At 44.2% G+C, this 144179-nt stretch overlaps 1 protein-coding gene, 2 long non-coding RNA genes and 1 pseudogene across 3 annotated transcripts; 3 read left to right on the top strand and 1 right to left on the bottom strand.

Moving 5' to 3' along the window:
- The first annotated feature begins 2658 nt into the window (after nucleotides 1-2658).
- LOC133503732 (uncharacterized) lies at nucleotides 2659-6909 on the top strand. Its single transcript, XR_009795824.1, has 3 exons — nucleotides 2659-2771; nucleotides 2980-3034; nucleotides 6780-6909. It is a non-coding gene; the product is annotated as an uncharacterized LOC133503732 (long non-coding RNA).
- A 33639-nt stretch (nucleotides 6910-40548) lies between these two features.
- LOC133503570 (uncharacterized) lies at nucleotides 40549-43624 on the bottom strand. Its single transcript, XM_061825286.1, has 2 exons — nucleotides 42790-43624; nucleotides 40549-42633 (listed from the first exon to the last, which is right to left on the bottom strand). The coding sequence occupies exon 2, from the start codon at nucleotides 42262-42264 to the stop codon at nucleotides 40549-40551; it is 1716 nt and encodes a 571-aa protein (XP_061681270.1). The 5' UTR covers nucleotides 42265-42633; nucleotides 42790-43624.
- A 164-nt stretch (nucleotides 43625-43788) lies between these two features.
- LOC133503731 (uncharacterized) lies at nucleotides 43789-75859 on the top strand. The gene is made up of 3 exons (XR_009795823.1): nucleotides 43789-44056; nucleotides 51589-51740; nucleotides 75847-75859. It is a non-coding gene; the product is annotated as an uncharacterized LOC133503731 (long non-coding RNA).
- A 9355-nt stretch (nucleotides 75860-85214) lies between these two features.
- Nucleotides 85215-90412, top strand: LOC133503566 (protein Jade-1-like; annotated as a pseudogene).
- Nucleotides 90413-144179: the final 53767 nt, after the last annotated feature.

The raw sequence follows: 144179 nt of genomic DNA, 5'->3' as shown, positions 1-144179 counted from the left end.
GGGTATACCCAGTCTCCTGCCCAGCTGTCAGCTGGGATAGGCTGCAGCACTCCAGTGAGCCCTCGTAAGGATAAGCGACTAGGAAAATGGTTGGATGGATGGACGGATATATATATATATATATATATATATATATATATATATATATATATATCGTATCCTTATCCTTATCCTCACGAGAGTCACGGTGAGCGCTGGAGTCTATCCCAGCTGTCAACGGGCAAGAGGCGGGGTACACCCTGAACTGGTTGCCATCCTATTGCAGGGCAGATGAAGACAGACAGTCACACTCAGAAAACCCATGCAGGCACGAGGAGAACACGCAAACTCCACAGAGGCGGGTTCGTGATTAAACCCGGGACCTCTGTCCTGGGCATCCCTGCTCTGGATAGGACCACCACTGACAGCTGTCACACGGCTGTTGTTCATTTGACTGTAATTGGACCCCCCCACGACCGCCTCATGCTCCTGTGCCGGCAACGACGACTCCACGGCCGCCTCACCTTCCTGTGCCAGCGGCAACGACGACTCCTCGGCCGGCTCACTTTCCTGTGGCGGCGGCAACGACGACTTCATGGCCGCCTCACATTCCTGTGCCGGCAGTGACGATGACTCCTCGGCTGCCTCACGTTCCTGTGCCGACAGCAACGACAACTTCATGGCCGCCTCACGTTCTTGTTTCGATAGCAATCGGCCACCTGGGGACCACGTTTCGATGGCGATCATTTCCCAGTCACCTGATGAACATGCCTCGAAGGCGACCGATCCCGGGCCCTAGTTGACCACGTCTCGATGGCGACCAATTTCCGGCTGCCTTCCACTCCTGTTTCAGCGGCGACCGTTTCCGGGTCATCTGATGACCACGCTTCGATGTCGACCAATCCTTGGCTGCCTGATGACCACGTCTGGATGGCGACCGATTTAAGGGCGCATTGCTCTCCTGTTTCAGCGGCGACCATTCCCGGCCACCTGATGACCACGCCTCGACGGCGACCCATATCCAGCCACCTGATGATCATGTCTTAATGGCGACCGATTCCCAGCCGCGTTCTGCTCCTGATTCGGCGGCGACCGATTCCCGGCCACCTGACAACCATGCCCCGATGGCGACAAATCCGGGGCGACCTGATGACGACACCTTAATGGCGACCAATCCTTGACTGCCTGAAGACCACGTCTCGATGGCGATCGATTCTCGGCTGCCTTCCGCTCCTGTTTCGGCGGCGACCGTTTCCCGGCCGCCTGACAACCAGACCTTGATGGCGACCAACCCTCGGCCACCTAATCACCACATCTTGATGGCGACTGATCCCTGGCTGCCTTCTGCCCCTTGTTTCGGCAGTCTGTTGACCATGCCTCGCCAGCGACCGATCCATGGCCGTCTTACAACCACACTTCGGCGGCGACCAATCCCCGGCCGCCCGATGACAACACTTTGATGGTGAATGATCCTTGGCTGCCTTCCGCTCCTGTTTTGACGGTGACCGATCCCCGGCTGCCTTACGACCATGTCTCTGCGTCGACCGACCCGCGGCACCCACTGACTCACGACCATTTCCTGGGAGGTCTTTATCCAGACCCGTCACCTGTTCCCGTCTGGTTCCTGCTATGCTTTTGAGTTCCTCCCCAAGGACATCCACCCGAGTCGCCCTGTGGGGACCCTGGGGCTTGACGTCCTGGCCCACCTCCTGACCTGTGCGGCCAGTGGTGGTGGCGTCCCATCCCCACTATATACAGTGTTGATGGTGTACTGCTTCCCATTCCTGAGATGCTGGACGGTGGACCAGAATTTCCTCGAAGCCGTCCTGAAGTCGTTCTCCATGAACTCACCAAACTCAGGGTTTTTGCCTCAGTGAGCACCGAAGCTGCATTCCGCTTGGCCAATCAGTACCTGTCAGCTGCCTCCGGAGTCCCACAGGCCAGAAATGCCCAATAGGACTCCTTCTTCAGCTTGACAGAATCCCTCACTGTTGGTGTCCACCAACGTGTTTGTGGGTTGTCGCCACGACAGGCACCAACCACATTACGGCCAGAGCTGCAGTCGGTCGCCTCAGCAATGGAAGCACAGAACATCGTCCACTCAGACTCAATGTCCCCCGCCTCCTTCGGGACGTGAGCAAAGTTCTTTCGTAGATGGGAGTTGAAATTCCTTCTGTCAGGGGAATCTGCCAGCCATTCCCACCAGACCCTCACAAAATGTTTGGGCCTGCCACGTCGGACTAGCATCTGCCCCACCATCGGAGCCAACTCACCTCCAGTTGGTGATCAGTTGACAGCTCCGCCCCTCTCTTCACCCGAGTGTCCAAGACATGCGGTCGCAGGTCCGATGACACGACCACAAAGTCAATCATCGAACTGCGACCTCGGGAGTCCTGGTGCCAGGTGCACATGTGAACACCCTTATGCCTGAACATTGTGTCCGTTATGGACAATCTGTGATGAGCACAGATCAGAGATACGGGAGTGCTCGAACGGGGCATGAACTGCAGCGATCTGGCGCCGGACCAGTCGTCCCCATGGTCCTATATACACCGGGGCCAATCAGCCAGCATGAGGCGCAGGTGTGTGCCTCCCAATCAGCACGACCACACGGGCACCTGCGCAGCCAGGGCTGGACCGGCAGGATCATGAGAGGCTGCATATTTAGAGGGTGTTGATCTTTGATCACCAGAGATCAAAAAGGGGAATAATGGGATATGTTTTTGCTGTTTGATTGTAAATAACTAAACAAGGATGTAATCACGCTAATGCCTTGGTTTATTTCCATAAATGTAAGTGAGCCTTTATTTGCGCATGTAATACGTCACATCCTCGCACGTAAGTCATGTCACTCACCAAAATGGCAGCGCCCATGAAAATTCGTAATTGCGGATAAAAATCTTATAAAAACACCATTAAATGATATCGGATTAACCTCAAATTTTCATGGTACAGTACATATGACATGAACTATCTGATACATTGTTAATTCAATGACAGGACTTCCCCTTCAAGATCCTATCGGAAGGGCCCCCAGAAAAAGGGACTTATCCAGGTGAGTCATTGAGGTGGGCTAAAACCTGTGGAGCAAACTTTGAAGACAAAGAGGGGCTTGGGAAAGTGTTAAGGGTGTTTGACTGTATCTCAGGGAGGTTGGAGCTGCTTTGTTGATCATTGGGGCCAGATCGGCATGTGTGTGCTCAATGTATTCATTAGACAGTGTTTGTTTTGTTTGTTTTTTTATTACCGAGTAACAAATTTACGGGCTGTTTGTAATTCCCATCAAATAAGTTTTATTTCGGCTTCCTGTTCTAACCTCAGCTTTTGCAAGCGCCAGATGCCAGATTTTAGCACAGTCATTTGTGGTAGGAGTTCATATGTATACTTGACGCTTTTTTGTGCGTTCGTCTTTAAGCACCTAAATTGCCAGGATGAGTCGAGTGGCACTGGTGGTGAGGTGCACACTGTGTGCCTCTCCATCCTCATTGAGTCGCGAGTTTGCATAAGGTTCAAGCGGGTGTTAAAACTCTACATAACCCAGAACTAGGTCTTTGGTAAGGTTATTTTCTAGCTGGGTTAGCAGGTCAAGACTGTCAATGGCTGGAACATGTTACAAGTTCTGCCATAGTTGCGTTGGATGAGCAATAGGCTGTATGCACTATGCAATTGAATGATTTGTCAGATAAGCTTGTCTGAGCAGTGTGTCAAATTTGGACTAGATGCACAATAAAAGTAATTGTTAACGTAATTAATATAATTGGCAAATGATTTTTCATAATATGACTTAAAAAGTGTTCCAGACTGCATATCAGCAATATATGAGTCGGACAAAAATGTGAAATTTTGTGCCACCTAATTCAATCAAATTACAATTGTTCTGTTATGGTGACCAATCTAATCTTTACGTAAATTGTAAAGGGATTGGCGTGGAGTTATATGAATTAGCTTGTAAACCAAGTTTTGGAATTTCAACGAATTCACCAAAATGATTGTTTGATTACTTAAATTAATTAATTTTAGTGTACGATTACTATTACAGTGACTCAATCAAATTATGATTTACAATTTTGAATTTTAGCTAATACATCCATCCATCATCTGAGCTGTTTATACACACAAGGGTCACGGGAGTGGTGGAGGCCAGACATCTCTGGGCAAGGGGTGGGGTGCCCCCTGAACTGGTTGTCAGCCAATTGTGAAACATATGGAGACAAAATAACACTCCACTCATAACCACACCTATGGGCAATTTAGAGTCTCCAATTAATGGATCTTTTTGGGATGTGGGAGGAAACCAGACTGCCCAGAGAAAATTCGAGCAGGCACTGGGAGAACATGCAAACTCCACACAGGTGGGGCTCACATTTGAACCCCAGTCTCCAGAACTGTGACACTGACACTCTAACCAGTTATGCCGCCGTGCCACCAATATCAATATAAAAAGCTCAACAAAACTATGGCATATAAAGTATAAAAAGTACAAACTGAATGTGCAAAATCAAAGATCAGCCGACGTGCAACAGAAAGGTCAGCGAACCAAAGGTAATAAGACATCCATTCATTCATCCATTCATCCATCCATCCATCCATCCATCCATCCATCCATCCATCCATCCATCCATCCATCCATCCATCCATCCATCCATCCATCCATCCATCCATCCATCCATCCATCCATCCATTCATCCATTTTCTGAGCCGCATATTCTCACGAGGGCCACAAAAGTGCTGGAGCCCATCCCAGGTGTCGTTGGACAGGAGGCAGGTTACATCCTGAATTGGTTACCAGCCAATCATAGGGCACATAGAAACGGACAACTGTCACACTCACAATCACAGAAAGGGCCAATTCAGAGTCTTCAATTGATGCACGTTTTTGAGAGGAAACGGGACTGCCCGGAAAAAACCCAAGCAGGTGCGGGGAGAAAATGCAAACTTTTGAACTCCGGTCCTCTGAAGTGTAAGGGCAATGCTCTACAGCTGCGCCACCGTGCCGCTGCAAATAAGAAATAAGTATATAAATTAGATGACAAAACCCCAATGCTGGTTAAGCGGCTGGTGTGAACCTGAGTCTGGTGTGCGTGTGATCTCGAATTGATGGACATTTAGGCCAAGAACTTTCCACGATTTCAGCTTTTATTTTTCTTGTCCCTCCTCATACTAACGTCCTTGTCTTTGTCTTTGACATTGTCGTCGTCCTTCTCGACCTCCTCCTCTTCCCTGCATTCTCTTGCTTTCTTTGTTTAGGGGGGTCCAGTGTTGAAAATATATATTTCATGTGTGGATCTAGAGGCTTTTAGCATTAATTATACAGAAACACAAAGCTATCTATTTGCCAAACATATATATATATATATATATATATATTTTTTTTTTTACTTAAGGAGAGAACGGGGACTGTTCCATAATTCAAACGTAATGCCCTTCACCAAATAGCAAATAAATAAATGAATAAATAAATCAGAAGCCAAAACCACAAAAATTTGGTCTACTCTTCTCATGGAAACTCATGTAACACACACGCACATACACACACACACACACACGCACGCACGCAAACACACGCACATTTCCTCTGCATTTTCTCTTAGTGCTCTTGTAAAAAATATGGAGCAGCAGCTGTGTTGTTTCATTTTTTATTTAACCTGCTTCTCAGAAGTAGAGTATTTCTACAAATTTCTGACATGCATCAGTTATACTTGTAACCTTCAGCCTAGAAGTTATTAAAAGATGAATTGTTTTTGCGCTAACGTAGATGGAAATTGGAAACAGAAAATAGAACAACAGTTTTACATTTATGGCTAAAATGGGATTCTTTTTTGTCAGGTTGTGCTTTTTTGAATATTTGGTGTGTAAATATATATTTATGAATATTTTTGAATATTCATATATTCATTGAATATATGATAGTCATCAATGAACATTCAGTCCCTTAAGTGAGCCACTGTAATAAAATAAATCAATTAGAGATGAAAGGAAAACAGCAAAATGTTCATCTGTAATTTTAGAAAGCACAAAAAATGCTACTGAAATCTCAGTGTTGTCAGTTATTAAAAGATAAAATCATTAAAACAATGTAAAAATCACAGCAACAGAAACAAACACTGTAAGCATTTTAAAAAAAGAAATCGTCTTAAAAAGTAAAGTTACTGTTAAATAGTGGTGTCAGCAGTTAGTGAAATTTTCCTGACCAGAGACACCACCTTGGAGGGTGAGGTTTCATGTTAGGCCTTGGGGTTTTCAGGGTCTTGAGACCTTTCCCTTACCCTCCCTGGAGCCAGTTGAAATCGCACCCATGGGTCAGCAGATGATTGTTATTCACACCTCCTGCACACGCACACACACGCGTGCACACACATACAGATCTCTCCACTTACAGTTAAGTGTTCACGCTCATGTATCCTCAGTGGAAAGAGGTTGTAGTTGGCAGTGGAATCCCAATGTTTTAGAAAGGGATCCTATTAAAAGTGCATGAATGTGTCTAGGAATGAATACACTGATTCTGCTGTACAACCGATAATTATGTACTATACGTGTGTGCATGTGTTTTTGTTATTTATTTATGATCAAGTATTTGTGGTTGTGTAGCATAAAAACCTTCACATACATGAAACATGACAAAGGTTGAATGAAAGCTGGATGCAAATGGTCATTAACTTGACATTTCATTATTCGCAAGTGAGTTTTACGGTGACTGAGATCCTTTAGAAGATACTGTCAATAACTGCATCTTTCTTATATTGATTTGTGGTTTGGGACATTTTGAAATGTAGCCTCTCTGTCCATTTTTTTTCTTCCAGACTGAGTAGATCCAACATCCAGGCACCTGCTCGATCCTGGGTTTGATTATGTGCTGTTGATTATGTGATGTTGCTGATGTTTTGATATCCTTCCCTGCCAAAAAAATCCAGCATAGACGACAAAGTTGACAAGAGAAAATGCTGTTTTTGTTGTTTTGGTGCTGGTCTTGCTGGTGAAAATAAACTGGTCGTGCTGAAACCAGCATGATGGCACCACGATGCTGTTTTCGCTGGTGTCACCAGTGAACTGTGGGGCAACGGCAGCATCCTGAGAGGTGGTGACACCTGTAAAACCAGATCTGACTGGCAAAGTTGTATTTCAATCAAGGGTTAGGGTTAGCTAACCCTAACCCTAACCCTTTTAAAAATTAAAACCAAACTGACACCAAAAGCATGATTTTTACTACGTTTTGCATGTATATGTATATGTATACTTATATGTATATGTATATGTTGTTTGTTAGTATGGAGCAGTGGCTCATTGCGTCTGGGCCGCGGTGGCTGATCATGGCCGCCGGCCAGGCCGCTTGACGGCGTTGTCGCTCGCGGCTGAGTACGCCACATACTGTCATACATACTGTCGGGGAGTCTGTTGTTAATTAGGTGTGATCCACATATCTAAATATGGCTCGAAACGATAGGGGGATATTGCCCTGGTCACTTCACTTGATTGTGAGATGTTCTCTTCTTTGAAAAGAGACTCCGTGTCAGAAGGGGCTTCGGAAAAATCTGAAAATCTCTGTTGTTCGTCTCCCGTGGCAAATTGCGCGGCATCTTCTCAATGGTGACTGTTCCACTGTGACAGCCGTAAATGACGGCTACCACTTGGATGTTGAGTGAGACTTCCGCAACTGTGCAGAGGAATGACACGCTCTCCGCTCATATTTATTTTTTCGTATAGACATTGAAGTGTATAATATGTATTTTTCATAACAATATCCATTTTACAATGTAGGGAGGTCAGTGGCACTTTAAAATCCTATGCAAGAAACATTTGTCAAAACTCGTGATACATAACTGGCAATGATTATCTGGTGTTATGAACCGATACTTTACTCAATTCATTTTTAATGTATCAAGAAAACTAATGCAATAACATTAAGAATTGTATTACTCTTAGTTCTTCTTCTTTTCCTTTTGGTCTGTCCTGTTACAGGTTACCACAGCATGTCATGTTTTTCCATGTAAGCCTGCATCTTCTCCACGAACATCAACTGCCCTTATGTCTTCCTTCACAACATCCATCAACCTTCTCTTTGGTCTTCCTCTCACTCTTTTTCCTGGTAACTCCATCCTCAGCACCGCTCAACCAATATCCTCACTCTCACTTTTGGACATTTCCAAACCATCGAAGTTAGCTGTCTTGAACCATGTCTCCAAAACATCCAACTTTGGCTGTCCTTCTAATGAGCTAATTTCTTATCCTTTTCAACCTGCTCACCCCGAGAGAGAACCTCTACATCTTCATTTCTGCCACATCCAGCTCGACTTGTTGTATTTTCGGTGGCAGCATCTCTCATCTGTACGTCATGGCTGGCCTCACCACTGTTTCATAAATTTTGGCCTTCATCTTAGCAGAGACTCTTCCGTCACATAACACACCAGACACCTTCTCCCAGCTGTTCCATCCTGCTTGGACCCGTTTCTTCACTTCCATATCACATTCACCATTGCATTGCATTGTGGACCCTGAGGGTTTGAAGTCGTTCACCCTCGTAATCTCTTCTCCCTGGAGCCTCATTCTTCCCCCACCTCTCCTCTCCTCTCCTCTCCTCTCCTCTCCTCTCCTCTCCTCTCCTCTCATCTCTCCTCAACGCACCTGTGCCACCGTCTCTAATCCGTACATCATGGCCGGCCTCACCACTGTTTTGTAAACTTTGCCCTTCATCCTAGCAGAGACTCTTCTGTCACATATACACCAGACACCTTTCGCCAGCTGTTCCAACCAGCTTGGACCCGTTTCTTCACTTCCTTACCACACTCACCATTGCTCTGGATTGTTGACCCTAAATATTTGAAGTCGTCCACCCTCGCTATCTCTTCTACCTGTAGCCTCACTATTCTCCCTCCACTTTTGTCATTCACGCACATATATTCAGTTTTACTTTGGCTAATCTTCATTCCTGTCCTTTCCAGTGCATGCCTCCATCTTTGTAATTGTTCCTCTACCTGTTTCCTGCTTTCACTGCAGATCACAATGTCATCTGTTAACATCATGGTCCAAAGGGATTCCAGTCTAACCTCATCTGTCAGCCCATCCATTACCACAGCAAACAGTAAGGGGCTTATGCAGTCCTACATCCACCTAAAATTCTTCCGTCAGACCTACAGCACACCTCACCACTGTTCTGCTGCCGTCATAGATGTCCTGTACTATTCTAACATATTTCTCCGCCACACCAGACTTATGCATGCAGTACCACAGTTACTCTTTTGGTACTCTGTCATAGGCTTTCTCTAGATCCACAAAATCACAATATACCTCCTTGTGACCTTCTCTGTACTTTTCCACTGGCATCTTCTTTTTTCCCTTTGGCTTGTCCTGTTAGGGGTTACCACGGCGTGTCATCTTAGATGCATATTTTTTTGGCACAGTTTTACGCCGGATGCCCTTCCTGATGCAACTCAGAGAGAGAGAAGGCTACAGCACCTGGTATTCCCAGGCGCTCTCCCGTTCAAGTACCAACCAGGGCCAAACCCGCTTAGCTTCTGAAATCTGACGAGACTGGGTATTCTGAGGGTAGCATGGCCGTAAGCACTTTCCGCTAGTATCCTCAAGGTGTCATGATCCTGCCGCTTCAGCACGAGCTGTGCGGGTGTCCGGGCAGGTGCGCTGATTGGAAGGTGTACACCTGCGCCTCATGCAGCCTGATCATGCCATGGATTTATATGACCGCGATGACAACTGGGCGGCGCCAGTTCGTAATGATCTACATGTCCCATTCGTGCGCTCCGTTATCCCTGATTGAACCTGTGTGTACCGACCTTCGTCCGTTCTCCGACTAACCTTGTAAGCCTGACTCCTTGATACTTCTGCCTGCGTTGATTGTTTCCCCGTGTACCGACTCCTGCCTGTCCGCTCATTTGTTCTCGTCGCTCGACGTCCCAACTACCGCTGCTGCACCGCACTGCCTGCTCGATCCCCGACCTCTGCATGTAATAAACGTGTCTCTTCTTGAACTACCTTGCTTCTTCCGAGTTCCTGCATTTGGGTCCTACCTCTCGTTCCGATGGGACGTGACAGAACGAACTGGCCATCACAGGACCCAGCAGGAAAGACCCGGCGCTGCCGGGACCGACGCAAGGTAGACCGTCTGCCGGAGGACCAAGCCTGTCCGATCCGGGTAGGCTCTCTGATGTCCTCCACTCCCGTGTCTTACGCTCCACCAGCGAGGTATGAATACGTCCCGAACACGACCCGTCCGGCTCCTCATATTCTTCTGGACTCTGACTTTTCAGAATATGAGGAGGAGCATGATTTGTATGACCGGCTGCCTGAGTACGACTCCGATGACTTGGATTTTTAATCTCTTTGCCCGGCTTTTCATCCCAGTCAGTTCGCTCCACCTCCCCGCGTTCCCAGCACCCGAACTTCTTCGCCCGGTGGATACAAATACACCAATCCGTTTGAGGGAACCCGCTTGGCCATCTACCAGGGACCTCCGCGTGGCGGCCAGAGGAGACGCCGTGGCCGGGCGCTCCCTTGTGCCTCCCGCTGCGCGGGAACTAAGACACCGTCCTCCCACTCCTCGCCGGCAACGGCGAAACCCGCAGACCTGCAGCTGGTGGCGAAGCTTCCAGCCAGGAAGGAGGAGGAGCCGCCAAATTACGAGGCGTTCCGCCACGAAATGCGGGCAGAGATAGAGCGGCAGAGCGCCGAATTGGCGGCTCTCACGGCCCAGGTCCGGCAAGGATTGGCGAACCAGCCGAGCTACGCTGACGTCGCAACGGCGATGGACTCGCTGCTGACTCAGGTTCACGTTGCCATGGAAACCGCCCCGCCCCCTTGCCAAGTGCACGCCACAGTGGGAACAGACTCGCCACCTCGCCAAGTGCACGTAGCTGTGGAGACTGACCCGCCTCCTCGCCATTCCCACGTCGAGGTTTTGGCGGTTCCGAGCAGAGCTCACGCGGCAGTTGGAACTGACCCGCTCCCGAGACACGCCAATGTGTCAGTTTCGACTGACTCTCCGCCTACTGGCGCCGCCTTCTCAAGTTGCTGTCCAGGAAGGGGCGGTACTGGCGCCGCCTTCTCAAGTTGCTGTCCAGGAGGGGGCGGTACTGGCGCCGCCTTCTCACGTTGCTGTCCAGGAGGGGGCGGTACTGGCGCCGCCTTCTCATGTTGCTGTCCAGGAGGGGGCGATGGGGTCGCCGCCTTCTCACGTTCCTGTCCAGGAGGAGCTGGGGAGTTCTGTGGAGCCACCCTGGAGCTGGAGAGACTGCGGGAGGGTGGTGGTCATTGCTCTGGTCCTTCTCTCCATCATCCTATTCGCTCCAGATGGCTCCCAGCCGCTTCATGACCTGGCCTCGTTGGCGACCAATCACTGGTCGTCTTGCAACGACGGCGTGGGAGGTTCTCGTCCGGAGCAGTGGCCTGCCTCGTTCTGGTTCCTGCTTCGCCGTTTGGTTCCTCACAGAGGTCGTCCGCCCGAATCGCCCCGTGGGGACCCTGGTGCTTGGCGTCCAGGTCGTCCTCCTGACCTGTCCACCCAGACGCCTCGTGTTTGGTGGCCTGGATGGCCACCAGTCTGGGGTTCAGGGGGGGGGGGTCAAAAACTCCACAGCCACCTCTCCAAATTTCTTCCACACTTCCACTACCCCCAACCTTTTCTGGGGCACCCATTTGTCCATCTATCCGGGGCCCCCGCATGGTAGCCAGAGGAGATGCCCTAATAGAGTGCAGCTTTACTCCGACCAATCCACAGCAGTCTCTAACCCATGCCTTGCCAGCGACCGAGCTACCGCCGACAACCACATACATCTTGCCGGCGACCAATCCACAGCCGCCTCTTGCCCACATCTCGACAACCCTCAATCGTCAGCAGCCTCTCGCTCAAGCCTCGGGGGAACTCTAACAGCGTCAGACTTTTTCCAGTCGCCGTGCACCGAAGCCCAAGTCCTCTTCCTCCGACCTTTTCTGGGGCACTCATTTGACCATCTATTTGGGCCCACCGTGTGGTGGCGAGAGGAGGCGCCCAAGTACAGTGCAACTTTATGCCTCCCGCTACACTCCGACCGATCCACAGCCGTCTCTCGCTCACGCCTCGCTGGTGGCTGATCCACAGCCGAGTCTCACTCACGCCTCGCCGGTGACAGAGCCACTGCTGACTCTTGCCCATGCCTCACTGGTGATGATGCCACAGCTGACTCTTGCCCACACCTTGCCGGTGACCGAGGTACAGCTGACTCTCACTCACGCCTTGCCAGCGACCGATCCACAGCCGACTCTCGCTCACGCCTCACTGGTGACCAAGCCACTGCTGACTATCACCCCCACCTCACCCACAAACGATCCACAGCCATTCTTTTTCCACGCTTCACCGGCGATTAATCCAAAGCCAACTCTTGCCCACGCCTCATTGGTGACCGAGCCACAACTGACTCTCACCCACTCAAACCCCCCATTCCCTGTCTGTCTGGTGGCCGTCCAGGCCATCCAAAGTGAGGCATCCGGCCGAGCAGGTCAGGTCGGCCAGGACGCTAAGCACCGGGTGATTCGGGTGGAGGAACCCAAAGGCGAAGCACGAACCAGACTGCGGGAGGCGATGGCTCTGGATGCCGAGCTTCCAGGACGTGGTCGTTAGGCCGCCGGGGATTGGTCGCTGTCAAGGCTTGGTCGTGAGACGGCCGGGGACCAGTCGCAACTAAAACAGGAGCGGAAGGCAGCCGAAGATAGCCGCCATCGAGACATGCTCATCAGGTGGTCAGGAACCAGCCGCCATGAAAGCAGGAGTGGAAGGCGGCCACGGACCAGCTGCCATGAAAGCAGGAGCGGAAGGCGGCCACGGACCAGTTGCCGTCGGGGCTAGGGCATGAGGCAGCCGCCGTCGAAATAGGGGCGTGAGGCAACCGCGGGCTGGTCGCCGTCAAGACTCGAACATGAGGCGGCTGTGGGCCGGTCGCCGTCAAGACAGGAACTTGAGGTGGTTGTGAAGTCGTCAACGCCGCTGCCGGGACAGAAACATGAGAAATGTGAGGTGGCCGTGGACTTGTTGCCGTCGAGACAGGGGCAAGCGGCAAGCGGCAGCAAGACAGGAGCGTGAGGCAGTTGCGAAGTCGTTGTCGCCGCCGAGACGCGGTCGTCAGGCGGCCGTGAGCGGGTCGCCACCGGGACAGGAACGTGAGGCGGCCGCGGCCTAGTTGCCATCGAGTCCTGTCGCCACTGGCACAGGAACGGAGAGAGCCGGGAAGTCGTCGTTGCCGGCACAGGAACGTGAGGCAACCATGGACAGGTCGCCATCTCTGCCGGCACAGGAACGTGAGGCTGCTGTGGGCTGGTCGCCGTCAAGACAGGAACGTGAGGTGGTCGTGAAGTTGTCAACGCCGATGCAGGGACAGGGACATGACGGGACCGTGAAGTAGTCGTTGCCGCCACCAGAACAGGAATCTGAGGAGGCCATGGACTGGTCGGCGTCGAGACAGGGGCATGCGGCAGCTGCAAAGTTGTCGCTGCTGAGACAGGAGTGTGAAGCAGTTGTGAAGTCGTCACCGCCAAGACAGGGTCGCCGCCCAGATGAAGTTGTCAGGCTGGCATGAACGGTTTGCCGCCAAGATGCGGTCATCAGGCAGTCGCGGACACGAGGCAGTCATGAACTGGTCGCCGCCGAGACAGGAACATGAGGCGGCTATGGATGGGTCGCCACCAAGACGCAGTCATCAGGTGGCCGTGAACGGGTCGCCACCGAGATGCGATTGTCAGGCTGCCGTGGAAGGGTTGCCACCAAGACGTGGTTGTCAGGCGGCCATGGACGGGTCGCTGCTGGGACAGGAACGTGAGGCAGCCACGAACGGGTCGCCGCTGGGACAGGAACATGAGGCGGCCGTGGACATGTCGCTGCCGGGACAGGAACGTGAGGCGGCCGTGGACGGGTCGCCGCCAAGACGCAGTCAGGTGGCCGTGGATGGGTCGTCGCAGGGACAGGAACGTGAGGTGGCCGTGGATGGGTCACCGCGGGGACAGGAACGTGAGTGTGCCGTGGACAGGTTGCCGCCGGGACAGGAATGTGAGGTTGCTGTGGACTTGTCGCTGCCGGGACAGGAACGTGAGGCAGCTGTGGACATGTTGCCGCCGGGACAGGAACGTTAGGCAGTCGAGGGTTGGTTGCTAATGAGGCGTGCGCGTGGCATGGCAGCGGATCAGTCGATACCGAGACATGGGCATTGCTTGGCCAATAATCAAAATCATGCTGAACACGGTCTGTGAGGGCCGCACTTTCAGCACTCGTCAGCAAGCATCTGCGGAAGTTGACTGAAGCTCAGGTGCCAGCAAGACGTGGATGGGCGTCAGAAGCGATAGTCCGCTGTGGCTCGGTCATCGCTGGAGCAGCAGTTGCAGTCGGCTGAGGCTTGGTCGCCGGCGAGACGTGGATGGACGTCGGCTGCGGCTCGGATGCCGCTGGGGTTGGAAGCGAGAGACAGCTGTGGCTTGGTCACATAACCGCGGGAGAGACAAGGCAGCACCCTCCTCTGGCCACCACACGATGGACACAGATAGATGGCCAAACAGGTTCCCCATAAAGGATGAGAGGAAGAGGACTTGGACTCACAGGGCGAAGGCACTTGTGAGCTGGAAGCGTGGGACTGCGAAACAACGTCATTGAGACTCATCACCAGGAGGGAAAATTCAAATTCATTGTCTGAGTCAGAATCAGGCAACCCGTCATATAAATTTAGGTCTTCCTCGTAATCCAAAAAGTCTTGAGTCCCAAAAAAAAAATAAAGAAAATGTGGTGGTGTGTGGGTCATGGTTGAAGGATAATCAGGCCACACGGGTGGTGCAGATTATATGGTTGGCAAGGACAACATAACAGAGCCCACAAGGATAAGAGAGGCTTGGACCTCAGGCAGGCGGCGTACCTGGCGATGTGGCTTGGGATGTCACGTCTTCCCTGCTGCGTCCTGTTCTGGCCAGTTTGTTCTGTCATGAAGAAGGAATGGGGTTGAGCATGGTTTTATGCCAAAGGAAGGTCACATGGTGTACAGTCCGACAAGGGAGAGGCACAAAAATGCTAGGGCACAGAAGCACAAATGATTGATAATGATTCCCTGGACCAAGGGGATCATAGTGTTGGGATTGAAATGATGTACTATTTATTGATTAACATCAAACTATAGTTATTCACTTATTCTCATGAAAATAAATGTTTTAATGATTGAATGTTGTACTTGGTTAATTTCTGACTTTTCAGAGAATCCCAGTTAAGATGACTCAAATTTGGGTGAATTCAGTTTGAAATTTCATTGCACTCAACGTGAAGAGCTGAAAGAAAAGGAAATGCGTTAAAGCATTTGATGATGCTGAATGGTCTCTGTGACAAATATGACTGCCATAAGCCTGTTAAACAATGCATTCGAACAACAGTGTCTTCTTCTTTTCCTTTTGGCTTGTCCCGTTAAGGGTCGCCACAGCGTGTCATCTTTTGCCATCTTAGCCTATCTTCTGCATCTTCCTCTCTCATCCCAACTGCCCTCATGTCTTCCCTCACCACACCCATAAATCTTCTCTTTGGTCTTTCTCTCGCTCTTTTGCCTGGCAGCTCCCTCCTCAACACCCTTCCACCAATATACTCACTCTCTCGCCTTTGAACATGTCCAAACCATCGAAGTCTGCTCTCTCGAATCTTGTCTCCAAAATATCCATCTTTGGCTGTCCCTCTAATGAGCTAATTTCTAATCCTGTCCAACCTGCTCACTCCGAGCGAGAACCTCAACATCTTCATTTTTGCTACCTCCAGTTCTGCTTCCTGTTGTTTCTTCAGTGCCACCATCTCTAATCCGTACATCATGGCCGGCCTCACCACTCTTTTTGTAAACTTTGCCCTTCATCCTAGCAGAGACTCTTCTGTCACATCACACACCAGACATCTTTCGCCAGCTGTTCCAACCTGCTTGGACCCGTTTCTTCACTTCCTTACCACATTCACCATTGTTCTGGATTGTTGACCCTAAATATTTGAAGTCCTCCACCCTCGCTATCTCTTCTCCCTGTAGCCTCATTCTTCCACCTCCACCTTTCTCATTCACGCACATATATTCTGTTTTACTTCGGCTAATCTTCATTCCTCTCCTTTTCAGAGCATGTCTCCATCTTTCTAAATTGTTCCTCTGCATGCTCCCTGCTTTCACTGCATATCAAAATACCATCTGCGAAAATCATGGTCCAAGGGGATTCCAGTCTAACTTATCCATTACCACTGCAAACAGGAAGGGGCTCGGAGGTGGGACTGCATCAGGGATCACCTCTGAGCACCTTCCTCCACCTTAAATTCTTCTGTCACACCTAAGGCACACCTCACCCTTGTTCTGCTGCCATCATAAATGTCCTGTACTATTTTAACATACTTCTCTGCCACACTAGACTTACGCATGCAGTACCACAGTTCCTCTCTTGGTTTTCTGTCATGGGCTTTCTCTAGATCCACAAAGACAACGTAGCGCCTTCTGGCCTTCTCTGTACTTTTCCACTCGCATCCTCAATGCAAATAATGCATCTGTGGTACTCTTTCTATGCATGAAAATGTTGCTCACATATACTTCTGTCCAGAGTCTAGCTTCCACTACTCATTTCCATAACTTAATTGTGTAGCTCATCAACTTTATTCCTCTATAATTCCCACAGCTCTGAACATCACCTTTGTTCTTAAATATGGGAACTAGAACACTTTTCCTCCATTCTTCAGGCATCTTTTCGCCCGCTTGTATTCTGTTGAATAAGTTGGTCAAAAACTCCACAGCCATCTCTTCATATTGCTTCTATACCTGTACCGGTATGTCATCAGGACCAACTGCCTTTCCCTGTTTTCATCCTTTGTAGTGCCTTTTGTAGTCAACACATTTCCATCTCTATCCTTAATCACCCTTACCTGCTGCACCTCCTTCCCATCTCTATCCCTCTGTCTGGCCAACCTGTAGAGATCCTTTTCACCTTCTTTCATGTCCAACATGGTGTACATGTCTTCATATGCCTCTTGTTTAGCCTTTGCCACCTCTACCTTTGCCCTACGTCGCATCTCGGTGTACTCCTTTCGCCTCTCCTCAGTCCTCTCAGTGTCCCACTTCTTCACTAATCTCTTTCCTTGTATGACTCCCTGTATTTTGGGGTTCCACCACCAAGTCTCTTTGTCCCCTTTCCTACCAGAAGACACACCAAGTACTCTCCTGCTTGTCTCTCTGATTCCCTTGGCTGTCCTAGTCCAGTCTTCCGGAAGCTTCTGCTGTCCATCGAGAGCCTGTTTCACCTCTTTCCGAAAGGCCCCACAACATTCTTCCTTTCTCAGCTTCCATCAAAAGGTTCTCTGCTCTACCTTTGTCTTCTTAATCTTCCTACCCACCACCAGAGTCATCCTACACACCACCATCCTATGCTGTCGAGCTACACTCTCCCCTACCACTACTTTACAGTCAGTAATCTCCTTCAGATTACATCGTCTGCACAAAATATAATCCAACTGCGTGCTTCTTCCTCCTTTCTTATAGGTCATACTATATGTCCCCCCCTCTTCTGGAAATAAGTGTTCACTACAGCCATCTCCATCCTTTTTGCAAAGTCCACCTCCATCTGTCCCTCAAAGTTCCTTTCCTGGATGCCATACTTCCCCATCAGTTCTTCATCGCCCCTGTTTCCTTTACCAATATGTCCATTACAATCTGCACCAATCACAACTCTCTCACTGTCTGGGATGCTCAGAACTACTTCATCTAGTTCCTTCCAGAATTTCTCATTCAACTCTAAGTCACATCCTACCTGTGGGGTATAGCCACTAACCACATTTTACATAACACCCTCAATTTCAAATTTTGGTCTCATCACTCGATATGATACTCCTTTCACCTCCAAGACATTCTTAGCTAGCTCTTCCTTTAAAATAACCCCTACTCCATTTCTCTTCCCATCTACTCTGTGGTAGAATAAGCGGGGTTTAACCCGCTCCTAAACTTCTAGCCTTACTACCTTTCCACCTGCTCTCTTGGATGCACAGTATATCAACCTTTCTCCTAATCATCATGTAACCAACTCCTGAGCTTTTTCTGTCATAGTCCCAATATTCAAAGTCCCTACACTCAGTTATAGGCTCTGTGCATTCCTCTTTTTCTTCTGACGATGGATCCGGTTTCCTCCTTCTTTGTCTTCGACCCACAGTAGCTGAATTTCCACCGACGCCCTGCAGGTTAGCAGTGCCGGGGGCTGGCGTTGTTAATCCGGGCCACGACCGATCCGGTATGGGATTCTTTAGATGAACGCTCATATTTGTTTGGCACAGTTTTTACGCCGGATGCCCTTCCTGACGCAACACTCTGCATTTATCCGGGCTTGGGACCGACCTACAGATTGCACTGGTTTGTGCCTCCATAGGGCTGCATTATTTGAACAGTATACCTTGAAATATGAGTGTCCTGTCTTATGAGTTTTTCGAAATACAAGCCATTGATCAGGTAAGGTTTTGCTTCAAATTACAAGCACAAACCTGGGAGATGTATGTTGTATGGGAGCAGGAGGCTCCACTCACTTGGTAACAAGCAGCTCTTGTGGCTCATATGTGTGGCAGGTTTATCCATCCATGCATTTTCAGAGCCACTTATCCTCATGAGGGTCACGGGAGTGCTGGAGCCAATCCCAGCTGTCATTGGGCAGGAGGCAAGGTAGACCCTGAACTGGTTGCCAGTCAATCGCAGGGCACATTGAAACAGACAAAAGTCACACTCAGAATCACACTTGTTTTTGGAATGTAGGAGGAAACTGGAGTGCCAGAGAAAACTCACGCAGGCATGGGGAGAACAGGCTAACTCAACACCGAACACTTGAACCACAGTCCTCTGTACTGTGAGGCCAACACCTTACAGCTGTGTTGTCAGATTTCTGTTTTACATAAAACCAAATATTAGTTCTATTCTACCTTCAACTTTAACAGGTTTTAAGTAAATATAACAGTAAAAACACAGATTTACCAAAGTACACATCATCAATCATGACCCATGAGAGCCGAAATAGGGGAAAAATCCATCACGTGGATAGAGAAATGGGTAACTGACTATGGTTTTCCAGTCACAGGAAGTTTAAGTATCCACCAAGTTCAACAAGGTTGGAGGAGAAAAGAGATTTTAAATGAAAACAAAACAATGAAAATTAAGCATTTAGAAGAGGCGGCACCGTGGCTCAGCTTGGAAGTGTTGACCTCCCAGTTCTGAGGTCCCGGGTTCAATCCCTGACCTACCTGTGTGGAGTTTGCATGTTCTCCCCGTGCCTGCGTGGGTTTTCTTCAGGCACTCCGGTTTCCTCCCAGATTCCAAAAATATGTAACATTAAATGGACACTCTAAATTGCCCCGAGGTGTGATTGTGAGGATGACTGTTTCTCTTGATGTGCCCTGCGATTGGCTGGCAACCAGCCCAGGGTGTAACCCGCCTCCTGACCGTTGACAGCTGGGATAGGGTCCAGCACTCCCACAACCCTCGTGAGGATAAGCGGCAAAAGAAAATGGATGGATAGATCTATACCAATTATTATATTTTGGCTTCTTAAAGTGATATAGAATGTACTGTTAGCCGAACTGGCTTTTTTGGGGGGGAAGGGGTGAAAAAAAGGTGAAGCGCAAAGTAGATTGGGTTTACTGTACACTGAATAATAGGTTTATTCGTTTTACCTTCAACTATAAGCGATTTTATCCTGTTGTGGCTTCTAGTTCTCCCAGATGGCCTGTTACTCATGTGATGTTGTTCCTCCCAACACCATGTGTGTGGACATAGATAGTTGTCTTGTTTTGTCTATTTCTGTCTCTCTCACTTTTATATAGCAAAACAACTTTTATTGTGATCTTTAGTAAGGGGTAACAACTTGTAAGACTTGTACCTTTTCTTCTCTTTGGTTTTTCCTTTCTTTTTAATCATAAAAATACACAAAGATGAGATTTTCTCCTTACTTATGGTGTCAGAAAAAGATTTTGCCAAAGGATTCCAGGATAGCTCACTGCTCCAGAGACTCTCTTGACCAGAGACTCTCTGGACCAGAGACTAATCATCCGGGACGAGCGCACTAGTCTTGCTCCTACCCAAGAATTGGATGGGGGGGACTGCTCGGGTACCTTCCTGTAACGGCAATCACCTCGGTAATCCAAAGGAACAACAATAAAGAATTACAGTAAAATATTTTAACATTTATTTATTTATTTTTGCAGGGAACAATCTTGTCTTTGTATTAAACGGTACTGGTAGTTGCTGTAATGCAGCCCAATGGGGTCACAGGCCAGTGCACTCTGTAGGGCAGTCCCAAGCCTGGATAAATGCAGAGGGTTTTGTCAAGAAGGGCATTCGACGTAAAACTAAACATATATAGGTGTTCATCTAAAGATTACCATACTGGATCAGGAGTGGTCCGGGTTAACAATTCCCGCCTCCGGCACCGTTAATCGGCAGGTTGTTGGTGGAGATTCACCTTCTTTGGGTCGAAGACAAAGAACAGGAGGAAAGTGAATGAATTCCCAGAAGAAGAGGAATGCACAGAGCCTAAAACTGATTGTAGGAACTTTGAATGTTGGGACTATGACAAGAAAAGCTCAAGAGTTGGTTGACATGATGATTCGGAGAAAGGTTGATATATTTTGCATCCAAGAGATAAAGTTAAAAAGCTCCTTGGTGGCTGGGCCCCGGAAGTGGATGAAATTCGCCCGGAGTTCCTAAAGGCTCTGGATGTTGTGGGGCTGTCCTGGTTGACAAGCCTCTGCAACATCGCGTTGACCCCGGGGACAGTGCCCCTGGATTGGCAGACTGGGGTGGTGGTCCCCCTTTTCAAGAAGGGTGATCGGAGGGTGTGTTCCAACTATAGAGGGATCCCACTCCTCATCCTTCCTGATAAGGTCTACTCAGGGGTACTGGAGAGGAGGGTCTGTCGGGAGGTCGAGTCTCGGATTCAGGAGGAGCAATGTGGTTTTTGTCCTGGCCGTGGAACAGTGGAACAGCTCTACACCCTTGGCAGGATCCTCGAGGCTATATGGGAGTTCGGCCAGCCAGTCTACATGTGTTTTGTGGACTTGGAAAGGGGATTTAACCGTGTCCCTGGGGGAATCCTGTGCGGGGTTCTTTGGGAGTTTGGGGTACCGAATCCCCTGATACAAGCTGTTTGGTCCCTGTTCGACTGCTGTCAGAGTTTGGTCCGCATTGCCGGGAATAAGTCTGACTTGTTTCCGGTGAATGTTGGACTCCGCCAAGGCTGCCCTTTTCCACCTATTTTGTTCATAACTTTTATAGACAGAATTTCAAAGCGCAGCCAAGGCATAGAGGGTGTCCGGTTTTCTGGCCTTAGCATCGCATCTCTGCTCTTTGCAGATGATGTGGTTCTGGTAGCTCCATCAAGCCGTGATCTACAGCTCTCACTGGAGTGATTCGCAGCCGGGTGTAGAGTGACTGGGATGAGAATAAGCACCTCCAAATCGGAGACTATAGTCCTCAGTCGGAAAATGGTGGCGGGCCCTCTCCAGGTCGGAGATGAGATCCTTCCCCAAGCGGAGGTGGTCAAGTATATTGGGATCTTGTTCACGACTGTGGGACGAATGGAGCGGGAGATCGACAGACGGATCGGTGCAACGCCTGCAGTGATGTGGACTTTGTATCGGTCCCTTGTGGTAAACGGGGAGCTAAGTCGAAAGGTGAAGCTCTCAATTTACTAGTCAGTCTATCTTACTACCCTCACCTATGGGCATGAGCTGTGGGTCATGACCGGAAGAACAAGATCCCGGATACAAGCGGCCGAAAGGAGTTTCCTCCACAGGGTGTCCGGGCTCTCCCTTGGAGATAGGGTGAGAAGCTCGGTCATCCGGGAGGGAGCCACTACTACTCCTCATTGAGAGGAGTCAGATGAGGTGGCTGGGGCATCTGATTCAGATGCCTCCTGGACGCCTCCCTGGTGAGGTGTTCCGGGCATGTCCCACCGAAAAGAGACTCCGAGGACAACCTAGGACACACTGGAAAGACTATGTCTCTTGGCTGAGCTGGGAACGCCTCGGGATCCCTTCGGAAGAGCTGGAAGAAGTGGCTGGAGAAAAGGAAGTCTGGGTATCCCTGCTGAAGCTACTTCCCCTGCGACCCGACCTGGAAAAGCGGTAGATAATGGATGGATGGATAGAAGTGAAGTGGAAAGGTAATAAGGCTAGAAGTTGAGGAGCAGGGTTTAAATCGTTTTACCATGGAGTAGATAGGAAGAGAAATAGAGTAGGGGTTATTTTAAAGGAAGAGCTGGCTAAGAATATCTTGGAGGTGAAAAGCGCATCAGATCGAGTAATGAGGCTGAAACTAGAAATTGAGGGTATGTCCAATGTGATTAGTGGCTATGCCCCACAGGAAGGATGTGACCTCGTGTTGAAAGATACATTCTTTCAAGGAACTAAATGTACATACATGCACATATCAAAACCATCCAAGTCTGCTCTCTCAATCCTTGTCTCCAAAACATACAACTTTTGCTGTCCCTCGAATGAGCTCATTTTTAATCCTATCCAACCTGCTCACTCCTAGAGAGAACCTCAACATCTTCATTTCTGCCACCTTCACTTCTGCTTCCTGTTGTCTCTTCAGTGCCACAGCCTCCAATACGTACATCATGGCTGGCCTCACGACTGTTTTATAAACTTTGCCCTGATGTATAATGTGATTCGCAGTTATGCCCCACAGGAAGGATGTGACCTCGAGTTGAAAGAGAAATTCTGGAAGGAACTAGACAAAGAAGTTGTGATTGATACAGATTTCAATAGACATGTTGGTGAAGGAAACAGGGGTGATGAAGAAGTGATGGGTAAGTACAGCATCTAGGAAAGGAACTTTGAGGGACAGATGGTGGTGAACTTTGCAAAAAGCATGGAAATGGCAGTAGTGAACACCTTTTTTCAGAAGAGCCAGGAACGTAGAGTGACCTAGAAGAGCAGCAGAAGAAGCACGCAGGTGGATTACATTTTGCGTAGACAATGTAGTCTGAAGGAGGTTACTGAATGAAGGTAGTGGTTGGGGTGAGTGTAGCTCGACAGCATGGCGTGTAGGATGACTCAGGTGGTGGGAAGAAAGATTAAGAAGACAAAGGTAGAGCAAAGAACCATGTAGTGGAAGCTGAGAGAGGAAGACTGTTCCAGAAAGAGGTGAGACAGGTTCTCGATGGACAGCAAGAGATCCCGGAAAACAGGACTTCCATGGCCAAGGTGATCAGAGACAGGCAGGAGAGTACTTGGTGTGTCTTCTGGTCGGAAAGGGGAGGAGAAGTCTTGGTGGGGGAACCCCACAATACAGGAAGTCATACAAGGACAGAGGTAAGCAAAAAAGTGGGACATTGAGAGGACTGAGGAGAGGTGAAAGGAATAGATTGAGATGTGACGTAGGTCAAAGGTAGAGGTGGCAAAGGCTAAACAAGAGGCATATGACAACATGTACTTTCACCAAGTTGCACAATAAAGAAGGAGAAAAGGATCTCTATGTATGAGCCAGACAGAGAAATTGAAATGAGAAAGATGTGCAGCAGGTAAGGGTAATTAAGGATAGAGATGGAGATGTGTTGACTCCTGCCAGTACTGTGCTAAATAGATGGAAAGAATACTTTGAGAAGTTGATTAATGAAGAAAATGACAGAGAATAAAGAGGAAAAAAGACAAGGGTGATGGACCAGGAAGTGGCAAAGATCAGTCAGGGGGAAGTTAAAAAGGCACTAAAGGGGATGAAAAAGGCTCCTGATGACATACCTGTGGAGGTATGGAAGCAATTTTGAGTGGTGGCTGTGGATCTTTTGACCAATTTATTCAACAGAATACTAGCGGGCAAAAAAAAAATGCCTGAAGAATGGAGGAAAACTGCTGGTTCCCATTTTTTAAGAACAAAGGCAATTTGTAGAGCTCTGGGAACTATAGAGGAATAAAGTTGATGAGACATACAATGAAGTTATGGGAAAGAGTAGTGGAGGGTAGACACAGGACATAAGTAAGTTTCTGTGAGCAACTGTATGGTTTCATGCCTAGAAAAAAATACCACAGATGCATTATTTGTCTTGAGGATGCTAGAAGAAAAGTACAGAGAAGGTCAGAAGGAGCTGCATTGTCTCTTTGTGGATCTTGACGCTTGAGTCTAGAGAAAGCCGAGTACAAGTACCAAGAGAGGAACTGTGGTACTGCATGCGAAAGTCTGGTGTGGCAGCGAAGTATATCAGAATAATATAGGACATGAGGGCAGAAGAACAGTGGTGATGTGTGCTGTTGGTGTGACAGAAGATTTTAAGGTGGAGTTGGGACTTCATCAGGGATAAACTCTGAGCCCCTTCCTATGTGCAGTGGTAATGGATAGGCAGGGGAAGATGAGATGAGACTGGAATCCTCTTGGACCATGACTTTCGCAGATCATATTGTGATATGGAATGAAAGCAGGGAGCAATGCAGCTCTATGGGGGTACAAGCAAGTGCAATCAGTCGGCCAGTCCCAAGCCCGGTTAAATTTAGAGGGTTGTCTCAGGAGGTGCTTCCGGCATAAAACTGTGCCAAACAAATATAAAGAATCCTATGCCAGATCGGTTGTGGCCCGGGTTATCAATGCCCAGCCCCGGCACCACTAACCTGCAGGGTGTTGGTGGAAATTCAGCTACTGTGGGTCGAAGACAAAGAAGCGGAGGAAACGAAGCAGGAGAAGAAGAGGAATGCACAGAGCCTACAACTGAGTGTAGGGGCTTTGAATGTTGACTATGACAGGAAAAGCTCAGGAGTTGGTTGACATGATAATTAGGAGAAAGGTTCATATATTGTGCATCCTAGAGAGCAAGTGAAAAGGTAGCAAGGTTTAGGAGCAGGGTTTGAATTATTTTACCATGGAGTAGATGGGAAGAGAAATGGACTGGGGGTTATTTTAAAGGAAGAGCTGGCTAAGAATGTCTTGAAGGTGAAAAGAGTATCAGATCAAGTAATGAGGCTGATATTTGAAATTGAGGGTGTACTGTATAATGTGACTAGCAGCTATGCCCCACAGGTAGGATGTGACCTAGAGTTTGAAGAGAAATTCTTGAAGGAACTAGATGAAGGAGTTCTAAGCATCCCAGACAAAGAAAGAGTTGTAATTAATGCAGATTGCAATGGACATGTTGGTGAAGGAAACAGAGGCGATGAAGAAGTCTTGGGTAAGTACAGTATCCAGGAAAGGAACTTTGAGGGACAGATGGTGGTGGACTTTGCAAAAAGTGATAGTGAACTCTTTTTTTCCAGAAGAGGCGAATACCGGTGGAGGTTTGGAAGCAATTTGGAAAGGTGGCTGTGGGGTTTTTGACCAACAAATTCAACAGAATACTAGCAGGCAAGATTATGCCTGAAGAATGGAGGAAACGTGTGCTGGTTCCCATTTTTAAGAACAAAGGCGATGTTCAGAGCTGTGGGAACTATAGAGGAATAAAGATGATGAGCCACACAATGAAGTTATGGGAAAGAGTAGTGGAGACTTGAGTCAGGAGAGAAGTAGGTATCTGTGAGCAACACTTTGGTTTGATGCCTATAAAAAGTTCCACAGATGCATTATTTGGCTTGGGGATGCTAGCAGAAAAGTACAGAGAAGGTCAGAGGGAGCTAGCTACAATGTGTTTTTGTGAATCTAGAGAAAACCTATGACAGAGTACCAAGAGGGGAACTGTGGTACTGCATGTGCAAATCTGGTGTGGCAGAGAAATATGTCAGTATACTAGGGGACATGTACACTATATGTGCGTGAATAAGAGGGTTGGAGGGGGAAGAGTGAGGCTACAGGGAGAAGAGATAGCGAGGGTGGAGGACTTCAAATATTTAGGGTCAACAATCCAGAACAATGGTGAATGTGGTAAGGAAGTGAAGAAACGGGTCCGAGCAGGTAGGAACAGATGGCAGAAGATGTCTAGTGTGTTATGTGACAGAAGAGTCTCTGCTAGGATGAAGGGCAAAGTTTATAAAACAGTAGTGAGGCCGGCCATGATGTACGGATTAGAGACGGTGGCATTGAAGAGACAACAGGAAGCAGAACTGGAGATGGCAGAAATGAAGATGTTGAGGTTCTCTCTCGGAGTTGGATAGGATTAGGATAGCAGGTTGGATAGGATTAGAAATGATCTCATTAGAGGGACAGCCAAAGTTGGATGTTTTGGAAACAAGGTTCAAGAGACCAGACTTCAATGGTTTGGACATGTCCATAGGCGAGAGAGTGAGTATATTGGCAGAAGGGTGGTGAGGATGGAGCTGCCAGGCAAAAGAGCGAAAGGAAGACCAAAGCGAAGGTTGATGGATGTTGTGAGGGAAGACATGAAGGCAGTTGTGTTCGAGAGTAAGATTCAGGAGATAGATTCAGATGGAAAAAGATGACACACAGTGGCGACCCCTAACGGGACTAGCCAAAAGGAAAAGAAGAAGAACTACAGGACATGTATGAGGGCAGCAGAACAGTGGTGAGGTGTGCCGCAGGTGTGCCAGAAGAATTTAAAGTCGAAGTGGGACTTCATCAGGGATCAGCTATGAGCCCCTTCCTGTTTGCTGTGGTAATGGATAGGCTGACAGACTCTTTGACTGTTTCTCCTGGGGCCTGAGGGGTGTGGTGGTGGTGGGGGGTGTTCTTGTGGTGGATGCTCTGTGAGTATGGGGCACCAAGACTGTTAATATAGTTTGAATAACTGGTGTTGGATTTTGGTGATTCATGTAATTGAATTGAATTGTGTAAGTGTCCAAGACATGCGGTCGCATATCCGATGACATGATCACAAAGTTGATCATCGAACTGCGACCTACAGTGTCCTGATGCCAAGTGCACGTGTGAACACCCTTATGCTTGAACATGGTATTCGTTATGGACAGTCCGTGATGAGCACAGAAGTCGAATAACAGAACAGTCAGAGGCATAGGGGGACTACCCTCTCGTTCACTGGGTGAACACCAACGTTTAGGCACCGAGCCGGGGGGGAAAAGGTCGACCCACATCTGCTTGGCGCCTCTCATCATGGGCAACTCTAGACCGGAAGAGAGTCCAACCACTATCAAGATGGCTGTTACCAGAGCCCGAGGAATGTGTGGAGGCGAGTCCGACTATATCTAATTGGAACTTCTCAACCTCACAAAGTTGGCTTCCCTCCCTGTCAGAGAGGTTACATTCCACATCCCTAGAGCCACCTTCTTTAGCCGGGAATTGGATTGCCAAGGTCCCTGCCTTTGGCAACCGCCCAGGTTGCACTGTAACCAACCCCCATGGTCCCTCCCACTAGTGGTTAGCCCATGGAAAGGGGGAGCTATGTTACCCTTTTGGGCTGTGCTCACCTATGACCTATTTGTCATGAGTGACCCTATAATTCTGCTATCTACTGGACATACGAAGAGTTGGTTAGGATGTAGAGAATATACAGTCGGTGGTCATGTATCAATAAAGGCAGCAGGTAACGTCCTCAAAAGCTCTGTCTGAATTCTTTACAACACGAACATTATATCTTTCAGGCGAGGTTGATGTATTATGTTCTGTATTAATCCATTATTTGTACTGGTGATTAGATGTAGACCCCCAGAACATTAGCAAAGTGCTACAGTACTCAGTGCAAATCTGACTGCAAAAAGAGAAACTGACTGGCAAACAACAGTGATGAAAAGAACCCGGGTCAGAATGACCTCTTATTTGATCAGAGGCAATTAAGTCAACAGAAATACTTTTCAGATTCCTAAAGGGTGAGTTTTCATGAACATTATCTATGTTTACATTTGTGTTTATTCAAAGTTTTGACAAATGAAAATGTTCCTTGTGGTTGTTACAGCAGAAAAAAGTGTAGACCTAGAGAAAGCCTATGACAGAGTACCAAAAGAGGACCTGTGGTACTGCATGCGAAAGTCTGGTGTGGCGGAGAAATATGTTAGAATAGTACAGGACATGTATGAGGGCAGCAGAACAGCGGTGAGATGTGCCATAGGTGTGTTAGAAGAATTTAAGGTGGAGGTGGGACTGCATCAGGGATCCGCACTGAGCCCCTTCCTGTTTTCGGTAGTAATGGATAGGATGACAGACGAAGTTAGACTGGATTCCCCTTGGACCATGATATTCGCAGATAAAATTGTGATCTGCAGTGTAAGCAGGGAACAGGTGGAGAAACAGTTAGAAAGATGGAGGTACGCACTGGAAAGGAGAGGAATGAAGATTACCTGAAGTAAAATAGAATATGTGTGCATGAATGAGAGGGGCGGAAGAGGAAGAGTGAAGCTTCAGGAAGAAGAGATAGCGAAGGTGGACGGCTTCAAATACTTGGGGTCAACAATACAGAGGCGCCGGGATGAAGGGCAAAGTTTATAAAACAGTGGTGAGGCCGGTCATTATGTACGGATTGGAGACGGTGGCACTGAAGAAACAACAGGAAACAGAACTTGAACTCAGAGAAATGACGATGCTGAGGTTCTCGCTTGGTGTGAACAGGTTGGATAGGATTAAGGGTGAGCTCATTAGAGGAACAGCCAAATTTGGATGTTTTGGAGACATTCTTCTTTCTTGCTCTTCGCTGTAATGACCGAATATTAGCAGAGATGATAAATAAACTTGATTTTGTCATGCAGGAAGCTGAGATGTAAGCCTGAATATTACGAAGGTTTATTGTCAGGCAGAGATCATACGCAGGAAGGTAGTCCAACAGGGCGACGTTACAGGGTTAACCCTGCTAACCCAACCCTAATCACAAGGAAAAAAGGCTTGGTCGAAAAAAATGAAACTGTCAAAAAACGGATATGGCAAATCATGAAAATGTAACTTGACTTGATATGACTCAGTAACGCTATGATGTGGGACGAGGCAGTTATGCTACCTGACACTTGTAAACACACCTGCTTATATGTGTAACCCGGTTAAAAGTTGGTACAGGTAAAATTTCAGTATAATAGAGTAGGTTATCGGTTTTCTTTATGCAATGTGGTGGAATATCTGTTAAATTGTGTGTGCTGACTTTATTTTCTTTTGGAGGGATTTGCATTAAAATGTGTTGGATCCATTTGTGAAAAAGAAATATTTTTGTTTGCCATTTTATTGATCGACGTGTTCGACAAGGACTGTTGAAAGTTCATCTGGGATACTGTGTCGTTTGAGTGGACTACTCAAATCACGCCGTAACGTGGTGGAGTTAGCTGCTACCACAGGGGCTAAGTGCATGCCTGGGTTTTGGCTTGGGCGCTAGCAACCAGCTAATGCTGGCTAGCCAGGCCTGTGTATTGGACCACGAAGGAGAGGACAAGGGTGCTAGCGTCGAGCTAACGTGGCTAGCGAGGCTGTGTTTGGACTTCAAGGAAGACAATGACCATGAGGACGCCGGACAGAGGAAAAATCACCTTCACCTTTCTTCATTCCTGCCTTGGGAAGCACCTCAGTGACATTGGGGTTGGAATTTTGTTTGCTTGCCGACTATATTCATATTTGTTTGGGCCCTTAGCATGTGTGCATTGTGTACCTGTTAAATTTACTTTATTTATTTGTGAATACATGTTTGATTTTTCCATCCTTTATTTTTTTATTAAATGTTCACACTTTTTGTTACACAATCCCGTTTATTATTTGATTATCTGCAAGACAGTTTCAATAATGGGGAGTTTTTTTGGTAGTTTGATTATTTAAATTAGGATAATATTAACTCATAAGGGGAAATATTATTTCAGAGACTTTTGATGGAGAATTCAATGCACAAGTAAAGAGTAAAATTGTAATAGACATTTAGAGTAATTAACATTGAGTTAATTTATTAGTTTCTTACTTTGGAGTAAGAAAAGAACTCAGGTGGCTACCTCGTTGAAGTATTTTATACTAGAGAGGCGCTACATACGTACACACAATGATCTGGCAACAAGTGGCATGATTTAAACAAGGCTTACACAACGTAATCAGGGCCCAACAATGTGCAGCAGTGCGAACGAGGAGGTGGCACATAGCCATGCCATCCCCAGCCGTGGCTGCTGTCAAACAACGGACTTAACCCTGCTTCCGCTGCAGCATGTGCATTTTATAACGTAATGAGTGAAAAACTTTATTTATTAACTTTATTCCGCACTTTAGCAGTGGGTAATTTAAACAGATGGGTGTTAGGCAAATAAAAGTTCCTCAAATTGCTTTTCCATGCAAGCGAGGTGTGCTCCGAATGCATGCGTGGCTGTGGAGAACCGCACCCCTTACATATTTATTATGTGGTGTAAAAATTTTGGGGTTGGTGAGAAGTTTTAGGGTTGGTCGGGAAATTGTAACCACAAGCTTTTTTTACACACCAAAGTGTAATAGTTTTGTTTATTTTATTTTTCTGTAGTTTTGAGGTGAAATACGTATACTTCGCTGTGAGAATTTTTAATGGGGTGCAAGCTTGAGGTATATGGTCCATACACTGGAAGATGAAAATGTCTGTGTTGTGCATCCCCCTCCTGTCACGAAAAAACGGTAGGGGGGCGGACCCAAATCCAGGACTTCGAAGCAGAGGTATAATGTTCAATGTAGTTTATTCTGGAAACAGGGTCATACATGGTGTAGCAGTCCGATGAGGCAGAGGCACAGAAATGCTAGGCTAGGCGGGATCCAAATACAGCAAGGTTTCGATGACTCTGAAGAAAACTAACTAAATAGGACAGGATCAAACAAAGGGCACAGAATCACTGTGACTCAGGTTACTCTAACTGAAGACTACTTTACTTTTATTGTACTTTCATTTTTTGCTTAAATATGACCTTATAGATTTAATCAACAGATAAGGCGTCCATTTGGTAATCAGACAAGAATTTTTTGTGCAGTGCGGCGGTTGTCATTGATCTTTGTACACACAAACCAGCTGGTGACATCCTCCTTGCCCAGATGTTGCTGTGGAGACCAAGTGTACCAGATAAGGACCAGACGGGGGTTGGGGGGCAGCCACTTCTACCATGGACCCATACATATAAAAGCCTTGTTACCGGACAGCTTTTGTCTTCTTCTTTGGGCTATCCTGCGAGAGGACACACGTTTCGTGTATGGCAGATACCTCGATAAGACCCGGATGTCTGTATTGCACATTCCTTCATCATAAATCCATTTTCTGTTAACTCGTCTAATCATTGGTCATCTCTTCCTGGATCCATGAACACACGTAGGGTCCGACTCGCAAATCCCTACATTTTCTTGGTGACCCCAACCGTAAGTCGAGGGAGGTTTTTTTGACATTTTTTGGAAACATGAGAAACACAGGTGTGTTTCATGGACAAGTCGAGGGTGATTGCCTGTACTTCTGACTTCTCCAGGTCGCGACCCACATAAAACCAAAGGTAAGCAGAAGCCTGTTACTGAGTGTTGACATCTGCATATTGAACTGCCTAAATTGGAGAAGTCATTGGTATCAGATTGTTCATGCCTCATACGAATTATTGAATATGTGATGATAAAGAAGTGAGAATCAGATATTTATACGAGTGGTATAAAGAAGTTGTATATCCTGTCGTAACTGACGTATATTGTAGATGTAAAATTACACTGTTAGGTTTACCTATTACACCTAAGGGGGATAGGATGCTTTAAAAACAGGGTTTGGTGTCGGTCTGAGCCTAGGACGTCGCAAGGTGACGTACAAAAAAAAAAAAAACCGAATAGTATAGAAGTTCTAATTTGTTGCGCGATCGGAATTTGCTTGGGTTTAGTCGAAGAAGAGTGACCACTAAATTAAAATAATCATGGATGGTGAATTTGATCGTGAATGTGCTGAATATAATCCAACTAAGAATGAAATGTACATTGAAATTGAACGGCAAATGATGCCTAATGTTGACAAAAGGAAACAAGATAAAGAAAGGAAGTGTCCATTAAAACTGGCAAAAACACAACTTAAAAATTCGCGATTGGGCAGGCTGAGGACCGGGCCTGACATAAAGCCATCCTTGAGATTGCTGATGGCTGCCTAGGCAGAGTTCCACTCAAAAGTGTTTTGGGGAGAGGTGAGGGCTTGTAACAGGGCAGCCATGGAGCTGAAGTTTCTAATGAACTTCCGATAAAAGTTAGCAAATCCGATAAACCTTTGAACCTCTTTGTGGTTCATTGGGGTGGCCACTGAAGAATAGATTCGACTTTGCTGGGGTCCAAGCGGATCTCCGCCTCCGCTAGAATGAAACCCAGGAACATGACGGAAGCCTGGTGAAATTCGCATTTCTCTGCTTTAATATAAATGTTGTGCCACAGGAGTTGCTGCAGCACAGCCCGAATGTGCCCGATGTGGGAATCTTCGTTTGGATAGAAAATCAGAATATCGTCTCGATAGACAAAAACATGTTGATTCAGCATCTCACGCAGAACATCGTTAATGAAATTCTGGAACACCACAGGCGCATGGGTGAGCCCAAATGGCATCACCAGGTATGTGTAGTGACCCGTGGGCATGTTGAAGGTGGTTTTCCACTCGCCCTCCTCCCTAATGTGCACCAGGTGGTATGCGTTCCGTAAGTCCAATTTGGTGAAAACTTGAGCCCCTTGCAGCAGCTCGAAGGCCGTGGCAATTAGGGGAACGGTATACTTGTTCTTAACTGTGATGTTGTTTAGACCCCGGTAGTCAATACAGGGGTGCAGGCTTGTGTCCTTCTAATTGATAAAGAAGAAGCCGGCACCAGCGGGTGAAGATGAGGGTCGAATAAGGCCCGCCATCAGCGACTCCTCCAAATAGTTCACTCATGGCTTGGTATTCCGGGCCTGGAAGAGAAAACAGTCTCCCATGTGGGGGTGAGGTTCCGGACAAGAATTCAATGGCACAATGATGCGGTTGGTGAGGCGGAAGAGTTTTAGCCTTTGCTTTAGACAATACTTCTTTTAATATAAACTGGGAGGCGTGAGTGTCAAGTCCGAATCCGGTTGCAAGTCCCGCGTCACTATCAGAGCAACCTTCGGGTCTCCCTTCTCAGGAGGTGCGAAGCACGCAACCCCACATTTCGAACCCCATGATTTGATTTGGCCGGAGGACCAGTCAATGAGAGGGTTATGCTCTTTGAGCCAGGGGCTCCCCAGAACGATGTCAATATTAAGGGAAGCTCAGACGTTTGGCCTGCGCGTCAGGAAATGTCATGTCCATAGTTTGTGTACAGTGGGTAAGGTGGCACAAAAACTTGCTGTTCGCCGCATAAGTGTGCCAGAGTCGCTGTGTCCTAAATGTTTCCAGACCCAATAAGTCAACTACTTGCAGGTTCAAGAGGTTTGCGTCTGACCTGGAGTTGATAAACGCTGGAGCTGTACATGACCGTCCACTAGCGCTTGGTGTGACCTGAAGTAAGGACCACGTCGAACCGCCTGCTGTATAGTTAACACTCTACGGCATGGACACCTTGAGTGCAGTTCGTGCGTGTCGTGCAGGCTTGACAGGACACCAAACCACAAGGTGGCCCAACTGCCTGCAGTAATAACACCGACCCTCTCGCTGGCGTCGTTGTCGTTCCTCGGGGTAGCCGTGGACCCCCTCGACTTGCATGCGCTCCGTCTCAGCAGCCTGGACTGGTTGGCGCGCGACCTGTGGTATGAGATTCCGTTGGGCATCTCCCTGTGGCGCTTTGACTCTCCCAGGTACAGCAAGTCTCTGGTTGATCGTCAGGGCAAGGGCGATGAGGTTGGTGGGCAGTTCCGCTGCAACGAGACAGCTTTGAGAGATTAGTTGATTAGTCACTTGGAGAGCAAATTCCTGCTCGGCGAAATCTCTGCCTTAAATCCGTAGGGACTGATGGATTGCAGATGAGTCGGCTGGGTCCATGTTATGGCCAGATCATTCTGTAACGACCAGAACACGGGGTTGGACCCAAATGCATGACTTGGGAGACGTAGAGGCAGTTCGAGAAATGTTTTCATTCAGTCCAGGATCAGGCAGACAGTCAACGAGAGCAGCAGTAACAAGGACATCAGGCGTAAGAGGCAGGTCAGTGAGCAGGCAGGAGTCGCTACACGGGGGATCAGGAACGGAATCACAAGAGTGCGGGAACAAGGCATGAGGCAACGATCTGGCAAAGGCCAGACTGTACGAGGAGTCCTATTTGTATCTGTCCTAATTACGGGGAATGAGGCGCAGTTGTACACCTCACTGAATGCTGCAGGTTTGTGCTGTGTCAGGGACCGGCACAGCCAGGACAGGGACTGGCAGGACCATGACAGTTTGGGATCCAATGGGGTCCAGCAGAGCGAGCATGACTCGAATGTCTTCTTTTTGTATTGCAGTATTATTTTGTTTACTTTTGTTATACATTCACCAGTAACTGTTCTCTGTTCCAGAGCTTCGCTGTTGATCAACAACAACATTGATCCCAGTGTCCAAGTTATACCTCCGGCGGTAAAGCAACCTGGCTCGCAACGGTCCATTTTAATGTCTCTCGGTAATATTGATTCCTTGCCATGTCAAACATTTCAGGATGTCTTTGTAGGTCATCCTCAGCCTAAAATAAAATTGGATCATGCAATCCCTGTCCATCATGTAGTCTAGACGATTTAGTCTCGCCTGGGCTTTTCACCTTCAAAAGAAGGGGTGCTCGATTTCCTTACACTCTTGTCCCGTATGGAGCTACTGCTACTTCCTGCACACCCTATAACTATTTTGTGAGCACAAACTATTACTTTGTGCCATGAAATACCTGTTTTGTGCACACAAAGGAGACATTTGGGCCCACAAAGTAATAGTTAGTGTGCACAAAGTAGTAGTTCGTGAGCACAAATAATGATAATCTGCCCACGTCATGTCTGGCACTGCATAATTTCTCATTATGTTCTCGTCATTACCCCTATCCATTTTGTAGATTGCAAGCTTTAAGCCTCCTTCATCTTTGGAAAGATGGTGTGCTTGATTTTCTTATTCTTCTGTCCAGTATGGAGTAGCTGCTACTTAATGCATACCCATTAACTATTTCACGAGCACAAATAACTACTTTTTACATTTAAGATAACTATTTTCTGTTCACAAAGTAGATACAACCCCCCCCCCCATGTTATGTCTGGGGCTCCTAACACATAACCAGCATAGGGCAATCTTGGAATGAATTGATGAGATTAGGATTTTTTTTTTTTAATCTTGAGCAATTTAGCAGAGCTACTCAGTTTGTGGCTTTTTGTTACACAAATAAACATTGAAATAAATATTCAAACTCATACACACATAATGGCCAAGGATAGCTTTTATTTTATGTTCTAAAGTGACAAGTTTCAGCAAATTCTCTTAAAAGTAAGAAAAATTAAGAACAATTAAAAAAGAATGAACATAAATTAAAGAATATTAGACGAGGGTTGAATTTAGTCCGTCTTAAATTCCATCCATTCATTTTCTGAGCTGCTTATCCTCACGAGGCTCGCTGAAGTGTTGGAGGCAATCCCAGCTGTCATCGGGCAGAGGGGAGCGTAATTCCCCCCTAAACTGGTTACCAAGCAATTGCAAACCACATGGAGACAGACAACAATTGCACCCACAATCACACCTACAGGCAATTTAGTGTCTCCAATGAATAAATGATTTTGGGATGTGGGAGGAAACTGGAGTGCCCACAGTAAACCCACGCAAGCACGGGAAGACTATGAAAACTCTACACAGGCGGGACTGGTATTTGAAACCCCAGTCATCAGAACTGTGAGGCTGACACTGTACAACTGCTCCACTGTGCCATCTTTCTAAATATCATTTTCTAAAATTAATAAGATGGAAGGACATATTGTAAATGCTTGATATGTGTAGGCTCACTTCAGTACGTACCTAATTTTCTGGACTTCTTTAACTCACAGTCAAAGTCAAATACAACGAGATAAAACTATATATCACTTTTAGTTAGGACAGCAAACAATAAGGAATTCAGTCCATTTCATGCCTTTCTCCAGGTGTAAATGGTGTGACTTGAATAATCAGCATTGTTGGAGAACACTTGAAGTTCTTAACATAACCACCAGAAAGCGCTGCTCACAACAAAATCGGCACGATTCCGAGGGCACCCGTAGGCCAATCGACAGTGTACCTACAGCAGTACAAAACAACAAAGAGATGGCAAAAGCCATTAAGTGAATATGAATCATTGTTGCAAAGTCTTTGTAAATATTATTAAAGGTACAAAAATGGCAACAAACAATTGATTATTAGTTTAGAGCCATTGTTTAACTTGAAATTGTCCAAATCCACAGATTTCAACCTCTCAGCTGTAAATATTCTTTTTTAAAGTCCTCCATTAAAGCAGCCTTTTTTTTTTTTTTTTTAATAAATCAACATAATATATTCGCAAACATCTGCTTTTACTTTGGATAACAGTGACCACAAAATTGTAGAATGTCTGGTGGCATGTTATGGATAGAATCAATAGCTGAATTATAAACAGTTTAAATAAACAATGATAACCAGTTCAACCTTTCACAAAAGCAGTTGTGTACAGCACTAGTATTCATAATTGGTTTATGTGTATATGTGGGGATGGGATGTGGCTACCTGTGTATATCTTGCTGTTTGAAGTGTCAGTTTTGTTTAACTTTGTGTTCCATTTTAATGTAGGAAAAGTGTTATGTAAATGAACTCAATTTGATTTGATTCCGAGATTGTCCATGTCTTCAAAACAGGTCCACTTTATGATCCCACTGAGCTATGGAAAAAGGAAAACAAAAAAATCACATGGAGCCAGGTCAGGTGAGCAATAAGGTTGTTCCTGCACAACAATGCTGTTCTCAGGCAGAAAATTCCAGATGCTCAGGACATTGTTAGCAGGTGCTTTGTCCTGGTGAAGCCGCCACAACTTGTCCTGCCACAACTCTTGCGTCTGAATGATGCAAATGCTGCAGGCATTCTTTGTAGACAAGCCCTTTGATCATCTATCAGGAAAACTCATAGTTTCTGGTTTGGGTTTGAACGTTCTCTCTGACACCGGTTTTGAAACATATGTAACACACCTTGTATTGTTAAATTAATACATATCTCCCAATCAAAACAGACCATTACTATCTCTGTAAAGATTACTTCTATTGTCGAACATCACCCATGTTTGGATATCACGATTTCCGCGATTGTAATTTTTCAATCATTTGCACCTTTCACTTGCTTCCAACACCATTCTTCTGTCCTAGCCTCTGTTCAGGGGTGAACGTAAGGTGAGCATAAGGAGCATGATCAGTGGCGCTGACAGCTGTCACTTTGGCTGGTGCTAATGCAGATAAGATAAACTCAAATGAACAGAGACAGACTCAAAGCATTGTGTGTCACTGACCACCTCGTCGTTTTTTTAATGCTTCCTCCATGGGGAAAGGTAGCGGCAGAGTATATGGCAAAGGGCTGAAGTAGGAGCAGAAAAGATAAGGCAGTGGGTATTATGGCGGTCATCAAGGTCACGGTATGGTTAACACCAAGAGGATGGCGCTGAAATATGAGCTGCAACATTCACAGAGAGAAAGGAAACAAAATGCCAATATTCAATATCCAATATCATCAAGAGAGATATACGGTATTTTTTTCACAACAGATAAACTACCAAATTCATATCCCTTTCAGATGTATAAATTGTTCAATAGTTAATGCAGCAGCATGGTGGACCATTCATTAACACCTCTGCCTCACAGTTCTGAGGATCAGGGTTCCGGGCCTTGCTTGTTTGCATGCTCTCACCATGCCTGCATGAGTTTTCTCTGGGTAGTCCAGTGAACTCCCACATCCAAATAAATATGCAGGGTAGGTTGATTGAAAATTCTAGATTGCCCATAGGTATGAGTGTAAATGGTGATTTGTTTATAAGTGCCCTGCGATTGGCTGTTGAGGAGTTCAGGGTGGACCCTGCCTCTCGCCCGCGACCCTCGTGAGGATAAGCAGAACAGAAGATGAATGAATGATGATTAATGCAGTGCAGAGCTATTCCACTACAAACAAGGGTACATTAAATAGATCTTCAACATTTTTAATCTTGCATCTATGATAAATGTCATAAAGACAGCATTCTTTGATTGTATTTCACTGTATTGTAGAGTTCTACCCAATTATAATGGCTGGTAAGTGCACTTACTGTATCTATAGGCATTAACAAATCACAGTAAGGCACCTAAATGCTATTCCATATCCATCCATCCATCCATCCATCCATTTTCTATAATCAATTCTCCGGATTGGGTCGCGGGGGAAATAGCTTCAGCAGGGATACCCAGACTTTCCTTTCCCAAGCACTTCTTCCAGTTCTTCAGGAGGGATCCCGAGGCGTTTCCAGGCCAGCTGAGAGATATAGTCTCACCAGCGAGCATACGTCTTGAAGTCCTTCTCCATGTCCTCATTGAGCTCCTCCCACATCCGGGTTTTTGCCGCAGTGACCACTGGGGCTGCATTCTGCTTGGCCATCTGGTACCTATCAACTGCCTCGGGAGTCCCACTGGCCAAAAATGCCTGATAGGACTCCTTCTTCAGCTTAACAGCCTCCCTCACTGTTGGTGACAAAAAGTGAGGTGAATGCCGCCACGACAGGCACCAACCACCTTATGGCCACAGCTTCGGTTGGACTCAATGTCCCCGCTTGCCCTGGGATGTGAGCAAAGTTCTTTTGGAGATGGGAGTTGAAATTCCTTCGAAAAGGAAAATCTGACAGCCGTTCTCAGCAGACCCTCAGAATACATTTGGGCCTGCCACATCAGACTGGTATCTTCCCCCACCATCGGAGCCAACTAGGTGGTGATCAGTTGACAGCTCCACCCCTCTCTTCACCCAAGTGTCCAAGACATTTGGTCGCAAGTCTGATGACACGACCACAGAGTCGATCATTGAACGGCGACCTAGGGTGTCCTGGGGCCAGGTGCACATGTGGACACCTTCATGCCTGAACATGGTGTTTATGGACAATCCGTGATGAGCACAGAAGTCCAATAACAGAACACCACTCAGGTTCTGATTAGGGTCCCGTTCTTCCCAATCACACCCTTCCAGGTTTCACTGTGATTTCCCATGTGGGCATTGAAGCCTCCTAGCAGAATGATGGAGTTGCCAGAGGGGGCGCTCTCCAGCACTCCCTCTAAGGACTCCAAAAAGGGTGGGTACTCTGAACTCCTGTTTGGTGCATAGAACAGTCAGGACCCCTCCCCCTAGCTGGAGGAGGAGGGAGGCTACTCTCTCATCCACCAGGGTAACCCACACCTGCTCTGCATCTGTCACTGTGGGCATCTCCAGAGTGGAAGAGTCCAACCCCTCTCAAGAGGTGTGATGCCAGAGCCCAAGCAGTGTGGAGAAGCGAGTCAGACTCTATCCTGTCTGAACTTCTCAACCTCACTCACCAACTCGGGCTTATTCCCTGCCAAGGAGGTGACATTCCATGTCCCTAGAGCTAATTTCTGTAGCTGGGGATTGGAACGCCAAGGTCCCTGCCTTTGGCCACCGCCCAGCTCACATCGCACCCGACCTCTGAGCCCTCTCACAGGTGGTGAGCCCATAGGAAGGGGGACTCATGCTACCGTTTCCGGCTACACCAGGCACTCGCCTTCGAGCTCCACCTCCAGGCCTGGCTCCATATATATAATGGAAATAAGAAATTGTATCAACATTAGCATGGGAAGAAAAGAGAGTTAAAAGACAATACAATTAGTTTTCAACGTATTGACATCAGATTATATTCTTTTCGTTTCTTGTTTTATTGGATCTCAGTGTGCCATTGGAGAAACCCATAATGTGATAACAGCCCATGACAAATATAGGACCATAAGTCAGGAACAGATCATTGGACCCAGAATGTACAACTCACAAGACCAGGTACAGATCGGGGAGAGTCTTTATTCGATTCAGGACTGGTACACAGGCTGGCAGTCCAAACAGGCAATAGTGTCAGAAACACATAGCGAAGAGGAAAGGTCATCAATGAGGCAGGATTTGGTACACAGAGGATCATAGACATTGATACAAAACCAGGGGAACGTGACATCAAGCAGTGGCCTGGCCATGCCCCGGACAGTACCCCCAACGGCCGACCCCATACGGCCAGGGGCACCAGGATGCGCAGCATGGAAATCTCGGATGAGCGTGGGATCAACAATGAAACCTAAGGCAATCCAAGACCTCTCCTCGGGACCATAGCCCTCCTTATCCATAAGATACTGTGCAAGCCTGCCCCGACGCCACGAGGACTGCAGATGGAACACTGAATAAACCGGGCCCCCGTCCACAAACCGGGGGAGAGGACGGGGCCTGGCAGGAGCGACTAATGGAGCCTGTTTGAGCAGACTGACATGAAATATAGGCTTGAGCTGTATGGACTTCATGAGTCTCATCTTCATCGAGAGGAATTGTCCCCATGAATTCAGGAGCTAATTTATGGGATTCCCACCGGAGGGGAAGATGTTCCGTTGAGAACAAGACCTGCAGAACAACCCTGTAATCGGGGGGTAGGGCCCTCCTATGGTCAGCTGCGACCACGCCCTCTGTATCCACCACAGAACCCTTGGCCTCGGCCCCGTCCAGCCCCCACTGGAGTTTGATACATCTGTTTTTGTTTAATCTTTTCTTGTTTTGCCTCACCATGCAACTTTGCCAACTGTAGTTTAACCAAACTAGTCGCCAGAGCATCAGTTTCCTTTTGATCTTTATTTGCTTTTTCCATGTAGATGCGGCAATGGTGTATCAAATGCCTCTTAAATCTCAGTTCCGGACAGACCAAAATGTCCGGATCAATCTCATAATCGCTTGCACCTCATTTGGGAGGCCGTTCAGCATCGCCGTCCTGAACATCATCTCATCTTCAGGGTAGCTGCCTGGGTGTTTGCCTGTGGTCTCAATCCACAGCTCCAATGCCTGAGCATAATGTTGCTCGGGAGTCACATTTTTTCCATAATTAAAAATTGTTGGCACCACATCCACTGGGGAGGGAAAGGCCGCCCTCAGCTCCCGAAACAACGCCTCCGAGATCTCAGCCAGGGGCGTTTCTCTCCCCAGCTGGCGAGTGCCAGCTGCCCCCTCAATATTCTGTAATTGAATCAGGGAACATGATCCCAAAATGGCTTGTCTAAAATCCCCCAATGCTACTCCCTGTCCTGACATGGCAGCTAAGAATTTTGTAATCCAGGCTCGTGCCCCCTTATGGATGGGGGGCAATTTTTCCACCAATGCAGCCACATCCCGAAGCACCAAAGGCTCATAGTGACGGCCAGCATGAGTCACCACTAGGGGTGCCATTGTTTGAGGCTGCTCCTGCTGTGCCATCATTTTCCCTTTACTACGCGTATTATAGCCTCGCTCCGCCCTGGGCATGCTCTCCTCACTCAACGGTCTGAGAATCTGCCGCTGTTCACGTAACACCACCTCGTCTTCCTCATCACTTTCCATTTCCTTCTCGCGGTGATCAGCGTCGCTGGGCATTGCCTGCCCATGTTTCCGTGTCCCCGTCATCACTTCCTCTAACATCTCTCTTTCCTCACTCGGCACCCTTTGTCCTTCAAACAACTTCCGCGATTCCTCCTTCTTCATCAGCTTCGGAGTCCTCTTACTCACTGCACGAGTGGTGCCCCCGTCTCCTGCTAGCTCCGCCCCTGGCGCCATCACGGGCGACTCCACACTCCCCTGCTGTTTCCCGCGCACTCTCTTTCTCTCATTATTCACAGCCTGTTCAATCAACTGTATGGTCGCTGGCGCCATCAGTGAACCTTCATCTTCTACATCTAAAACCATTCTGCCCCCCAAGGTGACTACGGGGGGCATTACTGGCGCCGTCGGATACGGTGGCGGCGCAAACACATACTGTCGCGAGTCCGACAACTGTGGATAAATGCCTCTCAGACATTCCGTCTTTTCTTCCACTTTTTCAATCAGTTCATCCTCTTTCTTCACCTCATTCTCACTCTTTTCCTCTTTTATCGCCGCCAGCGCAGTAGCGATAGTTGCCAATTGGTGAATGCCTCGTCTATCTTTCTCCAATTTCTTCACTTCCTTCTCAAGTTTACTACGCTGTCGCCATCCGACTTGGCTCTGATCCTCCTTCATATCTCGAACATCTGCCAACATTCTGCTTTCCTTTTTCTGTAACTGTCGCGCTAACTTCGCCATGTCCCATGTTCCGGGTTCTCCGTGAAACAATTCATCCTTCTTTAATTTCAGAAACAACTTCTGACTCTGTTCTTTTTCCTTCTTAATTTTCTTACTTTCTATTCCACTAATCAACTGTGATTCCATCTTAGCGTAATGACCATTAATCTTCGACCAGACTTCAGTCCGTTCGTCTGAAGTGCTGGACCCGAGACCCCTCTCACACTTCCTCTCATTCGCCATCTTTAAATCCACCCGCGCATGTCCCAACCACTTTTTACGCAGAACAATGTTAGTTTTCACACTCACACTCACACCGCTTCCACACTGATACATAAAACCCAGATTTTAAACCGTATCGTAACCACGAATAGTTCCAAACTATTCTAGTAGGTAAATCCCAGATTTTATACCCTACTAATGTCCACACTATTACACTTTTACGCCGTTCGGCTCCTCCTTCCTCTTATAATTTAGCGTTGCCAATGTGCAGAATTTGAAAAGGAGTCTGCTTACCTTGTTTCACTGTGGGCCCAAGAGGAAAGACGGTCGGACACGTGGCTCCTTTGTCAGGTCGTCACCTGGTGTGGACGTGGGTCCCTGACCCGAGTCCCAGACTCTTGTGGTTTTTCTCGAAGTCCCGGACTTCTTTTACCTCTCTTGCATCACGTCGGGGTCACCATAAATTGTTGGAATTTATTATTTCTAAATCATCATAAACTTAAGTTAGTAATCTGACTCCAATTTGTGACCTTACCCAACTGCCACTCATCCAACAATACGCGCGCTCGTTCTGCAATAGAAAGGTATCAGGAAGCCGGCATTTTCACACACGAGTGGATTTATTCCTTCAACACACACCTGGGTCTCGGGTCCCTCTCATTACAACCCTGTACGTCTCTGTTCCCTCAGCCGACGTACTCTACATCCGCGTTTCCCAGAACAATTTTAAAGTACAATCTACTGATTCACTATTGGTTCTGTGTCTCCTGCAGGTATCCTTGGCGCGCTCTCATTAGTCTCCTTTGGTCCGCCGGATGTTGGCCCGACTCCTCCCCTGCAGACTCGCATGCTGACTCCTCCTGGTGGTGGTTTCCTGACAGTAGTTTTTCCACCAACTGCCTCTGACTCCTCTGTCTCCGCACCCTCCTTGCAGTTAGCACCGTCTGTTCTAAAACATTCCATTCTTGCACCACATACCCTGTTTCGTTTCACCAGTCACACACTCAGCACTTTACAGTCTCACACTTTCATACACAGGATGTAGCAACATCTAATGAACTACTTTAAGCTCAAACTCTTATATTCCTTGACCGCGGCAAGTGATGGAGAGGCAAGGTTGTCAACGAGGCAGGGTTCAATACACAGTGGATTGTAGACAAGGACATGGAACTGCGGTAACTTGACATCAAGGTACAACAATCTGTAAAATTAAGCCACATACACGCAAACCTTAAAAACATGGTCTAATTATCCTGAATGGGTTCCAGGTGACCTGGCCACACCCCTGCCACCATACCATTATAAAATGACCCTTTTTAAAATGCATTAAGCCCAAAATTTAAGAACTGGCAAATATCGTAATAACTTTTGGCTCATACTGTAATAAGCTATTCGTATTGAAAATGGATTGATGGATAGACTTCACATGATCAGGATTTTCGGGCCCGATCACTGATCTGATCACAAGATGATGCAATGGTGTGTATTTAAAGCTCAAGTGTTGTCAAACGGATTATTTTTGGTCTACTATTAATGAAAAACCCACAGCCAATATGGTCTCATGTGTTTTTTTCACCACAAAACATGATTTTGACGTATACAGCTTTTATAACTCCTGCCATGAAAATCCTCTCAGGAATTTGTTGTCGAGAAGAAGCAGGAAGTGACATAAAGGACAGTGGCGCCCCCTCGTGGACTCGTTTGTTTCCATTAGTTTAACCTCTGCGAAGGTAGCTCGTTGTTCCTTTGTGTTATTCCATATGCCGGCTCATTGCATTTCTGGACATTGCTTGAACACTCGGGAGAATGGAATTACGCTTCGTAAGTTTGAAAGAGACCCTGTTCGTTGTGAAAAATGGATTGCACGGGTGCAGATGACGAGAACTTCGTGGGTTCCGAATAACAGGTAGGTGTGTATACAGCTACTAAAAAAAAAAAGGTTGGGACGGACCACGTAATCGGTCTCTCTCATAACGTAGCAAAAGATCCGCATATGAAATGTGTTGATTTGCGCATACAGCTACTAAAAAAAATAATAGTTTGTGGCGGACCACGTAATCGGTCTCTCTCATAACGTAACAAAAGATCGGCGTGTAGCGCCGGAGAAAAGGAGTCGGAGGCGGAGTGTCGGACACAGGAACAGAACTTGCTTTATTGTTCGACATCAAAACACTACTCGCATAACGGCGGGAACTCTGTTAACCTTTCCTCCGGAAGCGCAACAACAAAAACAGTCCGTGCGGAACCCCGCACCCCAACTCGAGGTCCCGCGGGTGAATTATGTAAACACCAAAGGCGTATAAAATGTCGACGTGCGCGTCGCCAAGCCAACAATGTCTCACACATTGTTGGCTTGTGGCCTTATATAGCACGGCGGGCCGAAACTCAGCTGTATTGGCTGAGGCGCCGCATTCGGCGGTCACATCTTCCGCGAAGGCTTTCACACCTAAAGCAGTCTCAGATTAGTCCATTATTTTTGGGATTTGGAAGGAAACTGGAGTGCCTGGAGAAAGCCCACACAGGCATGGAGCGAACATGCAGAGGCAGTAGGGGAATTTGAACCCTGGTCTTCAGAACTGTGAGGTTAATGCTCTCACAGGCTGCGCCACTGTGCCGTACTGCAATAAAGTAAAACAATTTTTCTTCATGCTGAAAACACAGCTGGCAAAACACTGCTGAACACTGTGCCTTCATAACATAAAGCAAAATGAATCCAAATGTTAAGAGAAATATCAACATGACTACATGCCTTGTTTAATTCGTAACATTTCTCAAAAATTACATTGTGGCATCAGTGGGTCAGCTGGAAAGTGTTGGCCTCACAGATCTGAGGACCCGGATTCAATCACAGCCCTCCCTGTGTGGAGTTTGCATGTTCTCCGCGTGCCTGCGTGAGTTTTCTCAAAGCACTCCGGTTTCATCCCATAACCCCAAAACACGAAACATTAATTGGATGCTCTAAATTGCCCCTGGGTGTGATTGTGAGTGCAGATTTTTGGCTCGCTGTGCTCTGCGATTGGCTGGCAACCAGTTCAGGATGTATCCTGCTTCCTGCCCGTCGACAGCTGGGGTAGGCTCCAGCACTCCAGCGACCTTCGTGAGGATAAGTGCCTAACAAAATGGATAGATTATATTGTGACTTCATTGAGAAGTCTCCATCTTCACATTTAAAAACCACCACAGTGGGAAGAAGGTGACATGGAAAACAACAATGAAGGGATTAAAATGAAGTGACAGTTTTGTCTGAGAAGGGGCTGGTGCTCATTATAAATCCTTCTGTAGTACATGAATACCAAATATATATGCGGTTTAGGTGTGCATGTGGATTTGTGTGTATACTGGATATCCAAGTCTGCTGATTCAGCTCGTTATTTGATGCCACTGTCGACAGATTGAGTTTAAATCCCCCCCACACCCACACAGGGGAGTGAATAGGTTTTAGCGTGGGAGCAGTTATACAGGCGGCACGGTGGAGCAGCTGTAAAGCATTGGGCTCACAGTTCTGAGAACTAGGGTTTGATCCCAGCCCCACCTGTGTGGAGTTTGCATGTTCTCGCCGTACCTTTGTGGGCATTCCGGTTTCCTTCCACATCCCCAAAACATGTAACATTAATTGGAGACTAAATTTTCCCTAGGTGTGATCGTGAGTGCGGCTGTTTGTCTCTATGTGCCCTGCGATTGGCAAGCAACCAGTTCAGGGCGTACCCTGCCTTCTCCCGTTGACAGCTGGGATAGGCTCAAGCACTCCCGCGACCCTTCTGAGGATAATTAGCTAAGAATGGATGGATGGATGAAGTTATACAGTCGATAATTTTAAATTAAACAGTAAATGGACTGCACTTAGACATACAGGATAGCACTTTATCTACACCATCACACTGCCCAAAGTGCTATACAAAACCTCATATTCACCCACTCACACACATAAAACAATTGGTGGCTGCTGGCATGCAAAGTGCTTCCAGGCCCACGGAGAGGAAATTATGGATCAGTGTCTTCCTCAAATGCACTTCGGCATGCAGACAGTGGCAGCAGAGATTTGAACCTCTACCAGGTTAATGGACAACCCACTCTACCTCATGATCCATATTCACCACTATACAAATTATAGAAATGATACAGTTTTGCATATGTTATGACCACAAGAATTTAACAACAGATTTTTTTTTCCAAAACAGCAATAGTCAGTCTGTGATTTATGATAGAAGATGTTTACTCAAATAGGGAGGGTATGGGGAATATGTTTAACTGCAGAGGAAGCATCTACATGAGAGGAGGCCTTTATTTGCACAGACATAACTGCTGAAGATTCAGCGAAAGATGGCAAATGTCAATGCATTAGAAGAGTTACTATCAGAAGAGAAGACAAGTTGTTGCATGAGACTGTAATGCTACACCCGGTGAGGGAAGGATGGGCAAGACAGGACAGGAGAAGGACAGCAGAATAACCTTGCAGGACACGGGTTATGACCCGCTTTAGCATGAAAGTGCTGCAGGACTGGCTAAGTGAGTTACAGAAGTCTATAGAATGAGAAAATATTGTAAATTGGAGGGATACACAAATAATTCACTTATACATGAGTTATTTATCGCAATAAGTGAGTGGTCCCACGTGCAGTGAGAGAGTACATGGGTGTGTGCCTATGGACACGTAAAAGTGAATTCATACCATTGTAAATCCTCACAGAAATGTCCTATAATTGCTCTGGCTGCAACGTGGAGGCTAAGGACCCTACCCAATCACCCAAGGACAGGAACGGGCCGATAGGTCCACTCCAGAGCAACCCAGGACACGTCCATGCTGAGGGACCAAGGGTGATCCATCGACCCTTCCAAGGTGGCCGCAGGGACCTAATCCAACCCCGCCCCTCCCACCACCCCCAGAAGAAGACAATATTGAGTGCTGTAAAGCAGTGGTTCTCTTTTCCACTCAAATCTGTCATTTATGTACCCACAAACCAGGTATGAACCTTGGGTATTGGTGGAGCAATCCTAAAATGTGGGTGGTCTACATAAAACTTCCTATGCACAGCATGTTCACATTGTTCCGTGAATTTAATCCCTTTTTCACTTCTGCATTCTAAGGCCATAGCAAGTATAGCTGTCCATGAAAGTGAAATATCATGTTGCACGTTTTGATTCAGTTAATTGTCCAGTGATGGCGTAACTGTGCTGACGGTGCTGGACACTTCTAGTCCGTCAGGCTGATCGACTGCCCAACAGTCATAATGTGTCCCCTTGCGTTGGGAGTCGCTGTCTGTACGGTACTGTGCAGTGAAGAAAAAGGGTATTTGAACACCCTGCTATATTGCAAGTTCTTCCACTTAGAAATCATATCATCAATACCAGGTCTTGTGGACTCAAAACCCTCTTTGAATGCTAGGACTTGAACCAAACCATTGAAATGTGAGGAGAGCAAAACCAAATTGCTGGTGTGCATAACAACAAGAGTGTGAGTTTTTTGGCTGACCAGCAAATAGGTGATATCCTCAGCGAATAAGGAAAAATAGACGCCCCCAAAAAACCTTGGCAATATGATTTTTGAAATGTGAATATGCAGGGTTCACGTTATAGTATTCACACTGCATTTTGTCACTTGTAGTGGTTCTTAACATTTATGGAGGTCTGAACCCCCACAGGTTTCATTTGTGTGTTCATGGAACACTTCCTAATTAGAAAAACCTTTTATTTTCAAATTGAAAATGGGTAACATGAAACTATCGTAAGTAGAAACGCACTTTGCATGTTGTAGGAATAATTGTGATCATAATTATCATACATTTGCTTCCAATAAAGAAATGCTTTGCTCTGCCCTAGATAACGTGGCAGCCTCCTAGCAGGAGATAACAAGAACAAAAACATCTCTTTTATTGAAAGGATCGGTGCTTGTCGGCGCTCAGGAGACAAAGACGACACTCAACAAAAGATCAACGTTCCCAAATGCTATTTAGCCTAAATAACTGGCATATTTATTTCGACCAAATGCAAGTTCTCAAAATACAGTTGACATTGCGTGAAATCATCATATGAGCCCCTTACCTATGCCGAGATGGTGGAGAGCCAACACCCAGGCAGAGCTCCGCTTGTCAACCAGCTGGGCGTTCGTAAGCAACCTGCAGCAGACTCTACCTGTTTGTACTCTGCATCTCTCTGTTATACTTTTCAGTTGTGTGTGAGAGGAAGGGCGGGTGGCCTAACTGTTCGCCCTGGCGCCGCAACGTTTGTTTCCTGATTTACTATTGACACTTAAGAGTGTCTTTCAGGCTCTGAAAAACATCTTACGCAGCCATAACTGTCAAGACATCCCAAAACAATGTTCTTCTTTAGTATGCGAACAAGATAGTGAAACGGTCAACACGTCTTGACCAAAAAACAAGTTAGTGAAAAACAACTTATATAACCATGGTTGCACAATACATTCGGGTATTCAACGGTTAGGGAAGCATCACTAATTAACACCTCATGGCCCACAGTTTGAGCCTCAGTTTCAACCAATGCCCAATAGCATGCTAATAGCTGCTTTTCAAAAGGTGTGTACCTTAGGCCTGCTTCTGGGAGCTTTCTCGACCAGAATCCCAAGGGTTTACGAATCCTATCTTGCTTTTGCCACAAACTCCAGTTAGCGTATTCATTTTACGCCGACACCTGCAATTCTACCGGTCCCGATTTCATTTTTCACAGTGACACTGCTTGCTGTATCGCTTCCTTCGCCATATCAAATGATCGCTGTTGTTCTTCTCGCCAACTAAAGTCCTCCTTTTTGCTAGTCCATTTGTAGAGAGGTTGAAGTATCTGAATATGATTCCTCCAAAATCCAAACAACCCGATGTATTTCCTAGCATCTGCCTTGGTGTGTGGAACTGGAAAGTTAGCAATTTTAGCCTTAGCTTTTTCTGCCACTTCCCTTTCCCCTTTGTTCTAGATGATTTCACCGTTTGCGAAGCTCCTTGGACCTTTGCAGGGTTCATTTCCCATCCGAACCCTTTCATGTACTGTATTAGCTGTCCTAGAACTTCCTTCACCTCTTCCTCGCTTGTTCCTTGCACTAGTATGTCATCGATATAATGTGATATCATTATTTCCTTAGGAACTTTTAGCTTTTCCAGGTGGTCTGCTACCACCCAGTGGCAGATTGTGGGACTATGTAAATAACCCTGTGGTAGTCTTGTAAACGTGTATTGGCGCCCTTCCCAGGTAAACGCAAATTGATTCATCCTATCCTCAGGAATAGGAATAGTGAAAATTGCGTTAGCCAAATCTATGACCCCATACCACGTTCCGGGATGATGTTGCACTCGTTCTATAATTGTCACTGCGTCGGGCACTGCGGAAGTCAATGTAGGTGTGTGTTTATTCAATCCTCTGTAGTCTACTGTCATCCTCCAAGAGTTATCTGATTTCCTGACTGGCCACAACGGATTGTTCCAGTTTGTCGTCACTGTTTTCAATACACCAGCTTCTAAATATTCTTTAATGGTCGCCGAAATTTCTTCCTGTTCTCCAGGTATCCGGTATTGCTTTTGACTATCTACCTGTGTAGCTTGTGGAAAAGGTGGCATTTTTACTTTACCCACCAATATTGCATGTATTTTCAGTGGATTTACTCCGAATTCAAATCTCCCGGCTGTCAAATAAAGTGTCATTCCGGCTAATATGTCCATGCCCACTATCCACTCTGGGATAGGGGTTATAATCACCATATATGTTTTTATAGAAATATTTCCTATTTTCAAAGGTAAGTTTACATGTTTTCCATAAATCACTTTTCCTCCTAGTCCTGTTAATGGTACTAGGGGTCCTTTCATTTTCTCTGGATTTTCATAAATTATTGAGGCCTCCGCCCCGGTATCTACTAATGCTGTTACTGTTTGAACTGATTTATCCCAATAAATTTCCATCCTCACATGAGGTCTCATATCACCGGTAGACCATCGTTGAGCAGGTTGTTGACGAGCTACCAGGGCTTGGCCTTCATCCTATTCATCATCATGATGGCGTCATTTATTTTTGCCTTTCTTCCCCTTCTTCCGTCGCTGCACTGCTGCTACTTGCCTCACTTCCTCCTCCTCCTTGCTTGATGAAGTCTCCTCCTCCTCCCGTGGTAAGGGAGGAGTGGTAGGAGGGACAATGGGAGGGGGCTTTATCAACTCTTTCAGCATACTGGTTAACTCCGCCACGCCCTTCGTCATTTGAGGAAAGCCTCCTCCGGAGAAACATCTAACCTGCAGTCCCTTCTGTCTGCATTTTTCAGCAAGCGCTGACGTAGGAACCCCGTCAATTTCCTCAGCTGGAACCCCTGCTTTGATTAGTGCCCTCCACATTTCACTTCTGCTTCCCTCAGTTTTTCCCTTTTTCGGAAAACTGTTCCTGTTTTCCCTAGGTTTTTCACGTGGTTCACGATCACGCAGCGCGCTCAGGTTAGACCAGTCTCTGAGCGTTGCTAACTCCGCCAACCTACTTTTCACCATCGAGAATGTCAGGTCCGCGGCTCCCAACAAAATAGTTAATACCGCCGCTCTATAATGTGGGGGATCATCACGTATTATTGCATCCCGGATCATTTTCAGGACCTCCCCATCTCTTATTTCCACAGAGCCGTCACTCGAAATTGAGTGCCTCATACACAACCGTGTCAATCTCATCACTGCATCCCTAATTGTTGACCATTGCCCTCTCAGTTCTGGCCAGTCTTGATATGATGGAAATATCATCTGCGCTGCTGCCCCATATAATGCTGAGAGAGGGAGCACTACATCACCGCCCATGACTCTGCACATTCCCCGGAATTCCGCATTTAGCTGGCTATCGGTGGAAAGCGCTGCGAACCGCTGATAATCCCCAGCATCTATATTAACGGCATCAGCTCCTTCCTCTATCAACCGAATGAGCCAAACATCGATCGGTTCGCCCAGTTTCTGACGATACTTTGTCACAATATGAGTCGTCTCTTCCTGTGTATAATCTTCTCTAGTCATGAACAATTCTGGCTCTGGCTGCGCTTGTGGGCCAGCCCTCACACTCGCTCGCCATTTTCGTCCAGAATTGGAATTATGGGAAACATCATTAATTAACACTCCTCTCAGCATCTAATCATCAGAACTGTCAAAACTGCTGCCTGTTAAAGAAATGATGACCACACATGTATTCAGCAATCTTCCACACAAGTACACGCACATGAACAAACATTTACACCTTGTTTCAAACTGTTTTGCTTGTCGTCTCCTTTTTGTAACATCCATGTAAATAAGGGGCGTCTCAAAACTAAATAAATAGAGGTGCCGAGGAGAGGATAATCAGAGAGTGCAGTGGTGAATTGTACGAGACAGTTCCTCTCCTCTCTCCTCGCGAGACTTGAACTGGTGTCTTTGCTTCCTTTTTTGTCCTGTTTAATGAATATCTGATTGGTGAACCTGACATTTACTTGGTCCTTCGAGCCAGATCTCAAGATACCTGAGGTTTCCAGGGGCCGAGTTGACGTCCAGGCAAAGACCGTGGCCACGGCACTTGAGACTCTTACCGGGACTGGGCCTCGACTTTGCACCTGGAGGCTGAGGGTTGACGAGAAGGCGAAGGAAGTGAAGACATTTCTGGTGAGTAGGAAACTCCCACACTCATGAGGAATGAGTGAATGCGCATCTGGGTGACTGCGGCAAAACCAAACCTCGAGAATACTAGTCACTATCGAGTAGACTAATTAGTCTATAAAACTGAGAAAAGGGCAAGGTGTGTCCTGTACGTGAGCTCCGTGAAACGCGTGCATGTGTAAAAGTGTGAGTGGAGGTTCGCTACCTCATTTGAACAGGAAATTGAGTGACAACTGTTTGAGGATGCAGAGGTAAGAATTCTCCGCCACTTGTGGTAGAAGCTTGAGAATTACCTCAAACAGAACGTAATTGTCACCCTCTTCAGGGGGAAGTCAGTATAGTCACCTGAGGTGAACCTCTGACTCCAACAGGGGAAAAACAAATAGCAAAATAGTTGAAAAACAAGATCTGAAAAAAAAAAATAATAATGATGTGTAAGGACTAGAAGTTTGGAGAAAGCAAATGTCCTACTAAAACAAAACATCTAAATTTGTGGATAACACAATATGACTTTGCTGGCCAGCTCAACATACACACAAAAAAACATATATAGTTAACATGCAGGATAAAATAAGAGAAACACACACACAAAAACCAAAAAAAAAAAAAAAACCCAACAAAAAACCCCCCCAAAAAAAGCTGGACTCAAGATGATGTGAAAACGGCCATAAAAGGTATCACATCTCATAAAGTTGATGTAACATAATTCGTCCAGGGAACGGAAGACTTGAGAAAATCTTACCACTTAAATGGTGTGGAAGTACAACTTCTTCTTCTTTTCCTTTCGGCTTGTCCCGTTAGGGGTCGCCACAGCGTGTCATCTTTTGCCATCTTAGCCTATCTCCTGCATCTTCCTCTCTAACCCCAACTGCCCTCATGTCTTCCCTCACCACATCCATAAACCTTCTCTTTGGTCTTCCTCTCGCTCTTTTGCCTGGGAGCTCCATCCTCAGCATCCTTCTACCAATATACTCACTCTCTCGCCTCTGAACATGTCCAAACCATCGAAGTCTTCTCTCTCGAATCTTGTCTCCAAAACATCCAGCTTTGGCTGTCCCTCGAATGAGCTCATTTCTAATCCTATCCAACCTGCTCACTCCGAGCGAGAACCTCAACATCTTCATTTCTGCCACCTCCAGTTCAGCTTCCTGTTGTTTCTTCAGTGCCACCGTCTCTAATCCGTACATCATGGCCGGCCTCACCACTGTTTTGTAAACTTTGCCCTTCATCCTAGCAGAGACTCTTCTGTCACATAACACACCAGACACCTTTCGCCAGCTGTTCCAACCTGCTTGGACCCGTTTCTTCACTTCCTGACCACACTCTCCATTGCTCTGTATTGTTGACCCCAAGTATTTGAAGTCATCCACCCTCGCTATCTCTTCTCCCTGTAGCCTCACTCTTCCCCCTCCACTTTTCTCATTCACGCACATATATTCTGTTTTACTTCGGCTAATCTTCATTCCTCTCCTTTCCAGTGCATGTCTCCATCTTTCCAATTGCTCCTCTGCATGCTCCCTGCTTTCACTGCATATGACAATATCATCTGCGAACATCATGGTCCAAGGGGATTCCAGTCTAACCTCATCTGTCAGCCTATCCATTACCACTGCAAACAGGAAGGGGCTCAGAGCTGATCCCTGATGCAGTCCCACCTCCACCTTAAATTCCTCTGTCACACCTAAGGCACACCTCACCATTGTTCTGCTGCCATCATACATGTCCTGTACTATTTTAACATACTTCTCTGCCACACCAGACTTACGCATGCAGTACCACAGTTCCTCTCTTGGTACTCTGTCATAGGCTTTCTCTAGATCCACAAAGACACAATGTAGCTCCTTCTGACCTTCTCTGTACTTTTCCACGAGCATCCTCAAGGCAAATAATGCATCTGTGGTACTCTTTCTAGGCATGAAACCATACTGTTGCTCGCAGATACTTACTTCTGACCTGAGTCTAGCCTCCACTACTCTTTCCCATAACTTCATTGTGTGGCTCATCAACTTTATTCCTCTATAGTTCCCACAGCTCTGAACATCCCCTTTGTTCTTAAAAATGGGAACTAGAACAGTTTTCCTCCATTCTTCAGGCATCTTTTCGCCCGCTAGTATTCTGTTGAATAAGTTGGTCAAAAACTCCACAGCCATCTCTCCAAATTGCTTCCATACCTCTACCGGTATGTCATCAGGACCAACTGCCTTCCCATTTTTCATCCTTTGTAATGCCTTTCTGACTTCCCCCTTAGTAATCATTTCCACTTCCTGGTCCTTCACTCTTGCCTCTTCAACTCTTCCTTCTCTCTCATTTTCTTCATTCATTAACTTCTCAAAGTATTCTTTCCATCTATTTAGCACACTACCGGCACCAGTCAACACATTTCCATCTCTATCCTTAATCAGCCTAACCTGCTGCACATCCTTCCCATCTCTATCCCTCTGTCTGGCCAACCTGTAGAGATCCTTTTCTCCTTCTTTCGTGTCCAACCTGGTGTACATGTCTTCATATGCCTCTTGTTTAGCCTTTGCCACCTCTACCTTTGCCCTACGTCGCATCTCGATGTACTCCTTTCGCCTCTCCTCAGTCCTCTCAGTATCCCACTTCTTCTTTGCTAATCTCTTTCCTTGTATTACTCCCTGTATTTTGGGGTTCCACCACCAAGTCTCCTTCTCCCCTTTCCTACCAGATGACACACCAAGTACTCTCCTGCCTGTCTCTCTGATCACCTTGGCTGTCGTCGTCCAGTCTTCCGGGAGCTTCGGTTGTCCATCGAGAGCCTGTCTCACCTCTTTCCGGAAGGCCGCACAACATTCTTCCTTTCTCAGCTTCCACCACATGGTTCTCTGCTCTACCTTTGTCTTCTTAATCTTCCTACCCACCACCAGAGTCATCCTACACACTACCATCCTATGCTGTCGAGCTACACTCTCCCCTACCACTACTTTACAGTCAGTAACCTCCTTCAGATTACATCGTCTGCACAAAATATAATCTACCTGCGTGGTTCTACCTCCGCTCTTGTAGGTCACTATGTGTTCCTCCCTCTTCTGGAAATAAGTGTTCACTACAGCCATCTCCATCCTTTTTGCAAAGTCCACCACCATCTGCCCTTCAAAGTTCCTTTCCTGGATGCCGTACTTACCCATCACTTCTTCATCGCCCCTGTTTCCTTTACCAATATGTCCATTACAATCTGCACCAATCACAACTCTCTCGCTGTCTGGGATGCTCAGAACTACTTCATCTAGTTCCTTCCAGAATTTCTCTTTCAACTCTAGGTCACATCCTACCTGTGGTGCATAGCCGCTAACCACATTATACATAACACCCTCAATTTCAAATTTTAGTCTCATCACTCGATCTGATACTCTTTTCACCTCCAAGACATTCTTAGCCAGCTCTTCCTTTAAAATAACCCCTACTCCATTTCTCTTCCCATCTACTCCGTGGTAGAATAATTTAAACCCTGCTCCCAAACTTCTAGCCTTACTACCTTTCCACCTGCTCTCTTGGATGCACAGAATATCAACCTTTCTCCTAATCATCATGTCAACCAACTCCTGTGCTTTTCCTGTCATAGTCCCAACATTCAAAGTCCCTACACTCAGTTGTAGGCTCTGTGCATTCCTCTTTTTCTTCTGACGCTGGGTCCGGTTTCCTCCTCTTCTTTGTCTTCGACCCACAGTAGCTGAATTTCCACCGACGCCCTGCAGGTTAGCAGTGCCGGGGGCGGGCGTTGTTAACCCGGGCCACGACCGATCCGGTATGGGATTCTTTAGATGAACGCTCATATTTGTTTGGCACAGTTTTTACGCCGGATGCCCTTCCTGACGCAACCCTCTGCATTTATCCGGGCTTGGGACCGGCCTACAGATTGCACTGGTTTGTGCCCCCATAGGGCTGCATTGGTGTGGAAGTACAACAAATTTTCAAAAATGGATTGAAAAACATTGGATTGACAAACCGACTGGCAGCCTGTAACAATACGTTAACCAAGCACTACACGCAGAAAGAGTGCTATATTTCAGTCGTGGTGACAGGAACAAGACTGACTGACAAACTAAATGCACTATACAAGGAATGGACACTACCACACACGTCATTACAACAGGAGTGGAAGAGTTTGGGACAATTTGTTTTGGTTGTACGAAATGTTCCTGATTGGACAGAAAAAGAACCACATTTGGATTGGGATGACTGAACTGTACAGACAATATCTTATTGGGCAGTCTTAAACAATCTCAGACCAGATGCTGCTGTATTCACGGTGGTATCACAATCTACACAGACAATACTGGAAAAATAGAGGAATAGTGACAACTACAGGGAACACAGTGACACATGCAGAGCTACTACAAAATTTGCTCATAGCAGTTCAATTACCAAAAGAAATAGCCATATGTAAATGTGCAGTACACACATCAAATACAGACAGAATCATTAGGAAATGGATTTACAGATAAAATAGCAAAAGAAGCAGCAGCCAAAACCTTTATCGGATTAGCTGACCATGTAACAAATGAAGACATACTTTGAGATGATGTGTTAAACAAAATGCAACAGCAAAGCTTACCAGTAGAACTAAAAATGTGGAAAAAATAAGGTACTACATTACAAAATGGGAATTATGTCAGCACAGATACAAAAAAAAAAATTCTACTAAAACATTTTTTAAGTGGGCGGCAATCTTGAGCCATGGGAAGTCTCAGGTCTCAACAGGGGGAATGGTAGCCCTGGTACAAAGGCATTACATGATCCATGGATTTAACTTTTTTGTAGGGCTTGTTTGATCTGCGTGCGACATAATCCACAAGGGAGTGTGCATCCAAAACGTGGTCAGTTTCCTTAAGCTACACATCCATTCATCCCTCCATCCATTTTCTTAGCTGCTTATCCTCACAAGGGTCGCGCAGAGGGCTGGAGCCTATCCCAGCTGTCAACGGGCAGGAGGCAAGGTACACCTTGACTTGGTTGCCAGCCATTTGCAGGTCACATGGAGACAAACAGCCGCACTCACAATCACACGTAGGGGCAATTTGGACACAATGATAGATTTAGTCTAACTGTACATACATTACAAGCACATAAGGGTCTCATTCCATTCAAAACACTGTTTGGGAGACCATACAAATTACCAATAATTACCACACAATGAGAGATAGATGAATGATGAAGGAAAAAAAAAAAAAAAAAAAAAAACCACACACAAGTGGGTCCCTTTCAGGAGTTATTAAGAACCCCAAACAGCTTAAAAAATTGCAAAAAGGTGTACTTGAATTCATTTGTTGATTGTAGGAAAGTTATTGCTTTTGAAACCATTGTTCACACAAACAAAACTAATTTGTCTTTATTGGCCACTTGTAAGATAGCGCTTCTCATTCCCACTGCCAAACTTCGGGTGTACCCTGGCTCCTGCTTGTTGACAGCTGGCATAGGCTCCAGCACTCCCGCGACCCTCGTGAGGATAAGCAGCTAAGGAAATGGATCGATGGCAATTTGGACACATTGATAGATTTAGTCTAACTATACATACATTACAAGCACGTAACGGTCTTGTTCCATTCAAAACACTATTCGGGAAACCATACAAATTACCAATATTTTCCACACAATGAGAGATAGACAAATGATAAAGGAAAAAAAAACCTCACACAATTGTGTCCCTTTCAGGAGTTATTAACAACCCCAGCCATCTTAAAAAATTGCAAAAAGGTGTACTTGAATTCATTTGTTGATTGTAGGAAAGTTATTGCTTTTGAAACAATTGTTAACACAAAAAACTAATTTGTTTTTATTGGCCACTTGTAAGATAGCTGTTCTTATTCCCACTGCCAAGGTCGCTGTGGTCCGGTTACACATGGGAATGAGACTCCTGTCATAATTGTGACTAAAAAGTTTCATTTTGCTGTTGGTGTTGGATGAAAACGCTATCCGTTATTTTCATTTTTCTGTTCGAGTGGTACCTGTGGGAACCACTCAAGGTCCCACCCCAAAAAATAAATAAAATAAAATAAAAACAAAACAAATTGGGTAACTACATACAAAAAACATGTCCAAAAGATTGTAGTGTTTGCACAGATCCAGAGATAATACCAATGCTATTAATTGATAACGAACGTAAAAAAAAAAAAAAGTTGGGGGATTCTGTGTATCCATTAACTTCTTTTGAAAAACTAAAAAAACATTGTTTTCCAATGACGTGTCACTAGGAAATTTCACATGCATCAATTTGATAGGACGAGGAACAAATTGGGAATTTTATCAGCATTGATGTGTGAAGCCATTTTTGTGCCACTGTCATGGTGGTGCGGCAGTAACTGTCTTTTTGATTTTTTTTTTTTTACGCTGGATGCCTTTCCTGATGCAACACTTCTGCATTTATTCGGAGAGAGAGCTGAAGCCAATCCCAGCTAACTTCGGGCAGCGGCAGACTACACGCCGAACTGGTCGCCAGCCAGTCGCAGTGCAGATGTCGACACCATCACTGAGCCGGAATCCATCCCACGCTGCCTTCACTCGAAATGTCCCTTTGAGATCAAACCCGAACTACAACGTGGCCCGCAAGAGAAATGAGTTTGACATCCCTGCACTACACCATCAAAAAAAAAAAAAAAAAATGTAGCAAGTTACTGTGCTTTAATAAAATTCTTACTGCCATTTGTTTATTCATCCTATGTCTGTTTATGAATTAACATCTACTGTACATGCAGTTTTACCCGAACACTGGCATAGACTGAGCAAGAGCTGAATAACATGGACAAAATAGCAGAAAGAAACACGTGGATACACCTTACACACTGTAAAAGGTCATCTCAGCTGAGTCACCCAAAGGGAAAGGTGAGCAAAGTCCAGCATAAGGTGGGTGCAGATTTATAGTATCTGAAAATACCTGAAGGCTGGTGAAGATTTAAAAGACACCTGACTCATTTAGGGGTGACTTGGTCGACATGACTTAAAAATAGCTAAATAATATAATAGCATGTTGGACTGCAACATTGACAGCCGTAATGATATTTTTGTTCATATTCTACTTTTGGACACCTGTAAAGCTGACAAAATCAAATAACAGATCCAATAGTTATACTCAGTCAACTATGCCTACCACACATAAGATAAAGAGGCGCAACCTCATTTCAAATAAATTTGGTAAACAACTATGCGGGAGTCACCGAGGCATGAGAGGAGGACTCCATGTGTGCCTCCCAGTGAATCAGTTCACTCTTTCAATTCCTTGGCAGAGTCTAATTGCTGGGGATTCCATCTTTGGGCTTATGCTGAATGAAACCCCCAGTTTCTTCTCACCATTTGCCAATTTAATGCTACCTTAAATCCTAATGCCATACAAAAGAGTACGTATACTATGGGGGGAGTACTTTAACCGAAAAAGCCTGAGGAACATTTTTTCATTATTATGATTATCTTTTATTTTTTTACAAATAGGAAACAAAACTGGTTGTTATTAATGTAGAATGCAGCTCACAAGGTAAACTATAGTTACATCACATGCATGGGCACTGGGCCACTAATGCGTGTCATTCCAACAGAAATCCAAAGCAGAGTATATACAATTCGCCTCCCACGCCTCCCATGTGTGGTGGTGGAGTGTTGGTCAGAAGTTGTATGACACACTGATAAATGCACCAGGAACGTGTGCACTGGCATCACTGCTCTTATCTGTGACTGCGTTTCCATCCAAAGCAGAGGATATACAATTGGCCGCATCCATCTTTGGACCTCCCCTTGGGTTCTCCCGAAGGCGAAGGTCCTCTTCGAAAGATGGAGATCTGACATACATTGATGCAAATGGCATCCCGACTGAATACCAGATGAGCATAAATTGGTTAACGAGATTGCTGCAGGATGGGAATCCATCTTATGGATAACTTTGAATAAAAACGTTGACAGAATCAACTACATACATTACAATGTACAGAAACTCGGTAATTATACGGAAGCAGGCTTTATTGCCATAAGGGAACAATCAGCTGCAACCTCACTCATGACGTTCCAGAACCCCATAGCGGTCGACATGCTCGCGGCCAAGAAGGGTGGCGACTGCTCAATGTTCGGTGACCAGTGTTGTTTATTCCAAATATCACAGCACCTGATGGGTCACGCACAAGGGCCATTCAAGGCCTCCGCACCCTAAACCACAAGATGAAGGAGCACTCTGGTGTAAACACATCAGCCAGGTCTGAATGGTGGGAAAAAAAAAAAGTTTGGCAAATCTAAAAATTTGGTGTTCTCTGTCCTAGTTTCTATCACTGTTTGCAGCTATTCTTGCATTGTGTGGACGTTGTTGTATTCCTAGCATAAAGGCATCACTTAACCAACTTAAAACCACTGCTACTGCCCCGACAAATTCAAAATTGGCAGAAATATATCCACTATTGGCACAACAGGGTAATGACAGTGACATTTTTGACCACGATGATGATGTTATGACTTCTCTTCCAGACCTGTTCTCTGATCCAGAAGATTACAAGTAATTAGTGCTATATTTTCCTCCAAGTGTAAGCCGTAACGGTGATCAATTAGACGATTTAAGGATTTGAGCAAATTTAGGATAAACAGGAGGTTAATGTAGAAATAATTCTAAATAGTTTTAAGTGACTGCTTCTGGCTGCAATGAAGAAATACTTTGCTCTGCTCCAATTCAGTTACTGCTCTGCCTGCAATCAAGAAATGCCTTGCTCTGCTCCAATTCAGTTTCTGTTTCTGCCTGCAATGAAGAAATGCTTTGCTCTGCTCTAATTCAGTTGTTTCTGCCTGCAATGAAGAAATGCTTTGCTCTGCTCCAATTCAGTTACTGTTTCTGCCTGCAATGAAGAAATGCTTTGCTCTGCTCCAATTCAGTTACTGTTTCTGCCTGCAATGAAGAAATGCTTTGCTCTGCTCCAATTCAGTTACTGTTTCTGCCTGCAATGAAGAAATACTTTGCTCTGCTCCAATTCAGTTACTGTCTCTGCTTGCAATGAATAATGCTTTGCTCTGCTTAGAAAACGTGGTAGCAAATGTAGGATAAATGGGGGAAATGTAGGAATAATTGTGATCATAATTATCATACATTTGCTTCCAATAAAGAAATAGTTTGCTCTGCCCTAGATAACGTGGCAGCTTCCTAGCAGGAGATAGCAAGAACAAAAACATCTAATCATCAGAACTGTTAGAACTGCTGCTTGTTAATGAAATAATGACAACACATGTATTCAGCAATCTTCCACACATGCACACGCACATGAAAAAACATTTACACCTTGTTTCAAACTTTTTTGCTTGTCGTCTCCTTTTTGTAACATACATGTAAATAAGGGCCGTCTCAAAACTAAATAGAGGTGCCGAGGAGAGGATAATCAGAGAGTGCAATGGTGAATTGTATGAGACAGTTCCTCTCCTCTCTCCTCGCGAGACTTGAACTGGTGTCTTTGCTACCTTTTTTGTCCTGTTTAATGAATGTCTGATTGGTGAACCTGACGCATGTAAATAGCGTAATCCATTCCACTGCCAAAAATATGCATTCAAAGTGTACATAATGTAAAGAATAATATAAAATGAGGTTCATTTACCTTAAAAATAAGCATTCAAAGCATACATAATGTAAAGAATAATAAAAGATTCATTTACCTTTGGCGTTGAGTTCATGACGAGCGAAAAAGCATTGTGGCGTCATCAGAGGTGAAGGGACGCACACAACTTAATTCCACTAAAATTAATAAATTCCACAAACTATATATTCAAAACAAACAACATTAACTTTCAATATTTCGTGATGTACCAATCCAAGGATGTTTAAGCAGGGGAAACCTTCCGTGCCATGCCTGATTTAAAACCATGACGTTTCAGTGTATTACCAACAGTCACCTTGGAAACGGTGGTCCCAGCTCTTTTCAGTTCATTGACCATGTCTTGTCATGTAGTCCTGGGCTGATTCCTCATCTTTCTAAGGATCATTGAGACTCCATGAGGTGATATCTTGCATGGGGCTCCACTCCGATTGAGATTGACATGTTTCGCTTCTTCCATTTTCTAATGATTGCTCCAAGAGTGGAACTTTTTTTTACCAAGCTGCTTAGCAATTTCTCTTTAGCCCAGCCATGCAGAGTTGTACAATTTTGTCTCTGGTGTCTTTGGACAGCTCTTTGGTCTTGGCCATTGTCAGGTTCACCAGTCAGACATTCATTAACAGGACAAAAAAGGAAGCAAAGACACCAGTTCAAGTCTCGCGAGGAGAGAGGAGAGGAAGTGTCTCGTACAATTTATCATTGCACTCTCTGATTATCCTCTCCTCAGTACCTCTATTTGTTTAGTTTTAAGACTACATCACTACACTAGACTATGATTTACATGGATGTTCCAAAAAAGAGACACTTGGAAACAAGGTGTACATGTTTATTCATGTGCATGTGCATGTGTTAAAGATTGCTAAATACATGTGTGGTCATAATTTCTTTAACAGGGTGCAGTTCTAATAGTTCTGACGATTAGACATTTTTGTTCTTGCTATCTCCCGCTAGGAGGCTGCCACATTATCTACAGCAGAGCAAAGCATGTCTTTATAGGAAGCAGATGTATCTTAATTCTAATCACCATTATGCCTACATTTCCCCCCTGTTTATCCTACATTTCCTACCACGTTTTCTAGAGCAGAGCAAAGCATTCTTAATTGAAGGCAGGAAAGTAACTGAATTGGAGCAGAGCAAAGCATTCTTCATTGCAGGTAGGAAAGTAACTGAATTGGAGCAGAGCAAAGCATTTCTTCATTGCAGTGAGAAGCAGTGACTTAATTCCATTTAGAACTATTTCTACATTATTCTCCTTTTTATCCTACATTTGCTCAAGTCCTCACATTATCTAATATATCACTCTTTGGTCTTTATTCTACATAATTACATTCTGAGGAAAATATAGCAATAATTACTTGTAATCTTCTGGATCAGAGAACAGGTCTGGAAGAGAAGTCATAACGTCATAATCGTGTTCAACAATATCACTGTCATTACCCTGTTGTGCCAATAGTGGATATATTTCTGCCAATTTTGAATTTGTCGGGGCAGTAGCAATGGTTATAAATTGGTTAAGTGTTGCCTTTATGCAGGGAATACAACAAGATCCACACAATGCAAGAATACCTGCAAACAGCTATAGAAACTAGGACAGAGAACACCAAGTTTTTAGATTTGCCAAACTTTTTCTTTCCCACCACTCAGACCAGGCTGATGTGTTCATACCAGAGTCCTCCTTCATCTTGTGCGGAGGTCTTGAATGGCCCTCGTGAGTGACCCATCTGGTGCTATGATATTTGGAATAAACAACACTGGTCACCGAACATTGAGCAGTCGCTACCCTTCTCGGCCAGGAGCATGTTGCTGCTATGTTGCTACGCGGTTCTGGAACGCCATGAGTGAGGTTGCAGCTGTTTGTTCCCTTATGGCAATAAAGCCTGCTTCCGTATAATTACCGAGTTTCTGTACATTGTAATGTATGTAATTGATTCTGTCAATGTTTTTATTCGGGGTTATCCATAACGAGATGGATTCCTATCCTGCAGCAATCATGTGAGGCAACTTATACTCATCCGGTACACCTCATGGTATGCCAATTGCATCAATGTATGTCTGATCTCCATCTTTCCAAGAGGCCCTTCGCTTTTGGGAGAAACCACGGGGACGTCCAAAGATGGATGTGGCCAATTGTATATCCTCTGCTTTGGATGGAAACACAGTCACAGATAAGAGCAGTCATGCCAGTGCACACGTTCCTGGTGCATTTATCAGTGTGTCATACAACTTTTGACCAACACTCCACCACCACACATGGGAGGCGTGGGAGCAGTGGAGCAGTTTCCCGATGGATATCATGGCACCATGTTTTGTTGAGACTTCCCACCTTAACACCTGTGCCTGTAAAGCTGACACAGGAGAAGTTAGCCAATGCAACATTAGTAGAAAATATCAGTTTATCATTTACTGCCTGAGTTGTTGGATAAACACCATTCCATTTCTGACAAGTGGTCATAGGAGTTGTTTTAGTCATTACATTCAGGGTACACTGTGTTGGGATTTCTGCTGGAATGACACGTAGTCGTGGCCAAGGGCCCATGCATGTGATGCAACTATAGGTTACCCTGTTAGATTTTTTTCTACATCAATAACCAGTTGTTTCCCATTTGTAAAAAAAATAATAATCATAATAATAAAAAAGTTCCTCACGCTTTTTTGATTGAAATACTTCAACTCCCTCCATAGTACACATACTCTTTTGTATGGCATTCTGGTTTAAGGTAGCATTAAATTGGCAAATGGTGAGAAGAAAATGGGGGTTTCCTTTAGCATAAGCCCATAGATGGAATCCCCAGCAATTAGACTTGGCCAAGGAATTGAAATAGTGCTTAACTGATTCATTGGGAGGCACATATGGAGCCCTCCCTTCATTCCTCAGTGACTGCCTCATAGTTGTTTATCAATGTTATTTGAAATGAGGTTGCACCTCTTTATCTTATGTGTGGTAGGTATAGTTGACTGAGTATAACTATTGGTTTTGTTATTTGATTTTGTCAGCTTTACAGGTGTCCAAAAGTAGAATATGAACAAAAATATCATTACGGCTGTCAATGTTGCAGTCCAACATGCTATTATATTATTTAGCTATTTTTAAGTCATGTCGACCAAGTCACCCCTAAATGAGTCAGGTGTCTTTTAAATCTTCACCAGCCTTCAGGTATTTTCAGATACTATAAATCTGCACCCACCTTATGCTGGACTTTGCTCACCTTTCCCTTTGGGTGACTCAGCTGGGATGACCTTTTTGCAGTGTCTAAGGTGTATCCACGTGTTTCTTTCTGCTATTTTGTCCATGTCATTCAGCTCTTGCTCAGTCTATGTCAGTGTTCAGGTAAAACTGCATGTACAGTAGATGTTAATTCATAAACAGACGTAGGATGAATAGACAAATGAAAATAATAAACTTATTAAAGCACAGTAACTTTTTAAATTTTTTTCAATCTTATGGTGTAGTGCAGGGGTGTCAAACTCATTTCTCTTGCGGGCCACATTGTAGTTCAGGTTCCCCTCAGAGGTCCGTTTTGAGTGCAGGCAGCGTGGGATCGATTCTCGCTCAGCGATGGTGTCGATATCTGCACTGCGACTGGCTGGCGACCAGTTCGGGGTGTAGTCTGCTGCTGTCCGAAGTTAGCTGGGATAGGCTCCAGCTCTCTCTCTGAATAAATGCAGAAGGGTTGCATCAGGAAAGGCATCTGGCGTTAAAAAAAAAAATCATGACAATGGCACAAAAATAGTTTTACACATCAATGCTGATAAATGTCCCAATTTGTTTCCATTCCTATCAATTTGATGCATGTGAAATTTCCAAGTGACACACCATTGGAAAACAATGCTTTTCAAAAGAAGTTAATTAATACATAGAATCCCCAACCCCCTTTATTTTTGCATTTATTATCAGGTAATGGCACTGGTATTATCTGTGGACCCGTACCAACAACACAATTTTTTTACTCGTTTTTTGCTGCTTGTTTTACGTGTTTTAAGGAGCCAATTAATATTTAGTCCAGAAATGCCCGTTGTGATTTGAAACTATTTTTCCACATCTAATTTAGTGGTTAACAATCAGTCACGGCCTTAAACCTCAAAACTGTTTTAAAGGCAAGTTATTGTATTTTGTGACTGGGACAAGTCTGCACAGGGAATTTAGGATTTTTGGAAATCACATAAGCCCTAGTTCCATTCGCAGGTACACAACTTGTAACATTTACAACCCTCATGGCCTGATTATTGTCACACGAATGTGGTTTTACATTTACAGCTCTTTTGTGTCATTTTGATGAACTCAAATTCATTTTTTTTTGCATGTAGTTATCCAATTTGTTTTTCTGGGACCTTGGGTGGTTTCCACAGGTACCACTCGAACAGAAAAATGAAAATAACAGGTAGCGTTTTCATCAAACACCCAACAGCAAAATTTAACTGTTTAGTCACCATTATGACAGCAGTCTCACTCCAATGTGTAACCAGACTACAGCAACCTTGGCAGTGGGAATGAGAACAGCTATCTTACAAGTGGCCAATAAATACAAATTAGTTTTGTTTGTGTTTACAATGATTTCAAAAGCAATAACTTTCTTACAATCAACAAATGAACTCAAGTACCCCTTTTTGCAATTTTTTTAAGATGTGTGGGGTTGTTAATAATTCCTGAAAGGGACCCACTTGTGTGAGTTTTTTTTTCCTTTATCATTTGTCTATCTCTCATTGTGTGGAAAATAGTAATTTGTATGGTTTCCCGAATAGTGTTTTGAATGGAACGAGACCCTTACGTGCTTGTAATGTATGTATAGTTAGACTAAATCTATCATTGTGTCCAAATTGCCATCCATCCATTTTCTTAGCCGCTTATCCTCACGAGGGTCGCGGGAGTGCTGGAGCCTATGCCAGCTGTCAACAAGCAGGAGCCAGGGTACACCCGAAGTTGTTGCCAGCCAATCGCAGGGCACATCAGAAGTGTGGGGCCAACCTTAATCAAATTTCTTGCAATGAATTGTTTTAAAGTTGTATTTCAAACTGAACTTTGAATTGAACTTTATTTCTGAACAAACTATGCGGTACACTTTGTGATGACAACCTTGTAAAGCATATGATTCTTAAGAAGACACAAAGAGACGCCAAGACGGTTTCTGTTGATCAAACATAATTACATGTATACCTTATGGGCTGATAGAAAATAAAACCAATTCAGAATTAAGGGAAAAATATATGACCATAAAAATGTTGCCATCCTGATGAAAAGCAATGTAAACAAAATCTGCATTACACCTGTGCCAACATACTAAAATTAAATTACGAGGTCAGGTTTGTTAATTAATTTAGATGCTCTGACTCTGAACAACAGATAATTGTCATTACATTAAGGTGGCGACAACGTAGAGCAGCAGTAAAGCGTTGGTCTCACAGTTCTGAGGACCAGGATTCAATCCTGGCCTTCCCTGTGTGGAGTTTGTATGTTCTCCTCGTGCCTGCGTGGGTTTTCTCTGGGCACTCTGGATTCCTCCAACATCCCAAAAACATGCAACATTAATTGGACACTCTAAATTGCCCCTAGGTGTGATTGGAAGTGTGACTGTTTGTCTCCATGTGCCCTGCAATTGGCTGGCAAACAGTTCAGGGTGTACCCTGTTTCCTGCCCGTTGACAGCTGGGTTAGCTCCAGCACTCCCACGACCCTTGTGAGGATAAGCAGCTAAGAAAATGGATGGATGGATGGATGGATGGAGAGATAGATTGAAGGTTACATTTCATTTGCTGTGGTCTCATTTTTTAAAACTGCAGAAAGGTTGATCACAGACCTGACACAGATAACATTTTAACGGTGAAACTTCATTAGACATGTTGAGTAATGTGAAAATTATATTGACACATAACCACTCACAATTTTATCCATCCCTCCATTTTTTGAGCCCCCTATCCTCCCAAGTGTCGCAGGACTGGTGGAGACTATCCCAGCTATCATCGGGCAGGAGGCGGGGTACACCCTGAACTGGTTGGCAGCCAATTGCAAGGCACATAGAGACACCCTAACTATCACACCTAGGGGCAATTTAGAGTCTCAAATTAATGCATGTTTTAGGATGTGGGAGGAAACCGATGTGCCCCGAGAAAACCCATGCAGGCACGGGGGAGAACATGCAAACTCCACACAGGCGGGACCAGGATTTTAACCCTAGTCTTCAGAACTGTGAGACCAATGCTTGCCCCACTATGCTGCCTCAAACTTTTTAGTGTACTTAACAATCGTGGAAGGTACTTTCTTTTCATTTGATCATTTTCATATTTATTACATTGAACATAATGTAAATTGATCTAATTCTGCAGCTCAATAGTGCAAACATCTCCACACTTAGTTGTTTTTTTATGTCCACGTTGCTGTGGACATTTATCTGGACTAAAATGTTTACAATAAAATTATTTTTATTTTTAATCATTCCAAACAGTCTATGAAACTCAATACTTGATCAGCAAGCTAAACTGTTGAATTAGCTTACCTGTCTTTGTGAGTTCTACACTGATGGATGGATGTGCTGCCAGTTCTAACATGTATTTCTTTATATTTCATCCATCCATCCATCCATCCATCCATCCATCCATCCATCCATCCATCCATCCATCCATCTTCTTAGCTGCTTATCCTCACGAGGGTCGCGGGAGTGCTGGCGCCTATCCCAGCCAACTTAGGGCAGGAGGCAGGGTACACCCTGAACTGGTTGTCGGCCAATTGCAGGGCACACGGAGACAGACAACAGACACATTCACAAACACAGTCACACCTAAGCAATTTAGAGCTGGGATTCTCAATGTGTCGACCAGTTGATCACGAGGCAATTTTGGCCAATCCTGTGACGGCGTGCCCCGAAAAAAAGACGTCAGCTTGACTTTTTTTTTTAACATTTTGCCAGTGTCAGGGGCGTGGCCAAACCACTGCCCTGGGCGGTGCCGCCTCTGGCTGCAGTCCCACAGCTGCAACGCATTGGACGTTAAATAGACCAGGCATTTAAGCCTTGAGTGTATCATCTACATTTGCCAGTTCGTTGTGTTCCTGCGTATGGATAGGTTTCTAATTACACCATCTTGTGTGTCATAGAGGTCAGAGAACACAGGTAATAGGTGAAGCTATCGTTAATTTATCCAATTGGTCTAAGGGTGGTGGTGACGTCATTGGAAACGTATCCATTGGTTACTCCACCATCGTGCGTAAATTCGGAAACTTTGTGCAGTGCATCCTTTCATCAAAGCGAACCTGTGCCATAATAGTCTTGTTATGTCTTGTTCATGTTTCTAAGCTTTGCCTCATAGTCATAGGACCTTGTTTCATGTTTTTGGATCTTTTTGTGCTTCAGTCTTTTTTGGACTGCTTACTTGTGTATGTCTGGAATAAAATATCATGTACAATATCAATATCATGCCCTTGCCTCGGAGTCCTGCAATTGGGTCCAGTCTCTTGCCTTGTTCTTATGACAAGCAGGAAACGGAAGTTTCTGTAACAACGACCTGGTGCTCTGCCACACACTCTCCTGCCTATAGAGCTTGTGCACCTTGGTCATAAAATCACGTGACTTGTCGTATTGCCGGTCAAAAAAAACATTGTTGCAAGTTAATTCTTTTGAGATGAAACGAAAATACATCTTATAGCACGACATCCAGAGTTTTGTCTGATACCATAAAACATTTAGAGGTCATCATCAACGAGGGTACGTGGAATGATGAGAGACACTTGACATAGAGGACCCATATTTAATGCCGAAGTTGATGTTTTCGCAGATAAGAAATTGGACTGTTTATTCACTTCCGCTTGTCTTGGACAACTGGATATACGTGTGTATCTGGTGAGTAAGTCGTAGAAATTTACACAGAAAACTTTGAAAGCGTATAAAGGTCTGGAGGTATATAAATACTTCGTTGTTGGATCTGTTCTCAATCAGGAATAAATCCAACATAGTGACGGGGAGACGGCTCGTGAACGTGGGAGTGTATTCGGCCACACATTAACCTTTGCCAAAATCAATCGATCTTTTCAGCTGGTATTCAATACAAATACGAATATTTAAATAAATGACCCCCGGTTTTACACAAACTTGTGTTCATTAACCATGATTGGAAAAAAAAAAGACGACGGGTTGACGCCTCATGAATGCAGAAGCGTATTTGGCCATACGTTAACCTCTGCCAAAATTTATTGATCTTTTCAGATAGTCAGCGATACAAATACCAATATTCAAATAAATGACCCATGGTTTAACACAGACTCTCATTCATCAATTATAATTGAAAAAAAAGAGGACTGACTCATCTCCACGAAACGTACACAGAAGCAATTGCATCCACACGTTAACCTCTCTGCTGCGACAGATGGTTTATTTTCCATTTTTAAATATGCATTATTCTCAAATGAGGCAATTTGGCTTTATAAATACTTGGTAATTTGAGATTGAGAAGAATAATTCCTACCTGAAATGAAGCGATTGCTATACACAGTCTTGTGTATTTTGGTTGGGCACCATCCATCATGTTTAATTGCCAAAATCCATCAATATTTTCTGGTGGTTTCAGATGGTATTGCATTGCATGATCTCTTTGAATAAATGTCTTGTCTGTTGTGACAAACAACAGCATAACAGGTGTCGGGCAATTTGAAAAATCTGCTCTCTCGCTGTGCAGAACAACTAGGGTTGAGTGGCAATATGGCGCCGTGCAAACTATGACGTCACACGCAGGAGTCCCATAATACTCATAATTACAAATGTTACAGTACTTAGGCAGCCCATCAATGTGGTTTATGATGATAGCGCCCACCACCGGTGCTTTATTTAGCACCACAGTCTGGGCAACGTAGAGCAAAGACGAGCTAGAGACGCGGCTTTTGTTTACTCCCGATAATAATAGCAAAAATAAAATAAGAAATGTTGTTGCTTTAAGATGCTATAAATGTCGGAGTATGTGAATAACAGAAGAAAAAGTGGTGAAACTGGACGAGATTCTCTCTTCTCTCGAAGAGCCAGATCTGGCTCGTGAGCCATAGGTCCCTGACCTCTGTTCTATAGAAATGACAGTCATGCATAGAAGGACGCATGAGAGCCTCGCAACCAAAGGTATTGACAGCCTTTTGTTATACAGAAAGTGTTGAGAGAGAGGCTGGCAAAATGGCGAAAGAAAGGACTCCATTGAATTTAGAGCTTCTGCATATTTCATTCAGAAATGTCATAAGGCTTTGCCCCATGTATACAGCTTAAGCATTCTTAACGATTGCGAGGAGAACGAAAAACTTGTTCAGAAGTTACCTGACTGGACAGTGAGGTAGAATTGGCAAACTACTCAGTACATGATTGAAATTGGAAAGTTTCTGATTCTGAAGGACTTTGTTGAGTTCATGTCATATGAAGCACAGATTGTGTGCAATCTAATCACGTCATTTCATGTGCTTCACTCTATTGACTTTACCAGAAGTTACCAAAGGAAGAAAAGGTCCATCTCCAATGTTCTCCACACATAGGCAGAAGTAGGTACGGAAAATACAAATTCAAGATCAAATGTTAAGCCACTTTGTGCGCACTGTCGAGGCACCGAACAGAAACTTGAACACAGTCATCAGCTTAATCAAAGACGGCGATGAGCCTGCGCATTGACAGGAAGTGGAGAGACTGGAGTTTTGGTGTGGCCAGCGCAACATGGCATTGAACACTCTAAAGACTAGAAATAATTGTGGACTTCAGGAGGCATCTTTCACCACAGCTGCCCCTCACGCTGTCCAACTCTCTTATGTCAACCGTCGAGACCTTCAAATTCTTGGGAATCACAGTCTCACAGGACCCTCTGTGTGAGACAAATATCAACTCCATCCTCAAAATAGCCCAGCAGATTATGTACTTATTGCAGCTTCTGAGGAAGCACGGTCTGTCACAAGAGCTGCTGAGACAGTTCTACACAGCCATCATCAAATCAGTACCGTGTACCTCCATCACAATCTGGTTTGGGGCTGCCACAAAAAAGGACAAACTCCAACTGCTACAGAAAATCAAAACCACTGAATGGATTGTCGGCACCACCCAGCCCACCCTTGAAGACTTGCACACCACTCGAATGAGGACCAGGGCGGGTAGAATCCTTTCAGATCTTCATATCCCAGCCACCAGCTCTTCCAGCTCCTTCCATTGGGTAAGCACTACTGATCAATGTAAGTCAAAACTAGCAGGCATTCAAACATTTTTTTTTCCCTGTGCCAATTAAATCATTAAATTCTTGATCAGTGAACCTACTATTTTCTGGCTTGTCCTGTTGTTGGGACACACCCTCACATCCTGCCGGTTCAATCAGTATTAGTATGAGTAATACATACTGGAGTGTAGACTAGCACCCGATTTGTCACTTTAAACTGCTCCCTTTGCACAATTGTCATTGCACAGCTCTATAATGGTGAACCGCGAACGGGTAAGGGTCCTCTGTATAAGTTTAACATAATGTGGGGCGTTGACAGACTCTTAACTGCTCTAAATGCTACAAGACTTTGCATCTTTGCACAACTCTGACTCTTACAAGGAATAGGTTCCCATTAGTTGAATGGGTATTGTTTTTCATTCTTGCTCACTCGTTTGTTCTTCTCAGTACTCAACGTGAATGTCATACCATGGCAGCACCGACTCCTGTAGAGAAATTCCGTGTGTGTTGTTACAAACTTGGCCATTAAATCTTATTCAGATTCAGATTCACAGTTGCCTACATTTTAAAGGGAAATCACTTGAGGAACGAGGAAATTTCAAAAGGGAGAAGAAACTATGGTAATTTCTCATGTAAATTTTCCCCAAATATTTTTAAAAAGTCAATAGAGCGTATTATATTTAAGTATACATGAAATCTAGAAAGAAATTAACTTTGTATAGTCATATACAGGTACATAGGGTGGAAAAATGGTCTACACTTACATGTCAATATGACATTTGATGTCTTATGTTCCACATTTATATGTATTTATATGTAATGTGTGCAGCCAACCTGAGATTCCTGACCTGCTCGTGAGAGTTTGGCATTTTACGATTATTAGCGTAGCATATTTGTTGATACTGCAACAAACATCAGAAATGGTGCCCATGAGTTTGTTTTAATTTAAACTAAGACAAAAAATATGGACTACAAGGGCTAGTTATTCAGCCCCTTGTAAAAGAAGTGTATTCACTCCTGCTGAAGAAGTGGGCAAGCGTAAACTAGTGTAGCAGTTCAAAACAACAATGGCTCAAACTATGCCTCCTACCCGATGACAGCTGGGATTGACTCTCGCACTCATGTGACCCTCGTGAGGATAAGTGGCTCAGAAAATGCATAGATGGAGGGATGTATTGTTGTACAGCCTTTTTTTTTTAAAAAAAAAAAACAATAGAAGTACAAACTTAGCAAAAGAGAAATACAGATAATTCCAAATATGTTGAGCATATGTATAGCAGCAAATTGGTGTTGGACATTGTCCATTTGGAGAAGGGTTTTCCTGATTTTTAGGGCAACTTTGGGGGTGCATCGGGACGACACCAGTGACAGGGTACCCCCATATCTTTCTCAAGTCAAACGGCAACTTAAGCAACCGAGTGACGATGACTGCCAGTGCCCTCTCCTCCACTTCCAACCATTCCGCTCCTTCCCCTCTGCACACAAGCTGCTGCAGCAACACCTTCTGGCTCTCAGGCTCAGCTGGCGGCTTGCCACCTCCTTTCATGGGAGAGAAAAATGAGTTCACGGTCTTCCATCACCAGCAGTTACCAGACAGAAGGCCAAGATAGATCCAAACTGCTGCATAACTATGATCGAGTTCCCCAGTCTGGACGGTCAACCTGGCCTGGCGTTAGGACCTGAAAATGAAGGAGAAATTTGTTATGAGCAGGCAGGGGCAGACCAAAATGCAGCACTCCGAGCGAGGGCAGGATATTAAGAATGGTTTTATTCCAGAAGGAGGTCGAACATGAGAAGGCAGTCCAAAAAGGTGGAAGCACAAAAACGCGAGGATCTGCCTTTGCTTGTCTGAGAAACTATCAGCAGTACGATGTGTGTAACTATTTTGCGTGTACAAGGCTAATTTATTATTGCACCACACACAGAAGATGATAACGTAGTCCACAGTCTCAGTTCGTATAGTTTCACAAATAAGGATTTCAATGAACTAAATAGTTTTAAATGGGTGTCAAGTTAATTTGAGAGCCGTAGCTGGTCTTAATTTGGTTCCCCACAATGTAATGTCATGTGCTAAACTGATGCCATAACCAGACAGTACCCAGATCCGTCCAAAACCCATTTTAATCACAATTTTTCATGAGCAAAATTGCAATATTTTTTTAATGAAAATAATAAACCAATGTCTTGTGGTTTTGTTTGCACACTAAATGCTTAAAATACAAAAGCAAAAGAGGTGGATGGCTCTTTTTACTGGACTGATATGGGTGTTTGAGCATGTAGATGTTTGTGAATGTGAATATATATGTGCATGTAAATGGTGCATTTCTATACAAACAACAAAAGACAGTTTTTGTTGCCATGAGAGTGAACATATTCACCAGAAAATGGCAGATTATCCAGGCCAACTACAGTGCATGACGAAGCACCCAGGATTTATTGCCAGTCTGAACCCGTGGATACTACAATTCCAAGAACATTATCAGCAGCGACTGAATTTTCCACAACACGAGTAAGAGCTATTTTTTAAACAAAAAACCTAAAAACAATATTTCTCCTAATCAGCCCAGCTTTTTGCGTTTTACATTCATCCATCCATTTTCTTCATCACTTATCCTCACAACAGTCACGGGAGTGCTGGAACCTATCCCAGTTGTCATCAAGCAGAACGGGGAGAACATGCAAACTCCACAAATGTGGTCCTCATAATTGTGAGGCCAACGCTTTACAACTTCTCCTCCATGTCGCCTTACTAAAAGCATAATTTCTCCAATCAATGGTTGTGTCACGACCCATCGGAATGGAGGTAGGACCCAAATGCAGAATTCGGGGGATGTAAGGTAGTTCGGGGAAAACGTTTATTATTAAATGGTCGGGGATCGGAGAGGCAGTCAGGTGCAGCAGCGGAAGTTGGGACGTCGGGCGAAGAGAGCAGTTGAGCAGGCAGGAGTCCGTACACGGGAGATCGATCAAGGCAGGCAGAAGTCTCAAAGGAGTCAGGCTTATGGGGTCGGTCAGAGAACAGGCGAAGGTCGGTACACACGGGTTGTCGATCAGGGATACGAGAGTGCTGGAACGGGACATGAACCTCAACGACGGTCGTCATCGGGGTCCTATATATACACGGGATAATAAGCCCGCATGGGGCGCAGATGTGTGCCTCCCAATTAACGCGAGCGCGCGGGCACCCGCACAGCCTGGGCTGGAGCGGCAGGATCATGACAGCTTGTTCAAGCAAAGTCCCATTCTGGAAAAATGTCATATTTTCTTATTTTCAGGTTAATGTGACATACTGCTTTTAAACAGCTTGTGAGATGGTGTTGGGAATTTTTTGGCAGAAATAACCGCGTGCCACTGCCATCCTGCTGTGTGTCAAAGATGCGTGACACCTTTCCTGATTCAGAGGGCCAAGAGTACACAGGATTTAGATGGTCTACATCCTAATTTTGGTTTTCTTTGTGTAAATGTTGATGAATGTTTGTATAGGAAGTAAACATCCATCCATCCATTTTCTTTGCCACTTTGGTACTCGGGTCGCAGCGAGTGCTGGAACCTATCCCAGCTGTCAACGGGCAGGAGGCGCGGGACACCCTGACCTGGTTGCCAGGCAATCCCAGGGCACATGGAGACAAACAGTCACACTCACAATTACACCTAGGGACAATTTAGAGTGTCCAATTAATGTTGCATGTTTTTGGGGTGTGGGAGGACAAATTGTCTTTCCTCCTCTTCTTTGTCTACAAGCCACAATAGCAAAGCAAAATTTATTTGTATAGCGCATTTCATAGACGAGGCAACTCAATGTGCTTTACATGATTAAAGGCATTTGAAAACAAAGCGATAAAACATTCAAAACGGGATAAAAATAATAAAAACGACAAGCAAAACATTAAAAAAGACAATTAAAACCGCATACAGTGCAAGTAATATAATCAAAAAGTGGATATATTCTAAAAAGCATGAGAAAAAATAAGTTTTCAACCTGTATTTAAAAACATTAACTCTTGGGTCTGACCTCACCTCTGTTGGCAACTTATTCCATTTTTGTGCAGTATAATAGCTAAATCCTGCTTCACCATGTTTGCTTTGGGCTCTGCACTCCACTATTTTACCTGTGTCAGTCGATCTCAGAGCTCTACTGGGTTTGTATTCCGTAAGCATTTCTTTCATGTATTAAGGACCTATATAATTTAGTGATTTATAGACAAGTAGCAGAACTTTAAAATTTATTCTAAAGGTGACTGGAAGCCAGTGCGAGGACTTTAGGATTGGTGTTATATGCTCTGGCAGCTTTGTTTTGGTCATAATGCGACCTGCAGCATTCTGAATGAGCTGCAGCTGTTTAATACTCTTTTTTTTTTTTTTTTTTTTTTTTTTTTTTTTTTTTTTTTTTTTTTACAGAGTCCAGTCAGACGACCATTACAGTAGTCAAGTCTACTCGAAATAAAAGCATGGATGAGCTTTTCCTGGTCTGCTTGACACATAGAAGACTTCATTTTCTATATGTTCTTCAGATGGTAGAAGCCAGTTTTTGTGATTGATTTGATTTGATTGTTGAAAGTCAGGTCAGAATCAATCAGAACACTAAGGTTTCAGACTTGGTCTTTGGTTTTTAAATAAAGAGAGTCCAGATGTTTACTAACAGCAATTCTCTTTTCTTTTTTGCCAAAAACAATTGTCTCAGTTTTGTTGTGATTTAGTTGAAAAAAAGTTTGGCTCATCCAGTTATTTATCTGATTTAGACAGTGGCACAGTGCTGCTTAGAATAGCGGAATTCCCACTAATGCCCTGCAGGTAACTCTGACCATGACCGATCTGATATGGGATTGTTTAGATGAATGCTCATCTTTGTTTTGCAAAGTTTAAAGACGGATACCCTTCCTTACACAATCCTCTGCATTTATCCGGGCTTGGGACCGGCCTACATATTCCAGTGGCTTGTGCCCCTATCGGGCTGCATTTGGCTGGACTCCCCAAAAAGAGCATTAAACAGCCATAGCTCATTCAGGATGCTGCAGCTCAGTTTCTGACCAGAACAAAGAGGTCAGAGCATATTACTCCAATCCTAAAGTCTTTACACTGGCTTCCAGTCAGCTTCAGAATAGATTTTAAAGTTCCGCTACGGGTTTATAAATCACTAAATGGTTTAGTTCCTGAATAAATGAAATAAATAATTAGAGAATGCAAACTCAGTAGGGCTCTGAGATCGACAGATTCAGGTCTCCATTATACTGTTCAATGAAATAACACATTCACGATGGAAAAAAGTCTCAGTTTCAGAAAAATATAACTTTGTAATCCAAACACCTTTTAAATTACTCCTTTATTTACTGGTTCAAACAAATATCTCAGCGTCGTTGGACATAAAGTTTCCCAACTCAGACAAAAGTGAACCCTATGTGTCCATATATGTTGTGTGTGGAAAAGTATTAGCGAAGTCAAATATGAGAGTGTCTTTAATGTGACTCAATGTGTGCAGTGAGCTGAGTAAATATGCATCACTGCACTTAAATGCATGAACTATAGCTGCTGCTCATTCATATTTATCTGCAGCAGATTATCATATGTGCCCGCTCAAACAGCTGTCCCACTGCATGTAATCAAATGTACAGATTTTTAAATTATAACAACCCAAATTCTAGAAAGAGGTGTGTGTTTTGTAAACTGATGTTGTGATTTTGTGTGCAAATGGCTGTAAACTGATTTAACATCACTGTCATTTACTGTTTGTGCAGTTCAAGTCATACCCAATAGGGAGAGGCAGTAAGGGATTATTCACTCTTCTATCCACTATTCAAATATTTGTCAATTCCACCTTATCTCCAGCTTTATCTTATTAAATCCAAATACTATTATTAATAAGAAGAAGTTGAACGATAGTTCTTCAACAAAAAAGGAAGAGGCAAGTGCAGAGCCTAGAATTGAATATGGGGACTTTGAATGTTGGGGCTAAGAAAGAAAAATCTTGACATGACGATTAGGAGAAAGGTTAATATATTGTGTGTCCAGGAAACCAGTTGGAAAGGGAGTAAGACTTGTGGTTTAGGGGAAGGGTTTAAATTATTTTACCATGGAGTTGTTGGGAAGAAAAATGGAGTAATGGTTATTTTCAAGAAAGAGCTACCTAAGAATTCTGGTGAAAAGATTATCAGGGTGATGAGGCTGAAACTTGAAATTGAGTGTGTTTTGTCTAATGTGATTAGTGGCTCTGCAGAATAGGTAGGGTGTGGCCTCAAGGTGAAACAGAGATTCTGGAATGTGCTAAAAAAAGTGAGAAATGGAGTAAGGGTTATTTTAAAGGAAGAGCTGGCTACGAATGTCTTGGATGTGAAAAGAGTATCAGATAAAGTGATGAGACTAAAATTTGAAATTGATGCTGTTATGTATTATGTGGTTAGTGGCTATGCCCCACAGATAGGATGTGACCTCGAGTTGAAAGAGAAATTCTGGGAGGAACTTGATGAAGTAGTTCTGAGCATCCCAGACAGAGAAGGAATTGTGATTGATGCAAATTGTAATGGACATGTTGGTGAAGAAAATATAGGTAATGAAGAGGTAATGAGTTAGTACAGCATCCAGGAAAAGGACTTTGAAGGGAAAATTATTTTTCATTAAGGAGGGAAATGGCTACAGTGAACACTTTCTTCCAGAAGAGGTAGAACATTGAGTGATCTACAAGAGCAGCAGTAAAAACATGCTGGTGGATAATACCTTTTGCAGATGATTCGATTTGAAGGAGATTACCTCCTGTAAAGTAATGGTAGGGGAGAGTTTGGCTAGACAGCATAGAATAGTGGTGTGTAAGATTACTGATGGTGGGGAGGAAGACGAAAAAGACAAAGGCAGAGGAGAGAACCGTGTGGTGGATCTGAGATGGGAAGAGTCTTGTGCAGGTTTTTGGGAAGAGGTGTGACAGGCTGTCAGTGGAAAGGAGGAGCCTACAGAAGACTGCACCACTACAGTCAAGGTGATCAGAGAGAGAGGAAAGTGAGTACTTGTTTTGCCCTGCAGGAAAGAAGAGGAGGAAAAGGGTGAGTGAAGAGGAAGTGGGACTCAGAGAGGACCGAGGAGAGGCGAACGAATACATTGAAATGCGATGTAGGGCAAATCTAGAGGTGGCAAAGCCCAAACAAGAGGCATATAATGATCGGTATATGTCATGGTTGGAGTTAGTGAAAGCAAGGAAGGCAAGCCAAAAAATGTTGATAGGCAGGAGTGCAGGAGTCTCAAAATAGCATTTATTTTTCGACAAAAGTCAACTAAACAACCAACAATCCATTTTCTTAACTACTTATCCTCACAAGGATCACAGGGAGTGTTGGAGCCTATCCCACCTGTCAACGGCCAGGAGGCGAGGTACACACTGAACTGGTTGCCAGCCAATCGCAGGGCACATCGAGACAAACAGCCGCACTCACAATCACACCCGGGGGCAATTTAGAGTGTCCAATTAATGTTGTATGTTTTTGAATGTGAGAGGAAACCAGAGTGCCCAAAGAAAACCCACACAGGCACGGGAAGAACATGCAAACTGGCTGGGATTGAACCCAGGACCTCAGAATTGTAAAGCCAACACTTTGTAGCTGAGCCACTGTCCCAACCCTCAAATAAACAAAGTAACAAAAAAAATAAATCCACTAAACTGACAACTGAAAACATAACAACTGGTGATATAATGGACGTGACACTGACACAAACAATATAATGGACCAACAAGAACTGAAAGAAACCAGGGAGCTACACTGTAAATACACATACAAGAAAAAAAATCACAAACACAGGGTGGGCAGAAGGGGTCCTTGTGGAGGGCACAGACCCACCTGTCAGGGTCAAACTGGTGGCCTTCCAGGTCACCAAAGGTGAGGTGGTTAGCTAGGCAGTTCAGGAGGTTGGGCAGGATGCCAAGCACCAGAGTCTTCATAGGGCCATTTCGGTAGATGGCCGTGATGACAAACCCAATGACAAAGGAGGGGCCAGGCAATAGGGATGCTGCTCGTCGAGAACGGCCAAAGCAAGGTACGGTGGTAGGCGCTAGTTGACGGCCACTAGAGCAAATTTTCATTTTATTATCATACCATATAAACGCAATGCAATTGCACATGCCCCATTTCATGTAATCACCACAATAACATTCAATCATTAGCAAACAGGAAACACATAAAATTTTAAACATCAGCAGTTAAAAGTTCTTCGGAAAAAGTGTACAGTATAACAGTGCAATCATCTTTGTGTTCAGATAATACAGGCAATAGAAAATCCCATTAAAAAAAAGATTCCGTTCCCTGACATATGTTATGTGCTGGTGACTATGATGTACGTTGGTGATTCAGAGAGTGAATGGCTTCTGTGGAAAAACTGTTGACGAATCTAGTGGTATGCGATCTGATTGACCTGTAACGCCTCCTTAATGGCAAAAGAGTGAAAAGGTGATGACTGGGGTGAAAAGTATCTGTACTGGTGGTCCTAGCTCTCGTGTAATAATGGGTGATGGCAATGTCCAGTAATGGTGATCCAGGAGGCCAATGACTTTTTTTCTGCAGTTCTTACAACTCTCTGTAGTGTTTTTATGTCTGGAACAGAGCAGCCTCCATACGTAATGCAGCATAGTGGTACCTCTACTTACAAACGTCTATAGTAACGAAAATTTCAGGTTACGAAATGCCCCCCACATAAAAATATTGTTTCGCGCTATGAAGGAAAATTCAGTACATGAAAGGAAAAAAATGGGCATTCGATTCACAGCCTCCAAAATCTACCAAATGTAAACATACTGTATCTTGGTTTGTGTGTTCGTTGGAGCATCTTTCTGGCATACCATTGGCGAGGAGGTACATCAGTCTTTACCCATAATGCCTTTCATTTCCCTTGGACCTTTTTCAAAAGTTTTTCATTTGTGTTTTTGAAAGTTCATTTGTTTTTCTTCATCACGGGCATCAAGAAACGAATGGAATTAAATTGTGTGCGTGTGTACATTCGTATGTATGTTTTCTCTCAGCTGTCAAATGTTTGCCTCCTCCGTCCCCCACGATGCCTTTTGCTTGTCACTCACCCTTCTCATCGTCGCCCAACACCAAAGGTAAATGAACATAATGTTTTAATTTTTCTTCAGATTATGTACTTTGAATGCTTAATTTTGGTGGGAGGCGGGGGCTGGGGGCTGGAAAAGATTAGGCTATCTACATATAAAAAGCACTTCCACTTACACAAAAAATCACGTTACGAAACAACTTCCGGAATGTATTAATTTCTGTAGTAGATGTAGGCAGCAATGACTGCCGGAGAAAAATCCCTTGTGTGTTTTTACACAATTGGCCATTAAAGCTGATTCTGCTTTCAACAGCAGAGTGGTAAAAGGCTTCTAGCAGTGTCTAACAGAGGTTATTCCTTTTTAAAATCCTGAGAAAATGAATATGTTTCCTGGCCTTCTTTACAATGGCTGTGGTATTTGCAGTCCGGGAGAGGGTGTCTGTAATGTGTATCCCACAAAATTTACAACTGTGGACTATTTCCATATGGTCACTATTGATGAAAATGGAGGCTCGGTTTGCTCTACATTTTCTAAAGTCCAATATAAGTTATTTAGATTTCTTCGTACAGTGAAGAAAATAAGTATTTGAACACCCTGCAATATTGCAAGTTCTCCCACTTAAAAATCATGGAGGGGTCTGAAATTTTCATCGTAGGCACTTGTCCACTGTGAGAGAGATAATCTAAAAATAAAAATCCAGAAATCACAATGTATGATTTTTTTTAACCATTTATTTGTGTGATACAGCTGCAAATAAGTATTTGAACATCTGTCTATCAGCTAGAATTCCGACCCTCAAAGACCTGTTCGTCCACCTTTAAAAGTCCACCTCCACTCCATGTATTATCCTGAATCAGATGCACCTGTGTGAGGTCGTTAGCTGCATAAAGACACCTGTCTCCCCCCCCCCCCCCACACACACACACAATCAGTAAGACTAAAATTATTATCAATCATTAGAAAATGGAAGAAGCTAAACATGACGGTCAATCTCAATCCGAGTGGAGCCCCATGCAAGATATCACCTCTTGGGGTCTCAATAATCCTTAGAAAGGTGAGGAATCATCCCAGGACTACATGACAGTGTTAAAGAAATCATTCATATGTTCTCATTTTGTACATACTGTAGTTGGTTTCCACATCACCACCTAGCTTCTACCTTTGAACTCGTTGTCTTGAAAACAGATGTCATCAATCGGACAGATGTGATCAATCAAACAGTCACACACACACACACACACACACACACACACACACACACACACATACACTCATCATGTGATTTATGTGAATAAAAAGAAGCTGCAAGGGGACACAAGTTGGAATTGGTTGGAAGCAGGGAGAAGTCCTGTCGCTCCCCTTGGAGCAATAAAACTTGACGCCTTGTCTGTTCGCCTTCTTTTAAAAGAGAGTCAAGCTTTTTAAACCTGACATTTGGAACTTCGAGCTGGATCCCAACACACCACCGCCCATCGAGGAGGGAGAAGACACACCGAAGTCTGTCGACAGCCAGGAGCATTTAGCTGTTCCTGAAGAAAAGCCCTGTTGGGACGTGAATTCGTGGCCAGGCCGGTGCCAGAGTCCAATCACCCCTCGGTGGACGAAGGTTGACGGGATCACGAACAACTGGCGTCCAGACAACGCTTAAACCGGTAAGTAAGGCTACTCCGCCAGAAGGAGGTTGAAGGCTACTCCGCCAGAAGGAGGTTGAAGGCTACTCCGCCAGAAAGAGGTTTAAGGCTACTCCGCCAGAAGGAGGTTGAAGGCTACTCCGGCAGAAGGAGGTTGAAGGCTACTCCGGCAGAAAGAGGTTTAAGGCTACTCCGCCAGAAGGAGGTTGAAGGCTATTCCGGCAGAAGGAGGTTCAAGGCTACTCCGCCAGAAGGAGGTTTTAAGGCTACTGCGCCAGAAGGAGGTTTAAGGCTACTCCACCAGAAGGCGGTTTCAAGGCTACTCCGCCAGAAGGAGATTTTAAGGTTACTCCACCTTTAAAGAGGGTATTTATCAGGATCCATAAATGTGTGAGTGGGTGAATGCAAGTGTGAATCCCATTACGTATTTGTGGAATCATAGGTCATGGATGGAAACCTAATGATGCGAAAAGATGTCTGTGTTCTGGTGAAGTACACAAGGCAGTGGATTAGGATTTAGGTCCTAAAAAGGACAAGTAGTCTCTAAGGGACAAATGTAGAAAAGCGTAATGGTGAGCGGGAACAGTAAGTCTGCCCTAAAGGGGATGTAAACTTTATGGAACAATGTTTACTGGGCAGCATGACATTTCTTAAAAAAAATAGAAAATAAAGAGAAAAATAACATGGCTTAAATGGCAAGTTCACAGTTGAAGGATGCCGCAGGTTGGTAGAAAGATTGATGGCAAGTGTTACAGGGAAGTAAGGTAAAACCAAGATTAAGATTTAGATTTTAGGATTGTGAGAGGTTGGTTAGCATTGGCAAGAAAGAGAAAGGCAGGAGAGTCATCTGAAGTAATGCAAGCAGTGGCTATATTAAAACCAGCTACAACAGTTTAGAACAGGCTAAAGAAAGTGAGAGGCAGAAAGAGAGCTGTAAGAAAAAATGGGAAAAAAATGAAAAAGGAAAAAAATGCTGTCTCCCTGAAATACATTCGCTGATAAAAGGGCCAAGGAGGTAGCAACAGGAAAATATGGCACACACATATTGACACAATCACAAGCCCCCAACCCTCCTATTGATTTAACAGCTCTAAGACGTGCAAAACATGCTCCTCAAAGTGAAACCCAGTGATGGCTTACAGAAAAAACTGAATTAGAAGATAATATACAAACTGACGGTCCGCGGCCCATTTGTGGCCCCCAAAATGATATTTTGCTCCCCCACCTTACTTACTATGAAAGTTAAATGTTAAGTGTGGCCCTGAAGTTTTATATGAATGGCACTTTACGGTGTTGTGTGCGGAGCTGGTGAACCTACCAATAACAGTGGGGTCATGGCTCTCGGGGGTGTGACAGTGACAAGGCTTGATGCAAGCAGAGAAATATTTTTCACTGAGTGAAAGTTACTGGTTTTGCCATGGAGAGTTATCTTAGTTTTGCCCACAACCTGTTTATACCAGTTTCCTTGCTTATCTTATTTTGTGCAAAAAAAAAAGCTTTTTTCTTTTTTTATCTCTTTTAAATTGTGTGCAACTAGAATCACTGAGGGTGTAGTGGTACACACACCTGCCTTTGGTGTGGGCAGTGTGGGATCGATTCCCGCTCAATGATGGTGTCGATATCTGCCCTGTGACTGACTGGTGAACAGTTCAGGGTGTAATCCGCCTTTCGCCTAAAGTTAGCTGGGATAGGCTCCAGCTTTCCCACAATTCTTGTGAGGATAAGGGGCTTAGATAATGACATGATATGACAAATTGTGTGCATGTGCGCTAAGACTGCATCCCACCCAGCCTAAGCCAGAATGTGCCTCCAGCGGCCCCGAGATGAATTGACTTTGAGACCACTGATATACATAATCAGTGGAAAACCTGAATTACCAAAAGAAATCTGTTTAAAACAGTAGCAATTTTGAGTCAAGAGCCTTGCCATGTCTCAACAGGAGGGATGGTAATGGTAGCTACACAGACATTTTCTCCACCTTTGCATTCAATTATTACTAAAACGTTTTTGCAGCTCATGTCTTAATTGTTGCAAACACAATACTAAAGGGAACTGCAGAACTAAGAGTTAAGTTTAAGTTTTTACACATTAATTTTATTAGTAAATATATAGTTAAACAAAGTCCAGCATTACAAATGTTTAGTATTGATCTGGCACCTATCTAAATGGGTGGAAAATATTTCCATATACAAGTGCTGATTCTATTACTGTGGCAAAGTTTTTGTGTAAATATATTATTCCTTCTTATGGCATCCCAGAAAAATTGTATGGCAACAATGAGCCACATTTTGTTAATTAAATAATCAGTAAAGTAGCTGCAAATCTAGAAAGAACTGAAAAATCATTGTGCAGGATTAGTGGAACGAAGCAATGGGACAGTGAAGTCTTGATTAAGGAAAACTCTGGAATATACAGGGAGAACTTGAAGAGAATGTTTACATTTAGTAAAACTGTATATGAAAATAACCCCAACATATAAAGGATTGTTCCCATTTGAAATAGTATCTAGTAGATTAGATTAGAGTAGATTAGACTGCCCATGGTAGAGCAGCCAGTGCAGCAGTCAGAAGAAGAAAATACTTTAAGTGACTGGTTGAAAGAGATGCTGCTAAATAAAACTGTGAAAGAAGCAAATGATCTGCCGCCTACTGTACCTTCTTTACAGGTGCTGTTGGTGTCCATTGGTGATTGAGTCCTGAAAAAGTCATGAAGAGGAACTGTTGGTCCTCACCTCGCTGGGAAGGTCCCTACCAAGTCTGCTGACCACTCCCACGGTGATAAAGATAGCAGAACGTCCCACATGGATAAATTTGTCCCACTGCAAGCCTGTGGCTCCCTTTTCATTCAACGACGAGTAGCGGTGGAAGTCTGGCTACAAAGGGTGGGGTAGCAATAGGCTGCCCTGGTCTCAAACCGGTGAAAAATTCAGCTGATCCGCGCTTGAGCATGTTAGGTAAAGGAGAGCCACTATTGGGACTGCTGGCCTTAGTGGTGATCGGAGCATGGCTCCTCCGCTTTGGCCAGTCTGGGACTGTACGTGTTTATCAACTGAATCTATGGACATGAATCATCATGGAGCAAGGTCAATCCCACCTCTCCAATGGACACCAATGCCTGGTACTTGTATGTGAAGATGGTGTCCCTCCATGCACAACCAATGACAGATCAACAAGTGTGGTAAAGCTGGAACTACTCAGATGCCCCGCCATGAAAAGAAGTCTGCAGCAGTGACTAGTCCGACAATGTGAGAAATTTCACCTGCTGGTCGCAGGCTTCATGCCAGGCCAAGAGAGGATGCAGACAGAAACCATCTGAGGTCTTCAGGACGGACCTGATCACCACCATGAAGGTGCACGACTCGTACCAGCTCAACGCAGAGGATGACTACGTCCTAGCCGATCCATAGAAGCAGAAGCAGGAAAAAGGGTTTCTAGGTCCCCGTTAGCCCGCAGTCCATCCCGGAGCCCGTTGGCCGAGCGCTAACCGACAAAAGCAACGAAGTCAAGTTCGTCAGGCCCAAGAAGTTAATCCACAGGTCGGCCACCCTGGCCCTCAGTTATGTGGACATCAGGACTTTGGTGAAGGGCATGTGTCACTACGACCTCAACGAGGAAGACGTCACCTGGCTGGAGATCATCAACATGGAGTTTGCAAGGTTGGCCTTTACGCCACTGGATGAATTTGGCATGGAGTGCTCCTTGGAGGAGTTTGAGTGCAGTTGTCATAACAACATGAGACACACTACCGAGACAGAGTAGGGCCTCGCCATCGAGTACAACGAGAATGTGGTGTGCGACGTTCCTGTTCCCCAATGGAGAGGACAACAACAAGATGGTGTTCTGCAACAAGTACAATATCTGCGTCCACCAGATATCCTGCCAAAGTTCTAGTTGTGCCCGAAGAAGGGCGATGCTATGAAGCCCACCCGCAGTGGAACCAAGTGGGTCCATGACAGCTGTGCCTTGTGGATCCCAGAGATGAGCAATGGGAACCTAGAGAAGATAGAGGCCATCACCAACGTGTCGCACATTCCCAGCAACAAGTGGGTGCTCAACTGCTACCTGTGCAAATAAAAAATGGGAGCCTGCATCCAGTGCTCTGCCAAAAACTTCCACATTGCCTTCCACGTGACTTGCGGCCTCCACTCTGGCCTGGAGATGACCATCATCACTCAGAACGACAAAGTCAAGTTCAAGTACTACCGGCCGAAGCACTCAGGCCTTAAGGGCAGTTGCACTGAAGAGCGGGACTCCACCACTGAAGTTGAAAATGAGGAAAGCTTCGGGAGCAAGAAGGGCAAATTGAGAAGAGAGGTTGGAGGGGACAATAAAGAGGACATGGCCGCCCTCAGCCTCATCCCTTTAGCCTCATTGTCCCCCTCGTCGTTGCAGTCGTCCTTGTGTCTTGTTCATCAATGTGACCCGCAGGAAAGCGCGTCAATGTCCGCAAGATGAAATTGCAAGAGATGGAAGAGGTCTTCTACCAGTTTGTGGACACCGAGGAAGTTGTCCGTCACCTCAAGATGACACCCAAGACAGTTGACTTCCTGTACCAGTACTAGAAGCTGAAGCACAAAGCTAACTTCAACCAGCTGCTGCTCATCCCTAAGAAGGACGAGGAGGACACCCTGGCCAGACATGAACACGAGGTGTTGCTAAGACGCCTGCAGCTATTCCCAAGGTCCCAAGACCTGGAGAGGGTCTGCAACCTGACTTGCATGGTGATGAAGATGAAATGTTTCATATGGCATGTTCAGGAGCATATCTTCCAGCACCAAGTCTAGCTCATAGACCAAGAGCTCCTCAGCAGTAATCCGTCAGAGCAGGATCTGCAGAGTCTCTTCTCCTCAGACCAACTGAGCTCTCAGCGGTCTCAAACTTGGACCCCATGGAACCACTTGGAACACAAGACCAAACGAGGATCAAAGCAGGACAAGGAGAAATCACGTGAAAGGAAAAGAAGCTCAGACTCACTGCTGGTATCTGAGGACAACACGAGAACCCTTGAGGCCAAACCCTTGGAGGTCAATGAGTTGGATCACGACTCCAGATGCTCAAACCACCCTAACGACAACCTTGTGCTTTGCAATGTTAAGTCCCCAAAGCAGAAAGTGACCGCTCAGGAAGCCGTTAGTGTGAGACTGCACTGGAAAACCATTGGGATTGAGGCCCTTGTGCCTGAACAGCAGCCAGAAAAACAGCCGGAGCACGAGGACTGGAAATGGAAGTGTTGGACCGAAATTTTAGATTTCTCTACCGGAGCCCTGGAGTGCCGCTTTCACTCTAAGGCTCTGGACAAAACCATTTGCATCCAACTGGTAGACATTAGACAATCGGATGCTGGAGAAACCAGAAGAAGCAGGAAATCGGTTGTGTTGAAGCAAGAGATCATGCCGGATGGTACCACAGTCAGCGCTTCCTTTGACAACACAATAGACAAGAGCATCGTGGGCACCACCATGGGAACCTTGTGGTACATAGACTGGTCAACAACAGCCACATCCGGATGGTCAGCGGCTACAAAGAAAAAGGTGAATGATTTGGCCTTTCAGACGGATGAGACCCACATTGCCACCTGCAGTGAAGACGGCAGTCTGAGGGTGTAGTCCATCCTCAGTAATGACCTGGTGGTGCAGTTCCAGGTGTTCATCCAGTCATGCACCTGTGTGTGCTGGAACCCTTTCCGGGTCTGCAGCATGTGCGGGTGCCGGCGGGATATAGCGACGGCACCCTGCGCATCTTTCGGCTCGCCACCTTTGAATTGGAGAGGAAGCTACATCCCCATCGTGTTGCTGTCGCTGCTCTCCAGTATTCTGCCAATGGTGACGTGATCCTCTCTGATGGAAAAAAACGGTCTCATAGCTGTCAGTCATGCCCTGGATCGATCAACCATCAGCAATTTCAGGGACCACAAAGCGGCAGCCATCACCACCACCTAGTGTGTTCGTAAAGTAGTGTAAGGACTTTGGACTGGTTGGGAATAAGCTGTGGTTGGCTACCAGCGTTGACAGGTGCGTAAGTGTGTGGGCAGCTGATTGGTTTAAGTGCAAGTGTAGTTTACTGGACCGTCTCACCTATGCAACCGTATTGCCTTCCATGTTGGGGAAGACATCACTCATTATGTCCATGGTTGGAGAGGAGTTCCCTGAGGAGGTTCCATCTCGAGCTGAAGAAATCACCATCCCTGCTGACGTCACTCCGGAGAAAGTGCTGACACACATCGTGGACTACTCAGAAAAACAGCAGAATGATGAGATACTGAAAGGAGAGATCCTCAAGAGTTCCAATCATCCTTGTGGGGAATAAGTCAGATCTGCACTTGGGTAGCTCCATATAAACCATTCTCCCCATGAACCAGTTTTTTGAGATTGAGACATGTGTCGAGTGTTCTACAAGGAATCTGAAAAACATATCAGAACTGTTCTACTACGCACAGAAGGCGGTCCTCCACAACACAGCCCCTCTGTATGACCCTGAAAACAAACATCTCAAACCTCAGTGTGTCAAAGTGCTCAGTCAAATCTGCGACCAGGACAACGACCACGTCCTCAGCAACGTTGAGGTCAACTGTTTTCAAATGTTTTGGAATTCCACTGGCACCACAAGCCTTAGAAGATGTAAAGACTGTTGTTTGGAAAAATACGAGCGATGGAGTGCAGGACAATGGCCTAACTTTAAATGGACAAGGACTCTGCACTGTCACCAGCAGAGCTGAAGAATCTCTTCTGTGTTTGCCCTTAAAATGCCGTGGGGCCCCACAGTCTACATGACTGTCCCAATCACCAGCGAGGGTTATATCTCTTCCACTGTCAATGCAGGCTGTGTGCTTATCTCAACATCAACCATTGGCTTTCTCCTATATGTTTCCCGACTCTAGCACCAAGAACAGCTACACCAGACTTGCATGGGCTGCTGTGTAATCGCACTAGATTGGTTCAGATTGGTTCGGAAATGAGCAACGATGTTCACCCACTGTTTATTTTTTTATTATTATTATTACCATTATTATTTTTATTATTAGTCCTGGTTCACCTCTGGACCTTGGTATTTTGTTATGATGAAGTTCCTTGTACCTGTAATTACTGTTATGGGTTTGTTCTGCCTTTTCACGATGTGTATAATCCCATCTTTGAAATCGATGATGGTTAGAGCAAGGTCAAATATTTTTGTGAACTATACCCTTCTACAACAAGTAGACCCTGATTATATGCAGCTACAGCCAAAAGGAAACATTTGATGCCTTTTATATGCTCAAGTGTATATGATGAACTTACTGAAAATGCAGCAGCATTCTGATGTCCCCACTCGTATTTCCAAAATGAAAAACAGGAGGGAAATGTTTAAGAAATCATTCATATGTTCTCATTTTGTACATACTGTAGTTGGTTTCCACATCACCACCTAGCTTCTACCTTTGAACTCATTGTCTTGAAAACAGATGTCATCAATCAGACAGATGTAATCAATCAAACAGTCACACACACAGACACATACACTCATCATGTGATTTATGTGAATAAAAAGAAGCTGCAAGGGGACACAAGTTGGAGTTGGTTGGAAGCAGGGAGGAGTCCTGTTGCTCCCCTTGTAGCAAGTAAAACTTGGGGCCTTGTCTGTTCGCCTTCTTTTAATAGAGAGTCCAGCTTTTTAAACCTGACAGACAGGAAATGGTCAATGACCTGAAAAGAGCTGGGACCACCGTTTCCAAGGTGACTGTTGGTAATACACTAAGACATCATGGTTTGAAATCATGTATGGCACGGAAGGTTCCCCTACTTAAACCAGCACATGTCAAGGCCCGTCTTAAGTTTGCCAATGACCATTTGGATGATACAGAGGAGTCATGGGAGAAACTTTTGTGGTCAGGTGAGACCAAAATGGAACTTTTTGGTCATAATTCCACTAACTGTGTTTGGAGGAAGACGAATGATGAGTTCCATCCCAAGAACACCATCCCTGCTGTGAAGTATGGGGGTGGTAGCATCATGTTTTGGGGGTGTTTTTCTGCACACGGGATAGGACGACTGCGCTGTATTAAGGAGAGGATGACTGCGGCCATGGATTTTGAGATTTTGGGTAACAACCTCTTTCCCTCATCAGAGCATTGAAGATGGGTCGTGGCTGGGTCTTTCAACATGACAATGACCCAAAGTACACAGCCAGGAAAACAAAGGAGTGGCTTCGTAAAAAGCATATCAAGGTTCTGGCCTGGCCTAGCCAGCCTCCAGACCTAAACCCAATCGAAAATCTTTGGAGGGAGCTGAAACCCCGTGTTTCTCAACAACAGCCCAGAAAACTATGTGGAGGAGTGGGCCAAAATCCGTCTTACAGTTTGTGCAAACTTGGTGAACTACTACAAGAAACGTTTGACCTCTGTAATTGCCAACAAAGCCTACTGTACTAAATATTAAGATTGGTTTTCTCAGGTGTTCAAATACTTATTTGCAGGTGTATCACAAATAAATCATAAAAAAATCATACATTGTGATTTATGGATTTTTCTTTTTCGATTATCTCTCTCTCACAGTGGACATGCACCTACAATGAAGATTTCAGACCCCTCCATGATTTCTCAGTGCAATATAGCAGGGTGTTCAAATACTATTTTTTTTCACTGTATTTAAACTCACACTGCTTGCAGAGCACCACAGAGACAGATTTTGGACCTCAGCACAGGAGTCGGTAGCATCCTCCCCTGAGAGCTGTAATCAACGAAGAGCATCCGGATGTATGAGTTCTTGTGTTCTCGGAATACCAGCGGTGAGTGGAGAGCGATGGGGATGGCATCCTCTGTTGACCTCTTTTCCCTGTAGGCAAACTGAAAGGGGGCAGAAGTCAGGGGTATTACAGTTTTTATGTGCCTGACTACAAGTCCTTCCATGTATTTTGAGCCGTCATGATGGGCTTTCTTTGACTTTTTCTGTGCTTTATCAGACTTTAGTTTGCGACCCCTAGGTGACACAACTATCTGTTTGTCTAATTCAGGGGTGCCTAGACTTTTTTTACTCCAAGATTTACTTTTCAAGCAGCCAGCCTCTCAAAATCGGTGTGTGTGGGTGTGGAGGCACGCGCACATCATACCGACTGCCATAAATAGGAGGCCAGCTTGCTAGAACCCGCCTTTATGTGTGTACGATCGACGTATTGGCCACAACTGAATCAAGCTACGAGGTGGCCAATATATATATATATATATATATATATATATATATATATATATATACACATGCCGTCACGCGATTGACCAAACTGCCTCGCGATCGATTGGCCAATAATGAGCGACACATTGAGCACCCCTGAATTTATCAAAAGTTTCCACCAGGTATTAAATCCCCCTCCCTCTCCTTGACGGGATGATAGAAGCCGGCGTACTGACTACACCGGACCTCCATCAATCATGCGGGGGGCGGGGAGGGCTTGACTGGGGGGAATAATGGTGATGGACGAGTTGGTCGAAGCCGGCTTGCATGGAACGTGGGATGAAACCTAATCGATATGGGAAGCTTTAATGAAACAGCGACAGGGTTAACGATCTTGGTGATAGGAAAGGGACCCACGAACCTGGGAGCTAGCTTGCGTGACTCCCTCCGCAGTGGGAGATCCTTTGTGGACAGCCATACGCATTGTCCCAGTTTGAATGCTGGTGCCCTTCTTCTCTTGAGGTTTGCCGCGGATTTGTAGGAGCTGCCCATGCGTAGTAGCATCTTTTGGGCTAGTTCCCAGGTCCGCTTGAAGCCTCTCACCACTGCCAATGCGAATGGCACCGCGGAGTCGGTGGCTACAGATGGAAACAGAGAGGGAGGGTAACCATGAACGATGTGGAATGGAGCCATACCTGTGGAAGTGGAAGGCAGAGACTTGCGGGCATATTCCACCCATCCAAGGTGCTGGCTCCAAGCGCTGTGATCATGCGATGCCAGACAGCTTAGAACGGTCTCCAGATCCTGTTTTATTCTTTCTATTTGGCCATTGGACTCCGGGTGATGGCCTGAACTAAGGCTTACTTTTGCCTCAATGAGGGTGCAGAACTCCTTCCAGAATCGAGACACGAATTGCGATCCTCTGTCCGACATTACATCCACTGGCGGGCCATGATTGTGGACGAATTTGTCTAGCAGTAGCTGCTCAGTCTGCTTGGTGGACGGAATCTTAGGAGCTGGTACGAAATGGACCATATTAGAAAACCGATCGATGACTGAGAGTACCACTGTGTTCCCCTGGGAGTAGGGTAGACCACTAACGAAGTCTAGAGAAATGTGTGACCAGGGGAGAGAGGGAATAGGTAGCGACCGTAGCTCACCCATAGGTCGCAGGCGAGAGGTCTGATTGGCCTTACAGATCGGACATTCTCCCTCACGTCCCTTCCCAGGTTTGGCCACCAAAACCGTTGTTCAACTACTGAGCGAGTCTTCACCATCCCGGAGTGACAGACGTTCTTGTTCGTGTGGGCCCAATTGATGATGTCTCCTAGTAGCGAGGGTACCATGAACAGATGGCCGGAAGGACATTCGGCTGGGCCCGGAGAGTCCCATAGGGCCTCCTTTACCTATGTCTCGATCTCCCAAGTGAACACGGACACGAACCAGGCCTCCGGAAGTATAGGAACACTCAAGGACTCAGTTCGCTTCCCTTCATGCATCCGGCATAGTGCGTCTGGTTTGCCATTCTTTGAGTCTGGACGAAACGACAGAGTGAACCGGAAGCGAATGAAAAAGATTGCCCACCTGGCTTGGCGAGAATCTCTTTACGGTCGTCAGGTACTCCAAGTTCTAATGGTCCATAAGGACCAGAAAAGGCAAATGTGATCCCTCCAGCCTGTGCCTCCATTCCTCCAGCGCCGTTTTGACCCCCAATAATTGTCGATCACCCACATCATAATTCCGCTCTGCCGGAGTTAGTCTCTTGGACAAGAAGGCGCACGGGTGAAGTCGTCCATCCCTTTCACACCTCTGGGAGAGTACTGCTCCCATTCCCGAGTCCGATGGATCCACTTCCACCACAAGCTGCCTCTCTGGATCTGGCATGATGAGGACTGGAGCTGTGGTGAAACTCGACCTAAGTCGATCAAAGGCCTCCTGGCAGGTCACATCCCATGAATTGCGGGGTGAAGTAAGGGCGTGCAAGGGGGCAGCTATGGAACTGAAGTTCCTGATGAACTTGCGGTAGAGTTGGCAAATCTGATGAATCTCTGCACCTCTGGGCGATTGGTGGGAGTGGGCCATTGGAGAACAGAGTCGACCTTCCTGGGATCCATGCGAATCTGTCCCTCAGCCAAGATGAATCCTAGGAATGTGACGGAATGTCGGTGAAACTCGCACTTTTCCATCTTGGCATGTAGGTTATGTCATGAAGACATGTACACGAGGTTGGACACAAAAGAAGGAGAAAAGGATCTCTACAGGTTGGCCAGACAGAGGGATAGAGATGGGAAGGATGTGCAGCACATCATTAGTAAAATTCTGAAACACTGCTGGCGGGTTAGTCAGGCCAAACAGCATCACCAGGTACTCGTAGTGGCCTGTTGGTGTATTAAAGGCAGTCTTCCACTCGTCCCCTTCTCTGATGCGTACCAGATGGTACACACTTCGTAAATCCAACTTGGTGAAGATCCGGGCCCCTTGTAGCCGCTCGAATGCGGTGGCAATTGGGTTCTTGATGGTGATGTCATTAATTCCCTGGTAATCAATACAGTGCTGTGATGAGATGTCCTTCTTTTTGACGAAGAAGAATCGTGCTCGAGCCCGTGATGATGATGGTCAGATGAGTCCTGCCACCTGCGACTCCTCCACGTACTCTTTCAAGGCTTGGTGTTCCGGTCCTGTTAATGAAAAGAGCCTCCCTCGAGGGGTGTAGTGCCGGGAAACAACTCAATAGCACAATCGTACGGGCAGTGCGGCGGAAGGGATTTGGCCTTTGCCTCTGAAAATACTTCCTTAAGGTCCCGCTAACAGGACGGCACTGCTGATAGTTCTGGCACGGACTTCAATTCCTGTAAGTCAACTGGTGCAATCTGTAAATTCCTCTTTTTTAGAGCCCCAAGACACACCTTACTGCATTCATCACCCCATGCCCTGATTTGACCGCTGGTCCAGTCAATGTGTGGGTTGTGTTTTTTAAGCCATGGGCTGCCAAAGATGACATCGCTGCTCTGCGAGTTAAATACATGGAAACCATCGAGGCCCTCAACTTGCATCAGCTTCGTCGCGGTTATGGGCGCCAGCAGAAGGGAAACCGGTGGGGCATGTACTATCATGTAGTAGGACGTATCTCCCCTGCTGGTTGTCGCAACCGTTACCGAGTCTGACCCTCTTTCTTGCAGTACTAGTTCTTTTTCTGTTACATATTTTCCTCCTGCCACATGGTTCAGTTCAGCTCGGAATGCTTTGCCATAGGCCCTGAGTTTTCTGTCTGTGAAAATCACCAGGGCATCCCCACATATTTCCCACGGGCTTCCCACATAATGGCATAATGTTATCCCATTTCCAACTTTACATTTTTTGGTTTCCTTGGGCATGGATGGTAAGGGTCCCGTTCATACAAGGGGAATCATTTGCCATGTCATCTTCACCTTTTTCTTTGGTTCTCCTGGCTCTTTTTGCAATAGTGGGCTGAATAAACCTTCTATCTCCATGTCAGATATATCTTCTCCTAAGGATTCAGGGCTTGCCGTTTGTTTTCTTCCAGCTAAGAATTTTATCCTCTGTCGGTAATCTTGGTGTTCTTGATATCTGGGCACTGACCTTGCCCGTTCACTATTCACCAGTTTACATTTCATGTCAGATTCCTTAGCCAGCATTTTCACTACTGGGTCCCACACAACGCCAGTACTAATTAGTTCGACTATATGGTATCTTTCCATCATCTTGATCCACCACTTGAGCCATAGGGATGCTTCTTTTCGATTGTAGTCTCCTCCAGGGTGATCCACTATTATCGTCACCACGCCAGTTCCTTCTGGTTTCTCTGCCCTAAACTGTCCTTCACCCTTCACGGCTCTTTCCACCTTTGTTGAAAGCTCCACGGGTCGAATGGATGGATTCTCTGTTTCCACCATTCTTCTTACTTCAGCCGGCCATTCTTCTAGGTCTCCATTAAATAGCACGAGTCTCATGGGTATTTCATGTTGTCCTAGAGGTCGGGTCTCTGACACCGCCGCTGCCGCTCCTTCTCCCGAGGGGCCCGGGGGCTTGTCTTCTCCCTTCTTCGTCAACATTTTCCCAATGTTTACTAGCGTATTTCTAAAGCCCGCTTTGCTTATCTTGACGTATTACTGAAGCCCATCTTGCTTTTCTTGACATATTACTGAAGCCCGTCTTGCTTATCTTGACGTATTACTGAAGCCCGTCTTGCTTTTCTTGACGTATTACTGAAGCCCGTCTTGCTTTTCTTGGCGTATTACCCTGGCCGTAGCCCGCTTTTGTTGTAGGAGTGGAGCTGCCTAATTCTGAAACCCCCCGTAGTGCATAGGGTCATAGGCTCGTGCTACAGCTCCTGGTTACTCAACGTCACTTTTCTTGCGTCGCCTCTACCTCTTTAAATTACCAGCTACGAACGCTTCGCCTGTTCTACTGGCTGATTTTTCTACTAAACGGTGGGATGGTTTCTTACCGTAGCCTGGAACGGTCCCCGGTCGATTCAGTCAAGGTCCAGTCTCATTTGAAGAAAAGCAAAATCAAAATTATCCTTTTTGTGGAAAAATCAAAATAATTCCATCGAAAAGGGAAGAAGGAAAAAGGAAAAAAAATGAATAAAAGGAAAAAGAGAGGAGAAAAAAATCAGCTGATCTATTTCCTAAGTATGGTTCCTCTGGTTTGGGAGAAATGCAAAGTGCCTGACTTCGGGTTGGATGCCAACCTTCTACTCCTAATAGGAGCGGACATATTCTGGGTGTTTATACTCACAACCCTTGGTCAGTTTTAGATCTCCCGAACTTTTGGACATTCACACAAAAGAACTTTAAAATTAAACAAAATCAAATTAATTGTCCAGAGAAAAGGGGAAAATCCCATGAAGTCCTCCTTTCGAAAAACAATTAATCCATTTAAAAAGGCGAAAAATTCAAAAATCTGCTCAAAAAGCTTAAAAGAAAATACATTGGGGATGTGGACATTGGAATGTCCAACTCGGCAACTGAAGTTAGGGTATCTGCTATCAAAGAGAAAGGTCGATAAACTTCAAGGGGCAAGCCGCAGCAAGACAAGAGGGAGTATGGTAAATGAGCTAAAAAAGGAAACTTAATACAACCTATAATGATAACTGGTATTCGTACCCAACTTGAGAAGCCTAAATAGCTTAACACATAGTTTATCATTACTCAGCTTTTGTAAGACTGTCACCGGATCTAATGAGTGTTCCAACTATAGCCTCTATCACTTCGTTCTGATGGTCAGTCGTTCTGTCTTTCTAACGGTTTGACTCAAAGCCCTGCTATTTCCTAGCCAGGTACTTTGCCCATCCCTCGACTCAGCCGCTCCCTCTAATGCGCGCCACGCAGTTTGCTCCAACAAGCTCACTATCAGTAGCATCGCAGTCCACCAGAGCAGCAGGTCGACGATCAAGCCCATTTACTTACATGGGCTCTCACACTCACTCCAGAATGTGAGTTTTTTAGAGGGGGGATTTCGTCGCTGTTTCTCAGACACGAAATAGTACTATCTCCTTCAGTACAGATACTCCTGACCCGTAACTGAGAGTTCTTTTCCAAGAAATACTATTCTTCAAATTGACTTATTTCACGCCCGCTCAGGGTCGTCTGACATGACAATTTATCAGCGAGTACCGCTTCCTAAGCCCTGTGCCCAATACTTAGAAAAGTGCTCACTCGGGTTCTTTTGGGCCACTATCGATCCCGAATTTTTGCAATAAATCGATCAATCGTGCCCCACGTTGGGCGCCACATGTCAGATTCCGCTTATCCGCAGAACTAATCGGGAGAAATGTCCTGACCGACTCTCCCGTTAAAGGGTTAAGCTACCCCATTACTCCAGCCGACTCTAACGTCGTCCGTGCAGGAGGACGGGAGCTTCTTAAGTTGGTGTCGAGATGAATTCGCTTAGGTGTACTGCCTTTAGTTTTGCAGAGCCAATCCAGTCTGCCTCCACTTCTCCGTCTTGTCGAGTAACCTTTCTGTGTAACAAGGTGACAAAGTGTCCGCTCTACTTTTACGGCAGCTCCATCTCTTATGAATCGATTGCCCTTGTTATTGACCTAGCAAATTTAACAATCCTTATTAGGATCGTACGGATTTGTTCTATCTTAAGGCGGAGATTATCAATGAGTGATTGATTAAATGGAATTTTTACGACTAAATGATGTTAATGTCGATGACGTTCGATCTTTAATGAGGTAGAATGGTAATAATGAGATAACTCAATATAAGAATGACAAAGATAGATGAAGATGGAAATTTTAAGAATTTAATACAATGATAAAAATTGTTCACATAACATTCATCCTACAGTTATCCCCGCCAGACGCGAGGGAAGGTTGCAATGTTAAGGCAAAATTCAATGTTAATAGAATGTTCTGCCCCAAGTGTTTAATATGTTAAGAAGATCGATTTTATTAGAAAAGATCTGTTTGTGTTGTTAATTTTGAGAGTGCATTGCTGAGCTTTTATTTTGAAACTGTAGAATACAGGAAGCGCTGAGCAGATCGAAAACCGGTAAATAGCTTGTCAACAGTTGAAAGGTGTAGCACGTTGAAATCAGCTTATTCCTGTGTATGAATCCGTCAGAAAGCAATGGCTGTGAGTAATTTATGTTCTTTACATGTTTCAGAAGTATTGTTAGTAACTTTAACAGTATCTTCGTGCATATTTGTGAGCTGCACTGATTTAGTAACTTTACATGTTGTGTTCTTTGTCATGAGATAGCTAGCAGCAGTATGTGTATCTGCTACTCACTTCACAAGAATGCTGTTGCTGTTTGTGCTTAGACTTACTGAATGTGAATGTTTAATTCATATACTAAAGGAAGATGTTTATACTCCATACTGATTTGACATTGCAGTCTATTTAGTATGTTTTGTATTTCTTTTTCTAGTTTCACTCCATTTTCATTGTGTCACCCGACTTGACCTGTTAAGAAGTCATTAAAGGAGCAAGCACGCTCACTTCCTGGCTCTTGAAAAGGAGTTTGGCTGGCTGTTTATTCATGTTAGCACTTTGGAAGTAAAACACATGAAGAGAACAGTACATAGAACATAAATCAATAAAAGTAAAAACGGTTAAAATTATAAAAATTGTTCACATAACATTCATCCTACAGTTATCCCCACCAGAGGCGAGGGAAGGTTGCGATGTTAAGCCAAAATTCAATGTTAATAGAACATAAATCAATAAAAGAAAAAATAGTTAAAATGATAAGGATAAGATAAATGATAAAAATAGCAAAAAGTAATATAAGTGAAGTGAGATTCAAAGCGTCTAGAAGCATCAGAAATTAGGGATAATAGACATTTTTGAGTGAGCCTGTTAGGGTTGATCAAATCCTATATAGCTCGAAGCCTAATTTAATAATAAGGGTTTTCAGGATTACGGATAAATTGTCAAGACAACTTGCCCTTAATAGGTAACCACGTAATATCGCTGGTATTATCCTGCCATTACCTTATTATAGTAGTTTTACTTGCGCCCAATCTCAAAAAGAGTCGTCAATTTAGGCACTCCAAGTTGCCAATTCCTTCTCCCCGCCAGCTTGCCACACGACTATTACACCTATAGAAAGACCTTGTCTCTTTGTCAGCGAAAACTGAACAAAAAGCCCTGAACTTCCGTATCCAAGGTTTTTATAGCTTTTTGGTGGAACATTCTGGAAAATGTTGGCTGAATCTACGCCTAGTGGGAAGGGCCTCCTCTGGTTCATCCTATTGGGCCCCATTTGCCATTCCTGGCTTGACTTGTCACGCCCTTCTTTAGCTTCACTCAATTTTGTCATTTTTCCTTTAATTAATAAATGCATCTTTTAAAAATATAACCACAATTTGCGTTCGGTTTCACCGTAGTTTTGAACAATAGCATAAATGTATCAACATTCTTGTGAATACAATTCTCTCATGCATTCTCAAGCTTGTTTTAGTTGGTTGCTCATCATGTGTTGCCTTGTCTGAGAGAGACAGCCATACACAGGTTATATTCTTTTCACAAAGCTGTTTCAAAGCATCTTATTTTTTGCTAAAAGTCCAGTGGAAAAATAGTTGAAATCTATTTATGCTTGCTGACTTCCCGCGTGGTCATTCGAGTGTGACGGGCTTCCTGTTCAGTAACTTGATGCTGCAACCATCTTGAAAAATGTTAGGTGTGGCTTGACAGCTGCATCCTGTCACTGTCTTTATTTCAGAAATAAGATGTGAATACAAAGATATAACAATAATTGGGTTCTTAAGGTTGCTAACCCCGATATATGTATGTAATACAAAGATATGAAAAATAATCAGGTTTATATAAGGTTACTGACTTTGGTATACGTAAGCAATGCAATGAGAAGCTAAGCGGGTAGGCTACGTTTATCAGAGAGATCTTTGCCGTGCTGGTGACCCAATCGAGTATAAATTTGTTTGGCGACATCTGGTGTCCAATTTGAGAGTTGGTGGCTCAGCTCAAAACATGAACCTTAAGCCATACACCCCAATTGTTATCAATTCACTCCATTGCTATTTGTGGCATGGCAACCTCTCTGACAGTAGTTGTAATTATGAGTGTACTTCTTTAAGAGTGGAGGGGGGGCGGTGTAAGGTAAACTAGAGGCAGGATTGTGTGTGGCCGAGCAGCAGGTCATTCCGTCTGCTGTCGAAACGTTAAAAACAAACAAAAATAATGTTCAGACTGACATCTTTTTTCTTTTTTTTCTTTTGCACGCTGTCAGGCGATCAACCAAAACTGCCTCGTGATCGACACATTGAGCACCCCTGGATTATCAGCTCCCGTCTGCTATATACAAAGTCTGTTTGGCAAAACTCAAACACACAAGCAAGCAAACACACAATCGCCAAACTGGGGAGCAAAGAGCCGCTGCATTAGTGTGCGTCGCAATCTTGCCACGTCACTCAGGGTTTCCGGGAGCAGTGGGTCATTCCAGAAGTGGGTCTGGTGGAGGCCGTTGGTCAAGCGTCACCGGAACAGGAAAAGATGCATCCTCTGGTCGAGTTCCCCCAGAACAGGGACAGGTGGCAGCCACTGTTCAAGTGCTCCCAGAGCAGGGACAGATAGCACCCTGTGGTCGATCCGCCACTGGGACAGGAGCATGGTGCAGCTGCCGGTAGCCGGGAAGGGAGCCTGGCACCGTGTTCTTCTGGCAGGTTCCTGTTTGGGTCATGGTTTCACGGCTGGGGTTAGTGAAAGCAAGGAAGGCAAGCTAAAAAACATTTAGTTACCCAAGTGTTGTGAAGAAGGGGGCTGGGCATGAGTGCACAAGAATGTTTTTAAATTTCTATTTTTCAGGAAAAGGCAACTTAGCAAAGAAACAATGAAAAACTTAAATAAACCTACAACTGGAAACAGAACATAACTGGTGATCTAACTGACGTGACACTGACACGAACAAACAATGGACTGACAAAAACTGAAAGAAACCAGGGAAGCCTAATACACAAAAAGTGACGAGACGTGTACATGAGGACATGCAAACGCCACACAGGGTGGGGGCCAATTTTAAAGCCGTGATCTCAGAATGTCAGGCAAAAGTGCTAACCAGTCCTCACCGTGCCGCCCTGTCTATCATCTTCTCTTTTTTTTTTTTTTTAAATTAATTGTCCTTAAAGTTTATATTATTATTTTACAGCAACACACCACCCCTCCTCACAAACATAATTTACCATTACATCTCCCACTATATCTCACCCTCCCCTTCCCTGACTCTGACAGTCTGATCAATTCCTTTTCAAATGCTCATGCTGTGGTTTAACTCAAGTGTGGCACCTTAATTAGAACAATAACTGCACACTGTCAGGATCATCGACCGCAGCGGCCATCAATTAATGCTTCTCATTGACAAACTGCTAACACTCAAGTGAAGGTCTAAAAGCAGCAGCGCAATAGACAAGGTGAAGTCAAACATACAGTAGGAAGCGTAAGGGTGAGGTTTCGGAGAAAAGGAGATAAAACATCCCAAAATGTCTTGTTGTTCTGTCAAGCTTGAGCCTTCAGCATCACATCACTGTTGTAAAAAATCTTTTTCCATTCATAACTTTGAAGTACATTTAACATAATAAATTAAAGCGTCCAGTTCATGAAGATTAAGATGGATAAATAAGTGAACCATTAATGTATAGCGTGCATTGTAAATTAGTACGAATTAACTGCTATCAAACCAACTTACTGTCAAATAATATGATTTACAGTGGTACCTCTACTTACAGATGCCACTAGCAACGAAAAATTCAAGTTACGTAATGGCTCCTTGGAAAAATATTGTCTCTCGTTAAAAAGTAAAGTATCTTATTTGTGTGGCAGAATCGGTAAAGCATCTCAATGGCATACGACTGGCTAGGAGGGATGTAAATCTTTACCTATGATCCTTTTCGTTTTCCTTGGAGACTCGACTGTCACCATATCCTGCTGGCGCTGTCACACACCAGTACACACTGGTAAAAAAACAACTTTTTCACGAGTTTTTAATTTGTTTTAAGCAAGTTTATTCATCTTTATTCACCATGGGCCCCAAGAAATTTCAGTGGAATTAAGTGGTGTGCATTCGTACGTATGTTTTCTCTCACATGTCAAACATTTGCCTCCTCTTCCGTCACTCACGATGCCTTTTGCTTGTCACTCAGCCTTCTCTTTCCATAGCCACGCAACGCCAAAGGTAAATGAACATTTTTTTAATTATTTTTTACATTATGTACTTTGAATGCTTATTTTTGTCGGGGGCAGGGCGCGAATTAGGCTATTTACATGTAAAATGCACTTCTACTTGGGAAAATTCACGGAACAAAACAACTTCGGGAATGGATTAATTTCACAAGTAGAAGTTCCACTGTACAAGAGAGATGAAACTACACTGTACTTCAGTTGAATTTCATGGTAACTTGAACAGACATCCATCCATTTTATGAGATGCTTATCCTCACAAGGGTCACAATAGTGCTTGAGTGTATTCCAGCTATCATCGGGCGGGATTTGTGGTACACCCTGAACTGGTTGCCAGCAAATCGCAGGGCAGTCGGACTCACAATCACACCTAGGGGGAATTTAGGGTCCCCAATTAATGCATTGTTTTTGGGAAGTGGGATGAAACTAGAGTGCCTGGAGAAAACCCATGCAAGCACAGGAAGAACATGAAAACTCCACACAGGCGGGGCCGGAATTTGAATCCCGGTCCTCAGAACTGTGAGGAAAAATTCAGAGTCCTCAATTACACCTATGATGCATGTTTTTGATATGCGGAAGGAAACCGAAGTGGCCGAAGAAAACCCATGCAGGTGCGGGAATAACATGCACACTCTATACAGGCAAGGCCAGGATTTGAGGATTTGAGCCTAGTCCTCAGAACTGTGAGCCAGGTATGTTAACCAGTTCCACACTGGGCCACCACCATGCAAAGCATAAATGTATAATCAGATTTAAGGTGAAAATCAGTTGATGGCGCATTTTGATGCAACAAGATGTGACCAAAATTGTTTCACTATTTCAGAAATGAGTCTAGATTCAGACTAATGACAGATGTCTCTCTTTTTCAACAAGTGAATTGCTTTGCTTTCATGTTACAAAGGGAGAGGCATTACGACAAAATGATGGGTTAAAATGTGAAGAAAGTTAAAATAGAGAGATAACCAGTGAGTTATTTTTTTTACTGTGACAAATTAAAAAAAATGCATGCCTTTAACAAGTTGTGGTTTGGAGGGGACATTCCTCATTAATTATTTAAGAAGCTGTCACTGCTGTCTCTGTCCTGGTCTGAGTATTGGCTGGACGGCTGGCGAGCAAGAGTAGTCTGAAATATTTAAATGTTGCGTGCATTTTACACTTGACCTATGAACCATAGCAAGGACATCATTGACACAAAGGTGAAACCTGAATGAGTTGAAAACTCAGTGTGATTGTGTATATGGGAAGGTCCCAGCATTAATTATCATAAAATAGGGTCATTTTATGAGTTGTGTGATTGAGTTTAGCCGAGTCGCTCTGTTTGCCTCCAGTGGTTCAGAGTTGATTTACGAATTTAAATTCAAGGTTGTCCTTCTGTGAACCGAACCTTTTATAATCCAAATAGAACGAGAAGATTAGTTTGATTAATATACAAGTACTACTAGTATCTACTCTAACGTGCTGATTCATGTTAACTTGGCGCTTTTGCTGTTAAATTAGTTTTAAATTGGGATAATCCCCAAATGAGTGTCATTATCACCCTTCGAGATACTGTATTAACGGCACTATTAATGGTCTTAGCGACTTGGAAGGTGACTTTATGAATATTTTTTTTTCTACCCATGATTTGCTTTTTTCCTCGACATTGTTTTGCTCTGGATTAGTTTGTTTCTAAATTGCACAATGGTTCTAATGTATTCTACAAGCATGTGTCATGATGTGTGGATTTAATTTGCTTTTGGATTTTGATCAGGTTTTTGATGATCTTTTCCTGTCTCATGTTTGTGCCTTTTCGATCCGCTAATGGTATATATTTTCTTGTTCATGCGTCGTGCATTGTTTATATGCCTGGCAAGTGCACTTTTGAGCTACAGCCAGCTTCTGGCCATTTGTGCACTCTGGGTGAAGTATGTATGAAGTGTGGGCATTCCCTCTCATACTGTAGCTGACCCAGCAGGTATTCTCCCAAAGATTTAAGCGCATTTCTTCATCCACACGCCATATTCTAGTACTAGTCTTGGAAGGTGATAAACCATATTTCATGTTTCAATTCATCTATCCATCCATTCATCCATTTTCATAGCCGCTTATCCTCACAAGGGTCGCGGGGAGTGCAGGAGCCTAACCTAGCTGTTAACGGGCAGGAGGCGGGGTACACCCTGAACTGGTTGCCAGTCAATAAATACTTTTCACGTGACATCATAAGTCACATGACTTTTGTTTACGTCGCCAACTCGACGGCAAAACTACAATACAACTCGTGTTTTTTTCGTGATCTTTTTGTGAATATTGGCTTACTTATAAGCGTCTTACGGCCTTTTCATGATGGTATTTCACTGTGTGGCTTATGATTGCAAGAATGAACAGAAAAAGGGGTCTGACACTTCAAGCATTGTTTACCTTTTGCTGGGCATTCAGCTAATTTACTGTGGAATCCTCCATGTTTTTTACATATCTTAACAGAGGTCTCTGGGCTGTCAATATGCCAACTTGCACCCGCAGTGAAACTTTGCTTTCCATGTTTGCGGTGGATAACGTGAACCTCGTAACTGTCGCTAGCCATAGCCTTTAGGTCCACTTTTGCTAAGTCGTGGAGGTGGGCTATGTCGATTGCTTTTGTCGAGCGTGAGCTACAGCCCCTGGCTGAGTAACTTTTTGCGCACACTGACACACGACTCATGTCATGTCCTTGTGCCTTCTCGTGAAACTTATATCTAGCAAATATGGGGTTTGCTTTCGGAGTGAGGTAATCAGAGAATTTGTCGTAATAGATGTTTATCAACTTATCTTCGTCTCCGGTCAGAGTCCACCAATTGCTGACATTCCGTCCTTTATTGCCAATCCACAGCAGGAGGAAACTGCACTTTTCCTCTTCAGCCCTATTTTTAAGCGGTCCAGTGAACATGAGTTTGCCGTGTTGATTGAATCTCCGCCACGCATCTGGTAAATTGGATGAGGTGGAACACTCAACGCCTCCTCATCGTCTTCATTCGTTTTTTTTCCCCGTGAGTTCGTTTTTTCCCCCACCTGAGTCCATAGTTATACTACCGTCACTCTAACACCATGTTATGATCTTGCTGTCGTGTTATTGAATACCGTAGACGTAAGTCCAACTGTTTTTTTAACGTGCATGATATTTATTTCACCCCCCCGCCAACCTCTCTCGCTCACTTCTTTATCATCCTGTCTCCTCGCCCCCTGCTGACGTCAACACAATCACAGCACACTTGTTATATACGAGAAGTACTATAGCTCAATCTAATAATAACGAGACGATACTTGCTCTCGAGTTTCACATGTGGCTTCTTTCTTTATTCCTCACTCCAGCACAAGTGCCTCAATCACCTCTGGTTACAGTGTTCGTTTGTCCAAGGACATTCGAGATAAAAGATCAAACGATAACCGTAGCCAAAACATTGCAGTATACAGTTTAATCGCTTCCCAGCCAACAAAGAAAGGTGCGACAGGTGGGTATCTGCCATGAAGAGGGAGAACTGGGTGCCCACCATCTACTCTTGACTGTGCAGGAAGCATTTCATTTCTGGTATGTATATGTTCTCTACATATGTTTGTTGGTGGTGGTCGTGAGGGGATTGCTTGTATCTTTTCTGTATATCGTTGTTTGTGATAACTGTTGTGCAATATGTTAAAAATGTCGAGTTTAGGTCCGACGATGACGAGTCCACCATGATAAGTAGACACAATCTTGCCATCCACGATGTGGCGATGTAAAAACACATGTTTGGCGTGATGTCACTGAAATGTATCTATCGCAGGGCACATTGAGACAAACAGCCGCACTCACAATCACACCTAAGGGCAATTTAGAGTGTCCAATTAAAGTTGCGTGTTTTTGGTATGTGGGAGGAAATCGGAGTGCCCGGAGAAAACTCACGCAGGTACAGGGTTAACATGAAAAGTCCCCACAGGCGGATCTAAGACTGAACCCGGGACCTCAGAACTGTGAGCCCAACGCTTTCCAGCTGCTCCACCATGCCGCCCGTTTCAATTCAGTGAACAGCTTTTTTGGCAAATCTTTTTCTGACACCATAAGGAAGAAAGCTATCTTGTCTTTGTGTGTTTTTATTACAAAAAGAAATATTTTTTTTCAAAGAGAGGAAAAGGTGCAAGTCTTACAAGTTGTCACCCCTTACTGAAATTCAGACTAAAGTCCCTTTGTTATATTAAAATGAGAGAAAGAGACAGACAAAACAAAACAATTACCTACACATATGGAGCCAGTAAAACAGCATAACAATAACGCATCTAGGGACAAGTGTTACAAAAAGCATGACGGGAAGAGCAAGAAGCTGCAACAGAATAAATCCTGTGAAAGTTGAAGATATAACTAACAGAACTAATATTTGATACATGAGTAAAACATGAAATTTCCAACACAGAGCTTTCATGAAACAATGGTCCAGGTGACAGCCCGCCCAACCACAGTACCTGGACCATTTACAGACTGCCCAACGGCAGTAGTGTGCCAACCACATTAGGATGATGGCCAAACGTCGATCTAATGTATTATATTAAAATTGGTGGGAAAATTAACATTTGACTTTTTCTTTTCAACTGGAAAGCAGCATTTCAAGTTATTGGCTTGGTGTTTGTCTGAAAGTGTCACTCGTGAAAAAAAAAAAATGGAGTCATATTAAAGGCCCGATGAGCTACAGTTCTTTATATTTTTTATATCGTTGTCGGTCATGGAATCCATATAAGTGACACCAACATGGTTGCTGGGGAATAAGTCATACACAAAAGCTGGTTTATTTGCATTTCAAATGATGTGTTCAGTCATGAGCAATGCGCAAGGGGGTGGAAAAGTGGCAAGGTCTTTACTGAAAAAAGAGAAGAGATAATGCTATTCTTTGGGGACATGGGAGAGGTCAACCGGCGTGACTATTGTGATTTACCAGAAAGTAGTATGCCAGAGAGCAAGCAGTGTGAGTGGCAGTGAGGGCTTCAACCGGTGATAGGTACCCTATTTATTTTTTAGTATTAGCCGCAGTTTTTTCCATAGTTTGGCCAGGGGTGCGATTTATTCACGAGAGCGACTTAGATGTGAAATTATTAACACATTAGATCCATCCATCCATTTTTCGAGTCGCTTATCGGTTATTTTCGCACTGACAACCATAAAAGGACGCTCTAGGCCCATGTATCTGTAACTTATAAGAACTGAGAAAGACTGAACACAAATGCCATTGAAGAGAAAATCGTATTCTGCAGATTATTTTAAATAGCATTGCAATGATTTTGCTAACCAATGATGACAAAAGTACTTCTTCCCATGAATGCGACTTCTCATACATCATTAGATTAAGTTTCATGCAGCTGTTTCAGACTTCTGTTCATTTATTGTGAGCGTAATTCAATTTTATTTTCCATCATGATGGTGCAATGGTGAACGGTTCTTGCCGAAAAAGGCATTTCTTTTATTTGTTTGATTATTTTGTTTTTATGCAAAGTTGGCAAAATGTTCATTGGCAACATCACGGATGAATGCTTTGGCATACTCCCCATCCTTGAATGACACACAGAACCCTCCCTCTCCACAAAGGCTCTCCATTCTTGTTGAAAACATCAGTACTTCTCATATTTTTTTTCTTTGAGCGACCTTTGTCAAAAGCATTTCCATAATTACGTAGTTACGATCGGCGTTCAGCTTGAAAGCTGCGGACTATGGCAACCTCACTAGGGCAAACTGTCTATGCATCATTGCGAGACCACAACTTCCACGTGAATCCGTCATGAAACTTTCTGGGAAGTTATTGGATGGTTCGACAAAGTATGGGCTTCCATGACAACCAAAACCATCCTGACGATATTCAGAAAGGCTGGAATAGGCTAGTTGTAACTGCAACTGACGATGAGTCTGATGTAAGCGACGTAGACGAGGAAGCGGCGTGTTGTCTACCTCTGGAGTTGGCACACTTGTTTAGAAGTGACACTGAGGATGAAGATTTCATTGCATTTTAGTTACCGGGTATTTGGAGTGACACGGATGGTTTTGGTAAACTTATTAGTATGGTATTTATGCTAATGTTATCTGAATAACTCTTAATATGTTATGTTAACTAACCAGGCACGTTCTCAGTTGTGTCATGTAACCTAAGTATACGTATCGTTCAGAAAAATACGGTTAGTGATCCAGTCTATGGTGGTGTTATGTTCTTTTGAGCTCGGGAATACCAAAGACGGGGAAGGAATGACAAAAAGAAACAAAAGAAAAATAAATTTTTTTTCCAAAGTAATTTCTGGAATATTAACAAGGTGAACGCCAAGGTTTAGTGGGTGACAGATTATATGACTTGACCGTCCAGGGCTCTGTCTTTCTTGGGAGATTGAACTGGTTGGAGAGGGAGTTGGAGCTGATGTACTATATCTTGGTGAATAAAGTTGTCTGTACATGAGGCTATAAGGGCTATAATGAGTTTATTATGAGTGGAACCTGGAATGCAAGCAGGAACAGTCAAGATGAGAGAGAGAGCCACAGGAAATGCTGGTGTGGCTCACCATGGCACTCTCGGGTCATGGTGAGCCTGGTCTTTTGTTTGCAGGGGGCATGTGGAAAGAAGTGACCTGATTGACCACAATCAATGCACAGCCATTGGGCGGTGTGACTCTGATGATGCTGGGGATTATATTCATGTATTACCAATTTGCATGGGCTGATCTGGTGTAGTGGGTGGTAACAATGGGGAAATATGAGGTGCAGAAGGTGGTTGAGGTAGTGACAGTGGAGTGTTCACAGGGGAAGTGCACTCCAACCCCTGTTTCTTGAGCTCCCTCCCGCAGTTGGTTGTATGGCATATTCAAGAAGATCCTCGAGGGAGGAGGACTCTTCCCGGACAACAAGCTTGTCCTTTAGCAGCTCCAATAGCCCTTTATGAAAAACATCCCCTAAGAGCAGCATCATCCCACCTGCACTTACTCACAAGGATCCTGAACTCAATAATATAAGCTGCTATGGAACTAACGCCCTGAGTGAGTGTAAGGAGGCAGTGAATGGCTTATCTGCCCCAAATGGGGTAATCAAACACTTTTAAGTTTAACGGAAAAGGTTTCGTATGCCTGGAGTATCGAATATGAGTTGTGCCATAATGCGGTGGACAATTGTCTGGTTTGCCGTGGAGATTAGTGACAAATGCAACCTTGGAGGTTGAAAACTAGTGAGAAAATTAATGAAAACTGTCTACATCCAACTCGATCCCCAGAGTAGGGCTTGAGCTGAGGGACATGAGGTTCTTTGCATGGGATGTGGGGTGGCTCAGAGGTTGCGGGCTCGGAAGGCGTATTGACGGGTGGGTCATCGTTTTCTATCTTGGAAGAAAGGAGGGAGACTTGTTGCGTGAGGTAGAGTAGAGATTGGATTATTCCTGAAGAGTTTATTCTTGTTGCCCTAGGTGGGTGCCTTGGAGGAAAGAGCATGATTGAGCACCACCAGGGTTGCTAGGTCCATTTGTGGCCAGCGTATTCTATTACAAAGTCCAAACCTTTTGTAAAGGGGGCCAGATTTGGGAGCATCCTACCGACCTTTGAAGACTTGCACACCACTCAAACTAGGTCCAGAGTGGGCAGGATCCTTTCGGACCCTCCACATCATGGCCACCAGCTCTTCAAGCTGCTTCCGTTGGGTTAGTGCTACCTAGCAATGCAAGTCAAAACTAGCAGGCATTCATTTTTTTTCCCCCTCTGGCAATTAAGTCATTAAATTCTTGATCAGCTAACCTACCATTTTGTGCCTTGTGTCATTGTTAGGACAGACCCTCACATCCTCCTGGTCCAATTAGAATTAGCATTAGTAATATATACTGTAGACCAGGAGTGTCCAAAGCTTTTCCAAAGGGGGCCAGATTTGGTGTGTTAAAAATGTAGGGGGAGCAACCTTGTCAGAACAACAATATATTTAAACAAATTTCAGCAACCCATTCTGTGTTTCAAATTTGCTTTTTTATTTTAATTTTAGTGATCTTAAGGATGTCTTTTGGTTAATTTGAAACTTGCATATCGTATGCAATTGAATAGTCACTTAACATCACTTTTTTAACACTAACTTTTTAAACACGTTTAAACAGAAGTAATTGTTGTCACGATCCTGCCGCTCCAGCCCTGGCTGCGCAGGTGCCCGGGTGGTATCGCTGATTGGGAGGCACACACCTGCGCCTCATGCTGGCTGATTGGCCGAGGTGTATATAGGGCCATGGGGATGACTGGTCCGGCGCCAGATCATTGCGGTTCATACCCCGTTCCAGCACTCCCGTATCTCTGATCGTATTCCCGTGTGTACCAACCTCCAGCTGTCCTCCGAACAACCCCGTAAGTCTGACTTCTTTGATACTCCTGCCTGCTTTGATGGATCTCCCATGTACTGACTCCTGCCCTGCCCACTGACCTGCTCTCTACGCCCGACGTCCTGACTAACGCTGTTGCACCTGACTCCCTGCCCGATCCTCGAACTTGGAAAAATAAATGTTTTTCCTGAATTACCTCTGCGTCTCCCGTGGACTCCTGCATTTGGGTCCTACCTCCGTTCCAATGGGTCGTGACAATTGTACTCTTGAGTGCAAATTAAATTTGAAAGATTAAAAACATATCCCACCATGGTAATGCAATATACACAGAAAATTTAAATGAAATAACAGAAATTATCAAGTAATAGTCAAATCAACAAGTTAATTTAAAATATGGCATATTAGTAAATATAAATGTTTATTTGATTTTTAAAAGTTTATTCTGGGGTAAAAACCAATAACTTGTGTGAATTTATGACTGATTTTGATCTTAAAAAAACAAAATGTATTCAGAAACTTGTAAATGACAAATGACTTGTCTGCATTAAAATGATGGGTGATACTGAGATCTGGACTGCAGCATACTAGCAAAGTCAAGCTCAAAGTTGGCGAGACAAAGCTGCTGGTGCTGCTGACCATCTGTAATAATCACAAAAATTTTATTCCACAGGAGTTTCATGTCATCCATGGGAGCGCAAACAGAAGAGAATAAATCTGTTCCTCTGGTTTGGTTTTTCAGGCTATTAAGGTCAAGTAGTTCTTCAGTAATGTTCATTTCGTTGTCCACTTCTCTCTCTCAAAAAAAAGTAACTGAGCACTGTCGGAGGCATCTGCTTTCGTTGCAAGCAAGCGAAAAAAAAGTCAAGCTCCTTTCCTCTGACACCCAATTCTCTTTTGATCTCTGATGACACTTCTTCAATCTGTGTACGACAGTGTTTTGTGCCGGGCTGACTTTGCACTTGCTGCTTCTCAGGACAAATTTTCTTCACCATAGTCATCACAGAGTCTTTAATAAATTCGCCCTCAGTGAAAACTTTGCAATGCTTTGCAATCAGCACGACTACCTCGTAACTAGCCTTTGTAGTGATGCCATTTGACTCTCGGCCCCTTGCAAAATATTGCTGCTGTGAGATTAAACTAGCTTCAGGTTGCTTCAGTTTCTCGCTGCGTTGTCGTATATGTCAGTATCTCTCGTTTGGTCATGTCGCTTGACATTGAACTCTTTAAAAACAGCCTCCATCTCTTTGCAAATGAGGCAGACACAGTTGTTCTGTATTTCACTGAAGAAATAGTGCAATTTCCACTCATCCTTGAAGCGTCGACCTTCGCAGTCAACTTTCCTTTTTTTGTTTATTGTCGCCATTTTAGAAATAGGGGGGCAAAGAGTCCCACGGGCTGCTGCCCTCTAGTGGGTAAAAGAGGAACAGCATTCAGTCTGTAAACTACGCCATATACAGGTAACAGTACTGCTGCCTAATGTATTAAGTCTCTACATGCTTCACATAATGTCGGGAGTTGACACACTCTTATCTCTTACGTGTTCTAAATGAAGAAGACTTTGCATCTTGGACATCTGTGACTCTTATAAAGAATAGTTCCTATTAACTGAATGTCTCTTGTCCTCTTTTCTCGTTAGTTTGTTTTTTCTTTGTTCTGAATGTCGTAGCAGGGCGGCACCAACTGCCCAAGACAAATTTCTATTGTGTTGTTACATACCTGGCCATTAAAGCTGATTCCTATTGTGAATGTGATTGTTGTCTGTCTCTGTGTGTAGCGTCCTTGGTAAAAAAGATGGTCTCTCAAACTGATGTTTCACACCCTCTATTAGTCTCCTTAAATGTGAACATACCATAAGGGCTACAGGAATATCCATCCATCCATCCATCCATCCATTTTCAGAGCTGCTTATGTTCACGAGTGTGCTGGAGCCTATCCCAGTTGTCATCCACCAACGAGACAGATTACACCTTAACCAGTTCCCAGGCTATAACAGGGCACATGGAAACAGACAACAGTCACACTCACAATCACACCTAGGGGCAATTTAGAGTCTCCGATTAATGCACGTTTTTTGGAAACCGGAGTGCCTGGAGAAAACCCATGCCGGCATTGGGAACACATGCAAACTCCACACAGGCGGGATTGGGAACTGAACCTCAGAACTAATACTCTAACTGGTTGCATAACCATGCCGCCCAGGAATAAATAAATAAACAAAATTAGAAACTCTTAACTGCATGTTTTCCATTTCAGTATTTAGACCTTATGTGAATTAATATACATTTACTCCGTATATTTATTACACCTTTAACGTTGCCCTTTACCTTTGATAAGAATCATGAAATGAAAGCCTCATATTTTACTGTTGAGCCTTTCAACTGCAGTCAAGAAAACAAGTATTTGAACACCCTGCCATATTGCATGTTCTCCCACTTAGAAATCATGGAGGGGTCTGAAATTTTCATCGTAGGTGCATGTCCACTGTGAGAGAGAATCTAAAAAGAAAAATACAGAAATTATAATGTATGATTTTTTTATTTGTGTGATACACCTGCAAACAAGTATTTGAGCACCTGAGAAAACCAATGTTAATGTATGGTAGAGTAGACTTTGTTTGCAATTACAGAGTTCAAATGTTTCCTATAGTTGTTCACCAGGTTTGCACACACTACAGGAGGGATTTTGGCCCACTCCTCTAGACAGATCTTCTGTAGATCAGACAGGTCTAAGGGTTGTCGCTAAAAACATGGAGTTTCAGCTCCCTCCAAAATTTTTCTATTGGGTTTAGGTCTGGAGACCGGCTAGGCCACGCCAGAACCTTGATATGCTTCCTACAGAGCTACTCCTTGGTTTTCCTGGCTGTGCGATTTGGGTTATTGTCATGTTGAAAGACTCAGCCATGACCCATCTTCAATGCTCTGACTGAGGGAAAGAGGTTGTTCCCCAAAATCTCACAATACATGGCTGCGATCACCCTCTCCTTAATACAGTGCAGTTGTCCTGTCCCATGTGCAGAAAAACACCCCCAAAGCATGATGCTACCACCCCCATGCTTCACAGTAGGACGGTGTTCTTGGGATGGAGCTCATCATTTGTCTTCCTCCAAACATGGTTTGTGGAATTATGACCAAAAAGTTCATTTTGGTGTCAAGGATCATTGAGACCCCATGAGGTGATATGTTGTATGGGGCTCCACTCCGATTGAGATTGACTGTCATGTTTAGCTTCTTCCATTTTCTAATGATTGCGCCAACCCTGGACCTTTTTTTCACCAAGCTGCTTGGTAATTTCTCCGTAGCCCTTTCCAGCCGTGTGGAGTCGTACAATTTTGTCTCTGGTGTCTTTGGACAGTTCTTTGGTCTTGGCTATGTTACAAGTTTGAGTCTTACTGATTGTATGGGGTGGACAGGTGTCTTTATGCAGTTTACGACCTCACACAGGTGCATCTGATTCAGGATAATACATGGAGTGGAGGTGGACTTTTAAAGGCGGACTAACAGGTCTTTGTAAGTCAGAATTCTAACAGATACATAGCCGTTCAAATACTTATTTGCAGCTGTATCACACAAATAAATCATTAAAAAATCCCATTTTGTGATTTCTGGATTTTTCTTTTTGGATTATCTCTCTCACAGTGGACATGCACCTACGATGAAAATTTCAGACCCCTCCATGATTTCTAAGAGGGAAAACTTGCAATATAGCAGGGTGTTCAAATACTTATTTTCTTCGCTGTATGACTTTTACAATGTGTGCCATTGCCCTCAAGTGGGTAAAAACCACTCAAAAGCAAAATTTAGCAGCATGTTATAAATATCGTAAACCCAATTAAAGCTACATTTACTGTACATGCTAAAAATACAATACTAACATTGATCCTTCATCAACCAGGAGCTAAAGGACCATCAGAGTTGGAAAACATACAGTTTGGTATTGTGATTTTCTCTAAGTTCTTCATTTCACTTTTCCAGGTAACCCACAATGAGTCTGAGTTCACTATGAAGGAGAACATCCCAGCCTGTAGCTTGTTTGCAAGTGTGTTGCAGCAATCTTTTGCCAGTTAGTACAAAGTGCGAGATGAATCTGAGCGGGTGTTCACATTGCCATTTTTCCACCACAGAAATCTTGAATTGTCTCTGTCTGCACCATATACATGAAATTGACATTTTCTTAATACAACATAGTAACTTGATGCCTTCTAAATCGGACAAGAACACCATTTAGTTTTTTAAAAGAGTCTGGGCCAGACAGCAAATGGTCGTTGAGACTGTTACCTTTGTATTTTGCTGAGGTGTCAAACACTAAGTTTGTCTGGTTTTTGAGGATAATAGATCCTGTGGTGGGGAATAGACCAGATTTTTCCTATATTTGCTACACTGTGCACACAAAAAAAAACTCTCTTTGGGAACACTGTTGAAACTTTCTCTCATTAAAAATGGTTTCTTTACTTGCATCAAGCCCGGTCGATGTCACACCCCCAATAGCCATCCATCCCACCGTGATTGATCAGCTCGTCACACAACACACAGACCAAAAGTACCATCCATATAAAACTCGAGGGCCGCACTACCACTATACTTTCATATTAATCTGGGGACCACAAAATATCGTCTCGTGCACAGCTAAAGGCACGCTAGCCGCCAGTTTGAGAACCCTCCTCTAAAGTGTTCAAAAAGAGAATGTCATCTTGAGACACTTGCCCATTTTCTGTGTTGTCATTTTTGAGGTCAGACTCAAGAACTTTGAGTGCATCAACTGAAGTCACCTTGGGGGTCTCTTTGCCAGAAACTCAGTGACACACAGCACACATGTTAAAGGAATACTCTTGAGTTAATGTGGGGCCTGCAATACTCCAACCCAACAGTGCAGGAATGTCCTTTATTATTACCATGAGATTACTATTGTTTTCATGTTTCACAAGTATGAATATTAGAGAAGTTCACCTTTATACAGTGCTTTGTGTAAGCAGGAGTGAGTTCAATAATTTCTGAGGAGTTGTAGCCTCTCACTTTGGGACCTGAGAGGTGTTAACTTGGCACAACAGTATCTCGACCAAATATTGTGGTGAGGCTTCACCTTACTGATATGGATTTAGCATTGAGACCGACACATCTTGGTGAATAAATACTGCGTCCCTTTGAGTGTCTAACAGAGCTTAAACTTGTTTTTCCATACATGATTGTTGCTCTAAAAAACCCCATACTGGCTCAACCACTGAAGTACTCCAGTTTGTTTAATTGGTTTCTGTTCTGAAAGACAAGATAGCTGCGACCTGTTCTGTTGATTTGAGGTGGATTTGGAGGTGAATTTTCATTGCCATAATTAAAATCATGCAGGTAGGTCGTCTGTCTTTTCTTGCATACTTCTTCTTTTCCTTTTGGCTTGTCCTGTTAGGGGTCGCCACAGCGTGCCATCTTTTTCATTGTACGCCTATCTCCTGGATCTTCCTCTCTAACACCAACTGCCCTCATGTCTTCCCTCACAACATCCATCAACCTTCTCTTTGGTGGCATCCTCAGCACCCTTCTGCCAATACACTCACTCTCTCACCTCTGGACATCTCAAAACCATTGAAGTCTGTTCTCTCAAACCTTTTCTCCAAAACATCTAACTTTGGCTGTCCCTGAATAAGCTCATTTCTAATTCTATCCAACCTGCTCACTCCTAGAGAGAACCCTAACATCTTCATTTATGCCACCTACAACTTTGCGTCCTGTTGTCTCTTCAGTGCCACCGTCTCTAATCCGTACATCATGGCTGGCCCGACCACTGCTTTATAAACTTTGCCCTTCATCCTTGCAGAGACACTTCTGTCATATAAGACACCAGACACATTTCACCAGCTGTTTCATTCTGCTTGGACCCATTTCTTTACTTCCTTACCACACTCACCATTGCTCTGGATTGTTGACCAAGCTAAAGACTGCTGTTCACGAACGCCCTCCATCCAACCTCACAGAGGTCCAGCTGTTTTGCAAGGAATAATGGGCAAGAATTTCAGTCTCTCGATGTGCAAAACTGATAGACATACCCCAACCCACTTGCAGCTGTAATTGCACCAAAAAGTACCCAACTATTTTATATTTTTTATATTTTTAAGTTTGAAGCCTGAAATGTGGCGAATGGTTGAAAAGTTCAAGGGGACCGAATACTTTCACAAGGCACTGTAAATGCAGAGGGTTACGCCAGGAAGGGCATCTGGCATAAAACTGTGCCAAACAAATATGAGCATTCATTTAAAGAATACCATACTGGATCGGTCGTGGCTCATATTAACAATGTCCGCTCCTGGCACAGGCGCAGGATGTCGGTCGAAATTCACCTACTGTGGGTTGAAGACAAAGAAGAGGACGTACGCGGATTCGTCGGCAGAAGAAGAAGAGGCATGCACAGACCCTACAACTGTGTGTAGGGACTTTGAATGTTGGAAGGATCACAGCAAAAGCTCAGGAGTTAGTTGACATGATTAGGAGAAAATTTGATAGTTGATAGAGAGTTGTGATTGGTATTGATTTCAATGGACATGTTGGCGAAGGAAACAAGGGTGATCGATGAGGAAGTGATTGGTAAATTTGCCATTCAGCAAAGGAACTTTGAGGGACAGATGGTGGTGGACTTCGCAAAAAGGATGGAATTCCAGAAAAGACAGGAACCTAGAGTGACCTTCAAGAGGTAGAAGCATGCAGGCGGATTATATTTTGTGCAGACGATGTAATCTGAAGGAGGTTCCTGATTGTAAGGTAATGGTGGGGAGGAGTGTAGTTTTATCGCATAGGATAGTGGTGTGTAGGATGACTCTGGTAGCGGGTGGGAAGATTAAGTAGACAAAGGTAGAGCAGAGAATCAGGTGGAGGTAGGTTGAGAAAGCAAGAATGTTGTGTGGCCTTTTGGAAAGGGGTTGAGACAGGCTCAAGATGGACAGGAAGAGCTCCCGGAAGACTGGAATCCTACTGCTAAGGTACTCAGAGAGGCAGCCAGGAGAGTACTTTGGGTGCCTTCTGGTAGGAAAGGGGAGAAGGAGACTTGGTGGTGGAACCCCAAAATACAGGAAGTCATCCAAGGAAAGAGATTAGTGAAGAAGAAGTTGGACATGGAGAGGACTGAGGAGAGGTGGAAGGAATACATTGAGATGCAACGTAGGGAAAAGGTAGAGGTGGCGAAGGCTAAACAAGAGGCATGTGATGACATGTACACCAGGTTGGACACAAAAGAAGGAGAAAAGGACCTCTACAGGTTGGTCAGACAGAGGGACAGAGATGGGAAGGATGGGCAGCAAGTAAAGGTGATTAAGGATAGCGAACAAAATATGTTTACTGGTGCCAGTCATGTGCTAAAGAGATGGAAAGAGTCCTTTGAGAAGTTAATGAATGAAGAAAATGGGAGGGAAGGCAGAGTAGAAGAGGCAAGCATGAATGACCAGGAAATGGCAATGATTAGTGAGGGTGAAGTAAAAAAGGCACTGATCAGAATGAAAAACGGAAAGACAGTTGGTCCTAATGACATACCAGTGGAGGTATGGAAGCAATTTGGAGAGGTGGCTGTGGAGTTTTTGACCAACTTTGTGGAAATTCTTTGAATTACTTGATATAGACACTGATTTTCTTCATGAAGATCCTGAACAATGGCAATGGAAAACTACCGAAAACATCAATCTGTCGTCCAAAACCTGAGGGTGATTAACGACAGCGCCGAGAGAGGTGTAAAACTCACTGTGACTTTCTAAAATCCGCTAAAATAGAAAAAAACTACCAAGCAAGTTGTGGAAAGTGACAGGAAAGCTGTACCAAACCAACGGAAGAAAATGAAAACCGAAATTGAAAATTGGTATTTGGATTTGTAGACTGTAGACAAACTGAGAAAAATGTAACATTTTACTATTGCAGTGTTCTGTAGGTACATTTCAGGATGTATGTTTTGAATGATGGATGTTCATTTGAATGAATATTTTATGAATACATTTTAATCTTTCCTTTTGGCATTTTTTTTTAATGAAATCACGGATATTTTATTGCTTGCAGTCCACTGATGCGAGTAGAAATGTAGGCTTTAATGTGTCAATTTGACTGATTCATTGTTGAGATTTCCATCGCGATGAGGAACCGCTAAACATTGAAATATTTCATCCGAATTTCACCATTTTACTTTTAATATCAAGCTTCATGCTAGAAAAAAAGTTCAGTTCAAAAGACTCATGTTTTCAAAATCAAGGGGGACCAGATTCACACTAGTGTACACATGGAACCAGTGGAAAAATCACATGAGGAACAGCCTGACTTGAACCCACAACAGTATAAAACGGGTTAAAGTTAAAGGCAGAACTAATAGAAAAAATATTCAGTGTACAGTAATCCCTCTCTACTTTGCGCTTCACCTATTGTGGCTTCAGTCCCTGGGGGTTCCGCTTACAGTACATCCTATATCACTTTAGGAAGCCAAAAAGAAAAGAGAAAAAAAAGCCAAATCGGCCTTTTGGAGCCTATTGGCTGTATCATCAAAGCTCCACCCAACAACTCTCTCTCTCTCTCTCTCTCTTCTCTCTCTCTCCTCTCTCTCTCTCTCTCTCTCTCTCTCTCCTCTCTCTCTCTCTCTCTCTCTCTCTCTCCTCTCTCTCTCTCTCTCTCTCTCGTCTCTCTCTCTCTCTCTCTCTCTCTCTCTCTCTCTCTCTCTCTCTCTCCCATTTCCCACCCTCTCCACCATTTTCCACACTGTTAGTGTGTGCTTGAGAATCTCTCTTGTTCAAAATGCCTCCAACGTGCTCATGCTTGATCTTAAAGCTGCCGCCGAAGCAGCTAAGCTGAAGAGGAAGGTGCAAAATAAGAGGATTGTTCTAAAAGGGAGCTGCATTCACTTTGTGGACAGCGGATTGCAGAAGAACGGCCCGGTGACTGAGGAAGAGGAGAGAAGTGCATTTGCTTTTGCAGATTGCAGAGAAACGGCCCAGTGACTGAGGAAGACGAAGCTCATCAAAAAAGTAAAACTTTTGGATATGATCAAAAAAGGCAGAAGTTACGCTTTTGTGGCGCCATTATGGCGTGAATGGCTACGTAAAGAATTATGTGGTAAACATCGTTAAAATTGCTTCAATAACGTTTAATAAGGAAGCGAAACGTGGGATGATGAATCTCAAGCTGCAATGAGAGATTCACCCCCTTGAGGACGAGGCCTTACTGCAAGCAAAAGTTGGTTTGAAAAATTTCAAAAGCGTGCGACTATATGGTACAAGCTTTCGAGTTTAGCAATTGTGTTGACAGGATTATGTCCTTGTACATGGTGTTGGATTAAGCGCATAGCATCTTCCTGGCATAACATCCCTCCATGGGCTCGAAGCTATGTCAATTTTTTGGGGGGCCGGGGGGACGTCAATCTTTACCCGTGATTCACTCCTTTATGTTTGTCACCGAATCCATTGTCATATGCTCACGCAAACTCAAGAATTTCTTTGCGGCTTTATTAATCTTTTTTCGCCCTGGGCCCCAACAAATTAATGTTCAGGGCCAGTGAGAAGAATAGATTTGTTTTGTCCATCAAAACAAAACAAGAAATCATCAAGAAATATGAAAAAGACACACGTGCATGTGGCTTCATGCTATTGCCGTTGCTCGACCTGAGAGATTCGAAGTTGATGTTGAACCTGATGTTGAGGAATTTGTTTTGCTTGGAAAGTCTCAGGATGACATCGACAAGTTGGTTCACCACGAGGATCTTTGGACGGAGAAGCGAGGACATCGAAGCGTTGCTTCACCACGAGGATCTTTTGACAGAGAAGCTAAAGGCTGGAGGTGATGCAACACACAGTGCAGGAGCAGTTTGCGGCTTCAAGGAGGAGGCAGCAAGTATTCCGTCAACCAGAATAAAAGACTTGTTGATGAAATTCCATGACCTTTCCGAATTTCTTCAAAAGAATCATCCGGAAAATGTGTTAACTAGTCAGGTGATTGCTCACATTTCCGCAAGATTATTAAAAGCCATTAAAGGCAAACATCCTTGGATTGTTACTTCACAAAACATTGAAAGTTACTGTTAATGTTTGTTTTGAATTTATAGTTTGCGGAATGTATTAATTTTAGTGGAATTAAGTTGTGTGCGTGCCGCTGTCTCTGAAGACCCCACGATGCCTCTTTGCTTGCCACGCACTCAAGGCCATGGGTTAAATGAACATTTTTTATTCTTTACATTATGTACATTTTGAATGCTTATTTTTGGTGTGGTGGAGTTGGGGGACTTGGAACGGGTTTCTACTTACGAAGGTTTCACATTAGAACATGTCTCCCCGAATCGATTAATTCCATAAGTAGCGGTACCACTGCACCTCTTTTTGTCTGAAATATGTAAAGTACAAATACTGTTTGCATATTTTTAAATGTTCTGGCACCCACATAAACATACTTCCCCCTCTACTTCAGTTTTTCACGTTTAACGGGTGTTTTCCTCCACATTAACTGAAAAATAAGAGATTATTGCATATGTAAAACATAGATTTGCTAACACAGTTTCCCCCCTTTTGTTTAATCCAACCTAATCAATCTACTACTACATCAATAAACCCCACTGATTAAAATGTAGACATAAAAATAAAGAAATCAAAAAACTAAAAACAATGCCAAACAAGTAACTAAGCACTAAACACGAACGATCCACAAGAAATAGCAAAGCAAAGCAAATTAATACTAAACAAAAAGGGAAGCTAAGGTATAAAAAAATTAAACAGCAAATCATCATACGTCAACAAGAACCTCGGAGTCATCCAGAAATTCACACTACTGGTTTAAGAAATTCTATTGTAGGCGGCTTGTCGTCAAGTATGTTGCAGATTCAGAATGAGCAAAGTGAAGCCTCTTACATGGAGGTTACTCAGCCTTTATAGGGCGACCTTTATGATCTTAATGACTTTTATGGTTAATTGCCGTCAAAGATGAGGAGAGTGGAGGATTCAGGACCATTGGAGGCATTGGGACCTTTAGACAGTGTGCATGAACCCACGTAGCCCTTTCAGCAACCTTCCCCTCAGTGTTGGTTACAAGGAGAACTTGAATAGGGCTCAGTGAGCGCTGATGCCTCCACGTTTTCTGCTGGAAGTTCTTTATCAGCACGAAAACATTGTGTTTGATGTCATGCACGGAGTCCATCTGCACCCCTCGGTAGTGCTGCATGAACTTGTTTCCTGAGATCAGAGAGCAGGTAAGTCAAAAATGTGCACTACCTGATCATGTTGTTCTCACAAAAATGCGTGATGGAATCCAACATTTGGAGGGCCTGCAAACAGGATTCCAAACTGGGACAGATTGTGTCTCGGATGCACACGCATCCGCATATACATAAAGACAACTGGCAGACACTTGATCCAATTTAATTTGGTGTTTTCACAACATTTTATCACTTTAGCTTTTAGAATCCCATTTTCTTTTTCCACGACAACGCCGGACTGGGGATGGTAACTCCATTGTCTTTTGAGATCAATTTGTAGCCTGTCCAAAAGCTGAAACATCACCTCATTTACAAAGTGCTTCCCGCTGTCAGATGAAAGTTTTTCAGGAATTCCCTATATGGGAATAATTTCAGTCAACAACAGCGAGAGAGGGAGGGGGGACGAGTGGGCAGTGGAGAGGGAGATGACGTGGAATGAAGGAAAAGGCCGGCATGATGCAGGTTTGGTGCGGCATCTGCACATGCTTTTTCCCTGAGAGACAGGCTCAGACAAGTCAGTGTGTGCCGCACATTTACACACCGCTATAAGAGATGGCAGCAGGACAGCATCGAGGAGAGCTGCAACCTTGTCATGGTGAAGAATTGGTTGGCCATCAGATTTCATAAAGTTGCGGTGATGCCAGAGGGCGCCAAAGTCATGGACCACGCCAAAAGATTCCGGGAGTCTGTGTAATTGGTGACCGAATTCCCCTCCGCCTCTGTGAGTGCCACCAACTCAGTTGCTTGTGACGAGTAATGTGAAGGGAGTGGTGACGGAGTTCCAAAGCCGCTACGGCAGGCACCAGTATCAGGATCTCGTGAAGTACAACTATCTACATAAATGACCAAATCTGGGTTTTGCAAGGGTATATTAAAAACAAAAAACAATTGTACATAAATGCTGTAATTCCACTACGCAAGAGTGTGGTTCACCATTAGCAGGGATTGACATGAGAGTAGTGGGGTTGAGAGTTTTGTGATGTCATACTGATACATGGGAAAGGTCCAACAAAACTGTATTGTATCTGAGCCAACACACAGCAGACAAGTGTGATGACCATTTGCAAAATAGAACTTACTGTTCACAAGCTGCTACTGCACAGAGACATGCAAGAAGACCTCGTGCCATTGGATCAAGTTGACAAGAGATATACCGCGCTGGATGGAGATGGTCACCATGGCACTGAAGCAACACTGATGTCATGGTTCCGTGGCGTTCGTCTACAAACAGAACAAAGGGCTTGGATGAGTCCGGAATCCCAAGAGTGGGGTTGGATTCCAAGGCACACTTGAGGTCATTCCCAAAATCAACAAAACCTGTTTCTTTTTGAGTGCTTTGGGTGTGTGAACAAAATCCTGCACCAAAGCTGGAGAAGCATTTTCCCTTGCGAAGTGAGGATGTGTCCTAGAAACGTAACCTTTTGTGATACAAACTGCAGTCTTGATAAGGATGTTTTGTGGCCTTCTGACACAAGATATTTTAACAAAGCAACCGTATCACTCACATGGTTCTTTTGTGGGAGCACCAATCAACAAATCCTGAGAATATTGTAGAAAATCTAAGTCCGATGTGAGCGTCAAAGGTTCAAGACTGCAGGCGAGAGCCTCACAGAGGAGGATGAGGCTCCATGTTAGCCCTTGGCACAAATGCGTCCAAGTGTACTTTTTCTCTTTAAAAGTGAATGAAAACCAAAATTGTGATTCTTTGTGAACTGGCACTGAAAAAAAATTGCACTAGAAAGGTCAACAACTGAAAACCACCTCGTATCAGGTGGAATTTGGCTAAAAACGGAATAAGGGTTTGGCACACAAGGAGCCGGAATATTTATTGTAGCAGTAACAGCTTGCAAATCTTGAACAAAACGGCATTCAATTCTCTCACCTTGGGGTCTGATTTTTTTTTTCACCGAAAATATTGGTTTAAACTGGAGAATTATCACATTGTCCAATTATTGAAGCTTAGAGCAATGCTTCAAATACCGGTCGAATACGTCAACCTCATTGGCGAGCAAAGGGTATTGATGCTGTACAGGGCAAAAAGCTAATCTCGGCTAAATCTGAACAGTTGGACAGTTTTTAATTAGCCCAACATCATGCTTACAGGTAGCCTACAGTGTTGATGGGATGTGCTCCAGCAGAGGAGAAATGTTCAGATGAATTTATGCTTGAAACGACTGAGACTGGAACAAGGTCAACTTTGATGTGAGATAAACAGAGCGCAGGGCGCGTGTGCGTGCACTAAATGGGTTTCTGTGTGCATTAACAGACTTAAAAACACATCGTCGGATCTGATGTTGTGGCTAATCAGTCACGCACTGACATCGATAAACAAACAGGCCTACATCCTGCCATTTTGCCACAGGTTGTTTTGCCAAAGAATTGTGTGGTGCTGAACAGACAACATCAAAGACAGACATCTGTGCTGGTGTTCGTGAGACAGATGTGGAAAAGTCTTTGTAAAAAAAAAATAGGTATTCAGGGAGTCATTTCGGTCTCTGTAAAAAGTCCCCTCAGAATGTCGGTCTGGCCCGTCACGCAGATGTGTCGTACAATGCAATTTGTGGGTGCTTATTTTGTCAGAACCATGAGAAATGAACCGAGCTGCAAATCTTGTCAGATCGGTGCTAATTGAACCTCTGATTCCCCAATGATAAATGTATTGCGGATTGTCGGAACTGAATCTAAAAACTCATGATTCCAGAAATTACGGTTATGAAATTTTGACACCATCGGCAGTGGATGTCAATATCAATCCCAATTTATTCATGAAATCCCTTTCCAAAAAATTGATTGGACATGTGGATGACACCACAAACGAATGATTTCACGGCACATCTGGCCCAAAGCCACGCAACGCAGATGAAGCACGGTGTGTAAATTTATCTTTTGTGAAACCCTCATTTGCACACATTGAGAAACAAGATTGGTTGATTGGAGCAAGAACAACAGGCTCGGAGGCCATTATCATAGAATTTGAAGTTCCCAAATCAACAAGGAAAGTAATCAGAATCAGAATCACCTTTATTGGCCAAGTGTGGAAAAACACAAGGCATTTGTCTCCGGCAGTTGGTGCCATCCTGGTACGACATTGAGAACAAAGAACAAACAAAGTAACAAAAACAAAGAACAAGAGACATTCTGTTTATAAGAACTATTCCTTATAAGAGTCACAGATGTACAAGATGCAAGCATCCCACATTATGTTGAGCCTGTACAGAGTGCCCTTACCTGTTCACGGTTCCCGTCATAGACCAGTGCAATGACAATTGTGTCAAGGGAGCAGTTTAAGGTGAGGAATCATGTGATAGTCTAAAGCAGACATAACCAAAAGTCTAGCCCAGAGGCAAAATGGGATTCATGGTCAAATTCCATCCATTCCGCAGTCTCTATCATGAAATCAGTAACTTCTGGCCTGCACGTAGACTTAATACACTAGGCACAGTACTGTTACCTGCATATGGTGTAGTTTACACACTAAATGCTGTTCCTCTTTTACACAGTAGAGGGCAGAAGCCCGTGACTCTTTGCTCCCAATTTTCTAAAATGGCGACAATCAACAAAAAAAGGAAAGTTGACTATGAGGGCCAACGCTTCAAGGATGGGTGGAAATTGGACTATTTCTTCAGTGAAATATGCAACAATTGTCTGCCTCATTTGCAAACACACGGTGGATGTTTTTAAAGAGTTCAATGTCGAGTGACATGACCAAACGAGACATGCTAACATATACGAAAAGATCACAGGGAAGGAACACAGTGAGAACCTGACGCAACTGAAGCTAGTTTAATATTACAGCAGCAATACCTTGTATGAGCCCGAGTGTCAAATGAAACCGCTACAAAGGCTGGTTACGAAGTAGCTGCGCTGATCGTAAAGCGTTGCAAACCTTTCACTGAGTGTGAATTTATCAAAGACTCTGTGATGACTCTGATGAAGAAAATCTGTCCTGAGAAGCAGCAAGAGTTCGTCAAAGTCTGCCTGGCACAAAACAGTGTGGCACGCAGATTGAAGAAGTGTCATCAGAGAACAAAAGACAATTGGGAGTCAGAGGAAAGGAGTTTGATTTTTTTTCGCTACCTTGCGACGAAAGCACAGATGCCTCTGACACCGCTTAGTTACTTATTTTTTTTGGAGGAGCGGACAACGAAATGAAAGTGACTGAAGAACTACTTGACCTTAAGAGCCTGAAAAACCAAACGAGAGGAACAGACTTATTCTCTTCTGTTTGCGCTGCCACGGATGACATGAAACTCCCTTGGAATTTATGTGATTATCAAAGATGGTCGGCACTAGCAGCTTTCTCTTTCTCACTTTTACAGACAACTGGATAAGCACAGGTTTTGAGAGATTCGAGCACTTTGTAAGAAAATACTAAGCTTGTTTGAGTCCATGTATTTGTGTGACAAGACATTTTTGGTTATGAACTTAAGAGCCGCGTGAGAACTCTCACTTATGAAAACATCTTGCGCATCAATACCACTGCCTTTGAGCCTGACTTGGCTTATATGTGTAATGGTATGATGTTGTCCGCTATAATAGGAACAGGATGTGGAAACACACTTTTAATTTGAAAGGCAGCACTTCCACTGTCATTTATTCTTTTTCAGTCTTTTCAGTGTCATTGATGGTATAAGGAATGTGTGTTTAAAAATGTTCATTGTAGGGGGAAAATGCTATTGAAATGTTGGTGGAAGACCTGAGAAACACAGGAAGTGGGCTGTGTGCTTTATTTTGAATCCACACTTATTGTGTGATGGGAGCAAATAGTTCCTCTTGTTTGTGAGATTCCCGAGTGTAAGAGTTTTGAGAGTGTTTGTGAAGATAAATCTGTGAACATCCGCCAATGTGTTTCCTTTATAACACAGAGACAGGATTAAACCAAGTTGAGACCAGTCAACTTGCATGTCTTCTCATTCATCCACCATAAAAAAAATACACAATGCAGAGTTAGGCCCATAACATATGCTGCAGTCCAGATCTCAGTATCACCTATCACTTAATGCATACAAGTTATTTGTCATTTACAATTCCATAGACTTCATTCATTCATAAATAAATGTTTTTTTAAAGATCAAAATCAGTCAAAAATTCAGACAAGCTATTGGTTTTTACTCCAGAATAAACTTTTAAAAATCAAATTAACATTTATAGTTACTAATATGTAATATTTCATATGAACCCAACACTTGTTGATATTACTTTTGCTTGCTCATTTCTGTTATCCATTGTTGGAGGACGCTCAACCCCCCGCGTGTTCGTTTAATTTCGGGTAGTGAGAATGTTGGTTATCCAAATACATGCTGGAGATGAACAGTTTCTTCGAAGCTTTTACTTACAGAATATTCTGGGCACAAATAAGTGACAGACAATGGCTGTAGCAGATCAGAAGTGCAAAGATACAGAGGACTTACAGCATTCTTATACTATCAGAAGCATCCGCATCACAAAAGTATGAAAGGAAAATAAAGAGCATCACAAGAGAATTGCATCATAAAATAAAAAGCATCACAAAATATCCTTCAACCAACTGCCCTGGTCTATGCTCTTGAGCAGCCTGTAGGAATCGCTGACAAACACGAACAGGGGTAAAGTCCACATTCGAAGCATATGGGGTTAGCAAGAAATCTATACAACCTGAGACAGTGGGGATATGATGGGCGCCGGCGTGCAGAGTCGCAGTTGTCAAGAGAGAAGAGATGTTCAGTGAGCGAAGATCCACTGATAAACTCAAATGAGCATGTCCTGCACCAAATTGAGGTGCTCAGCTATCTTCACACATTTAATAGGGTGGGGATGATAGACACAGGATATCTGCCAATCAGGCCCAGAGTACACTACAGTAGTATAGTACGACCAAGATACAGAAGAAACTTAATACTGATAATTAGGAGCCCAAGAACAAGGGTAACGTTTGCGTGCGTTAAATTCGAACGTAACTTGAGCATTTCCTGGAACCATTAGGCATTCTCCTTTGCTTGTCACAGTGGTGGTGGACATTACATAGAACCCCCCTGTAATATGCTGCGTGCAAATTGAGATGGGACATCCTGAGGTTGCTTCTGCAATGACCCCTGACTGCACCAGGATGGCTTACGACCCAGACGATGGCCATCCCTACCAATGTCTGTGTCGAAGAGGGACTCATGTTGAACATCACGGAGAGGGGACCTTTTCCTCTGGGATGAGTCGAGCTGGGGCGCAGTCGTCGTCTTCAGGACCTTGGGGTTAGACTACCTGGTCCCAGGTTGATTCACCGGGATTATTGTACCCGTGTACCATGAAATCAACCCTTGTAGAATGATGTCAGCAATTTGTCTGATAAAAGGATACCACCAGGAGTGGAGTCGTCTCAATGTTTCATCCACACCTACATGGCATGTTCCATGGGCTTCAGAAATTAGATTTTTCAATTGTGTCTGAGATGGAATGCATTTACCTTCTTTTCGCCATATGCCACCCCCTTTCGACTTCCACACACTCTTTTCTTCTGGACTTTCCTTTTCTTGCCACAACTTAACTGTTTCAACTTAATCCTGTTGATTTTCACATTTAGATTCACATTTAGTTGGAGTGTTGTTCGGTACCCTGCTTGAGCCTTTTTTCCTGCTTGAGCTGCTGATTCGTTTCCTGCTGATACAAAATCATTAGTTCGAGAGTGACCTTTGCATTTTATTACTGCTACCGCTGTTGGGAGCAGTAAAGCATCTCGCAATTTGAGAATGTCGTCCTGATGTTTAATGGGTGTACCCTTTGCAGTTTGGAAATTGTTTCGCTGGCATTCTTTTAATGCAACATGAACTTGTGTGCATACGCTGAATCTGTGTAAATGTTTACTGAGTGGTTTTCTGCTAACCTCAGAGCTGCTGTCAATGTCCAAATTTCTGCTCTTTGTGCTGACTGTGAGCCTAAAATTCTTACAGCTTGGACTTCTTCAAAACCTGTTTCTGTGGGTTGGGTTACTGCAAATACAGATGTAGGCCATCGTTGCCCTTGAAGCAACATCCATCTTCTGAATCACTCTGGCTAGAGCAGATGCGAAAGCAGCATATATTGGATGTCTTTGCTCGTATTTTTCCAATGGAGTGGATGCATACAGACAGACTTGTCGACTTCCTCCTTCCCCCTTCTGATAAAGGGCAGCAGACAAACTGCTGACCTTTTCAGATGCGTCTAGATAAAACATGCGGTTGTAATCAGGAATCGGAAGAGCCGCAGCAGTGGAAAGGCGCTGTTTCAAGGAAATGAAGGAAGTATCTGCTTCCGTGGTCCAACAAAGAATATTAGAAAGGTTCCGCATGCCCTGGTCACTTACCATCTGTCGGAGCAGGTGAGTGAGTTCAGCAAAGTCTGGAACATGATGTCTGGAGTAGTTGCAAAGACCAAGAAAGGCCAGCATGGTTTTGACATTCATTGGTTTTCGGTGATGAAGGATGTCGTCTTTGCGAGGGAGGCAATCCTGTGCCGTGGCGTGAGATCAGTCGTCCGAGAAAGGAAACCTGTTGTCGGGCAATCTGAAATTTGCACTTGGAACATTTGAGTCCAACACAGGCCAAATGAGAGAGCAAAGACCTGGTGGATTCAAGACAATAAGTTTCAGATGGAGCTGCCAGCAAGAGGTCATCCACATACTGCACCAGGACAACTCCATTAGTCAAGTCAAGTGGAGACAGCAACTGACGAAGACAGTTGTTGAAGAGTACGGGGGAAAGGACAAAACCTTGAGGCAGGCGATTGTAGGAGTAACAAACACCATTCCAAGTGAAAGCAAAAATGTGCCTCATTGATGGATGGAGAGGAATGCAAAAGAAAGCATTAGTCAAGTCAATGCAAGTGTAATGAGTGTGGTCTGATGTAATCTGGGACAGTGTCGAGTGAGGTTTCGGGACTGGCAAAGTGGGAGTTAAAACAACAGTGGGAGTTAAAACAACAAACAATAATTGCTCGCAGGTCATGGACCAAGCGAAACTTTCCAATGTCTTTCTTTTCAACGGGTAAAATTGGTGTGTTATAATCAGATTCAGGAATTTCACAGAACACCCCTGCTTTGAGCAGGCTGTCAATTGTGTCCAAAATATCAACCATCCCACCCTCTTTTACATAGTATTGGGGAACATATATTCATCCTGGTTTCATCAGAAACACAACAGGTGAGACATTGCAGAGACCAACATCAGTGGGATTCGTAGACCACAGCGACGCAGGAAGGGAATCAAGAAGTTGACCAGCAAAGTCGCTGTCGGTTGTTTTACGTCCTTGGTGCCTATCCAGAAGCTGGTGCTCCAAAACAAGTTGGCAAAAATGTGTTAGACTGAATCCAATAAGCATCAAGTGATGAGGAATAGAGCAATTGAGAGTGAAATTAATTTTGCCAATCTGTGGCCTGTGTGCATGTCAGGACAAACGGACCAAGATCCTTCCACCTGTGTGCTGAGGCGAAACCATCAAGGAGACATGTGGGTGACAAGGAGGCATAGAAGGATCGGGAGGATCCGCCATCTTATACAATTCCAGTTGTTCAGGAGTCAAGAACACCAAGAAGGCAACACCTGGTTTTCCCACAAACAAATCACCCATGTTCAATTCCCATATGTTGTTATCAATGTCCTGACATGCCTCGCGATAGATCTCTTCTCCTGATCTGTCATCGTAGAGAGTGCAATGCATACAATCAGTTCCCATATGATAAGATCTGAGATTACGGACCCAAGGTGACCAGAGAGTCCAAAAGTGCTCAGCCTCGAGCCAACCACTGGAGTCAATATCCACTCTTTTCCAATAGATGTCGTCAGTGGCGCATGCCACAGGGCGTTGTTCAACATGCGGAAACTGGGAGGTGGCACCGGAGGCAGAGGCGGCAGAGCAGCAGTACGTGTTACCATCCGGAAATTCCAGGATGAGTCCAACAGGGCTACATTTGATGAGAGGGCACGTAGCGATGAGGAGATCTCTGCACAAAAGATTGACTGGACAGTTAGGTGCAAACACAAAAGAATGCAAAAAAGTCTGTGAAAAACATTGAACAGTCACTGGAGTTGTCATTTGCAGGGCAGTTTCTTCACCCTTGAATCCAACAAGTGAGATGGTTTTCCTGGTAAGAAAGGTATAAGGTGGCAGGGCTGTGATAGTAGAATGCCGAGCTCCTGTGTCGACCATAAATGATAAAGTGAATCCTCCTACTGAAAGGATCATTAAAGGCTTCTGCACTGCCTAAACATGTGAATTCAGGGCACCATCATTGTGGAAACTGTCCACCAGTGTTTCTGTACTTTTGTGATTGTCTACCTTAGATTCTTTCTCTTTAGCATATCTCCTCAAATGATGTTAAAGATGTGACAACCACCGGTCAACCACAGCACCAGGAAGGTCGGGATTGGCCTCCATGCCCTGCACCACAGACTTGGGAACAGCCTTCAAAATGGCTGCTCGGAACACTTGCGAATGCAAGGCAGAGGCTGTAGAGCGTGTCCTGTTTTCAGAGAATAATCAGTGAGGGCACGGTCAACAAAAGCCATGGCCTCCTCATCTCCTTTGGGAGCAAACACCATATCGGAAACAACACACTCGGGAAGTGGAAACAAAGCGTCTAGTGCTGTAGATAAGGTCAAATAATTTTCTCGTGTAAGAGCCTGATGATGAAGAAAAACCTGAATTTTGCATCCGAGTATTCAACTGTGAAAGCAGACACGATTGTGTAAGAAGGACACGGATATCACCTGCTGCTCCAACATGGGAGCCTGTAAGATTTTGAATTTAGTAACAGACCGATGAAAAGAAGCTGGACCTTCGGAAGATTTCTCGGGTTCTTCAGGACCTCCGGTTTGATCCTGAACAGAGTCATGGTGGGCACCTGAAAGATTCTGGACGTGACACTTTAATTCTATTACTTGGTTCTGTCACTGATCAATGTACAACCTGTTTTACACTTCCCCACTTGAATGGCCTCTACCAGCGTAGACAGCAAATTCCTGTTCTCTCTTCAGTCGGGCTGCTTCTTGTTCAGCGCGGAGGGCACGTTTCTGGTCTTCCACTTCAGCGTTCGCTCTGTTTTCATGTTCAGTGGTGATTCTCTGAAGTTGATCTCTAATATTTTGTGAAACCTCTATTTAATTCCGCCTTGTATATTCCTAGCTGATTCAAACGTGTAAATGGACTCTCAAATCAACAACTTTGTCTAATTTTCGTTCTAATTATTTAATGGCGGCGGTCACTCCAGCAGCCAGAGTTACTGCAACCGTATTCATGTTTGATGTTTGTTGTGAGCAAGTGAGAGACGTTTGATCATCTACATCTACTTCAAGTCGACCGGCAGTTACATTCAACACTGGAGCCTGAAATTTCCTGGCTTCATGGTAAGGTGGCACACATGGGTCATTTGGAGACAACGCCAAAAGATGTTTCTCCTCCAAGTAAGGAGGTGGCACGGAGGCACTTTGGGTGTTAAAGGTACCAGACCAACACTCTCTTCCTTGACAGCCAAACAGGACAACTTTAACGCACATCCCATCGCCATCATCTTCACTCTCGCTTTCATTTCCACAACTTTCTCAGCATTCTCTTTCACCTTTCTTGTTTTTCATAAGAATAATTGTGATCATAATTATCATACATTTTTTTCCAATAAAGAAATGCTTTGCTCTCCCCTAGATAATGTGGCAGCCTCCTAGCAGGAGATAGCAAGAACAAAAACATCTAATCATCAGAACTGTTAGAATTGCTGCCTGTTAAAGAAATGATGACCACACATGTATTCAACAATCTTCCCCACATGCACACGCACATAAACACCTTGTTTCAAACTGTTTTGCTTGTCGTCTCCTTTTTGTAACATCCATGTAAATAAAGGGCGTCTTAAAACTAAATAAATAGAGGTGCTGAGGAGAGGATAATCAGAAGTGCAGTGATGAATTGTACAAGACAGTTCCTCTCTCTCCTCGCGAGACTTGAACTGGTGTCTTTGCTTCCTTTTTTGTCCTGTTTAATGAATGTCTGATTGGTGAACCTGACACTTTTGGAGACAACCTGTTAGTTTTTACTACTTCCAATTTTACAGCTGCCGCTCTTTTAGCACAAGCTTCTTCCGTTTCCCTCATTAATGTCACCAAACACGCAGTTCAAGACATTGGAGGAAACCATCCATTCTCACAACATTTCCTCATCCATTCTTTCAACTGTTCTTTCTCATTCTCTCATTCCTTTTCAGGCAATCCTCCAACACACACATCCCATGCATTCCTCACGTGTTCACTTAGCACTACTCTTTCAGAATGGTTTGGTACATGCCGCAAATCGAACCACTCACTTTCCCTATCAAACTCTCCATGCATTTTGATTTAAATCGTCTTTTATCAAAAGTGGTTGAACCTCTTTATTTTCTCAAAAGTATTCGATACCACACAAAGTACTCTTAAAATCGTATTTTATTTGAGAAATTCTAGTTTCTAGGATTATTGAAAGAACGAAACAACCTCTCCTAAAATAAAATTACAATTGCGCATTTCACTGTTCATCCGGGTTATTCTTCTTAACTTTTTATAGTGCACACTTCGTCCTTTGATTTCGAATGAGGAATTCTAGTCTCTAGGATTCTCTGAAAAGAACGAGACAACCTTGGTTCAGAAAGTTTTGGACTGGCTTCAATCCACTGGTCTGTCTGCCAGTCACGGGATTTACAATCTTTTTGTGTTGGCACAACCTCAGATCACAGGGCACTTCTAAACCAATTTTAGAGTGGTACGCCCACACACTCTACGGCTTTTCAACCATTTAGGTGGGACGTGACGGTGTCCCACCAGGGCCTCTAACCCAGGACTACACCACCCACAATTTCCCCAATGTTCAACCAGCCAGAAACCAATTTCACACTGACACAAATTCAAACGTGGCACGGACCTCAACACCAGTTAACAAACAGAAGATCACCTTTGGAGAATAAATATCCTCTCACCTTTTCAATTGTTGGCCGGCTGATGTTCTGTCTGTCAACCAACACCTCAGTCCGAAATCACGTCGGGGTCACCAATTGTTGGAGGACGCTTTTCCCCCCCGCGTGTTCGTTTAATTTCGAGTAATGAGAATGTTGGTTATCCAAATACAGGCTGGAGATGATGAACAGTTTCTTCGAAGCGTTTACTTACAGAATATTCTGGGCACAAATAAGTGACAGACAATGGCTGTAGCAGATCAGAAGTGCAAAGATACAGAGGACTTACAGCATTCCCCTACTATCAGCAAGGTCCGCATCACAAAAGTATGAAAGGAAAATAAAGAGCATCACAAGAGAACCGCATAATAAAAGAAGAACTAATAACCAATAATGGGATACACATCAATAATAAAAGAGATACACATAGATAATACATCAATAATACACTTCACCCTCCATCTATTCATTTTCTTTGCCACTTATCCTCACAAATCTCGCGGAGAGTGCTGGAGCCTATCCCAGTTGTCAACGGGCAGGAGGTGGGGTACACCCTGAAATGGTTGCCAGCCAATCATAGGGCGCATGGAGACAAACAGCCGCACTCACAATCACACCTAGGGGCAGTTTAGAGCGTCCAATTATTGTTGCATGTTTCTGAGACGTGGGAGGAAACCGGAGTAGCCGTAGGAAACCCACGCAAGCACGGGGAGAACTTGCAAACTCCACACAGGTGGGACCGGGATTGAACCCAGGACCTCAGAACTGTGAGGCCAACGTATTACCAGCTGAACCACCATACCACCCCTCATTTCTTTTATTTGAAAATTTCTGTGAATATTGAACTACCATGGGGAAATATATTTTATCTTTCAAATGTAATTTGCACTCACTGAAATTACAACAGCAAATGTGACACAATGGCTTGCTGAAATTCATTTGAATATACAATATTGTTGTTCTATGTAAAGAATGTCAGCCAAGGTCAGCCCCCTGACATTTTCAACACACCAAATCTGGACCCCTTTGCAAAACGTTTGGACAAGTGACATGCAAGTCTTCAAAGGTGGTAAGGGTGGTGCTGACCATCCGTTCAGTGGTTTTGATTGTCCGTTGGCAATCACCTTAACTGTGGAAAAGTTCATGTCGGCGGCAGTTTTCAAAAGTGTGTGAATATCTAGTGGTCGGGCAGGAACTTCTTAGTGTAAAGCAATAATCATCACTTTAATTTCAACATCTTCAACAACGCCAAAAGATGTTTCTCTTCCAAGTAAGGAGGCGGCGCGGAGGGAACTTTGGGTGTTGAAGGTACCAGACCAACACTCTCTTCCTTGACAGCCAAACGGGACGACTTTAATGCACATCCCATCGACATCATCATTATTCCTATCACTTTCCCATTATAGACCAGTGCAATGGCAGTGCAATGACAATTGTGCAAAGGGAGCAGTTTAAAGTGTTTAATTGTGTGATAGTCTACAAAATATATTACTAATACTAATACTGATTTGACCAGCAGGATGTGAATGAGTCAGATTTGAGTGAGGCCGGCAACCAGTTCAAGGTGTATCCTTGCACTTCTGCCGGATGACAGGTGGGATTGGCTCCAGCACTCCCGCAACCCTTGTGAGGATAAGCGTCTCAGAAAATGGATGAATGGTTCTGGTGGCTTCATCAAGCCATGACGTCCAACTCTCACCGGAGCGGTTCACAACCGAGTGTGAAGTGGCTGGTTTAATTTTGAAACTGCAACATAAAGAATTCACCTTTTTATATCCCACATTAGTACTTTCACATTAGCTGACTTGTCTCCCTTGGTCAGATTGTTAGTGACTCATGATGCAAGATTGACTAAATAAACAAATACATGTCATGAGCAAGCGGCAAGGGGTTAGACCCAAATGGAGAACTCTGTGGCAGTGACATGATGTTGACCCCAGTCTGTCTGGTGGCCATCCAGGCCACTCAAAGCGAGGAGCTTGACTGAGTAGTTTAGGAGGTTGGGTAGGACACCAATTACCAGGGTCCCTATTAGCTCTACTTGTACGCCTCAGTTGGCCACCACGTGGGGGTATAAATGGCCAACCGGGTGCCCCAGAAAAGGTCGGCAGTGTGACGACAGACATTGTGTTTTTCCTACTGGGTCCTGTTCAGTCCAGTTCATTCTGTCACGAGCAAGCGGCAAGGGGTTGGACCCAAGTGGAGGACTCGGAGGCAGTGACATGATGTTGAGGGTGGTTTTATTACAGGCAGAGGTCATATTCAGGTAAGCAGTCCAAAAAATTCAAAGACACAAAACACATGGCAAAATGTAAGCTCCAAAAATATTAAAACGATGTCGGATAACTACTAGGCAAAAAACAAGACTGAGCGATGATGGCACAGGAACGCTGGCTGTGATGAGGGGAATACACAACAAGAGGGCCGTACTCTCACGAAGACTAATGCAGTCTTATACAACGAGCTGGCAGCTAACAATAACACACAAAATGCTTAAATGCAAGGTGACAATGAACCACAGGAGAGGCGCTATTGCCACAGGCAGCTGCGCACAAGGCATGTTCCTGGCCATGCCCCTGACAATAAATAAATGAAAGTTAAGACCTAATAAACATTGCAGAACAGACATGTCATATTAATGTTCATTCACATCCCCCCTGACACACACACATATACACTTTTCTAACTATACTTGTGCCACTGTCCATCCATTCATCCATTTTCTCTTCTGGTTGTCCTCACTAGGGTCATGGGTGAAGGGGTGCAGCCTATCTCAGCTATCTTTGGGCGAGAGGCAGAGCGTAAGGGTTAATGCTGAACTGGTTGCAAGTGAGTAGCACATATGAACAAATAAACAATCTGGATCAATATCAGAATCAAAATCAAAATCAAACTCACATTCACACCTACCAGCAATTTAATCGTCTTAATCTTCTTCTAGTCATTAAACAACCTATCAACCACAATTTTTGGACATGGGAGGAAACGGGAGACCCACAAAGGTAGAGGAAATGCAAATGCTGAGGTTCTCTCCATGAGTGAGCAGGTTGGATCGGATTACAAATGAGCTTAGGAGAGGATCAGCCAAAATTAGATGTTTTGGAGAGAAAGTTAGAGAAAGCAGACTTTGGTGGTTTGGACATGAATAGAGGAGAAAGAGTGAGTACATTGGTAGAAGGTTGATGAGATGATGATGAGAAGGTTGAGTGAAAGGAAGACCAAAGAGAAGATTGATGGATGTTGTGTGGGAAGACATGAGAGCTCTTGATGTTAGAGAGGAAGATGCAGGAGATGGGCTTGCATGAAAAAAGATGCCCCGCTGTGGCAACCCCGAATGGGACAAGCTGAAAGGAGAAGACACACGGGAAAAACATGGAAACTTCAACCAGATGGGGGTTAGATGGGGATTTGAATCCTGATCTTCACAACTCTGAAGCAGATGTGCTGAATAAAATGAAGAAAAACCAAATATCACACAGCCATAAGTATTCAGACCCTTTGCTCAATATTTAAGAGAAGCACCGTTTTGAGTTGGTCGTCCACCATTCTGCTCTCTAAAAAAAATACTTATTTTTAATACTTAATACTTATTTTTATTTTTTTGTTAACTACACGCTGCTTTTCTATAACCTCACCTCTTTTACTGTCTCTCATCTCTGAGCTTTCACACAAAGATACATATGTACAAGTGACCTGGTGCTAAAGCACTTACAGACTGTGCCCTTTATGGCTTCCAAGGAGAGATTTTCGAGTAACGCTTCATCACCCCTCTTCTCACTTCACCTCTAACCTTATCATACTTTCATTTGTCCTACCATTCCTTCAAACAGCACCACCAGGAAATGCCAATTGAGTCATGTAGTGAGAAAAACAGCTATACACCATGTAGCCCCTCATTCCACTGTGTCAAACACAAATGTACTTATTCAGTTAACTGTACATTGCTTTGCTATTGCTTTTCCCGAACCCCACCTTCTTTGCTGTCAGTTACCCCCGAGCTTTAACACAGAGAGACATGTATGACTGCCCTGATGCTAAAGTACAAACAGATTGTGTGTGCCCTTCATGCCTTGCAAGGAGAGATTGTCGAAAACCTTCATCCCTCCCTTCTCACTTCACCTCTAACCCCATCACACTCCCCTCTGTGCTTCCCTTCCTTTAAAGTGTATGTCAGCACCCAATGTACCTTTTTGGTCATATTATAAATTTTTTTATTCAGAATTTGAATACAAATCCGTGATGATGGAAACTATTTTATTTTTCAATTATCGGCAACAAATGATTGCACATTGCACGACAAAAGGTGACAACATGGCGACCGCTGGAATACATTGTGATTGTAATTTTCTAATATTGTGAGCGATGAACACTTTTCTAAAGGGTTCCATGAGATGGTGAAGAATATGAGCTTCATAAAGGTGTTAAGGGTTATCAATTTGAGCCAGTTAGACAGCACACACATTCAAATGGAGACGAAATGGCTGGCCATGAAGTAGCAGTCAGACGCAGGGAGCACCATATGGCCCGTGTTGGAAACAAAGACGTAAGCATTTGTGAAGTTTTTGTTTGGTTTAGTTAGTCATACACTGATAAATAGTAAAGGCTTTGATATCCTGAATGTATATATGAAGTTTTTGATCTTTTTTTAAAAATATACAAACGCCGTATATTTAGCAAATAGTGACGCGACTTCCCGGCCGTTCGTTGTCCAGCGCGATGGATCTGCCTCTGCTTGTCTGAGAAACTATCAGCAGTACGATGTGTGTCACTATTTTGTGTGTACAAGGCTTGTTTGTTATTGCACCACACACAGAAGATGATAACGTACAGTCTAAGTTGGTACATTTTCACAAATAAGGATTTCAAAGAACGAAATCCGTTTAAAATGGATGCCAAGTTAATTTGAGAGCAAAAGCTTAGCTTAAGTTGCTTCACCATCAATCTAATTTCACGTGCTAAACTGATGCAGACAGTACCCAGACCCGTCCAAACGCCATTTTAGTCACAATTTTTCCAAGATGCCATGAGCAAAACCGCAAAACTTTTTAATGAAAATAGTAAACTGGTGTCTTGTGGTTTTGTTTGGCTAATAAATGCTTAAAAGCAAAAGGGGTGGGTGGTTCTGTTTACTGGACTGATATGGGTGTTTGAGCATGTAGCAGTTTATGAATGTGAACAGATTTTTATTTATTATATCCACGGGTGTGCTTGTAAATGGTGCATTCCTATGCAAACAACAGAAGAGAGTTTTTGTTACTATGAGAGTGAACTTATTCACCAGAAAATTTCCAGTCTGAACCCGTGGGTACTGGAGGTTGCCTAATTACAATTCCAAGAACAGTATTGGCAGCGAATGAATTTTATCCAACATGAGTTTAAACAAAATATATATATATTTCTCCTAATCAACCCAGCTTTTTGTCTTTCACATTCATGCATCCATTTTCTTCATTGCGTATCTTCACAAGGGTCACAGGAGTGCAGGAGCCTATCCCAGCTGTCATCAAATAGAAGGAAGTGGAGATCCCGACTGGACATCCCAGCGAAAACACACTCAGGCACGGGGAGAAGATGCAAACTCCACAAAGGTGGGCTGGGATTGAACCAGTCCTCATAATTGTGAGGCCAACGCTTTACAGCAGCTCCTCCGTGCCGCCCTACTAAAAGCAGCATTTGTCCAAGCAATGCTTGTTCAAACAAAGTTCCATTCTGAAAAATTGTCATATTTTCTTATTTTCAGGTTAATGCGACATACTGCTTATAAACAGCTTGTGAGATGGTGTTGGGAAATTTTTTGGCAGAAATAACCACGTGTCACTTCCATCCTGCTGTGTGTCAAATATTTGTGACACCTTTCCAGATTCAGTGGGCCAAGAGTACACAGGTTTTAAATGGTTTATATTTTAATTTTGTTTTTCTTTGTGTAAATGTTGATGGATATGTTTGTATAGGAATTAAACATACAGTACATCACAGATGTAGAGTCACAGCATTTTTATTGAACTGTATGCTTATATTTTGTATAAATGTTACAAAACAGCACAGAATTATTTGGTCTTTGAGAACACCTGAGGCTGAAATACATGTTGCAGTATTCTCTCTGCTGTCAAAAAGGTGTGTTCCGTCATGAATAGGCATTTAAGTCTGGCAACTTTTGGAAAGGACCATCTGCCGATTTGATGTCAACGTCTTGTGCAGAAGTTCCTTCCTGCAACATCTGTAATTAAAAGAAAATTAAGGTTCAAAGTTTATCAAATATGATAAAAGGGTGGCCTAGCTGGTAAAGTGTTGGCCTCACAGTTCTGAGGACCCAGTTCGATCCGGCTCTGCCTGTTTGTTTGCATGTTTGCATGTTCTCCCAATGCCTGTGTGGGTTTTCTCCGAGCACTCCGGTGTCCTGACATCCCATAAATATGCATTAATTGGTGACTCTAAATTGCCCCGAGGTGGGATTGTGACTGTTGTCTGTCTCCATGTGCCCTGCGATGAGCTGGCGACCAGCTGAGGGTGTACTCCTGCCTCCTGCCCGTTGACAGCTGGGATAGACTCCAGCACTCCCTGCGACCCTCGTGAGGATAAGCGGCAAAGAAAATAGATGGATGGATGGATGGATGGATGAATGGATGAAGCACAGGTTTATTTCATTCTATTTAATGGTTCACAAATTGTTTTTGATAAGTTGCAAACAGGTGTGATGTGCATGATTAGTATGTAATACTGCTTGTTTTATGTGTATGTAATATTTTATTAAAATTTTAAAAAAACCTGCAACAAAATAAATAAATAAATAAAAAAGGATTGGTGTCCATGACCCATTTTCTTTGCCACTTATTCTCAGGAGGATCGTGGGAGTGCTGGAGTCTATCCCAGCTTTCAAAGACCAAGAGGTAGGGTACACCCGGAGCTGGTTGTCAACCAATTATAGGCCACATCGAGAAAAACAGCCGCACTCAAAATCCCATCTTTTTTTTCCTTTCGGCTTGTCCTGTTAGGGGTCGCCACAGCGTGTCATCTTTTTCCATCTAAGCCTATCTCATGCATCTTCTTCTCTAACACCCACTGTCCTCATCATGTCCTCCCTCACAACATCCATCAACCTTTTCTTTGGTCTTCCTCTTGCTCTTTTGCCTGGCAGCTCCATCCTCAGCACCTTTCTACCAATATACTGACTCTCTCATTTCTGAACATGTCCAAACCATCTAAGTCTTCTCTCTCTAACTTTATCTCCAGAACATCCAACTGAGACTGTCACTCTCATGAGCTCATTTCTAATCCCATCCAACCTGTTCACTCCAAGCGAGAACCTCAGCATCTTCATTTCTGCTACCTCCAGTTCTGCTTCCTGTTGTTTCTTCAGTGCCACCATCTCTAATCCATACATCATGCCCTTCATCCTAGTGGAGACTCTTCTGTCGCAAAGAACACCAGACACCTTCCGCCAACTGTTCCACCCCTTCTTTACCACACAATCCATTGCTCTGTATTGTTGACCCCAAGTATTTGAAGTCATCCACCCTCACTATCTCTTCTCCCTGGAGCTTCACTCTTCCTCCCCTGCCCCTCACATTCATGCACACTTCGGCTTACTTACTTCGGCTAATCTTCTTTCCTCTCCTTTCCAGTGCTCTCCTCCATCTTTGTAATTGTTCCTCCGCCTGCTCCCTGCTTTCACTGATCCCAATGTTATCGGCGAACATCATACTCCAAGGGGATTCCAGTCTGTCAGCCTATCCATTACCACCACAAACGGGAAGGGGCTCAGCGCCTCTCCATCTCCCCTTTCCTACCAGAAGCCACCCTAAGTACTCTCCTGCCTGCCTGTCTGAGTACCTTGGCAATAATATTCCAGTCTTCCGGGAGCGATTCCTGTCCATCTTGAGCCTGTCTCACCTCTTTACGAAAGGCCACACTACGTTCTTCCTTCCTCAACTTCCACCACATGATTCTCTGCTCTAACTTTGTCTTCTTAATCTTCCTACCTCCAACCAGAGTCATCCTACACACCTCAATCCTATGCTGTCGAGCCACCCTCTCCTCCACCACAACCTTACAATCAGTAGCCTGCTTCGGATTACATCGTCTGCACGAAATATAGCCCACCTGCGTGCTCCTACCTCCGCTCTTGTAGGTCACTCTATGTTCCTGTCTCTTCTGGAAATAAGTGTTCACCACTGCCAATTCCATCCTTTTTGTCCACCACCATCTGTCCCTCAAATTTCTTTTGCCAAATGCCACACTTATCCATCACTTCTTTATTGCCCCTTTTTTCTTTGCCAACATGTCCATTGAAATCTACACCAATCACAACTCTCTCTCTCTCTCTCTGGGATGCTCAGGATTACTTCGTCTAGTTCCTTCCAAAATGTCTCTTTCAACTCAAGGTCAAACCCTACTTGTGGGGCATAGCCGCTAATCACATTATACACAATGCTCTCAGTTTCAAATTTCAGCCTCATCACTCGATCTGATACTCTTTTCACCTCCAAGACATTCTCCTGAGCCTTTCCTGTCGTAGTCTTAACATTCAAAGTCCCTACACACAATTGTAGGGACTGTGCATGCCTCTTCTTCTTCTGTCGACGAAGTCCCGTTCCTCCTCTTTTTTGTCTTCAACCTACATTACCTGAATTTCTACCTACACCTTCCAGATTAACAGTGCCGGGGGAGGGCGTAGTTAGCCTGGGCCACAACCTATCCCTTATAGAAGTCATTTGATGAACGCTCATATATGTTTGGCACAGTTTCACGCCGGATGCCCTTCCTGCCACAACCCTCTCCATTTATTCGGGTTTGGGACCGGCCGACAGATCGCACAATAATGTGCTGTCCGACGGGCTGCAGATAGACAAAAACAAGCAATCAAATAAACAAAGTCACCTCATAAGATACACAATTTACACGGTACTTAATCTATGTTAAAATTAGAGTTAGATCAAAGCCATCAAATATCCAAAGTCAACACATAAGATACACAATTTACATACTGCTTTATCTTTGTTAAACTTTAAGTCAGATAAAACCTATCAAATAAATACAGTCAGCACATAAGGTACACAAATCACAAACTACCTGTGTGAAAATATAATGGATATGACGTTTCAAAGGACATGTGGGTGTAAGGGATTAGGTAAGGTTACTCGGGCGCTAGGCTAGGCTAACTTGGGCCGAGCAGCTTCAACACGAATGATACGGCTCATATTTGGTTACTAACATGCGACTTGTTAAATTTCCTTTCAGTCCTCACGTCCCACGTTGTACCCGTTGTTTAGGCCGTACACATTATGAAGTTCCACAAGTTCGATGTTTCTTCAACAGCATGGTTTGATCGCAAACGCTATTTGTTGTTAGCCAGCTGAGCTCAGGTGGTCTGGGCCTTTAAGCAAGTTTAAATTGGTATTACTAAGTAAGTCAGTATTAAGTAATTCCAGTCCTCGTATACGAAACATAGGTTTCGCAGGTCGTGTAAGTACTCACTATTGACGTTTACCTCCTCAGCAAATATTTCATTACATCCATTACTTGATGTTCCCGAGCTAGGCTAGGCTAGGCCGCGCAGCTTCAACACGAATGAATACAGCTCCAGTTTGGCTTCTAAGATTTTATAGATGATTATTTTAGTGCATTGAAGTCGTCCCCATGGGCGTCCCACATCGAGTACTCACAACATTCAGTCAAAATTAAGCAGGATTTAGTTCTTGAATGGTCATGCAGGTCATCGATTTGTTGTCACCAGTTCGGGAACCAGAAGCCAACTCCCCCACTCAAAGTCATGTATAGGGACAATTTAGTGTCTCCAATTAATGTTTTTGGGACGTGGGAGGAAGCTCACTCAGGCATGGAGAGAACATGCAAACTTCACACATCGAGGGCTGGGATTGAACACAGGTTCTCAGTACTGTGAGAGCAATGCTTTCCAGCTGCTCCATGATGCCATCATTTGTACATATTATCCTGTTTTTCTAGTTGCGAATGGTCAAAGTATCTGCAGTAATAAAATATTTTTCGCCAAGTACAACATGTGATTCCATCATTCAAGCATGTAAACAGTTTCACCATTTTCAGGAAATAAAATATTATCAACATACCTCCGCAACTGGTCTTTTAACAAAAGCTCTTTGCAGTTTTGGTCCTTTGTGTGGTGCGCTAAGCTTGTCAAAGCCTATCCAGGTTCAGTTGAAATGTTCCCTACATGTGACAGTGTTGACCGGGTTTGGAAAAATTTGCCACAAAACTTACCCACTGTCTTCTTAGGCATGGATCTTTGGGAAAACAATGCACACTGTGACCAGAATTATTCGAATTGCTCCAAAATTGAACCACACAAATTCACCATTGTTATGGATTGGTTTTAGCTTACAATCACTGAGGAATTCTTGAAACCAGTGAGTCTCCGTGCTCACGTAAGTCGCACCACCGGTCCACCTTGAGTGACGTCAGAGGCTCCGCCCCCGAAATTTGTCATTTTTCAGGTGATGGAAACTAGGTCAAAGTTAGTTGACTTTAATTCAAAAACAGTTATATTTTTGGAAAAAAAAACATCTAACAGAATATGTATTTTATGGTACAGTTGAAAATATATTTTAGATAGATAATTAGCATTATAAATTACACATTACAATCTCTTTAACAAAATGTGGGGTGTTGACGCACTCTCAACTGTTCTAAATGAAGAAGGCTGCATCTTGCACATCTTTAATTGAATGTCTCTTGTTCTTTGATCTTGTTAGTTTGCTCTTTCTTCTGAATGTCTTACCAAGGCAGCACCAACCACCAGAGACAAATTCCTTGTGTTTTGTTATACACTTTGGCCAATAAAGATGATTTTGATTCTGAATGCACACCGAGCAATGACAGCATTTGCTCAAGGACAT

The sequence above is a fragment of the Syngnathoides biaculeatus genome, chromosome 7 (assembly GCF_019802595.1).
Source record: "Syngnathoides biaculeatus isolate LvHL_M chromosome 7, ASM1980259v1, whole genome shotgun sequence".
In the NCBI taxonomy this organism is placed as follows: domain Eukaryota; kingdom Metazoa; phylum Chordata; class Actinopteri; order Syngnathiformes; family Syngnathidae; genus Syngnathoides; species Syngnathoides biaculeatus.
The sequence above is the reverse complement of the archived record's forward strand: the minus strand, read 5'-3'. Positions and strand labels throughout refer to the sequence as shown.

Coding starts and splice junctions, on each gene's coding strand:
- LOC133503570 (XM_061825286.1), bottom strand. CDS start 42,264: ATGTATCAGTGTGGAAGCGGTGTGAGTGTGAGTGTGAAAACTAACATT.